Genomic DNA, 121,896 nt, shown 5'->3' on the forward strand with positions numbered 1-121,896 from the left:
GCTGCCTCCCTTTCCTCCCTCGTTCATCGATTACCGTGAGAGTCGGGGCCCGGCCTGCCCGCCCTACAGATGTAAACACACACAGCGCTCGTGTTGTGGTTTAGTTTCTGTTCAGCCTCTCCTCGCGCTCGGGCCTTTTGGTTAATTGGTGGGATTCAATAATTTTTGGTAGGTTACAGCACCTTTCTGTGCCCAGGATAATGCTAAATGGATTCACCATCTTGCCCTGTGGTGAAATCTGACCTCTGATTCGTGCCATCAAGCCAGGCTTTGACATTGTAGAAGGCTGCCGTTGTCTCGTTTCTTCCATTGTGACTTGCTTTAGTGTTTGTAGAGGAATTTGTCTTGGAGAAATTTCTGATCTGTGCAGAATCACCAAACTTTTCAAACATGGAAACTTTCAGTGTGAGGAAGAGCCAGCAGTGGATGGAAATGGTGCACACTGTATTAATTATCAGCCTAAGAACTGAAATAAGAACATTTACAAATGTAAGTAAATAAACACATACTTATTAACTTAATATTTAACATTCATTATATAAATATTAAATAATAATATTAACTAAAATAGGTTTTGACAAAATTTGAAACAGTGACAAGTGGAGCGAACAGCCACAGCAGGACCCAGTGCAGCATTCATATTCTGTCTCTACATATGAAGTCCTGTGTGTTTAATAATGCATCCACCCATCCAGCCAACCAGGCAAGTTATAGGCCTGCAGGTTAGTGTGCTCTGTGTGTGCGCATATGTGTGTATCTACCTTTCCATGCATCCAGTGTGGAGTATCCATCACAAGTCTCTGATGTCTCCTCTATCTCTGAAGTCAATCTGGAGCGGCACATAAACACACAGAAGCAATATCAGTGACAATACATACACATATATATATATATATACACAGTATACATAACCAATGTTTACATAAACATGTCATATCCACTTAGATCTGCTGAAACTGATAGCTGAGGCTGTGCTGTATTTCTTTTTGGTCTTTTTCCACGAGAGGAGTAAGTGAGATGGAGCTGGAACAGATAGAAACAGTTTCAGGTTAAAAATAAGATGATGGGAACACAGAACAAATCATTTCTGTTTGAAATGTGAGAGTGTTTCCGGAGCTTTATGAATATGTTTGCGCATTGGCGAGTTGCCTGTGCGAGCGTGCGTGTGTGTGTTTGTTTGGGAGCAGGCTAGAGCGTGCGGGTGCGTGCGTACATCTGAGACAAATACAGTATGTCTTGAGGCTAGGCTCAGGTTTACACGTGTGTGATCAGAATAAGCAGGGCTTTAAAGGCCAGCAGTGCAGTGGAGACGGAGGTGGGTGGGAGGGGAGGGATATTGTCCTGGAGGAGGTTTGTGAGGTGGTGTTGGTGGGGGTGGGGTGGGGGGTGTTAGAGCTGGGGTTGGACGGCAGACAGCAGGGATCTTCCTCACCCCCAGGGAGTTGAACCTACAACCCCTAACCTTTTTCTAGCCCTCTGGTCATGGACTTGAACCCTGTAACCCCCTGATGGACAATCTGTTCCTCCTCTCCCCAGCCTCACCGCAGCACTCTGCATGCCATTAACGGATAAAAAGGGTGCGTGTTGTGTGTGTGTGTGTGTGTGCATGCATCTGTGTGTGTGCTCACATGCAAGAGTCAAGTGTTTAGTTCCTTGGCTTTGACTTTGACATTGGGTCTTGCTCCCTGTTCATCCACTGCTTGTCAAGAAGAAGAAGCGGTGGAAATAGAGGCAGGGAGTGAGATGGGTTTTTTTGTTTGTTTGATTTTTGAGTTTCTAGTTTTGAAAGCTTCTGTAAAATTATATTATATTTTATTTTTTTAATTGAATTTTAAAAAATGGTCTGTGGAGGCCTTTTCTGTCTCTCAGCGGACCCTAGCTCCCCCAGCGTCCCTCTAACCAGGACAGAAGCAGAGAGGTTTATGTATGCTCGGACCCAGCTCATTCTTCACCTGTCAACAAAATCATCCTAACAAAAAAAAAAAAAATGGGGATACAGTAGTGAAGAGGACAGGAGGGGGAGGTGGCAGTTAGTGAGACAGGAAAGATGAGGAAGAAAGAGCACAGAGGCTGATATATTCCTCTCAGCCTTTTTTTCCTCCTTTTATTTCTCCATTTCTTCCCTTGTTTGTGTTTGTGGGCTTTGCTTATCAGATCCCAGCTCCATTCAGGGCCTCAGTCAGGGGAAGAAGCCAGACGCCTCCATCTCTCTTTCATTCAATCTCTGTCTCTCTTTCCCTCTTGCTTTCCTGTGCTCTCCCTCTCCTAACCTTTGAGAATAAGAGCCTTGAATTTGAATTTCAGAGCGACCTAGCGAGCGAGAGGAGGTTTCGAAGGAGGAGGAGGGTGAGGAGTAAGAGGGTAGGGGTAGCTGGTGGAGGGGGGGATGTCGGAGCTGCGGTCGTTGAAAAAGGGCCTGCTCAGCGCGTCCCCCGGCCTACCCCCTCAGAGTGGCCCCGATCGATACAAACTCGGAGCAATAAAGCTTTCCCCCTGTCATCTCTGCAGAATACAAAGCAGAATAGAGAGAGGGAGAGAGAACGAGAGGGAGAGAGAGAAAAAGGGGGAGAGAGAGAGGTGAAAAGCTGTTCCGCTAGCCAGACCAATTTCCTAGCCCCCCTCCCCTCGTTCGCTTCACCACCACCTCCCTAACACACCATCACCACCACCTCTATCACCCCCCTTTCCTTACCTCCTTATTCTTATCATCAGTCTTTCACCCCCCTACCCTTCTTTTTGCACAATATATCCCCCTGACTGTATCGCTGAACAGCTATCCATAATAAATACAGCATAAATTAAGTATACAATAGATTCCCTGTTTGCCCAACTATCAGAGAAAGAGAGGTGAAGGTGGAGGCAGAGAGAAGGGGGAGGAAAAGTGGCAAAAATGGTGGTGTGAAGTGGAAAGAAGTTGCTAGGGAGTGGGGTGGATGAAGAACTGAGAGGGAAGATAGTTATAGCAGAGGATGAAGTGTGTGTTTAAGGGGGATAGGGACAAGGTAGGGAAAAGCTGGGGGGAGGGGGGGTTACAAACAGAGAAAGATGGATGTAACAATACAGGTAGAAAGGAAGGTGGAGGAATATTGATGAGGTGGAGGAAGGTGAAGAAATGTGTGGGGATGGCTGAGGCAGCCATGGAGAGGAGATGGAGAGGTGAAGGGGGTCAAACAGCAATCCCTTGAATTGAGAGCCAATTACTGTAATTGTAATCTGGATTCAAAGCATAGAGACGCAGCAGTGACAGGCACACGGAGGCAGCCGTGAGCACATACATGCACACAACGGACAAAAGACAAGTGTGTGTGTGTCCACATCTCTGCATGCTGTGTTGATTGTTCTGTGAAACTGCAGTTGTGCATTCATTTTGTGTGTATGTGTGTGTGTGTCCCATCTCCATTCTTCTCCACTGAATGGCAGTGCAGGAGTCAGCCTGCCAATCAACTATTGTACTCTTGTCAATTTAATAATATTTCTGAGTGCTGACCTCCACCGCGCTGCAGCCATCGCTCTATGTGCTTGTGTATTTCTGTGTTTGTGTGTGTGTGTGTGTGTGTGTGTGTTCCTATATATTTCTGTCTCTCCCTCTTTCACCTCAGTCTAACCCCCACCCCTACCTCCCCTCTCCAACTCCCTCCCCCGGTCTCTGTCTCTTATTTTCTCCTTTATTAGAAGAAGATAGTGCGAATCCTTCATCTCTCCTTCACTAATTCTCTCCGTTATTGTCCCTCCGTTCAGCCCTCCGTCTCTCCGCACTCCTTCACTCGTGTCCTCCTTTCTTTTCTCACCGTGATCTATATCGCTCGCCTCCTTTTTAAGTTGCGCACCGGCCTCCTTCCTGTCGTTTACCCTCATGCTTTTGCTTTCTCTCATTCTTCCTTTTGACTTGTATTACCTCATATCCATATCTTTCCTACTGTTTCCTCCCCAGATCTCTTCCCTCCATCATCTTATCTCAACTTCCTGGTCCTCTCTCCCTCTCAGTGTTTTTTCACTTTCTCCCAGCCAACTCTTCCTGTCTCATTTTCATCATTTCCCTCCCCCCTTTTTGCTTTTTCATCATCATAGGCCATATTTAGGCAACTCTGTGTCCCCCCCTTATCTTTCCTCACCCTCCCTCACTCACTCCATCCTTCCTTCCTTCCTCATCCCTCTCTCCCTCCCTCCACCCTGTTCGTTCCCTGGGGAGGTCAGTAATAATGGTAGTGATGGAGTGAGAGAGGGAGGTGCGATTATTGTCTTGTCGGGAGTCAGAGGAATCGATCGGCCCAGAAATATGAGGCGCGAGAAAGAGCCGCTGTGTCAGATACAATAACCACCCGCTCCCGGGGGCTTACACACATACACACACACGCGCGCGCACACACACACACAACATACAGGCCCGCATTCGACACGAACATACACATTTATTTGGTTCGACGCAAGTGCAGATACTGACACGCACACTCGTTCGTACCATCTTTCTTTTTCATTAACGCAACGCGCACACATCCCTCTTCTTCTGTGGTGGAGGAGAGCGGCGAGGCAGCCCAATCATCTACATGCTTTGATCTGAGATAAAGCATAGAAGTAGATCTGTTCTGATCATTCTTCATGCACAGATAAAGGGCAAGGCGAGGAAAATCGCTCACACACCTTTCACTCACGTAGCTATAAACAGACATAAACACACACATACGTGCGCACGCCACACACACGATCACACTGAGACCTTTCACTGCTGTTGCCTGGCAACGTGGCCGAATGTCCAATCCGAGCAGAGAACAGTGGCCAGTGATGTCACAGCTGCTGCTGACCAGCAGGTCTGAGGGAGAAAGAGGCAGGAGGAGAAGAGAAAGTTTGAATTGGTGAAAGGAAAAAAAAGATGGGGAGGGGGGTCACAAAAAAAGAGAGATTGGTGATGATGACAGGGTTTGAAGGAAAAGAGGAAGGACATATGAAGAAGAGGGCAGGGTGACAGGGGGACAGGTGGACAAAAGAAATTGCCCCTAGAGGTAGTGGTTGCCATAAAGTAATTCTGTCTGTATGTTGCGCATTCTGCACAACTGTCTGTGTTGTCCATGTAAGTGAGCATTTTTTTTGTAAAGTGGCCTCAGAGCTCCTTGATCTGGTCATGAAGCCGGGCCAAGGGAACCCAGTCCCTCCCCTGCAGACCCTTCACTCCTGCACTGAAAGAAGCAGAAGAACAAGAAGAAGAGTGGGTGAGAGGCGGAAAGATAAAGATTTGAGCTTCAACCTTGGTAGCGCCGTGGGAGAGAGCGGTGTCTGTCTAGACAAACCCGGCTCCCTATGGGCTGTCGAGATGATACAGAGAGAGGAGGGGGAACGGTGTGAAAGCAGGATGGAGGGGCAGAGGGGGGCTAGAGGAAAAGGAGCAATTGAGAGGTATCAGAAACAGGAAAGGAATAGGTGTTGCAAAGGTGTAGGCGGCTGAGATGGTGCCGGTCCCAAGGTAGCCAACAGTGTGAGTGTGTTTTAGCCCCTGCCGCTTCTCGTACAAAACCTCAACCTCTGTAGTCTCCACACTGTTCGACCTACTGTTTATATTCCTGCTACTCCTCATGAAACTGCACACCACACACACACACACACACAATACACAAGACTGGATTCTAAATCTCTCACCTTGTATAATAAGAGTGTTGCTGTTTGACTGTGTGTTAGCTTGGTGGGTCCATCACTGAGCCGTGCTCTGTCCCCGTCTATACGAAGAGGAATATGATGGATTATATGAATTAGAGCCAGTGTGTGTGCTCCAAGCCCGAGGCTGCACTAGATATAGGAGGGCTGAGCCATGGAGGGATGCTGAACTGGTTTGGCGTCCTCAGAATCGTCCCTGCAATGACCCATTATACGCCGTCTACCCCAAGCAAGCTAACATGCTTTCTTCAATCTTTTTATCCCACTTTGCCTCCTCTCTATCGCTCACCTTTATTCCTGTCACTGTTTCACAGCTCCTTCCTTTTTCCTTTACTATTCCTCATTTACCCCCCCCCCCCCCCCTCTTCCCCAATCTTAGTAACCTCCAATCATCCCTCGCTACTTCTCCTTACTGTCTGACAGTGGAGTGATTGATGGTGCTCCAGAGAACTCAGCCTCCCCTTATCCTCCTCTCCGGGGTCCCGCTATCAGATCGTGTGCATGCATGTAACTGCGTGTTTGTTTATTGTCTTATAAACTTAACTTCTAGTGGTCGACAAAAACACGCACCAAAATATTGCACATTTGGTTGTTTATTATTATTTATTCAGTTTTCGCTGTTAGCAATAAGATGAATATGTAATTGCTGCTGGTCCATTAATGCTATGTGTTGTCTCCATTATGGCTAAGACTCGGGCTTTCTTGGCCATTAACTGTATAACACACACACACAGAGCACACGATTCACCATCCGCTTATTAGGGCTACTCCAACAGCACTCCCGTCACACACACATACACATAAAAACACACAAAGACACATACACTGGTAGTCATGTGAGTAGATTGGGGTTTGAACAAAGGTCACGGCCAAAGCCAGGGTGCCCACATGACCTCTGACCCAGTGGACCGCCTCCTCCGCGACGCGCAGTCTGTCACTGTCCTTGGACGGGCCTGTTGGGTCGGTTCCCTCACAAACACACCCTCCTTCTCTCACCGCTGATTACTAACAGACACGCAGATCTGCTCTCCTAATGAAGGCAGAGCTGTGTGCTTCAGATAAAACTGAAGGTATGTTTCAGACCTGAGTGTCGGTTTGGTGTCCAGTCTCGGAAAGAGCCAGCAAAAAAATAATTTATACACGTCCTCACATTCTTTGTTTTATTTGATCATCTCGGGTGGTTAAGAAAATGATCAAGTGTCCTTAATATGTAGCAGAGGGATTGATTTTTCATGTTATACAGTTTATTTTCTGTTGAATATCTAATTTCGATAAATAATAATTTATTAAATGATCTTGTATATTTGGGAAGTTCTTTACCCATCACACCACAGTCTTGATCCTGATGTGATCTTTATTGTAACAACATATATGGACAGCCGTAGCCTCAGTCTCTTTTTTTGTGATTCAGGACAAATTCAAAACTGTGTTTCTGTATAACTGAGCACCTCCAGTGGAGTGCTGTATGCACTTCTTACTGTGCATCTATCCAGGAGTACATTGGGCTGTTGTAAATCACCACATAAAGTATTTATAAGGTTAAACTTGGGAACTCTGCTGCCGTTAGCTTTTGAATTAGTGAACTCGGACCAAGGGAGAAGGACGGGGAGGGGAGCGGTGCTCTGACTTCTGTCTGTGGATGGTTCGTTCATCAGCTTTAGAGAATCAAGAGTGCCACCTTGTGGTCGCTTCATCCTGCTGCCAGGGCAGCACGTTGACACAGATGTGAAACCGTAGGCAGTATTTATGCTGAAACACGCTGATCTGCTTCCATATGATCATTCATTGGACTTAGATTTTCACTTATTTACCTCTTAGCCTTTTAATCCTTGTGGGCGACACTGATAACAACGCGTATATAGTTTATCTTCAATGTTCCACATTCGTGCCACATCTACCCATCACGTGTAGAGATTCACGTTGTGGGTTTCTGTGGTGTAGCACTCACTGTGGCGTGGTCAGTGGTACAGTGAGTGTTGTGACTGAGTTTTTCCTTCCTCTCGGCTTAGAGTGGAGCTGTGGTTGTTATACTTAGCTGAGGATGTCTCACATCTTCTCTTGTTGGTGTCGACCTCCCGCGACAGACCACCTTACGCCCACTGGTGTACTCTCTAATGGCAGTCCCAGCGTCAGACATAAACATAGATATGACCGGGGCGCGGGAGCCGTGACTCATGGTAAACTGATAAAACTGCAAGATCCGGCGTAGAATTTGGGGGGGGGACGTGATCAGCTGAGTTTTGGAGAAGTTTTGATCCTCCGCTGGGTTTTATAGTAAATAAATCTATCATAGAGTCGTCTGTGATAATGTCAAACCCGCTGTTTTTCTCCTTTGTGTGTGTGTGTGAGTGAGTGAGTGAGTGAGTGAGTGAGTGAGCGTGAGTGTGTGTGTGTGAGTGGCTGTTTCCAGCCGCGCCATCACTTTCCGACGGCACCAATCATCCCCCTCCTTTTCAACTCCTCTATCTATTCGATCTCCTCGCTCACTCACTCACTCTCTCCCACTCTTTAACCTCTTGCGTGTCTCCAATTTCTTTTTTATCTTTTTGTATTTTTCTCTCCTCTTTGAGAACAGTTCCTACTCTTTTGAGGCTTACTTCCTGTGTGTTGCAGGATGTGGGGAGGAGGTGGGGCTTGGGGGGTGTGGACTACTGTCATGTGCATGTGTGAGCGAGAGAGAAACAGAGAGAGAGAGAGAAGAGAGGGGAAGAGTAATTCAACCATATGATTTAATACACTCCTCCTTTTGGTTAGAGAGCGACAGAGAGAGGGAGAGTGAGAGTTATTCTTTAGGTCGCGTATACGCTCTCTCGCAGATATGACCAAGACAGCGGCAATAGCAGCAAAGGACTTCTCCAGTATGTGGTTGCCAGGTGAGTGACTGTCTGTGCAGCTCTCTATCGTTGCTGGCCTTCATTTACCAAGACCAATTAAGCTTTGCGTGAGTTAGAGGGACCTCTGTGTGTGTGTGTGTGTGTGTGTGTGTGTGTATGTGTGTGTGTATGTGTGTGAGGGATTGTGATATGCTGTTGATTAATGCCAGTGGGTCTAACAAGCTCAGCTAATTGGGGAACATCAAAGGGTGAGAGGTGGTACGAGGGATGGAGGGGGGGTGGATGGATGGATGAGTGGACGCCTGTCTCTTGCATAGGGAAAGGTCAGACACTTCACCAGCCCGTAGCATGCCTCTGTTTGTGTGTGTGTGTGTGTGTGTGTGTGTTTAAACTGAATATTGAATGCTAAATAACCTTGAGGAAAATGTAATGAAAAGTTTATTTGAATAGTCTTTTCTAACATTCAGCTAATGAAAGGCGACTTCTGCAGCTCGAGTGTGTTTCTGTACTGAGATTACTTTTCATTGTCCATCATCAAAACGCTTTCTCTCCAGTGATGAGCGTCGTTACTCGTGTGTTCACTTTACAGATGTTTTTTCTGATAAAGTGCATCTTTAAAGCTGGAGGATACTTTGTGTTTGTGTGTGTGTGATGGAGCATTGCATTGATTATTGAGCATTTTCAAGTCTGTCAATGAATTCCTAGCTCTCTGATATAAGGGCAGTTATGTAAAAAAAAATAAGTTTTTTTTAGCCTCAGTATTTACAAATAATACGGAGTAGGAATAGTGTAACTCTTCCTACTCTGCGTCTGGGTGGTCAGCTCAGCACAGCCTATGAGAACAGGCAGACAAAGTCTCGGTTGACCGACGACCTACGAGAGATCAGCAAGCAGTTAGCTGACTCACCTGTTACCCGAAATACAATTTCTAAATGTCAATTAGCTCACATTTCTCAGTCTTTGTCGTCGAGATAGAATTTCTAAAAAAAAAAAAAATTATAAGATCTGTGATGTTCACGGTTTATCAGTGAGTGATTCACGGCACAACATTCACAGAGTCACTCCTTAACCTCATGTGGTCACTGCTGTGACCTCTGGGAAGTTACTCTGACCAAAGTGACATGTCCTTCTCGCAAACTTCAACAAACGGCACATCACGCCAAATTATGTAACGCACAGCTTCACAAAGGTGCACCGGTGTGGAAAGCCAGTGCGGTAAACATTCGTGTATATCGGGAATAATCTTGTACAATTATTTTTGATGTGTCACCTCGTGAGCCGTGTTTAGGTTTTCTGTAAAGTTAATCATTTTTGCTCATTTTAAACATTGAAAGTAAATGAATGAGGGAAATTAAGTGTGTAAATTTGAAAGCACTCAGTCTTATTAATCTGGTCAAAGTACATCATTGTCATCCGTAAAAAAAAATTATTTACACTGTGTAGAAGTGGGAAAAAATGATTTTATGGGCATTATGTGGTGGTGACCTTTGTCTCTCAGTTCCAGCAGCATTTAGTTATATTCATGTGTTTTATTCACTTGTATGAGGCATTTTTATGTGTTACAAACAAAAAAACACAACAATAGTAACTTAGATTAAACAAACGACCCAAACTGACAAGAGCAGAGACCCTCATGACATGTTATGGCCTTGTTGTGGCATCCCAAATTTGTTCCTTCAGGTTCTCACTGTATTTGTTTTTTCAGCTTCAGTTCTTCTCTTGATTCCTAAATCATCGTTTTATTATTATTATTATTTCTAATATTATTAATATCTGTCCAGCCCCATATTTTATCATTACAATATTAACAATTTAGACACTAACATGTTCTTCCTGCTTGTCTCATCCTGGCACAGATATGCGATTGGTGTTGACATGACTCTTTGACATTCACTTTTAAATGGAAAATGTTTCTTTGCAATCAAATTCGGCAACCCTCAGCACCGCTCGGCTTCTCAAATCTGTAGTTAGTAAGTTTTATGACTCCAGTTCCCAGACACCCCCCTTGGCGCTGGGGTTATGTCCTGAATCAGGAAGTCGGGTGAAGAGTTGGTGGGGAGGGGAGGGGGGGTTTGCAGGGTGGTTGCAGTGGAGTTTCATCTCGGCCAAAATACCCAGAGGAGAATAACAGAAACAGTCCAGACTGAGCACAGGCACTGTTGTTCCTTGTTCCTTTCTATTGCATCATTTATTCATGACACAGGATTATACAGCATTAAATTTGCTCTGCTGTGGATTCACTCAGTATGGTGAAGCAACTCTGAACTCTACTGTTTAACTCCAAGGGTTGCATATGCTGTAGCGGAGCAACAATGACCGGGCTGAGCAATTAAACCTGTTAGAAGCACTTTCTTATCCCTGCAGTAAATGCAGTTTGCACCACATGTGCAAAAAAAAAAAACAGTCAAGAGATGCGTCCTCCGCTTACACTGTAAACACGTTCAGAGCGTGTAAGTTACCCCAACACGAAATTATTTGTGTTTGTGTGTGCAGCAGTGTGTTGTAAAAGAGAGGGAGGTTTTAAAAGAGTGAAAGAGAGAGTGAGAGAGAGAGAGCAGGCTAATATTAATAGCCTCGCTGACAGTAAGTGTTGGGTTTAGCACTCTGCGCTCAACCCGGTACAAGGGGAAGTCGGGAGGGGAAGTGAGAAAAAGACACTACATCTTGATATACTGTCCCACCACTGTATTACTGACCACATTATCCACCATGCTACTGTCTGTAGACCATTTTTAACCATGAATCAACGCGCACCTTCTCCCCGTGTCCTGCGACGGGGCAGCGCAGTGCGATAGGCAGCACTTTGGGAGCTCTGCATTACTTCTGTTTTATGAGCTGGGCAATCATTTTATATGAGGAGGGGGATTTGGCTTTAGTATTGTACACTCCACGCGCTGAAGATCGCAGCGTAACAGGGCCCAATGTGGAAGAAGTGGAAATTTACAGTGTGTTATAGATTTTTGCTGTGGGGTACAGTTTGTTATGCGTGGCAAAAAATTGTGATTATTTAGAGGAAGATGTTATTTCTGTGCATATTCAGTGGGTTTTTGTCAGAAGTTGAGCAACACTGGACAGTTTTTTTTTTTTTTTTGGTTTCACTAATAGCCACATCACGTAATGCTGAAAGCAGGTGCCAAATGAAATGCCGGAATAACCGCAAACTGACCAGAATAATATATTAACCAGATGTTTGCATCCGCATCGTTGGGTGACCGATTTAGCTTCAGCTATTTAAGGGAAATCCTGCAGTCAGTGTGTGTGTGTGTGTGTGTGTGTGTGTGTGTGTGTGTGTGTGTGTGTGTATTTACACAGGGCTATAGCCACTGGCGGCAGAATGGCGCTTTTCAAGCTGATCATCACTTCCCCCTTTCCCTAAAGACACTATGTGTACCAAAGTCCACTGTTCTCACATCTGTTTCACTGAGACGAATGTGTTTCTGCAGCAGAATGAACATCTGATAAGGGAGTGACTCTTGATCGGTATCACTTTTTACGATTAGTGACTGCACTTTACTGATGCTTTGCTAATTTAAAACTGGCTTCGGGTCAGTGTTGGTCAGCAGAGCATCTTCTTCGTGTGTGATTACTGCCCCCTGATGGCGAAAACAATGCTTGACCACCTGCTTGTTGGACATTTTCTGTATTTAAGGTGTCATGCTGATAAAAGGCAGAGGGAAGATGTACAGTTTATGTCATGTGCAGCCCGAGAGACGACAGGATGAAGAGAGGAGACATAAAGAGGAGAGGAAGGGGGGGAAAGAGTAGAGAGAAAAAGGAGGAGGGAGACTGAGAGTTTATTATGCAGGTGGCAGATATAATTAGTTGGTCGTTGGGCAGATTTGCATGTTTTCACAAAAGGGAAGTAGCGCTGTGTATCTGTGTGTGTTTGTGTGTGCGCATGTTAAGGAGTCAGAGCAGGAGGGGAAAAAAGGGTTTCAAATGGACACAACAGTTTGTGGTTTCAGACAAATAAAAAGGCTTTTATAATGAAATGGTACTGTTGTACTGTAACATAGAAAGAAAACTGCTAGAGAAACACCCACACACACACACGTGTGTGTATTTATATATAAACACCCGCTCACCCACACTAATTATCTTCAGTCCCATCTTTCCTATACACCCTGCTACCAAAATGCTCCCGTGTTTTTGTGATAATAAAGTAATTAAAGACTTGAGCTTATTGTCTCCCTCCATTCATTGCTGTTGCTATAGGGACTGTCCCAATTCAACCAGGAAGTGATGTGGTCTTGTAATGAGTGACACACAGTGTGAGACATTTTTAGTACACCAAGTCTCCCACGTAAACACCTTGAGTTAAATTTAGAACGAGCAGACACCTTGGGTCAACCTACTCTTATGTTAAACCACTAATTGGAAAGAAAGAATGAATGAATGTGGGCTCAGTGAATGATTCAGCTACATTGTTTGGTGTACAGTGTGTAGGCTCAGGCTGTGACCTGAAAACATTTAACCCTAACCTATCTGAGATGAGCGCCCTGGCCGTACTGTTTTCCCTTCTGTCATCTAGATTGTCTCCGCTTGCTTCTTCTGTTATTCTGTCACTCTCTGCACTTTTTATCTGACACATATTTAGGAGTCAGCCTGTCTGACTTGTTTATCTGCGTGCTTTCCTGTTACAGATATCAGGATGTCAAAGCCAGGAGAGGCTGAAAAAGTCGGGGCTGACTCACCATTGGAGGGCACAGGTAAGCAGCGAGGGTCTGAGAGGCAGACGGCAAACACACACCCACACGTACATGTGATTTAATGCGGAATATATATGTTAAAAAAACCCAAAAAAAACAAAAAGAGCGACACATGCATGACTTCGGAAATTGCAGCTGTAAGTTGATGCAGTGATGAAGATGTCATTTATCACTTTTTCCTTTGCCACCCACGCAGATTCAGAGCGGAATGGACCAGAATCAAATCATCAGGTACATGTGACTCCTGCGTATTTACCTTCATCTCCCACCCCTTTCATCTTTTTTCTGATTGATCCACCTAAGAAGAAGATTCAGTGTTGCACGCACACTCCAGCACAGAGTCTGACATAAAAAAAATATTTACTTGCAACATTTTGATAAAAGAGCTCCATCAAACCTGCCTTTCCTTTCTTTTTTTTAATCTGTTTTCACCAAAAGTCGGTACTTCCAGACAAACTAACCATCACTTCCCCCATCGATTAGTCCCTCAGTTATTTGCAAGTAACATCGCAAGCTAACTTTTCAAACAGTCAGGAATCCAAATATCTATTTTTCTTTTAGCAGAGATGGAATATGATGCATTTTGAAGTAATTTCCAAGGCTGTGTCTAATTCTTCTCTTCTAGACTCAGTCAATGAAAGCCTGTCCTTTTCCTCTGTCACCAAACCTGAGCAGCACCAAGGTGAGTGTGTGCTTTTGCGTGTGTGTCCACGTTACTGAACTGTGTGTGTGTGTCTGAGCCCGTGTTTGCGTTTGTGCATCTTTTGTGTCTCAACGTCACACGCTGGGTTTTATTGACGGTACGGCTGCTTCAGCTTTGTGTTCATTTCTATGCACTGAATTACTCTTTTGTCACGCTCGACGTTGAGGTTGATAATGTGTCGACTCTCCACCCAGTCCCCAATGTAAACACGTTTGCAAAGAGCAGAGAGTATGATGGCACTCGTGTTTTTCACAAAGCCTTTTCAGTACTGAAGTAAATCTGAAATATTACTTCTCACCAAAAGGTAAAATCTTCCCTATTTGCATACCACAAGAGATATTCAAATAGGTACGCTGGAAAAGATCCCCTCTGTCTGTCTGAACATGGCTGGGTCTGGGAGGAAAGATCAACTCTTTGAGAAGGATGGGACAGGGAAAAAAAGTCTAGTGGAGTTGTATTTTATCACACAGACTGGGGACGCATTTGAAACATTTGAAGGAAGTTGCATGCTTTAAGACATTCTAATGATTTATCCTAGTGAGCTATGTGTCTTAAACATGGATAAATTCTTGTAGCCTCATGCCCAAGAATTAAGTTAAAGTAGCACTTAATTAGTCCAATATTATCCGAAGATATTTAATATTTTCCTAACTTATGGATATCTGACAGGATGGCATTTGCTTGCATAGTCTCGATTGGATAATTACAAACATGTTTATATCAAATCGAGCTTTAATTCTAGCGCTGGCCCTCTAACCGTGTTCCCATTTCTGTATATGCTTTGCTGTTATGTCTTCATCTTAGAATAAGATGGAGGAGTGTGCTGACATGTCCCCAGCCCTCCCTTCCTCTCACGGCCCGACCCCCTCACAGACTGCTCTGCAACACACACAGCTCATGTTGACCGGCTCCCAGTTAGCAGGGGTAAGACAGACTTGTAGTACGCTCACACAGACACGCACTTGGCTTTTGCTTTTGCCTCGCTCGCTCCTCTGGTGGTGCTTTTTGAACACTTTGTTTCCCTCTTTTGTCACCTTTGTGCATTTCCCACTCTTGATTTCTTAATCCTCTCCTCTCCTTGCTTCTCCTCTCCTCTCTCGTCCTTTCCACCAGTTGACAGCTCTGTTGCCGGCGCAGCAGCAGCTGTTGCTGCAGCAGGCTCAAGCGCAGCTCCTGGCTGCAGCTGTGCAGCAGTCCAATGCAGCCCATGCAGCTCACGCTGCCCACGCAGCCGCCCAAGCCAATCAGCAAGCTCAGGCAGCTGCAGCAGCCAATCAGCAAGCCCAGCAGCAGCAGCAGCAACAACAACAACAGCAGCAAGTGGGTCAATCGGGGCAGCAGACTCAGTCGCAGTCCCAGGGACAGAGTACACAGGAGCAGAGCGCCCAAAGCATCCCTGTCCCACCTCCTCCATCCCAGCTCACCCTCTCCCAGCCAATCCAGCTCACTGCCCAGGTACTGGCTGCCGTTAAAGCCACTTCCTGATGAGGGGCGTGATTGAGGAGCCGCTATCAATCCATGGAGCAGCTCATAATGCATGTCTACTGTAGATTTCGTGATTCACAGTTTCCACCTTGCATGAACGCACACATTTTCCTTTTCTTAACGCTGACGTGACAGAAAAAGTTTTTCCTTTCGTTTCTACGCGTTCTGTTGGTATACATTTCATATACCTCCTTTCCTGAGCTGGAGGAACCGTATATATCATACTAGCACATTTTGATGTGACTAAGCCGTCCTTCTGCTCGTAGAATTACAAAATCTTATCATCTGTCTGATGTGTCCGTTCTCTCTCTTTCTACTGGAAAGGACATTCAGCAGCTGCTGCAGCTACAGCAGCTGGTGTTGGTCCCCGGCCACCCGCTCCCGTCTCCTGCCCAGTTCCTCCTTCCACAGGCACAGCAGAGCCAGCAAGGTGGGGAGGCCCTTTATGGCAGAATAACATAGATACAGTCATTTAGACACAAATTATACACAGAACTCATATTTTGCTTTTCTTCTTTAGGACTCCTATCGACACCAAATCTTATTCCGCTACCTCAGCAAAACCAAGGGAGCCTGCTCTCTGCTCCGACTAGAATGGGGCTTCAGGCACAGGTACAAGGAAACTTTGAAGCTTTAGTCAGTGGAAAAGAAAAACCCAGCCTCAGCAGCACGAGTCATTAACAAACACTTCTGTTTCTGTCTCACTCTCACTTTCACTCCTCCCGCTGCAGCGAGATAAGGGTGTGGAGGTGAGTGGTGGAGGTGTGACCACGGTGCCTTCCGTGACCTCTCACCCCGAGGACCCCAGTGACCTCGAAGAGCTGGAACAGTTTGCCCGCACTTTCAAACAAAGACGCATCAAACTAGGCTTCACACAGGTAAGTGAGACACCCCTCTACGCCAACACTACATGCTTTGGGTTTTTTTTGGTGAATACATTTTAAGTTCTTTGCTTTTAATCTGTCCATCAGGGAGATGTAGGCTTGGCCATGGGGAAGCTGTACGGCAATGACTTCAGCCAGACCACCATCTCCCGCTTCGAAGCCCTCAACCTGAGCTTTAAGAACATGTGCAAGCTGAAGCCACTGCTGGAGAAGTGGCTGAATGATGCAGGTGAGATCACTGCAGTCGCACAAACTGGAATATCAGATTGAGATAGAGATGATTCACAGTATTTTCCAAGAACTGCAGTTGCACAGAGTAGGTGTTATGACTGTTGTCAGTTGAACGTTAAGCTTGTGTGAACGTGCTGGTGAATTTGCCCTTCAGAGACCATGTCCATAGACAGCACCCTGCCCAGCCCCAGCTCCCTGTCCTCACCCTCTCTGGGCTTCGACGGCGTTCCCTCGCGCCGCAGAAAGAAGAGAACCAGCATCGAGACGAATGTACGTGTGGCCCTGGAGCGCTCTTTCATGACGGTAAGATGAGTCAACTTATTATTACAGTGACTGTCTTTTTTCTGTATTACACAAGATTCTTTTATCCTTATCCCTTTTATGTTGGTGTTGCTCATAGGTTGTACACCCAAAAAAAAAACCAAACAACTAAATGTGGATTTTAAAATATTAAAAAAAGTCACTGAAATACCTAATCTTGCCCCAAATACAAGATCCACTGAGGCAGACTGATCTGACAGTAGCTGGCTTCGCCCCTCTTAAAGTGTTTTTAAGTACAAATAAAGATGTTTGTGGTTTCCTGTCACCACTGTGTATGGTTTTGTTGTCAGCCTCGCAGCACTTGTAACAAACACATTGACAAATGAAGCCTTCAGCTTCATTAGACACCTGACAGTAAAGTAATTTGTGTACACAGCCTTTTATTTTCTGTAATTTTCACATTTTCATTCTTTGTGGTTGTGAAAATTCTTCACGTCTTGCCGCTGTTAATGTTTTCCATCACGCCGCCTTCTGCAGAACCAGAAGCCTACCTCAGAGGAGATCCTGCTGATCGCCGAGCAACTCAACATGGAGAAGGAGGTGATCCGGGTCTGGTTCTGCAACCGCAGGCAAAAAGAGAAGCGCATTAACCCGAGCAGTGCCACTCCTCCTCTGCCCAACCAGCCCCCCACAGCCCCACCAGCGCACAAGCCACCCTGCTACAGCCCTCACATGGTACGCCTAGTCGAACGCATTGCAGCACCTTTCCCAAAAGTATTTTTATTGAAGTCGTCGGTAATAAACACGCCGCTGTCCTCTTTGTCCTCTCTGACAGATGTCCAGCCAGATGTCACAGGCCGTGACGAGTCTCAGCAGCACATCGGTGACCACCATGTCCTCCGTCTGCCCTCTGACTTCCAGCCTCACCTCCAGCCACCCCTCTCTCAGCTTAACCCACACCCCACTCAGCTCCACTCCCTCCCCGGCAACTCCACCTCCTCCACCTATTCCTCCCCGCAGCACAGCCAGCCCGGCCACCCCCAGCCACAGCACACTCAACCTTAACACAGGGTAAGAGGCCACGAGGCCTTCGCAGCAAAGCACCTCAGAGCACCTCTTACCACCGCAGCTTTCACCCAAATAGATGCAGGTTTGACGATAGTAACAGAGAGACATATGTGGCGTAGCTGTTGTTCTGTCTTTGACAGATTTGATACCTCTCTGAGTTTGACGACTGACTGCTGTGGATCCTGAACGTGGAGCGTCATCTCTGGTGCTAGCAGTGTTGGAAAATCAAAAGCAGCAATTCAGTGCAGAAAAAGAAACGTTCCAATTTTTATTGGCAACACCCGTTTTGTGCTTACATTACCTTTTAGTGAAGAAAATAAACTTTGTGCAAACAGGAAATATAATATTTTGGACATAACTCAATTCAAAGCTGTGACAAGCGCATTTAAAAAAGATTAATTCGCCTCCACTGTCAGCAGAAGTATCAGAAAATATACATCAAAAAAATGTGTGTAGGAAAAAAAGGGGAACTGCTGTGCTCCTTTTTAGCTCCATATTCCTCTAGACTAGCTCTGCATAATAATTCATAATAAGCCTGAATTATCTTATGCCAGCTCCATGTGCAGCTCCTCAGTTTATCTCCATTTAGGCCAGTTTTCTTCTGATTGCCTCTCATAAACAAAATGGTTAAACAGAAAGTGAATAGAGCTGATGAGCCTGAGATGATCACGTTAAGTATATTGTGCTCACTGACGTTATGTGGAGTCATAAGTAGACAAAAAAGAAGGTCTTAGACTGAAAATTTAGAGCCATCTGAAGCCTAAATATTTATCTCACACAGATTACGTTTACATATACTTGTATCATTAATCCGAATACTAATTAGTCATTTAATATGAGTAATATTATGAAATGCAAAGGATTAATATTTAAAACCAATCTATGTGCGTGGTTGAACATTAACCTAACCCACCAGCAACATGAAGTCAGAGGTGAATCATCGGTTTTAATCATTTATCTTCATCTGCAGTCTGAAAACACAACTGCATACGGCCACACATTTCCACAAACGCTGCTCACAATCAATACTGCACTGCTCTACGCTCGGTTCAGCTGCAATTTGTAGTTAAATGCTTTTTACTGTACACACAAACACACAAACAGTGACTGAGCACATAAGCATTAACTGATATCCCAGCATGCCGCTGGGTGCCACTGCTTCCCCTGTGCAGCAGTGCATGCTAACTCTGTGTGTGTGTGTGTGTGTGTGTGTGTGTGTGTGTGTGTGTGTGTGTGTGTGTGTGTGTGTGTGTGTGTGTGTGTGTGTGTGATTTTTGTGTTCACAGCTTATGGCGAATGGGTAAAAAGAATGGTGACGTGTCTAACTACATCACCGATTTTGCTGCAAACTTGAGGTGAATACGACTGAAGCACACACACATTACACACTTTAGACAATTCAGATGTGTTTCTTCATTAGTTCATGTGAATTCTGTGTTAAGATGAATAATACTTCATTAGGTTGCTCTGTTTCTTTCTGCATTTCTAACCTTGTTTGCATTTGTGCAGCCAACAGTCAGCAAACTTCTGCTCTTTATATGTGTTGAGATGAATTTGCCTTCTGCCTGTCCTTGCCACTAAACCTGCTTTTTCCCCCCCCTCCCTCACCTTTTCTCCTCTGCCTGTCTCTGTTTGTGTGTCTGCTTGCACATGTGTCGTGCTTGGTGCGTGTGCGCGTGTCACAACAGGAACACTGTGATGGGAGTTAACACAGGGATGAATCAAGCCCTCCTCGGTAATAATCCCCTGGCCACTATCCAAGGTGTGTGTGTGTGTGTGTGTGTGTGTGTGTGTGTGTGTGTGAGAGAGAGAGAGAGAGAGAGAGAGAGAGAGAGAGAGAGAGAGAGAGAGACATTGAAAGGAAAATAGGAGAGAGAATAACAAAAAAGAGGAACAAAGCCTGCCTTCAGCACCTCTCATAAGCAGAATATAATTAAAAGGTCAAAGCTGAGGTGGAGGTGAGGTGGTGTGCAGTATTATTTTATTTCTTGAGCAGTCTCAGGGTCAGAGAATACATAAAAAGACCCATCTTCAGCAGAAAGGCGGTCCATCTTCCTCCTCTAAAACTGTTAGAGAAGTCATCCTCTTAAACACACCTACACACATAAATGTTAAAACTCAAATGCACACTCTTCAGGACCCCTACATAAACCTTCCTACACTCAAGAACAAGACAAAAATAGCCACAAAAAACTTTTGTGTCCCACAAGAGTGACCAGGGAAGAGTCCCAGCTAACGTCAGTTTAGCAGAGCTAGTTTTTAACCTCGCTTTGTGGGGTGACAGCGTGAAGGGGGAGGGAGCTGCAGTAAAAAGAGAAGTGTGAGGATGAGTAATACAGTTAATACATGGTGGGTGAATCAGGCCGCACAGGCTGATTACCGACTGGAGACACGGATGAATGGGCAAACAAGTGTGTTCATCCACAGTTGAGAGAGCTGCAGAGAAGAGGAATAAACTTATTTGTCATACATTATCATCTACATGCATGAACCCATCCCATCAAGTGTCTGTGTGTAAGTGACGGTGGTGGTTTACGTTAATGTGTGGGCTTGTTTCTGTCTTTGTGCTGTCTCACGCATCCTTTTCATCTTTTTATCTAATCATCAAAAATATGTTGAGAGTTTGAAGGGAAAACCTCAGAAGAAATCTTTTCGAGGCAGTCTGTTTGGGAGGTTCGTCATAAGTAATCTTTCAGTTTAGATGAAGTTCTTTTTATATAAGTAATTCAAATAGCAGGCAGAGGACTTATGGATTGTTGTCAGAGTATCTAAAGTCAACAGAGGATTTTAATCTTAAAACATCACTGAAAACCAAACGTTATCACCGAAAAGCTAAAAAACCACCAAAAGTGTTCTTAACAGGCTGTAAAGCAGTCAACATATAAGACATTCTCCACTTTAGAGCTGCCTGGTAGCCAAATACTTCTGTTAAAGTGCCCATATTATACTTTTAGTCTTCCTCTTTCCTTTAAAGGGGGCCTATTATGTTTATTTCCCCTTGCTTTTATTCTCGGACTCCACTTGAGTAGCTTTGCATAATTCACAGTTAAAAATAATCAGCATAAATCAGCATAAATGTACCTTATTTTGGGCCTCAGTGCAGCCCTACTGTTCACCCACCGTCTTGGAAAAAGCGGTTTTATTACCTCTCCCTTTAAGGCCACACATTTCTCTTGGAGCGTTTGCGGTAAACAACACAGAGCCAAGATGATAATATTAAATATAACTGCTCTCGATGATCATACGGAGCCAACAGTAGGAATAAACCTTCTTATCAATATTCCAAGTAAATATATTTCTAAAGGTGCTATTGGCATGAAATTCTCACCAGATGTCAGTAACAACCCATCCAGTCCACACATGCAAAAACAAAACAAAACAAAACACAGATGTCCATAAGTTATGTGTAGTAATGGTAAATGACACAGGGTAACAGTATTACTGAAATGTATTTAATACTTTATACAAAAGACTTTATTGGCAATGACAGCCTAAAAACGCCTCCTGTATGGAGAAACTAGTTGCGTGCATTGCTCAGGTGTGATTTTGGCCCGTTCTTCCACACAAACAGTCTCTGAGCTTTAGTCATTTCATAGATTTTCAGTGGCATTCAGATGATTGGTCTCCATGTTATTCAGCAAACCCTAAATGATCTTCACCATGCTTTTTCTTCAGCAATGAAGCCCTGTGTGGTAAGCGTCCATACAGGCCGCGGTGGCTGAGTGCATTACTTATTGTTTTCTTAGAAACAATTGCACCTGCTGATTCAAGGTCCTTGGCTCTTGGATAACTCTTCTGATAATTCTTTTCACTCCAAAAGATGCTCGCGGGTAGCTTGAGTAGATTAGAAATTCTTCTGTAATGCCATCAGTATGTTCTGCAACAATAAAGTTGCGAAGGGCTTGAAAGCGCTCATTAGTCTTACCCATCATGAGATGTTTATTGTGCGAGATCTTTTTATAGGCCACCACCTGGGACTAAACTAGATTACTTTCTAATTACAGATAGATTTTAGTTGGTTGGATGGGTTGTTAGTGACATCTGGTGATAATTTCATGTCAGCAGCACCTTTAGAAATGTATTTACATAGAACATTGACAGAATGTAGAATAGATAGATAGATAGATAGATAGATAGATCCCAAAGCGCTTTACACAGCCAGTCATCCACCCATTCACACACTGGTGGAGGCAAGCTACAGTTGTAGCCACAGCTGCCCTGGGGCAGACTGACAGAAGCGAGGCTGCCATATCGCGCCATCGGCCCTTCTGGCCAACACAAGTAGGCGGTAGGTGAAGTGTCTTGCCCAAGGACACAACAACCGAGACTGTCCGAGCCGGCAACCTTCCGATTACAAGGCGAACTCCCAACTCTTGAGCCACGATCACCCGATTTTTTAGAACTTTTATTACTTACTCCATTACTTTTTTTGAAACCATATGCCATAACAATAGAAGAAGATGGCAGTAAGACCTGCTATGATGTACGGAGACGGTGACAAAAAAACAGGAGGCAGAGCTGAAGATACTCAGATATTTATTGGGAGTGATGGAGATGTAGTCCGAGAGGCAAGGCTGAGATGGTTTGCAGAGGAGGGATAGTGGATAATTTGAAAAGGGATGTTGGAGATGGAGCTGCCAGGTAGGAGAAAAAAGGGAAGACCACAGAGAAGTTTTATGAATGTAATGAAGGCGGCGATGCAGAGGGCTGGTGTGACAGAGGAGGATGCTAATGACAGGATGAGGTTGGGGCAGATGATCCACTGTGGCGACCCCTAATGGAAAGAAGAAGATGATGCTACAGCAATAGACAAATCACAATATAATATAACAGGCAAAAGCTTCTCTTTTGCTCTTCACTGCGTAACTCTAAGAGAAGTGCCTATTTACAAATGTTTCTTTTCCCACAGAACAAACATTAGAAGCTGTACAGGCAGTTAATGTTGAGCAGCTTCAATCGAAGCTGCAGGTTTTGCCACAGTGTCGTGAAATTAATACATTTGTTTAGCATCCAAGCCCAGCCTCAGGGGGTCACCAGCTAGTTCACCCCTCCTTGTCCTACTCCTACAGTCCCAAGCACAGATAAATGGGAGAGCTGAGTCAGGAAGGGCTTCGGATTTGTGCCTGATCAACTAAGTGGGTCCCTCTGCTGTGGTGACCCACTGGGAATAAAGGAGCAATCATAAAAGCATCCTTGGCTTTGCTGTATAGTACACAATCGACCGCAGATCTTTGGTTTTGTTTTTGTGTGAGGTCTATTAGACAGCTATGCTATTTATGTACGTAACTAACGCTGCCTCACTGTCGACAGAGCAGGGTGAAAATAGGCAGCATGAAAATATAAAAGCATGCAAACCTGTTTCAGTAAATCCGCAAAATAAAATAAGCCTGCAGATGTGCGTAAAATGAATACTTTAAAAAAAAGTGTTCCTTGTGCTAAACATTCATAAACATGAGTGTAATTAAAATTCAGCTCTCTATCTTTGGTACAGTCTTTGCATGAAACAGCCCATCGCAGATCTCCGATCAGCTAAACTGATGCAAACCTGATCCCCTAAGATTAGCTCGCTGAAGATATTTCACAATGTTCGATTATTTTTAACAAGCTGTTACGTCTCGCGCCAGTGTGTTGAAATGGGGACTGACATTAGGTTTTTTTGGAAAGAACATTTTCCCACTTTTTTCTAACACCCACTCGTGCGAAATGAAACTGAGTTCAGGCTCGTTGTCAGGGTGGGATCTGTGCTGCAGGAAGTCATTTAGTTCAGCAGTGGAAGGTGAAGGAGCCTGAGAGAAGGACCACTGTTACTAAACTAAAGATGATGAATCCCCAAAAGAAATAAGAAAAAAAAGAAAATACTAAAAGCCAAAACTTAATATAGTATTGATTTTATATTCTGATATACTGTGAAAGTGTCCTCTGGCCACGGTGGGCAATTTTATTAACCTTTTTTCTCTCTCTGCCTCAGCCCTAGCAGCCAGTGGTGGCCACCTACCTCTTTCCACTCTTGAGGGTGGGAGCAAGGTGATGCTGGGGGCATCCGGGGGTCAAGGGGGGGGCATCCCCTCCTCCCTCTTCCTCAACCACCCCGCCCTCCTCCACATGGGCCAGAATCCCAACGCCGGACTGGTCAGCACCGCGGTAGCCAAAGTCTCCCAGTCCTCGCCCTTCCCCTCGGCCAGCAGCATCAGCCCCACACCCTGCTCCCCCTCTCCCTGCTCCAGCCCCGCCTCTTCCTGCTCCTCCAGCGAAATGGCACACAGCCCTCCCTCTCTGGGCGGGGCCAAGATCGAGTGACCCCCAACAAGGGCCAATCAGAGAGGAGGAGGAAGGAGGATACTATAACCTCGCCTTTCACACCAAAGCTATCTCTTTCTCTCTCTTGTGCTCTTCTTTCGTTATTTTTCTTTTCCTCAATGGCTCTCTCTCTCCTTCTCTCCCAGTCTTTCGATGCCAAAAATACACAGAATGAAAGAGGAGAGATGGAGGGAAAGAGGTGAAAGAGGGGAGAAGGGAGAGAAAGGAGAAGATTGAAACCAAAAATCTTTATCTATCCAAAAAAAAAAAACCAAACAAAGATGGAAAGGAGGCAACGTGGGACCTTTTTGTCAAGAACACGTGATGTCGACACGGCACCTCTCCACTCTTTCTCTTTGAAGGAAAGCAAATCGATGACTCTTTAACAAAGAGATGGTAGAGGTGCTCGTCGAAGTGCATAAACCAAAAATGACAAAAGAAAAACTTTACTATATGACAAAGGAATGGCGAAAGGACAAAAAAAATGAAGAAGAGGAGGACTTTGCTTTCTTTTTTTATTGTTGTTATTATTAATAAGAAAAGCTGCGGGTCTGAAGATAGAGGAGTGGGGTGGATACGTTTAAACCAAAAATTTACCTGAGGAGGCGGCGGAGGAGGAATACACAATGACAAAAAACAAAAAAAATCCCAAAAAATCGACAACCATACCAAAATCACAAATACCAAAAACCAAAAATACGGAGAGAAAAGCTTTATTCAAAGGACGTGTAAATACTGAAGCTATCCAGGACCAGGACTCTACTGCTACTTTCACACAACATACACACACACATGCACACACACGCCCATCCATTCTGCATCGACTCATCATGTCTGCGTCTGCTCATGTGTTTCCTATAGGTTTGCATGTTGGATTACTTTGAGTGATTTTCAAATATCTGCTGTGTAAAAGCTCATATATGATTGTATGATATGTTTGTCAGCCCTGCTGTATCTTCATGTGTGTTTAAGTCTCTTTACCTACCTCTGGTCGCAAGAGCATAGGATAGTTTGACTTTAACTTCATAGCAGGCCTGACATGTTTTACACTTTGAGAAGATTTTTTTCTTTTCTTTTTTTTTTTTGTTAACTATTTATTAGTGCCATTATGAACGGTTTAGCTGGTATTTATTTTGTATGCTGTTGTAGTGTTAGCTTTGGAGTGTGAGTCATTGTCATTGTCATCGTCATCTTCAGGGTTTCCGCCAGAACAGAGAACAAAAAGCTGTCGGGTCCAGCTGGGGATTTAAGGTGGCACTCGGTTAAAGGTGGCGCTCAATGGCTCCTCGCCCGCCGTCATGCACGGCCTACTGGCAGGACAGCAGGACTGTGTAGGTGCGGCTTTTGCTATTTCTGTGCCGATGGTGAGAAAACGGGAGAAAGGGAGGCACAGTGCGTTTCTCTCTCCTCTTAACATGAAGATAAAATAATGTAGGCTATACCAGCGGGAGAGCGCGGTTAACCTTGTTTACATAACCAAAAAAAAAAAGATCCCAGCCAACAGCTTTGGTCTTTAAATAAGTAAAGTAAAAACTTGCCCCTCAGTTTGGACCCAGAGATCCCACGAGGGGCTTGCAATACGTTGACGGAAACCCTGATCTTGATCTTCATTGTGGACGTGTCTGTCTTCATCTGGCATCTTGTTTTTAATGTGAACCTTCTCTGCAGGAACATAAGTTACAGTGATGATAAAACGCTCATCTCAGCCCTCACCAAGTGCCAATAGTTCAAAGATAAAGAGTTGGCACACTGAGTTGATTTCAAGGAGTGAATGAATTTTTTTTATTTTCTTTTTCTTATCAAGACCTAAACATTTTCTGTTGTGCTTAATCAGACCCGCTCTTTGCTCGGTCTTAAAGATAACCCATTATTGGTGACTCCACGGCTTAAATGAACACGCCCTGCTAAACTTCACACTCTGAAAATGATGTTTGTAAAGAGTGGTGACCGTTTGGAAAGTATGAAATGGGGCTGTGATTGGAGATTTGCAGGAATCACCGTTTGAGATTGAAGGCTAAACAAGTCAATAAAGCCAAGTTTAGTCACAGCTGGCTCTCGTTCCTGCCTCGTCAATCAGCGTAGACGTCCTGACACCTGTATGTCTAGACATGTTTACTGATATTTGTCTGTTTCCATCATCACCCCATCAATCATTTCATTTTCCACCTCAGACTGCCATTAATTCTCAAATGGAAACCAAAGCATTTTTTTCAAGGCTGGGCTTTTCTATAAGAGCCGCAGCCAAGACACATGAACACAATACAGAGACAGAGACAGGGGTGGAGATGAGGGGGGCGGAGGGAGCTGAGAACAGGAGGGTAACACTGGAAGAAGCCCCCACTCCCCTCTGCTGTAATCCCCTCCACCCGGCCCGTCCAAGAAACCCAACTCGGGAAGGGGGGGGGGGGTTCTTTATTCATACGGGGACTGATCCTTTACTACAACAAAGAAGGGTATCCTGGGACACGCTGTAGTGAGGGGGGAGCAGATGTCACTTTTTTTTGTTGTTTTTTCTTTTTTTTTTCTTTTTTAAAGAGGATACCAAAAATAAACCCAAACCAAATAAAAACCAAACAAACCCAAAACCCAAGGAGCGACAGAAGCAAACCAAAAAGAACCCAAACCAAATGTGGCTGGAGGGAGGAGGACAGGAGGAGGACACGGTGCAGGAGATGGAACAAACGAAGCATCGCTGTGTGTCTGTCTGTAAGCGTCAGGGCTGCAGTGCCAGCCTGTCTGAAACTGTGTAGCATGGATGGAGGCGACTTAGAGGAGCAACAGACGGCTCCTCCCCTCCTCTGCCCCCCCCCCTCCCCCCCCTCCAGCTCAGCTCTCTGGTCCTGGATGGAGCTAAACGCAAATGACCTCACTGAACTGAAATCTTATTTAAAAGGAAAAAAAAAATCTGTTTTTATTTTTCTGTTGGTTGGTTCCGATTGTTTTATCTTTGCTGTGTCTCTTGATGCCGTTTTATGTACTGTACTTTAGTGCTTATTATTACTTATTTGGGATAACGTACTCGCTTACTTACTACAAGAGCTATTTTTTTTGTAGTAGTGCTAGAGATTTTTATCAGGTGGTTGGAAAAAATACTGTGAAAATTTAGCTTCCAGATTTTTATTAGATAAAGAAACGGACTGTCTCGGCAGAAAAAAAAACTGAAGATGAACACAACAATCCAAAAACGAAAAGAGTTGAATAGCAAACCTTAAAAAAAATTAAAAAATGCCAAACCAAATACTGAACCAAACCAAAAACACAAAGCGGGCAGGGACAGATACAGCCTTTTCTGCACAAGGGTGGAGAAATGTGTTGGTCTCAGTTAGTCTGAGTGTGTTTTTCTGTATTTAAGCGGTTAGAAAAATAAAAGGTTAGCAGTGATCTCTCGTCACTAATCCCGAAACCCAAAGACAGCAGCGTGAAACGCGCTCACAGATACAGAACAACACACACAGCGAAGGCCTCGGTTAAGGTGATGTGTTGCAAGTTGGACGCAAACGTATCCAAAGAATATTTGGTTTGATCCGCACCGGAAAAAGACAGTCGACACACGAGAATCGTTTCACAAACCAAGCTTTAGATGTGGGGAGAAGGGGCGTGGTCGCACCTTAAAGGTGAATCCTTTCCTCCACGTTGACTCTTAGACGGAATGTACCTGTTAGTGCTTCTATAGATTTTGTAGAAAAAAAGATCTATGTTCTACTGCTTACTTATCGCTAATGTATTAAAAAGAAAAAATGCTTACAAAAAAGACTTTGAGAAAAAAAAAGATCCTTAAAAAACATTGATGATAATAACTTGATTTTAGACCAAAAATTTAAACTATCTCTCTATGGATTTTGCTTTCTCCTTGTTAATCATGATTTAGACTTTTGATTGTACTATTTATTCAGGGTAGGGTTGGTTTGTTTGCTTGTCTTTATCTTTGCTATTTATTTGGTAATTTATTCCTATAGGTGCTTTTGTTTTTTCATTTTCCTATTTTGGGGATGTATTTGTCATGTTTTTCTTTTCAAACCCCCTTCTGAGGTTCTTTCTTCTGTCTTTAAACCAAATAATACCAGAAATGCAAACGCAGGTTCTGTTGGGGGCTTATATGAAGATATTCCCTTCCTTTCCTCATCGAGACGACTTTCCTCTTAAAGGGGAAAGGAAGCACACAGCGGTAAGAGGTAGCACTGTGCGGACCGACGCTTCATGATTTGCAGGGACGCAGGTTTTGTGGACGTACGTCCTGCTTTGTGTCTGGGTGTAATTAAAAGAAAAAGTCGGGCTAAAATCCAGCGTCGGTGCAGGGAAAGGATAAATATGATTTGCAGCATGAAGTGTTCTTTGAGGCACAATGCTGCCTCTGTTCTCTATCTTTTCTCCACAGGGAGAACACACAAAGCTTTACAGCTACACAACCAAAAACACAAAAGAAGAAGAACAACTAGGGCCAAGGCTTCGCTGTTTTTTACATGATAGAGAGGAAAGAAGGAGGCAAAGGAGAGAGAGGGTGATTTTGAATTCCCAGCTGTAAATTGCCTTCTAACGTCTCACTTTGTCTCCGTTTCTGTTTTTTCTTTCCGTTTCCACTTTTGTGTAAGGTGCTTTTGCCTTCTTTTTAAAATTTCCTCCATCCACTGTAGGATGTAAAAGAGAGATAGTTCATCATATACCTCATATTCTTTGATGATAAACCAAATAGATGAATGCTTTAAATCGCGGGGCTCCAGTGGGTATCGGGGTATGGGGACGTGTGGACTGTGTGCTTGTACTGACTGGAAGCGGGCACGGTGAGGTCAGAGGTCATTATTCTTTATGGACAAAAGGTTTGGGAACAATTTGGGAGGGGACCAAATCCTTGAATGGATTGTAGTTTTGGTGCAGTTTAGGGTTAAAAGGCCCCACTGGTTTACGCTCCAGTCTACACTCACTCACACACACACACACACACACATGCCTTGTCCCCCTGAAAACCACCCCTGCTGTCTGTGTTGAGCTTTGAACACAGCCCTCTCCTCACATCCTACCCTCACTGCTGCCTCCCTGTCAAACATGCACTGTGGGCTTAAAGCTGCTCTTCTGACATCAAATCTGGATCTGTTATAGACTTTATAAAGCTTCCAGGTTTGTGCCTCGGAGCAACTTTAGCCCTCTTTGGCCTTTGGGTCTTTATTGCCCAATGAGGGGGCCGATCTGATCAGTCCACGTGCATCAGGAGGCGCCGTAGGGCAGGTAGCCACGGGGACGGCTGAAACCGAGCTTGCTAGGTGACGCATCCAAACACGTTTCACAACTCTGTGTGTGTACGCGTGTGTTTATGTGTGTGTGTGTTGAGAAAGTGGAAGTTGGAGGGAGAGATGTACACATGATCAAAACATCTGGATTCTTCCTGAGAGTTCAGATGTTTCGTCTTTTTTTTCCTACTCTCTGTCTCTCTCGAACCTCGGGGTTTGAGGGACCGGGTGCAAAGTGCAGGTCTCTGTGGCGGGGATACCCCCTTAGCGAATGATACCAAAGTCAATGCCCTGCCATGTGACCCAGCGCGATGTTCACGCTCCCAAAAATCCTGACGTTGCAATAACCGTCAGGCATTCTCCTCCATAAAATCTTTACAGCAGTTGTTCTTTGTTTTTAAACACAGTTGCACACTGGAGGGATGAAATCTTCGCTTTCTTGCAGAATGTTAGATAAGGTTACAGTAGCATAAAAAATATAGACTGTCATATAAAGCCAATGCGGCCATGGTGATGCCAAAGATTGTCTTGTAAAGTTCAGCTGTGAAGCCTCAAGTTTCATATTTTGGCTGTCGCCTTCTTTTAATCAAAAACAAGCCGTCACATTGGCAGAAATGGAAACTGAGGGTGGCTGCATCCTCGGATAGTAGCAACTGTCAGTCACACTAAATCCTCTTGACTTATTTCTTGCAAATGGAAGAGTCTCCTCCTGCTGGCCATTAGAAAGAATGCAGGTCTAAGGCACCCCCCCCCCCCCCCCCCCCCTTTCTGGCTTGACTTTTCAGACCCATCTTTATATACAGTCTTTAACATTTTAACCACTGAGCTTAAGAGGTGAGGGTTGGTGTTTTGTTTTTTTAACCTGTGGATTGTAGAGGTGTTGAACTGAATCTTTTCTCAGTCACACGTCCCACAGTGGAGACTAGAAGCGCTGTTGTCAGATCAGCCTTTGTACACGGTAGATCAAACTGGCTAAAAAAAAAAGAAAAAAAAGCCACACATGAACAGGTTTAGATTTTGCACCAACCTGAAAATAGCTGATTGAATTTAATGCAAATGTTAACACGTCTGCTTTCTGCTGTATGTACCAAAGTGCATTTAAACTGTAGTGCTTCACTTAGAGTGAAGCTTTGATGACTGACTGCCAATGCAGTGAGCCAGCATGTGACTGAGGGTAAAGTTGAGAGGATGGTGGTTTATGTCGGTGTGACTTTTCTGTTCACGTTTCTCAACACCATCTCTCTTTGTGGATGTTAGGAAGGCGTAACTTTGCCTTGTTGCGTGCACCCGTAAAGTGTTACTAAGGCTCCCTATAGCACCATGAGTTATTACATCCTGGAACTTAGAAGAAAGTGAATGCTGCTTCCTTTCTTTATGCTACACCAGTCTACCGACAACCTGGACTGTAGCTTCAGATCTACCCTACAGTCACGATCATCTTATCTAACAATCAACAAGAAAGCAAATGAGCCCATTTCCCATCTAAAAAGTCTGACTATTCTTTCAAAACGTGAGAAAGTAGTCAAATTTCGTCGCTGCGCACAAAGCCATGAGAGATGTAACTGCTGAAGAGTGAGAGACACAGCAAGCTGAGCAAAAGAAAGCTCGTCTTCCTCTGCCCACTCTCATCCACACCGACACGCTCTTCCTCTCCTTCATCCATCCCTTCTCTCTCTCCCTCTTCCACAATACAGCTTTAATCCAAAGGTTCTCCTGCAACACAGCAAAGAAAGTCAGATGTTAAAGAATAAAACCAAAGAGCTCTAACTTGACCTTCTCTTCTACACAAAGCTTCTCCGCTCCATCCTTTACCTCTCTCTCCCTCGATCTCCATCCCACCCTTTCTGTCGTCTCCCCTCTGAATCCTCATGTCACCTAGCGAGCCGGTCTTTGAAGCATTAACCTCAGCTATCCAAAGGGATATAATAATAATGATAATAATTAAGATGATGATGATGAAATGTATATTTTTAAGTATTTGTCATTGGAAAAATAATCTTAAGCTTCTCATAATTATGATGATCACGGTGATGACGACGATGATGACGATGATAATGAAGTTTCTCTTGGTATCTTTGTAGCTGTTCTGATCCTTCTTAAGTTTGTGTCCTTTCTGCTTGTGCTGCCAGAGTACTGCTTTAACTACCATCACCTCCCTCCCTCCCTCTGCACCCACCTACTCCTGCTTTTCATTTGCTTCACCCCGATGTTTGGTCCTAACATCTACCTGTATGACCTTTACCCCTGGATGTTCGTCTACACCAGTGTGTGCGTGTGTGTGTAAAAGAGAGAGCGGGAGAAAGAGTGAGCTGTAGAACTCTGACGAGGGGAAGTTTGAGATTTTTTTTGCTGGAAGTGGTCGGTGGGCCGACCTAGTCTGTTGAATCTACCTGTGGGTGTGTCTGTGTGTTTGTCTGTGTGTGTATGTGTGTGACTGGGCGGGGTTTGGGTCGTTGGAAAGTGGGATGGGTGTGGCAGACAAAAAGATTGTTCTTTGGAGAATAACGAACTCCAACACATGACCTGTTATGTCAACTGTAACGTGCTGTTTGCCAACTTCCCAGTACATGTAGCTTTAATTCCCCCTGCCACAATAGTCCGTGTGTGTGTGTCTGAGTGTGTGTGTGTGTTACTGCGGGTAGGGCTGCGTGACCGTCACTCCTCCCCCTTTTGTGTCTTCCATCCTGTGAGCAGCCCCCCTCCCCTTCTGTCTGCCCCCCTTTATTCTCCCTTGTGGTAGCAAGTTAGCCTTTTACTGTATTTATCTTGAAAACCAAAAAAAAGGAAGAAAAATAACTGCTTGTTCATTGTACAGTGTTGTTCATTTTAAGTCATTTTTGTAACTGAAAGTGTTTCATTCATCCAAATAAAACAGGAGACAAAAACTGTACAGACGATCCCCGGCTGCCTCTCGTCTGTTCTTCTTTCTGTGTTGAACCACAGGTTTCACTTGGTTTGGCGAAACCTCATCACCGAAACAGGAACTGTACCTCAGCTTGTCATGCTGGGATTTATCCAGAGGAGGGCACTGTTAGATTTGATATCTCTCCTAACAGAGGCCAGCTTACCATCCTCAGCTGATGAGCTGACCTCCTCCAATATGGAGGACAACATGTGCCAAACATAAAATCGGTGAATACTTTAAATAGCTGCATGAATTAATCAGTTTTCCTAACCATAAAGTGACCATGTTAAGTCACTTATGTGACAGTTCCAGATTTTGAAACTGAAAAGTGTTTCTTGCCATGTGTTTTTCTGCTGTTTCTACAGCTTTTCGTGTTTTTAGCTATAAAAGGCTCTGGGGTATTGTCGTCACCATGGCAGCGCAAACACGCAAATTTGTGAATGCGATAACACGTAAGAATTTGGTGCATCTGCTAAAAGTCTTGGACAAGTTCAAATCTCAGTGACCTTGACCTCAAGGTCAGAGGTCAGGTTTTCTGAAAACCTTGTGAATGCAAAAGCTCAAGAATGAGGCAACGTAGGATTTTGAACTTGATACCAAACGTTTATCTACTAGGAGTGCTGAGGGGCAGCACTTTGAATGCCACTGCTATTTTTATTGCAGGAATTGGCTCACTCATATGCCATGGACTAGAATGTTATCCGATCTTAAACAAAGATTGACAGCAGGGGTTCAAACAGAGTCATTTCCTCCTAAAATGTAAACCACTCAGTGAACTAAGGAATGCTTACTTTAATCAGTGACGCTCTGTATTTCCATATTTCAACGAGCTAAACAACATCTGATCATTAAAAAGTCACACATGTCCTTTCTCTTCCTACTTCCACAATACAATTAAGTTATATTTCAAGTCAAACCACTCAATAAACAGCTCTGTAAACAGCTATACATCATAAACACACACACAGAGCTGTTTATTGATTTGGGCTGAAATTTTATTTTGTTTTATTGTTCTTTTATTCCTTTATTATTTATATTATTTATTTTGGGTTGGAGCATGGACCAGAGAGTGTAGAGAGCCAGCTTCACCTGACAGTTTTACTCATTATTCGTGGCTATAAAGTCATCAGGTTACCAATAAACATCAGGACCGCAGTTTAATTTTTTACAAAGCTTTGTGTTATTTTTCATTTATCCTTTGAGTTATTAACCAAAGCTAAACTACGGCGTGTTTTAGCATCGCATTTACTAAAAAATTATATGGCAACAAATCACAACAACAGTTTCCTCAAAACACTTGAGGTGCTATCTGCAACTTTTTTCACTTTTAGGTCATTGCTGCAATAACAAATACAACACACTGGATGGTTAGTGCTTCTCACTTAGTTAATCCATCACTTTTCCTTATCTTGCATTATACAAGGATGAATATTTTTATGTTGATAAATAACACATTTGATGGCTGTAGAGACTAGTGCAGCAGAGAATCCAGGCTCCATCCTGTCTTATATCAACGCTGACGGCTGGTGGTGGTGGTGGTGTATTACACGCCTCGGTCCAGAGGAGTCAACATCCATGTTTTCCAAAAAGAATTCCAGATTCCCATTGTTATAACTGCATAAGAGTTTGCCGGGTTTAAATGCAGTGGGTCCAAAGACTGCGGGCATCCAGTATTGATTGGATGCAGTCTTGTCCCTGTCACACAGAGATTTTTCCAGATTCTCAGAATCTCTTGATGATATATACTCTAGATGAGATATTAAATGTCTTTACGATTTTACGCTGAGTAACATTATTCTGAACTTATTCCACAATTTGTAGAAGTTTCTACAGATTAGTGAACTTTTGAAAAACTCTCTACGATGCCCACGATACTGCTCTTTTCCTAGTGGATGTGCTGATGGAGGACATGCAGAGGGTTGCTGTGACAGAGGTGGATGTAGAGATGAGGTGAGATGGAGCAGAGTGTCCACTGTGACGACCTCTAAAGGTAGCAGCCAAAGTAAGAGGAAGAAGAAGAAAAAGATGCAAAATGTTCCAAAAGGGTGAACAAGGGTGATGACATTTTCAACCTTTTTTTTAACCCCATCCCAGATTTTTTGAGACATGTTGCTGCCATCAAGTTCAAAATAATCTTTAAAAAAAAAAAGATATTTAAAACATTTGATTTATTGTTATGTTTTTCTGCATTTTATTGTGACTAAATTAATAAATGAAATACAGTATGAGGCAGCAAAGTGTTGGTTAGCAGTGTTGCATCACAGCAAGAAGGTCTTGAGTTCAATTCCACCTTCAGGTTCTTTCTGTGTAGAGTTTGCATGTTCTCCCTGTGTTTGCGTGGGCTCATTCCGGGTACTCCGCGCTCTCCAACAGTTCAGAGACATGCAGTTAGTGGGGATAAGTTAATTGGACACTCTAAATTGCATATAGGTGTGAATGTGGTTGCGAATAGTGGTCTCTGTCCATGTGTTAGCCAACCTGTCCAGGGTGTACCCTGCCTCTCGCCCCCTAAGACAGCTGGGACCCTAAAAAATATAAGCATATGGGTTCATGAGATTTGAAAAAGAGGTATTCTGTTGTTCTGTACTTCTGGAATAGTTGTATCACGAGCGACCGATATAGGATTTTTAAGACCGATATCATAAACAGATTTAACTCAGATTTGTTCTGTGTATTTATTTATGAGTCCCCATTAATAATATAAGAATATATAACAATTCAGTTTAAAAGCAATCTTGCTTTACTGGCGCAAGTCATGGATTACTCATTTACACTGTGCTCAGATCAGCTGTTACTGCATTATGTCGCGCTCCCGGATAAATCGGAAGTCAGAAATTCCGAGTTCCCAGTCAGAAATGTTTTGTGGAGCATCCCCTCAACTTGGATTTACTGCTAGGGAAGTGGAAACAGACAAGCATACCCAGAGTTAGCTACTGTGTGTAAACAGCAGTAAAGATTTTAATCTGTACTGCCACTATTGTGTATTTGTGACTAACTACTCCATTTGCATATAGAGCAGGCTCTATCTGTGAATGTGTTATTAAAGTGAAGAAAAGAAGTATAATGCTGTATTGCTAGTGATAGGCTCTACCTTGCTAAGAACTATAACAAAATCCAGTTTTCCTCACTTTTTCTGGAACGTGTTAATTCGGGAGTGACGGCATCTGATTTCCGAGGTATCTGGAATGTGTCATAAGTGGGAAGTTGTAGATGTTCATTTGGTGGGCAAGCTTCTCACCATCAACTTCTACAACATAGTTTATTTTTGTGAGTTTTCAACTATCAGCCGTTATAAATACAAACACCGATATTGGCAAATCGCTAATATCAGTGATATCTCAGCACCCACGATACATCGTTCAGGCTCTACTACCTACTGTGTAGTGGATGTAAGAGAGAATAAATCTATTAAAGTTGCAAGTTAAAGCTTCAATTTACATTTGACACATTGTTCTATGACCTATTATCCATATTTTTCATGCTGTAGATAATTAGTATTTTCAGTACTGAGCCATATGCTGATTATTTTAACATCCATCACATGCTTGGGGGGGGAAGAGTCATCACAATTTACCACAGGTGATTCCTTTTTCCAGCTTGAACCAGCATGCTATCAATCAGCTGATGAATAAATTGATTAATTGTAGCAGATCTAAACCATATTAGTTACACATGAAAAAAGTGGGTCAAAACAACCCACTGTCTTGAGTAAAACCGATAAAAATAAAAAGCATCCTCGGCACACCGGCTCAAACTGGATCTATTTAATGTGAGACGAGCTCATGTAGGCGAGGGCTGCAGACTCTCATCATGTGTCCCCACACCCTGAAGATAAGTTCTCACCCAGCACACTGGGAGGTGGGGAGGAGACAAGAAGTCACGTCATCCTCATCTCTCCCTCCATTTATTTTCTCTCAGCTGCGTCAGCGGGCAGCTGCTAAATGACAAACAGCACTGCATACATTTGGCCTTCCCCGATCTTGTTTCCTCATCCAGAAGTGCATGTGTTTGTCTCCTCGTCTGACTCTTTTGTTGTTTCTTTCCTCGTTCAACTCTTCCTCCTCATCATCATTCCTCTCCCTCTCTTGTTAACTCCTCTCCTTGAGTCTGTCTCCCTCTTCCTCTCTCCTGCTCTCCCCTGCTGTGTGGCACAGTAGGTGGATGATTAGGTAGGATGCTGGAGTGTGTAAGTGTGACAGCTTTCAGACACCCACCTCCGAGTTGAGTCACGGACGGCGGTGGTGAGCATGTGATCCTATCACCAGGGTGACTCGGGTAGATCTGTGTTGCTGTGTTGTCGCTTCGATACGTAATGTTTGTTCTGCTACAAAATGTCGACTTCTTGGAGGTAGCTGAGAAATCATATTTATACATCTAAAGAACATGAACTTTGTTTCTGATCGTTCATTGCTAATACAGTTTTCAAAGGCTGAGTTTTCTGTTCCACTGTGTATTTGAGGTTATTTCATTTAAAAGCTGTTTCTAACCCAATCACAATGTGGCTATAAGCATTAAGAACCCATTTATATAGACTTAGATCCATTAGTCTTTGGATGATGACACAATGTTTCCAGTTTTTGTCACTGTATGTCATCAGAGGGGATTTTAAATCAACTAATAAAGATGTTATTGTAATGCAGACATTCAGCTTTAATTTCAAAGGGTTTAACAATTTTTATACTTAGTGTCTCCACTTTTAGAGACTCAAAAGTTAACTGTACACCTGACTGAGAGTTTCAGGTCAGGCTAGTTTGTTATTTTGTGATAAATTAAGCAGACAAACGATCTGGAGTTGATTCCAAGTGTTCAAGTTGAAGGATGTTTGCACTAAAACTCTCAATATATGTCCAAAGATGTTGATGCAAGTGAAGGAGGCCATCATTAAGATGAAAAAGCCAAATAAACCTCCCAGAGAAATAGAAAAAACTTTAGAAGTGGTCAAATCAATGCTCCAGCCAGCTCAGACACTTGTGACCCTGTTCAAACCTGCACTCGTATAACACACAGAGTTGCATACAGAGTCAGGTAAAAGCCCCAAATGTCTTACATTAACAGTAATATTAAAAAAATTCCCTGGGAGGCCTGGGAGCTTGAGGGTCCTGCACAGTATCTTTGCTCTTCCTAGGACTGCGCTCTTCTGGACAGAGATCTCAGATGTTGTTCCTGGAATCTGCTGGAGCCACTCGAATAGCTTGGGGGTCACTGCACTGAGTGCTCCGATCACCACTGGGACCAGTGTTACCTTCACCCTCCACATCTTGAGCTCTTCTCTCAGCCCTTGATACTTGTCCAGCCTCTTGTGTTCCTTCTTACTCATGTTGCTATCACTCGGTATAGCTAAAGCTGTCACTATGGCTGCTTTCCTCTGCTTGTCCACCATGACTATGTCCAGTTGGTTAGCCATCAACATGTGTGGTAGGTTAACCAGCTGTAGATGTGAATTTGAGCATGATCTGTTGTCCATCTCTCTGTGTTAGTCTCTCATACGAGGCAGGCTCCCAGCCCTCCGCAGCTGGATAAGTGGTTAAGGAAATTGATGGATTTGCTCCTCTGGAACATTTCCACTTCTGTGGGCATACGTGGAAACTCAGAGGTGGGGAGGGTGCAAGCACGTCCACCAAGAAAGAACAGAGCAAGCATCAACATCAACAGATATGTTGGCACAAAACATCATGAATGGAGGCACTGGGCTGGAAGTTGCTTGCAAAGTGAAGGAAACCCACTTGCATGATGGGGAAAATGTAGAAAAAGAGAGAGAGCGGGAAGAGGATAGATGAAAAAAGTTAGTTAATCGGGAAATGCAGAGGATTAGCAAAGCAGAAGTGAGGAAGTCCACATGACATACATGTGCAGGTATGACAGGGCAGTGGACTTTTTAAAAATAGTTTAACACAATCCTGGAGAGTAAGAGGATGCCCAAGGATTGGAGAGGAAATGTACTGGTACTGATTTTCAAGAACAAGGGTGATGTGCAAAACTGTAGCAACTACAAGAAGATCAAATTCAAATACCATGAAGCTATGGGAAAAATTGTTCAAGATAGGTTGAGAAGAAAGTTGACGATCAGTGAGCAGCACTGATTTCATGTCCAGAAAGAGCGCCACAAATGTAGTGTTTGCTTTGAGAGTGTTAATGGAGAAGTTAAGAGAAGGTCAGAAGGAGTTTCACTTTGTCTTTGTGGATCTAGAGAAAGCACATGATAGGATGCTGCGAGAGAAACTGCGGTACGGCATGAGGAAGTCAGGAGCATGTGAGGGTGTCGCAGGACATACACGAGGACAGCGAGACAGTGCAGTAGGAGTGGCAGATGTATTCAAGGTGGGGGTGGGATTACATCAGGGGTTGCCTCTGATTCTCTTCTTTATAGCAGTGGTGACGGAGAGGCTGACAGACGAGGTCACACAGGAGTTTCTGTGAACTATGATGTCTGCAGATGATATTGTGATCTGCAGTAAGAGTAAGGAGCAGGTGGAAGAGATCCTGGAGAGGTGGAGGTATGCACTGGAGACAGGAGAAGAGCGGTTTAGAGATAAAGTCAGAAAGGCAAGGCTGAGATGGTTTAGACATGTGCAGAGGAGGGATGGTGGATACACTGGAAAAAGGGATGCTGAGCATGAAGCTGCCAGGCAGGAGGAAAAGAGGAAGACCACAGAGAAGATTCATGGATGTGGTGAAGGAGGACATGCAGAAGGGTGGTGTGACAGAGGAGGATGTTAGAGATGGTGAGAGATGGAGGCAGATAATCTTTCTGTGGTGATCTTTAAAGGAAGCAGCCAAAAAAAAGACACATTGCTTATTTTGTTATAATATAAATAACCACAGCTCAGTCTGGAAATAGTACTGGATTTACTGCCGAGCTTAAACCACACATGTTTACTTCTTTTAGGTAAACTCTGCTTATGTGTTAGCTTCTAATGCAAAATAAGATCCCTGCTTTTCTCAGATCAAATATTGTTGCTATGTAACAGCTCAGAATCAAAATGTCACGACATCTCTTGATAGTTATCATATCAGGGAGCAAATTATATCGCTGTAGCACTGATAGAGATCATAGCTTTCCTCGTGCCATTGGCGGAACACTAAATGTTTAACATCATCTGCAAAACGACGCCCGTAAAAGTCGCTCTTCATGACTGTAAAACCGCACGGTGGCATGTAACCGGAGAGCCACATATCTGGTTAGGTGAGGAGTCGGTTAACACAGTTGTAATTCCACTGGGTTTGGAAGAATCCCAGTAAAGGTGGAACTGGCTACAAATAAGGCCTCAGTGTGTCAGTGGTACGCGAAGACAGAATGCCAGCTGTCAGTTTAACCAGGAACGCTGCCAGTGTGTGTGTGTGTGTGTGTGTGTGTGTGTGTGTGTGTGTGTGTGTGTGTGTGTGTGTGTGTGTGTCGGTGGGTGCCAGTGAGAGGCGGTGCCAGCGATGAAGTGCCACTAAACAGATCTGGTTTCCCTCCCTGAGGAGCAGTGCGTACGTGTGTGTGTGTGTATAAGTTACAGTGTTTTGTGTGGCAGCCACAGCTACTCTCAGGTTGACCTCCTGCTCTCTACTAAAGCCCCACAGTGAAAAAATATTGGCTTATTTAACCCAAACTGTGGCTCATGTGCTAAACTTATCCTCTAGAAATTGTTAAAGGTAGTAGCAATACTTCAGTTCATTCTCACATTTGTGGAAAGGGAAGGTTTCCAGTGAGGATCCCAGTGCTGCAAGAACTGTGTCTGGACCAGACATTTTCCCCCTTTTGTTGTCATTTTTATTAACATATTGTTGTTTTAAAGCAAAGAAAAATGCACTCGAGGACAGTTGTGGAGCTTTTTCCTATTCTCTGGTGCTGCTGCAGCGTTTCTCTAAACCACAGCTCTAATAAATATGTGTCTGTCTGTTTCGAGTGGGAAAGACAAGGACAGTGTCACTGTTTTTAGTTCTTTGACAAAGTTTTTACTTTGTGTTGCTGCGAGAACCACGGGCTGCTTCGCCTTTACCAAAGAAATATTTCAGCTCTTAATTCTTCCACAGAAATCTCTTTAAAAGCATAAAATGAGTCAATTTTCTTCCATTCATCTAACAGACTTCTTTGAACAGTTTATAGACATACTTGGCCTTGTCTTGTCAGCGCCATTGTTATTCAATCACTCAAAGGTGTACATGTAGAAAGTGTTTAAGACAGGCGTTACTTCCTAAAGCTTTATGGTGGATGAACTCAAAACATCTTGCTTCTTTGCTTTTTTCTTGTCGTCTTTTCAGTTCACTGAAGTGTTTATAATGTATTTCTTCATGGTAAATCTGCAACCAAGATATAATCAGGATTATATAAATATGCCACAGTTAGCAGTGGATATGTTGTATGACTCTGCTCTGTAATCCTCCTCCTCTTATCTCTCCTGTCATTCCCTCTGCTTTCACCTTGTCAATAAAATACTGAAAGCCTGAATGAAGGCAGGATGCCGGCACTCCATGGAAATTAACATCAGAGTGCTCTGGGAGAGATAAGGACATGACAGCCATTTAGTGCCTTCTTCATTCCTTCATCATTACACTTTTATGAGCATTTGAACAAACAAACACATAAACTCCCTATAAGCTAATAGTGGGAACAACATGAGGGCCAACCGCCCCCTGATTGACACGTCACCCAGGGCTCCCGGTGCCCTGAGAATCCCTCTCACCTCCTCACAGCCTTACAGATGATGGCTTTTATTTTGTTCACTCGCTTCACTCCACAATATTCATACCGGTCTGTTCAAACGAAATCAATAAGCTGTTCTGACAGCCCCATCTGCTTAGAAAGACGATAAGAAAAAAAAAAACAAAAAAGAAGCCTGCCTTGAGTTTCGATTTTTTTTCTTTCTTTTTTGATTATTTGCTCAAAGGTGAAGTGAACCTTCACAGCCAGACAGGAAATACTGACTCATTTGTGGCTGTTCTGAATATTCCTGTGACAATGTTGGTGAAAAGGTTCAGGGGTACCATAGCATACCAGTTTTGATCTGTTAATGTATTCATCATATACTAGAGGATTACAACTACATTCCTAAAACCAGTCTTTGCAACCAGGGATCAGAGCACCAGGATCTCCACCCTCTGGCCACCACTCGGTCCACAACTGGTATGGAACTTAACCTCCAAGAATAAGCACCTTAAACTCCACGGCTATGGCTCAGCCGAAGTGGAGGAGTTTAAGTATCTTAGGGTCAGAGCAGGAGAATGGCAGACAGATTGGTTGTATGAATGCTTTACTGGCATGTTGTGATTAACAGAGCTGAATCTGAAAGCTAAGCTGTCATTTACAGGTTGATCTATGCTTCCACCCTCAGCTACATTCATGAGCTCTGGATAGTGACTCTAAAGAGCTGTCCTTTAGAGATAGGCTGAGGAGTTCACTCATTCTCAAAAGGAGGCATTGAAGGAGGTTCGGGTATTTTCAACCAGGAGAAGTCCACAAGGTAGATCCAGGACATGCTGGAGAGATTATATCTCTATATATCTCTCAGCTGGCTTGGGAACGCTTTGATACACTGCTTTTGATTACACTGCTTTTGATTACACTGCTAACCCTGCTACTTGTACCCAGATAAGAAAACAGATGGATGGATGGATGATTACAGCCTGCAAAGCTTTTAGATACAAGTTAAAGGTACATTAATAAAAATAAATTCAAGATCAGTGAAACAATAAAAACAAGACCAACCTAAGCCTAAATCTCCAGTTAGGCCCAAATCATCATACTGGCTCGAATACTTTTCTACTTAGCTCTTATGTCCTCATATGGAACCTATCCCTAACCTATCCTAGTGATTTATTCAAAGTGGGTGTGTCATGTTCTGTGCATCCACAGATAGATCTACATGGAAATTGCAAGAAATTGTGTAAGAAGTCCTTATTATCTGTAAATGTCAAATAGTACATTTTAATAAAGTTATATGTATGAACTTTATCAGACTTTTCACATATTGTTACTGTTTACAGGTGTCTCTGCCACTGTACCAATCAATCATGCTTAACATGTAAGCACCCTTTGAGCTAAATGCGAACAACATGCTGATATTTAACAGACCTGTAGTATCAACATGTCAGTGTTAACATTTGTTAATTACTCAAGGTTTAAACACAATGTACAGCTGAAGCAAATAGGAACGTCAACAGCATTGCAGTTTGTTACTCCAGAAACAAAGGTCATGTACAAATAGACAAATCTGGAAAAATCAGCAACCAGCAGGTTTTTATGTTATCGTGTGAAAAGCACCCATGTACAGGACACTGAGGCGGATTTAAATAAGTGAATAATGAGCCTTTATTCAGCTCACAAAGTCCAGAGTTTACAATAATACACAAACCAGGAATCCTAGCAAGTAAAAGTACAGTAAGATCTGGACAAAAGGAAAGACAAAGCCTTATACACACACAACAGGACACAGGACAGAAGACAGGCAATTAACGACAGGTGAAAACACGCAGGGAGGTGTGGTAGCTTATTTCTCACACAGAATTTATATATTTTTATTCATTTATTTTTGCTGTCGTCAAGTAAAATAAACTTTTTTTTTAATAATCATGTGTGCATGCAAAACATTGGTTCATGACCAAAAGGTCGACCACTTACATAGTTTTCAACGCGGGGTGTACAAAGTTTCCCTTCAGAGAGTCTAAATCAGGCCTTACTGACACAATTCAAAATTGTGAGATTATTATCCTTTACGTATGGCAAAAACATTAAATTTTCCAGTCAAGAATTCAACAAGCTTCTATATGGAGAAATCATAAAGGAGGGAAAAGTTAGGAAGTAAAACTAGAACTAGACCCAACAGGAAACTAGCCTACAAAGTAAAACAGGCAGTAACTCAAAGACAAACACTAACATGTGAAGGGTAGCCCTAAACGAGTAGTCAGTGACAAGGATACGCGGATGACACATGAAGGCGTAGGAGTCAAGAAGAAGAAGGACTAACAATATAATAACTGTAAAGTCACAAGACACAGAAGGATGAGAAAAAACTAGAACAGAAATAAAGGAACCAAAATTCAAAAAACACAAGAAGAACTGAAGCTCAGGGAAACTAGAGTTATAATAAAATCACAACAATAATCGAAAATTCACAATAATAATTTTAAAAAATGTAAAAGGGCACAAAATATATGTGTGGGCTTGACTATTTACAGTTCATCCTCTGGGATATGTGTTAAAATCTAATGGCAAACCATGTAGTGTTTGTGTGTTTTTTTAACAAAGCACGACTTTAAAAAACAGTAGAGCAAAATTGACGTTGAGCAAATGACAAACGAGGCAGCTATGACAATGAATAATGCTTCACATCAGCACTCGATACACCCGGGTTACTTGATATGACCTAGCGTAACCAGCGAGCCAAAAAAGGTTAATTGCACGAAGCTAATATAACAAGGTAGGCAATGTGAAAGACGGGTACAACAACTTCAAAGACTGCTTATAAAAGTTTAAATTTATTGTCATCTTTCTAAGCAAATGGAGTTATGTAAGGTCTTTTCTATCCACTAAAGAAGGCCACGAGAACCAGCTGGTGGAAACCTTGGACAAAGCTAGTGAGATGACCCTGAGTTCAGACTTTTATTAAACATCTAACACAATATGTCATGTTCTGCTGTCTCTATTCTTGAATGAGCCGTACTGCAAAAAAAAAGGAGGAAAAAAGAAAAAGACACAGCACACAGACCTCAGCAGCAGGCAGGGCAAAGATAATTAGCTGAGGGCTTACATGATGTAAAAACATGAACCGTCAGACCGCCTCAATACACAATAGCACACGTGGGTCAGAAAAAATGAATCAGCGCCACTGTATAACAGCAGCTCCCACACTGTGAATGAGCCCACAGCGCGGCACCTCCACAAAAGGACCTACAGTATAGCGACGCAAAAACAATCACACACACACACAAAGGCACGCACGTATGTGGAGAAATCCGACAAAGCAAAGGATGATGGTGATTATGACACATAGCTATGCCACCCACAGTGGTGCCTGTGCGAGGGCAGAGCACATCAAACTGAGCAAGTGTAACACATGCTCTGTGTCAGTCCTCCTCCCCTGCACTGGCATGTAATGTATGACACATAGCTGAACCACCTACAGGCCTGCTGTCTCCATGCCCAGCTGATGATGATGGTGATGATGGGAGGGGTACCAGCCAAGGGGACAGATTCTGCGTCAGAGAGAAGACGCGTTTTCGATTTGGTCAAAATGTTTTTGTTTTGGGGTTGCTTTTTTTTATTTTCAAAATATCTCCAAATGTCATTGTAGCGTGGAACCTCATTTGCTATTCCCACCCTGGTTAAACATGTGAATCCATGTTGGAATCAGACCTCTGGGTGTTACGTGGCAGCAGGGGCATCTGTCCTGGGCTGAGGGTTATTCTCTGTATGCGAGGAACGTGCGGTATTGGGTGGGCGAGAGGGGGCATTTCAGTGGCTGGTGGCCAAGTACTTCTAGGAGATCCAATGTGAGCGACCCCGGCTTAGCCCGGTGCGAGGATGTCTAATTGAGGATGTGAGATATGGGGGGGCACGGGGGAGCAGAGGGTGTTACTGGATCTGACCCAGACGTCTTCTACAAATACAGTACAAGCCCGACACACACACACACAAGCACACAAAACAGGGCGTGATCCAGAAACCTAATCTAATTCTGGTCTTGCTGTGACACACATGGATGGATGAGAGGGAGCAGGCAAGTCATTTGTAGTGTGTGGGGGGAGATGATGAAGAATGTAAAATAAACTGCCTTGTTCATTCATTCATTGCGCATATTTTTATTCACGTTATGCTGTTGTTATTATTGCCATCTGTCATTTATAGCTCTACTTTTAAAAAAGGTCATTGTGATTACCACTCCATCTGTTTGTGACAAACATACCTTGAGACCTGTGGAGAAACTGGCATGAAATCTTGTAAGCAGATTTAAGACAGAAACGTGGCTATTTTAAGGAATTTCTGAGTTTTTGTTGCTATCTTCTTTTGTCTTGAAACCACCAGCAGGCTTTCCATTTTAAAAAAGGTAACCTCCTCTCCATTTATCATAGTTACTTTGTACAATCTTGGTTATTACAACCAGCTTTCTTCTTGCACCTTTATCAAGACCAGTGTGTGCAATCGGGTGATTTTTTTTTATTACACCTTTATAAACTGCTATAGTTTCAAGTAACAGTTTTTAAATGTTTTACACAGATAGCTGGTCTAAAATAATTGCGGTAAAACATATATTTTAAAATTCATATCATTATTCTCCAGCCCAAAATTTCACTTCACAATGAAACAAAACAGACAAGTAGTAAAGGCTGGACCAAGCTGATGATGAGTTTTGTTAGCAGTTTAATGATGATTACTTTGTTTCTTGATAAAAAAAAAATTCTTTTAGCTTTTTGAAGGCAACCGAAACAAGATATAAGAACAAAAGTGATACATTATCACCCCTTAAGACAGTTGCCATGGAACCTTAACTTCTGGTATATGGGCTGCTTCTTATATTGCACTTTTATGCTCTACTTGAGAGCACTCAAAGTGCTTTATATAGCCAATATGTCTGTGAAGGTTCTCAGTCATCCAGGTCATCATAGTCTAACGAGCTTGGAAAGAAAAGTGCCTGGATTTCTTTAGGTTTCTTGAAGATGTTTCACCTTCTTCAGTTCTAAGAGCAATTGGTGGAGAGTCCCTGAATTTTGAACAGACAAAAACATGGATGTGCCATGGGCTCCCCTGTGTCACCTACTGTAGCCAACCTTTACATGGAGGAAGTGGAAAGAAAGGCTCTTGGCTCTTTTAAAGGGTACCTAGCCACTGGTACAGATATGTTGATGACAAATCATAAAGTTCACCAGGGAAGACATAAAGAATAGCAGTTTGTCATTCCTGGACTGTGTTGTATGCATTGAGGAGAATGGAAACCTCAACATTGAAGCCCACAGACACGGACCAGTAGGTACTCTTTGAACACTGTCCTCTGGAACACAAACTTAATCAGGATCCCACAACACCGGGCAGAAAATGTTCCATCTAAGCCAGAAGAGAAAAAGAGGGAACACACACGTTTTGAGAGCTACATCAACTTCTTTTGTAATTTGATATCTAATTGCTTCTTTTGTTACAGAAACCAAAAAGCACTAATCCATCATGCTAGAGTAAAAATATGATGACAGTCTCCTTGCAATTAGGAAAAGTCTGTGGCAACCACGACCTCTTGGCAAGTAGCTGTAGCCACCAACTGATCTGTTTGGGTTGACAAGCACATCTCATCTGGGTGACACATCTCTTTGTAACAGGGGACCCGACTGAGATGGTTTCCAGTCGTTTGTATTCTGGTTTAATTCCTGAGCACCTTTTTCACTTTGCAGCTAAATTGCTGTCTTGCAACAACTACGTCACTATCTGTGGAGGTCTGACTTCTATTGCAAATTCACGAGGTTCTGACTGCACTCTGAATGTAAGAAGTTATGGTGACTTTCTGTATATGAAGATGCCAACATATTTGTGATTTTCTCCATATTATCACAGACAGATTGAAAGTAAATACCAACTTGACCTATTTGATCATAAACCGATGGCAGACTGAGTCCATATTTTTTCCATTTTGGTGCAAAGCACCAAACTCGTTTTAAAGACAGCTACTGACTGCAAGTGGTCACAGATCAGGTCCTTGCCTAGAAAGCAACAATTATAAAGGCAACAATCCAGCAATGTCATTGCACGTGGTTGCAAAACGTGTCATGTGTCATGTGGTCTCTAGCTACTGCTTTCCCCAGTGTGACTGCAGCATTGGGCACCAAGAAATTTAAATGCAGCCCAGATTCTTTCATTTCAAGTTATTTCTGTGCCTCTTTTCCAAAGTAGCATCCTTGAAAAACAGTTTACAAGCCTTATCAGAGTTCAAGCTAGTAACAACCTTGCTAACGTGTTGACACATACCATGTTCTGGCTGAGGGGTGTTTTAAAATGGAAATTTGCATGAAAAGATGAAAGAGGATTTGAAGGGTTAATGAAGTTAAGCTAGTGGACATAAATTGATGCGCTACTCCATGGCTAGCGACATTAGGCTAATTTAAACAGGCACGGGTCTTGTAGTGGGGAAAGTTGCAGTAGTAGCTTTGGGGTGTAGGTATTATTATTGGGGCGTTAGTCTACGAGGTAAACCACCTGCAAGTGATCAGTTAGAAAAGATAAATGCTTGCATAAGCAAAAAGAAAACAGCTAAGACTGCAAACTGCCAGGGATGAACTCATTCACAACAAAGTTAGTGATTGATATGTTTCTGCCATCTGATTTGGTCAGTCAGAATCCATCAGCTATAATCTCCACAGTGAAATCTTAGATGTCCCAAGAGCAATTCATTTCTGAATCATTACAGTATTGTCTGGGACACCCTGAACCCAGAGGTTCTAGCGTAAACTGTGAGAAAACCTAAAGGTGTGCTACACGTGAACACATAAAGAAGCTGCACAGAGCCAAAATGACAAGTGAAATGTTTTTAGGACTGATGTGTTGGTGCACATAGTAGACTTTTAAATGGTCTGATACATCATCACATACATCATAACAAGCAGATTGGTTTGTGAAATCCTGTTTTAAAGCCAAGATGTCATCATTTTATCCTTGTTTCGATTATATTACCATATTTGGAGAGATGATCTAATACTAACTAGCTTAGTTGTTACAGTGCATCTTTAGACTGTATGGGTGAGGTGCACAGAAAAACAGATTCATAATACCAGATTATCTCAACAAAACTGAGCTTGAGCTGGAAGTGAAATTAACCACACAGCATAACTTGTTACTCGTAAGACAGTCGCATTAAAGTGCTCCAAAAGGGATCAGCTCCACAAAGTTGGTGAGACGTCATGTTGAGCCACTCTGAGCCCTCTAACAGACAGCCACCTCTGTCGCCACACCTCTCAGCTAAAACAACCACACCCTAATAATTAATAACTTTAAGCCTTGATACAGTTTAAACAGGTGAATTATAATCCCTCCTACTGATTACTGGGTTGACTTGCTTTATTTTGCCAGCCTCAGGTAGCCGAGGAGCTGCATTTCCCACTTAAGAGCTAATACGAAGCAATAATGCCAACTATTTGGAGAGGTGTTTCTTTCCTTCCTATGGTTGCATGTTTAATATTCACTGTCTTATTATTACTGATCCTGGAAAGTGGTTGCTGTCAGTCTGCTTTTTAGTGCTGAGCAGATTGCATGCAGCCCGTTCTGAGCGTTTTTGCTTAAAACACAGCTGAACAAAGAGCAGAGGAAGAACCACAACAGTCATGTTGCCCGCAGAGGAAAAACAAAACAAAACAGTGAGATGAAAATCAGCGTAAAGGTATAAAGTCATTACTTAACATTATTTTCCCTTCTCCAGCCCTAGTTAGCTGTAAAAGTGACAGCTAACTAGGACCAAGCCTTGGCAAAGGTCTGTCCTCCACTGAGTGTTTAATTGCTGCTCTTACAATAATGATTGCCTCTCATTCATGCAAATAAAGCATAACTGAATTCAACCGACGCAGAAAGAGGAACAAGATAGAAATGCACACTGAGCTGAAGTGTTTTAGGCAATCGCGCTGAGTGGAAACAGGTAATAAGACGGATGTAGCGGTGACATTGTGGCTATATGAAAATCAAAGTAAGGGGATGTGTGGAGTGAGCTTGCACTTTGGTTGCTGAGAGGTGGAGAGGAGTTAAAGGGGGGAAGAGGAAGCTCTGTGCTATGCCAATAGGAAGAGTTTGTTCCTCAGTGAGATACAGGAGACAGTGTCAACACACACGCTGTGCTCAATATAGCTACTGTCACACGGCCAGGCGTACCTCTCTCTCCTTCCCAGCCTGACACTTGCACCTTTCCTGCCTCGCTCACGTTCTTCTATCTCTTCCTCACACAAACAGGTTGCATTCTTTTTCCCCCCCTCCTCACTTTTCCTCAGTCCTCCCTCTGCCTCCCTGTCCATCAATGTCACTCCCCGGCACTAAATTAACTGATCCCTCTTCCTTTGCTTCCTTCTCCTCTCCCTCTCTCTATATATTACAGGCTTGACACCTTGCCAGACATTGGTTTAATATAACACACATTCTCTGTGCCTTCCACCCGCTCTCACATTACCCTCTCTTTCCAACTCCCACCGCCCCGCTTTCATATGGGCACTGGCCGCTTGCTTTTTCCATACTTTACCCACCGCAAAAGGAGCTTTTTGTTCTTGAATAGCTCTCTCATTGCCATGGTAATCCAACAGAAAGAGAGTGTGGTTTTTCTGTCTCGGGCCTCATGGATGAAAATAGTAAGTCACGATGGGTTTCTTTCAGTGGCCCTGAATCTCAAAACTCAGTCAGTGCAAATCTGAGTCTGAAGTTTAGAAATGAGTTTGCAGTGTGTTTATATAAATGTCATATTTTAACTGAAGCGGTTTCCCACACAAGTGTCCTTCTTTTTCATCATCTTCTTCTTCTTCCAGGTGGACCTCTTGCTGCTGGGTTAACCCTCCTTTTGATCCCCTTCTTCCTCTATTTCACTTGTCCTCCACTATCATCCTCCCCCTTCCTTCCTTCCCTCCCTTCTCCTCCTCCACTGCCTCACCACTCGCTGTGGTAATCCCATTACTCATGTGCGAATACCAGCTGGGGGAGAAAGGGAGGGAGAATGTGCACAGAGGATAACTGTGTAGGGGCCTCACATCCCAGTGAGACGGTTGGACACTGGGCGTTCTTTGAAACACTTGTTTAGAGAGGAGAAGGAAACATTGAGTGACACTGTAGATTGTTTCAGTTGAAATTAAACCTTTTAACTTGGACTTTTTTCTTTTTTTAAAAAAAAGAACTAGGTTTGGCTTATAGGTAGCCTAACCCAGCTCGTTAGGTTTTTCTGTTTGTTTTTGCATCTTATATTTTCTCTCTACATCTCTATTTACTTATCAAATGAAGATCAAATGCCTCCTTTTATAGGTCATAGAATAGGTGAAACAGATACAAAGATTAAAAGGGAGCGTCACAGGACTAATTTGACTTGGTGGTTAAGAGTATCAATGACAAAGCCTGGGGGGCATGCAAAAGTATCTGTAATGTTGCCGCTTATTCAAATGAAGACATTAGTGATCCAAAGCACTTCCAGGGGTATCAAATTGTTGTTTCGTATGTGTTTTTTTAAACAATGATCCTATCGCTGGTAAAGATGGTGAAAAACAGGGACAGAGGGAGTGATATCTGGCCGTCTCTCCCTGACTGTTGGACTGGTAAGCTCGAAAATAAACAAGTTCTTTGATGACAAAGAATCCATTGACTCCCTTATTCCGTCTCTCTCTCCCACTCCTTATTCTCCACAGCTTTGCTCTCTTTTCCTCTCTCTCTCTTTCTCTGGCCTTCTTTTGCTCGTGCTGTTTTGAATGGATGAAGTTGGTGGTGGGTGAGCGTGGTGTGTTTGCAAGTGAAGGGGCAGGAGGAAAGGAGAGGGAGGGGCATTAACCGCCACCCTGCTGCACTTGTTGTCCCCTCAGCTGCCGGCTTTTTCTTTCATCCGGTCTGCTCTCACCCACCCGTGCCTTTCAGACTAGCAACCCATCTTCCGTTTGCTTTTCACTGTCGCTCAAGTTAAACCTTTTTCACTTCAGTCAAGGTTGCTCCTTACTTGATGAGTTGAAGCAGATTTTTTTTTTTTTTAAATAAGAGTGAGTGGGTGGGGGGACTTTGCAGGTGTTCGAAGTTGATCATGTAAAATAATTTCTTGGAAATCAAGTCAAAGATAATTGTAGCATGGGTGTATGAAAAGAGAAAGTCAAAGAAGGAAAAGAGGAAGGAAGAAAAAAAATGTGTGCACTTGAATGTCTGAGTGTGTGTGTGTATGTGTGTATTGTTGCCTTTGTTCAAGTCACCAGTGGTATGAATCATCATCAACCAGCCTATGTAAATACTGCATTTCACCTCTGCTGGTTATTCAACGCCCCGTCCAGGAATTATAATCCTGCCTGGTTTCCACTGGTCGCTGAAATCAGGTTTTGCATGTACATACATTTTGTGTGTGTGTGTGTGTGTGTGTGTGTGTGTGTGTGTGTGTGCGTGTGTGTGTGTGTGTGTGTGTGTGTCTGTGTGTGTGTGTGTGTGTGTGTGTGTGTGTGTGTGTGTGTGTGTCTGCAGCACTGCCTGTGGTGGCACTGGTTAGTGGGCTACCACACCCATTGTCCACGGTAATTACACTGACTCAAGCCATCTGTGTTTTAGAGGCACAGACCAGAAGAAACCAGTGTGTGTGTCTGTGCGTGTGTGTTACTGCTGACTGGATGCCATGCTACTGTATGAAGCTACCAAACTGATGTCCAGTGAAAAAAGTGTGCTGTCACAACTGATGCACCATCCGTCTTCTGCATCAGTTGTGACCGTTTGATACAGATCTCAGGTGGGTCATCTGTCTTTACTTGGGAATTTGGGAAACTGGGATGGGATGCATCACTTCGGTCTGATGGGAGGTGCGGCGGGGTGGGTGTATAAGGGTGTGAATCTGGGGATGTTCACACCCACTCAACTTATGCATTCACATATACACAAATACTCCAGTGACAAAATCTCGGTTCTCCCTTTCATTCCCTCCGTCTTTCTTTCAGCGGAGCGTCTGTCTGTCATTCCGATTAGGAACGGGCAGAGTCACATAATGCTGTGAGAGGATGAAAAAAAAGGGCGGGATGGGAGATAGAGGGAGTTACGGATGATGCGGAACCAATAAGACAAGGCTCTTCTGTGATACACTCTGTTTGTCAAATTCACTCGCCACATTATAGCTGCGTCTAATCCAGTGGTTCCCAAACTTTTTGCTGCCATGCCCCACTTCAGAAGCCAAAACGTTTCAAACCCTGAATTTTTTTTGAATTTTATATTTCTGTAAGTTGGATTTCAGTAAAAGAAAATTAATAAAAAAGCATCAGTAAAGTTTGTTTTTCTTTTTCGTGCAAAAATCAGATTCATTCAACTTAGTTTAATACACATACATGTATATTTTGGCCCTAGTTATCAACAGCTGCACATGTGGGAAATCACCTTCCTCTAAACTGTAAAGCAAAAGCTTCTGAACACCTTAATATTGCCTCATTTTACTTTAGCTTACAGACAGAATAGATAGTTTCCAATCTAAATTTAGAACTGATGGAACATTTTTATACGTTCACATCAAACAAGTTACAGAAGATTTATATTTTTATAGCACCGCCTCTGTTGCGTTTACATTCAAAAGCTAAAAAGGAAATGAGGAGACGAAGACTGACTAGTGGCCTAACTGATGAGACAAAAGGACACCTGGCTGTTTTTAACCCAGGTCTCTGAAATCTTTACTTTCTTAAAAATATGCCGCAATATTCAGACATCTTTACTTTGAGCTCTTTACTTCTGTGCAAAAATATATAAATATAATATATGCACTAATTGGAGCAGATATTCTCAAGTTATTTAGGATGTTGGTTCTGAAATATTGAAAGTTCCATTAATTAGCAAGCTCTCACATCACAATTAGGCTTTTAATTATAACAGTTTAAGGACGAATGAACTGTAAAAGTCCACCATCTGTTTAAAAAGTAATTAAAAGAAGAAGAAGTAAAACAACAACAACAACAAAAAGACAATAGAAGCATAAAGTAGAGGACAAATACACTGCCAGCTAATTGTGCCTAATTGCAATATATAACAAGCTCTTTATACTGAAAATACAAGTTTCTTTACTTAGTTTTCACAAGTCTGTCAACCTTGTAGCTATAGCAGTGACCTGTGGAGAAAAGGTGAGAGGTGGTGTGAGGGAAGGGAAAAGAGACGGAGGCACGGAGAGGTGGCTGATGATGGAGAAGGACGAGGAGGAGGAGGAAGAGAAGAGGTGTGAGCGTGCGGGAGGGCAGATGGGCACATGTATGGATGGGTGGTAAAAGACAACAGAACAATGCAAAGAGACAATCGGGGGAGAGAAATGAGGAGAGGTGGATGAAGAGCCAGCGTGAGGGAGGAGGAGGTTGAGGAGGAGGAAGCGGGTAGGAGAGAGAGAGAGGGTGCTGAGTGAAGCGCCGTGTTTATCAGTGCTCAGAATGTACTGTGCTGTCGGTAAATGTCATCTCCTGTGCTTGAGTTACAATAGTCACAGACAGAGGCACACGTGGATAAGCGTACGCAGGAATATCAAACAGCAGAAGCCATTTGTCCACACGGCGTTAAATCGCTCTTACTCGACTGTCAGATTTTCTTGTCTCCCATCAGATCTTCAGCTTTTTCCCTCATCTCCCTCTGTGTGAAGAGCCTCGGAGAGACGCTGAAGCGCTCTTCACCTAACCCAGACATGCAGACATCTGAAAATGCAGAACAATTGATATATATGTGCTGGAGGCAAGTCAAAATAGATGGCAGCAACAAACAGAGGAAAAGGGCAATGGTGCAACACTTGTTCCCAGCTGATTGCACTATTGTCAGCTGCACTGTGAGAAAAAGTCACACAGGTCTCTCCTGTGGTCTTCCTGCTTCTGAAGAAGACAGGGCAGGATGGGAAGAAGGTTCAGTGCCCAGTTTAATGGCTTTCTTTTAGTCCAGTTCCTTATCAGGCACAGCAGGCTTGGTTTCCTGAGCCTGTCAGAGAATGGCCAGCAAAGGGAGGAGAAATCCTGTTTGTAAATCACACCACAGGGACTTTGTTACCATCAGGGGACTGTTTACTTTGTTTTACTACCACTGTCTTATCCTGTTGACAAGGCAGTGCAGTGCTGTGTATCGCTGATGTAACAGTGCGGTCAAAAGAAGAAGAAAAAAAGGGGAAAAAAAGCACAAAAACATGCTCTTTAAACCTCCATCCTGTACACCAGGTGCTAGTGTGCAAAAAGGCAAAAAAGAAAAGAAAAAAAAGAAAAACGGAGATGCACTTCACCTCCCATGTGTGACGCCTCACCCATTACCGGCACAACATGACAGCTTCATATCAGCAGAGGAGGAAGCAGTGTACGAGTTAATAGGGGCACGACACCTGTCCACTCAGTTAAACAGGTCACTCTGTACATCCAATCAAGACCTTACAAATGGCCAGATGTCTCTGTGCTGTCAGGTGTCTGATATGCACACATAGCACTCCTTTGGTCACTGTGTGTGTGTGTGTTTGATGGTGGGTTAAACTGTTTATTGGCTGCAGTTAAAAAAAAAAAAGAGAGTAGCACAAGAGGATTCAAGTTTATTTCTCAAAGTAACCACAAGTTTTGTTTTTGCAGAAAACTGAAAAAAAAAATGTTAAAAGAGGGTTTTTTTTCAGTCTGTTCCAAAACTGAAAACAGCAGTGGTCTCACTGTCCTGTTAATAAGAAACAAGTCAAAGAAACAGCACACACTAAACATACCTAATAAAGCTTCAACACAAATGGGGATTGGCATATTTTACGAATGTGGTACATGCTAACCAAAAGAAACAAGGTGGCATTACTAATGAGAAATATAAAGAAACCGATGCAATGGAAAACTGTTAGAAAACAGACAACGTGTGGGTGAAAGTGGGGATAAGTGAAAAGTCTGGCAAACTTTTTTACTAGAGAGAGGCATGTTTTATATGTATATACTTTAAGAAGGCAACAGTGGTGTGGTGGTTAGAGCCACCTGGTTCCAGCCTTCTGGTTGGAGTTTGCATTGGTTCTCTACTCTAATGCATTGTTGGTTTCCTCCCACAGTGAAGAAGTAACTTGTGTGTGGCTACTTGTGCTACCTGTCCAGTGTGTACCCTGTGGCAACTGGGATAGGCTCCAAACCCCACCCACCCTGGGAGATGGATGGCTATATACTCAAAATTTTGTGGAACACAGAGCAACACCTTCATAAAGCTTCCATCTTTTGTATGCCTTTTTAATTACCTGTGTATAATACTCGTTTCAATTATGCAAACCTTTCCCCTCAATTAAATGTTCTTGTAGATATAATCTACTATATTAATGCCTCACAAAACTTTTTGTCACACCATCAGTAAATAAACTTAGTTATCTTAAATTTAAAAAAAAAAGTAAAATTGCACACAAGAATGAACTGAATTGAAACGAAAATACAAATACAGATAAACTAAATATAATACAATAAGGAGCTTAATAGGTGGAAATGTAACCACAAGAAGTACAGGTATTGTGCTATGAGGAGGTGAAAAGTAGTGACTGATTTATCTTATAGATAGGCTGTATTCTCCATGGAAGTAATAATAAGCAGATGAGATTCGAGTGTGTCTGTACATAACTTGTTTTTGCTGTATTTTTCTGAATATGTTAGCCACCGCTGATTTAAAATTTGTTTCACTTCGTAAAACATGCGAAAAAAGATGAGTATATGCCCCCTGATGTCAGTATTAATCACTAACTGACGTTTTCTTGTTGTTTTTCTACTTTAATAAGTGTGACTATCCTCATAGGAAGAGGCCTAATTGATACCTGACTGACGTAAATGAACGCTGCGAGTCGAGCCGCTCTCGCGCCTCTCTCTATCCGCACGATTCGACGTGAAGTCACCACGGCAGCGGCGCGCTGTAACGGTCTCCCAGGCAACGCCGCGTGCTGCAGTGACGCCAGCCCGGGTCCCGGCTCGTGGTGAGTGGGGGCGTGACTCGCCACGTTTGCCCCCCCTCCCCTCCCTCCTCGTCCCCCGTCAGTGTGGGCGGGCCCAGCTAAAGAAGAGAACGAGCGAAACACGACACTCCGAGGACGGAGAGAGGCACGGGGGGAGGAGAGAGTGAGCTCCGAGTGGTGCGAGAGTGAGTGGAAGACTGAAAAAGTCCGTGAAGAAAGAGAGGTTCCTTTTTAACGTTAATTTCTGTCAGAGAAGTAAGGCGGGTTCGCGGCGGAGAGATGTCAAACAGCGACGAAGATGCGGTTGAGACGGAGTAAACAGCTACTGGACAGTTAGCGAAAGAAGTTGTTGGAAGAGAAGAGAACGACACTTTTCGCCTGGCTCGAGTCGGGACGGTTGACCGTCTTTCTTGAGCAGATTTGAGGCTGCAAGTTACGGGACGAGAGGACCGACGAGGTGCGGGCATAAAGCGAGTCCTACTTGTGAGATAGCTGGTTTAGGACCGCACCGAGAGATAGAGGTTGGGGGGGAGAGAGTGCCCGGCGGCGGCTTAACGAATAGAGAGAGCCGCTGGAGCTGAAGCTGTAAAAGTTTGCCTCGTATCTTCAACGAGTTCTTCACGAGATTGGAAAGCAGAGCGGGAGGAAGAGGCCGAAAGACTGACTTTTCTTTCCACAAGCAGCTTTGTGGAATTTTCCCAGTTCAGCAAACTTTAGCTGTCCTGCCGAAGAGCTAAAGCGGAAAGAATGAAAACACCTGGAGATACTGGTAAGCTTTCGCCTCTCCCCCTATTACGGTTATTTTTTTTATTTCTTTTTTTACTTCCAGAGGCTGTAGTCTGCAAAGCTCCACAGTAACTACCGGCACATAGCTGATTGACTAACAAGGCAAGACAGTTAACCACCCGCTTCCAGCCTGAAAGCCACAAATGAAAACCTGTTGATTTGACTCGTTTCTCACGAGCGGCGCAGCAGCCAGTGGTTTCGCTTTATAAGTAATAGCAATCTGGTCCAGGTTAGTACTGTACTCCAGTTTTAAGAGGAAGTGGTTAAACTACTGTACAGTGGTGAAAGCGACATCCTCCGTGTCACCCAGACAACCTGATTTCTCCATCCAGAAACTTTCAGAGAGCTCAGTAAAAATCCCAGAAGCACAATCTCTACGAGATGATGAGGGAGCAGTGTTCAGGTGATTGGATGAAGGCAGGTATGCTCGTAGCAACGTGATATTAACTCAGTAAGGAGCATTGTCGGGTCTGTCACGGTGTTTGAAGTGAGGAGTGTGTGTGTTGGGGGGGATTCCCAGCAGTCAGCTGAGGTCTGTATGGGTGTCTGTTTGTCTAATTCCTGAAATGCTTGCATAAGTTTGTTCTTGTTGCTCCCTTTCTCTATTGAAGCCAGTGAATTTTTTTTTCTCTGCACAAAAGAGGAAGTGGAAGTACACTCGTGTGCCATCTATGCATTTTATTATTTGAGGGCTAGCCATAAAATGTGTGCCTTAAACTATTCTTTCTCCAAGTCACAAAGCTACTTATTTGTTTCAGCAAAAGTGAAGAGATTTGAGGTTCAAGCGAGAGTGGATAACATCTGAAAGTATATCTCAGTCAATTATACTGCAGTGTTTAGCGTTTTGCACGATTTTTATCTTAGTATTGTTATGCTTAAATCAAAATGCCCGCACCAAATAGACTGAAAAGACAGAAATAACAAGGAACTAGAGCCTGAGTAGTCTCATAACTTACAAATAGTAAGCAAATAATCTGATGCCTTGTCCAAGCTTTAGAAACAAACACTTATTATTAAATAATTTTAATAATAAGCGTGTATCTGCATCTTTAATAAGTGTGCTCTGCTGCCAGAACAATGTGGTGACTTTCTAAGCATTTGGCGTGGGGGCATGTCAAGCAGTGCAGGACACTTCACACTCGGGACCCCTTCCCCCACCATCAGCCCCTTTACCCTCTACATTCCTACACACACACACACACATTCACTCAAAAACACACACTCCCTGCAGCAGCCTGAGTAGGCTGCCGTGACATCACACCACATCCCACCACAAGTAGCCCATTTATGACAAGGAAATGCATGCTTGTGTGGCAGCAGATAGCCTGAGCACATGTGGGAAGGCAGTAAAAATTGATTGGGTTTAGGTTATAGGTTTGATGTATGCTGCTTGTGTGTGTTTGTGTTTGCTATCTGTTCAGCAAAAGGTTAACTGTGGCTCTTTTACATGACATGATCCAAAGCATACACAGACATCCCACCAGTGTTATTTTGCATTTGAGTGCACCGATGGTGAGGCAGTCTGTAAATGACCACTCATATTTTCTTAATTTTGTTAACATTTTGAGCAAATATCTGTGTTTTGTTTTGTTGTTTTTTTGCTTTAGGAGGTTTGCTGCACATGTAAACATTACTGTTGTGCATGTAGTTAAGGCAAACTGTCTGTGTTACCTTACATAACAGAAGTCTGTGCATTTTACTCCAGTTTTTTTTTAACCTATATGATAAACAACAGATTTCTTTAAGCTTGAGGAAATAAAAAAAAAGAATCGTTATTTAAATAGAATAATGTTCCTAAGGTGAAAAATCAAAAGACTACAATTTCTTTTTCATAATAAGCTCAACATTAAGGTTTTGCATTGCTTAAAATTTGAAAAAGTTGTCTGTTCCTCATGAGATTCATCACAGATTTCACAAATTTGATTAATACTGCTGATTAATCATTTCAGCCGTAGTTTATAATTATATGCACGTCATCTCAAAGTCATTATGTAACAGCAAATCTGATCCTATAACAGCACCTTTAAATAGTTGAATTATTGAACTGGCTAATCTGTGCCGCTCTCTTGATCTGTCTGATCTCCTGTTGTTGCTGCCGTTCGTAATCGGCGCTTTAACCCTTAACTCTTTTGTTGGATGTGGAAGGAGCCGACAGCAGTCCGTGGGTAATGTGTGGGATGAAAAATGTAATCATTCATTCCTGGGACTGTTTGATGTGGGATTTATGTCCCATATGATAAGTTCTGCCTCTGTAGAGCTTACGTCCTTTTCTCTCCAGCACTTCCTTTACGCTTTTGTTTTCTACGCCCACTTTATTAAGCTGAATACATGATAGGATTACTGTTTTGGAAAGTATCCCCATTTAATCACAATCACTGCTGTTTACCTGGTCTTTGTTAGTGCTTGATGTAGTCTGGGGGGATTGGTTGCAAGCATTCCGAGTATTCTTCAGGTTGCATTAGTCAGCAGTGAGGTGGTATGTACACACATCATTAATCTATCTTTGTGTGTCCCTTGGAGGGTGTGCTAATGATTGATTAAGCTTGGGTGATAAGAGCTTACAGAAACACAATAATAACTCCCTAATATGTTATCTGCACACTCACCACATAATCTGAACTCTAGCTTTTGTATCTCACCTGTTTTCCTCCACTTTTGAGCCACTATCATTCGTTTCCCTCTCTGATGTGATAAGGACTGGTTTGTGTCCTTGTGTGACAGGATTGCATAGTGGGACCCTTGGCTCTGGAGTGGCCATTGTGCGTGTGTGTATGTGTGAGTGGAGTGTGGGACAATGGTGGGAGTGGGGCAGGGCCTGAGAGTGATTGTGTGTGGACTTGTGGGGCTGGAGACCTCTCTTTATGATAATAATGGTGGGGAGCAGCTCATAGTTTGGAGGTGCTTTTGACACACGAAGAGACCGCACTTCAGCATGCCTGTGAAATGTCTGTGTGTGTGAGAGAAAAGTGAAGTAAATTTGGACATTTTGACCTGTTTGTCACTAGTTTTAAATGTGACTGTTTTATTCTTCTCCTTGTTTCCCTGGAGTTTGATATGGCAGGGCTGGAGACAAAAGGGCTGTTTGTGACCAATGATTTGAGAGTGGATATTTCGCCATTCCTCCCTGTGTGGGTTCACATGTGTGATTGCTAGCATATGCTTTTCAATCTCAACTACCGCTGTGATGATAAGCACAGCGATTAGCCTTATCTGTGAAAACTCCCTTGCAGTGCTGACCACAGCAAAACCACTACCTCCTACTATCCAGTACAGTTTTACAGCCTGCTTTATGGGACTGAGCCCTACTGTGATCAGACTCAGGAAGCATACTTTCCAAAGGTGTCGTATCATTGTAATTGTTCATGTGAAAAGCTTGTAAATCTGCAGAGAATTGACTTTGATTGTGTGAACTTACAACTTCTTAGAAATAGTTTAGTAACTATTAATCCAAAGTTAGTAAAACAATAGTGGACCAAAATTTTATGCAGCCCTTAATGTATCTGTGCAGCACAAGAAATGAACAGAAATACATTTCACTGTGTGTTATACTTGTATAACTATGCATGTGACAAATAAAGAACCTTGAACCTTGAAAAAAAAATTAAAAAAGAAGTCTTTAGAAAATATAAATAAATAAATAACTTGACCTATATTTTATGCTTTCAAAACTAACTTCAGTAAAATAAAAATAAACTGGAAGTGTCTGCAGTTTCATTCTTTATCTGTGTGGTCAAATTTGTCAACCCAAGAAGAATCAGGAAGCTTTGGTTTGTGTGTTTATTGAGACACCGATGTTACATATATTGTAACACTTACTCTGAACTTCTGACAAATAACACTTTCATTGTAATCCATTTGCCAAAGCTGGGATCGATACCTATTTTCAGGTCCACATGCTCCTTTAGTTCCGAGCAAACACTGAGGTGCCACAGAGAGTTAAATATGCTTTCAAAGTGCGGCTCAAATGTCATCATATGGCAGGAGAAAGATGAAGAAAAGTTGGCAAAACCTCAGCCCACAAAACGTGTAAACAGACCCATCCATAACATGAGGTTAGTCATTAAATATGCCGCCTCATGGTTGGCATACTTCTCTCTGTATGAAAAAGTGTTCATCCCAAGCTTAATGTATTGCTTATATTGCTTATTTTACAATCAGTAATAGGTTGATTTTCTAAGCAAGATGTTTCTAATGCACTTGCAGCTTCTTCTGTGTCACACTCTTTTTTTATTGTAAAAGTTTTAATATCATGCTTTGTAGTTGACAAATGACTTCTGGTGTGTGTGTGCTGCGTGCGCGGGGGTGGGGGGGGGGTGGGGGGTCGTCTTCAAATGTCTGTATTTAGCCAGGAATTTCACCAAAGGGAACAATGTGCTCAGCCAGTCGACACTAATGGACCTCCCCATCATTAGTCCTGTGCCGCCCTTGACCGGGGAGACCAGAGGGAGACAGCAGCCAACAAGGCTGCATTACCCTTGATAGTTCGAACGCCTCTGACCGCTGTCCAGCACCGCTCTCAACACAGTTACCCCCGTGCCCACCCACCCCCGCCTCAGAGACCCACACATTAACCTCTAATCTGACCATCTAGTCCTGTACTGTGCGGAGGAGGACAGAGCAAATCCACAAAGGCACTACATACCCTGGGCACCATTTGTTTCAGATCTTATGTTTGGGTATGCAGTTAAATGTATTTTTAAGTGCTTGCATAAAGTGGGCTTAATTTAATCAAGCATAAAACACATTTTTTGTTTGTCAAACAGTCAGAAATCACAAGAAGATCCATAGATATCTTTTAAGATAGGTAACACAGTGTTTTTTGCCTTGAGATTATATATACCAATCACTTACGTGCTTTGTCAGCACCCCCACTCAAAAGACCCATTTTGAACCAGGAGAAAACCCAAAACAGTTTATTTTATTGTACAGATTCTAACAGATTACACATTCTGTGCAATATTTTACCCCTGTGAATTTTTTACACCCTCCTTAATTGCACCTTTATAAATATGGTAATCTAGTATTCTAATATTTCATATCTTTTGTAAGTGTTGCTATTTTGTTTTAGTGGCACAATAAAAAGAAAACTTCTTGCATCTTGGTTTCACTCTTAAAGAACTTTAAGTTTATATAGAAAACCCCTGCAACTTAAGTAAGCGTGTCTTCAGGCCGTGTGCGTTTGTCTGCAGTAGCAATCTGAGCCTAGTTTTACTACGAGATCACTGGCTGGGGTCACTGTATGACCCTGGTATTGGCTTTATTGGTTATTGGTCAGAGGTGGTAATGGGGTGGGTCTGCATGTCTGAATGGGATGAACTGTTGACAGATAAGTGTAACACTTTTGAAGAACATGTGTGTAACATACACAAACACTCGTACTCGCTGCTGCTTTTTATGGGAATTCTTGGACCTCCCACATTCCTGCTTAGAAGGTTAATAGTTGCCGGCTGTGTTGCATTACACACGAGGGGAAAACACAACACTTACTATCTCTTCAAGCTTCTCCTGAACACAGTGATGATGATGTAGAGATATTTTCAGTGCCTCATAAGGATACTATGTGTCTGTTATTCTATGAGAGTAGTTGTACTCTATTTTAAAGCTAGCTGCAGATCCACACACACATACACACAGACAAGGGTCCCTTTTCAAATGGGTATCAAAATACATGTTGAGAATGCAGAGGGGTGTGTTGGTGTGCATGGGTTGACCTGCACTGTTCAGCAGCTGCCTGCGTTTGTGCATGCATGTGCATTGTAATGTAATACGGGGAGTTTACGGAGCTGTGGAGGTGACTCGGTGCGAGGTACAGAATGGCATGTTGTTGTAGAAGAATATGAAGTGTGTACATGAAGGTTTCTGGGTGGCCAGCTCAGTAAAGGTATTACTTGTTGAACAAAGCTTGTACAGCGGCACTTGTGGGTGTATGTAACGGCTTTTTGGTGACGGCGGTGCCATTGAAACTGAGCCGAGTCTGATGCCATACACACACACACACACACGCCTGTGTGAAAACCAGGTAACTCTATTCCTCTGATCCTTCCAGATGAGAGGTTTTATTTTGGATCCTCACGATACAATGACCTGTCCTTTAAGTTTGAGCCTGTATTGTCACCTCTCCGCTGGTTGGAGTATAATCAGGGTGTAAGGTGTCAACACTGTGACAGCACTTAGTCAGTTAGCTACCTCTTCCTTCATCCATTACCTCCTCTAACCACACCACAACTGCCTGGCCTGCTGCACACATACATTAACACAGAGTAGTTTGTTGCAATCATCTGTTGACAGAGCTGCACCCATTGGTTGCTGTTTTTGTTGGGCTCGGCCTCAGGGGTGTTGTAATCTATACTGGTAATCTAGATTAACCCCAATAACAGTGGTTCTGCTGGGGGCATCTTGACATAAAGGGGTCAGCGCACAATGTAATTTTCATACCAAGCGGGTTCATAACAACAGGACAGCTTTAAAACAATCAGAACTACAGTATGTGGAATTCATGCAGTATGTGGGTCTTGCATGTAAGGTAAATGTGTTTATTCAAACAGTTATGTATGTGTTCAGCAACTTTTAACTGTATGGTAAAGTATGTATAATAATATGCTGTTTTTTAACCTCTGTTTTTCATCATGTAGAATAATGCCAATTTGTAGGTCTAGACTGCATCTGACATATGTGCGAGAACTCTGTCTTTTTAGCGTTTCAGTCACAGAAGCATAAAAACTTAAAGTGATATATCTGGCTACAGTTGAACTCTAGAGGTGTGTGTGTTTGTGTGCCATCTTCACAGATGCATTGAAGCCCATTTTCTAAATCTAAGTACTACTGCAGAACTGTGCTTGTTCATATGGCTGTCAGCCCGTCTTATTATACACCTTGCTTGTTTTCAACTTCCCATCATGCAGAGAGAGAGAGAGGAAGAGTTAGTACCGGCGACATTGTGACATCTTAGAAGTAATAGGTAGCTGTTACTTCTAAGCTGGTGTTATACATTAATAAAATAACCAACTAGTATTTTTGGTTCTGACTAGTCTAGCCCTCTGTCCACACCCCCTTTGGGATTGGACACTAAACAGTTTTCTAACCTGCTGATACATAGTGCAGTCTCCCACCTGAGTACCTGCACATATGTCATGTTATTATAGCTATAAAATGAGTTCGACAAAACCTTTAACCCGCCCCTAGTTCTTGTCAATACCCTGATCTTAAAACCCTAAGTCATCATCAGTGATAACCACAACCCCCAGCCCCATCCCCAACCTTTAGAGAAGAGTATAAATAAAGAAGAGAATAAAGGACCTTTTTTTAAAGGAATTAGTATAAATAATTTTTGATTCATGCCATTTAGACTGATTGTTCCTTTTGTTTCCTGATTTTAAAGACTTTTTTTTATCAGCTTTCTGAAGCCAAAAAAATATTTTAACAGCAGAGGGTTGAAATCATCAACGTGTCATATCCGACTGTCCCTGCGTGAGAACAGTGCCAAGTAACTGTCTGGTGTATTCACAGTGAGGAAGTGGGCACCATGGTTCCTGCCTCCTGCACGCTCTAACCAGGCAGCAACTTTGCCCAAACCAGAGTATTTCCAGTAGTGAGAAATAGGGGTGGGTTTTTATAATCGATTTATCGATTAAAATCGATTCTGGCTTGGATAACGTAAAATCGATTCATTAAAATCCTGAATCGATTTTTTAATATAAATTTATTTTGCCCGAAATGCCAGAATCTCTGGTGAAATCTCACAAAATTTCAACAACCACCAAACAGCTAAGACAGTAAATGAGAGCAGGAACATGGATTCTGCACAAAGACTTAAACACACAGCCCAACCGCGGATCAGAATCAGTGAGATGTTGCCTTTCTCACGGTCGGGGCTGAAAGCCAACAGCCCGCTGATTCTGATCTGTCGGCGGGTCCGCGCTTTGTGTTCACGCCCTTTATGCGCTGATTCTAAAGCTGTTAGTTTTATCTCTCTCCAAATAATATTGACCGAACCAGCAGCAAAAGAAGATCCAAACTAGGCTTCACATAAACAACGTCATGAATTCACTCTGACTTTTATTGTTTTGCTTCGACCACGATGCACAGCTCTCTCTCGCATGCTTGCTCTCTTGCGCGCTCTCTCTCCCTCTCTCTCTCTGTACTGTTTTCTGCATTATTCGCTTGCTTGTTACGCACAAGTTGTTTACAGCGCTGTCGGCCAACGTTTTTTTTTTTTTTTCGTTTTATATACTTCCGAAAATAAAACCTAATTTCTGCCGTTCAATACCGAACAAATTTAAACTTTTTAAAATTATGCAAAATGCAAAACGCTTAGCCTTGTCTCTAATAAAACCGCTGTAACTTCAGAGGTAATGTTCATGTGTTGATTAATGGTTTTCTTTCGTTTTTGATCTACTGCAGAAAATTTTTATAAAATCCCAGAACAGGAAAATCACCTTCATGTTTTTCTGTGTTTTATCCTCAGCTACTTTGACACAAAGGCCTCTGCTGTGATGCTCACACCTTTGATAAAGTCTTGGTGTGTCAGCTTCCTTTTTATAGATACAAAAATATGTAAATGTACTGATCTGAATTATAATATTTCTGACTGTCAAAATTTCCCAGATTCAAATCAAAGTGAATCGAATCGAATTAAATCGAATCGAATCGAACTAAATCGAATCGTGGATCGAATCGATTCGGGACCCTGTGAATCGGAATTGAATCGATTCTAGAAATCAGTGACGATACCCAGCCCTAGTGAGAAAGTACCTCGTGCTGTGCACGACATTTGAGAAAGAGCAGATTTCCACAATGTCTTGGCCTGATTCTAATGTGTGAAAAAGCTTGTGTGTAAGTGTGGCACAGACTGGACTGTACCACTGTCCTCTGATTCAGGGAGGTGCTGAGTAGAGCTCCTAACCCCTCTCTAACCTCTTAAGTCCAGTGCAGTCAGCAGACACTCCCTGCAGAAAGGCAGCAGTGTTTGAATAGTTCCCCTGGCTATTTTTATCTGGGAATCTGCCTCTGTGCTGGACCCAGGGAGCAGGGGTAGAGGGCAAATATCTGATCTAATTCTGGATGATGGGAAGTCACCAAAAGGACTTCTGTGCCACTTGCAGTGCTGATGCTGTGTGTGTGTGTGTGTGTGTGTGTGTGTGTGTGTGTGTGTGTGTGTGTGTGTGTGCCCATGCCTGTTTGGTTGGCTGTCAGCCGGGTTTTGAAATGCTGTCTGGCGCCAAGTTAAACTTTCTCTCTTGTCACCCTCCTCCTCCTCCTCTACCAACCAACCTTTCCCTTCCCCCTTCCTCCCTCTTTTTTCCTCGCCTCTCCTTCCTTCCCTTCACCCCATGTAAGGAATGCAAGATCAAATTTAGAGTTTTCTTTTCAACCAGTCTTTCCTCTATCTCCTGTCTGTCTGTTTGCTCTGCTGGCTCTCTCTGTCTTCCTCCATGTTCAGACCTGTTCTGCTTTGTACGTCAGAGCTTATTTTGCACTTTGAGCCAACTCATCATAGAGTAAGCATGTGAGCGGGAAAGTTATGTGTATTTTGACAGCAAGAGTTTAGCCGTAGGTAAACATTGTGCATTTGAATGGAATAAAAACTGCTCTTAATAGAAAGATTTCCTCTGTGTGAGCATTGTTAATTATATTTCAGATTTTTAACCCTCTCGAGGCAGGCGTTGCCGATTTGCAACAGTTAAAAACTAACTACCTGATTACCCCACATACATATTTTATGAGGTTTTTTTTTACTCAGAAGTACCACTGCAGGACTTGGTTGTGCATTAGCAACAAAAAGTTTAATTTGAGCCTGAGAGGGTTAACACTGTGAGCACAGGCAAATAGTTCACATTAGAAGCCGCGCTTTTTGCAGGTGTGTACATGCAAACACCCCATAATTGCTAGGCAAATGTATCCGGTAATAGTGGCAAGATCTTTTTGTGGCACGAGGCTATCTTTTATCAGCAGTTTCTGTTTAATCTGATGTTGTCTTTTAGACAACTTTCTCTTATGGACAAGATTTAGAAACACAATGATTCACTGTATCAGACAAAAATTAGACCCATTAATGCTAATATACCCTAAATCAAAGGACTGCTGCTGAATTCCACTCTTTAGCCTGACTTCTGACTTTTCAGCCAGATGGGGTCACTCTGTAAAGTGTGTGTATGTCCAGGAGAGAGAGAGAAAGAGAATGTTTTCATTTCGAACAGACACACATGCACATGTCCCTGTAGGGGAGTAAAACCTTTTTAGGCATCGATTGACCCTCCCATCCCACCATCCTCTCTTCCCTCTCACTTTCATTTCTGTGTCACCAATCCATGGGTTAATACCCCAGTGGCAGCTCCACTTCCATTAGCTTTCTCCTCCTCTCTCCTGCTTCATGTCACCCTACACTGTCTCTTTTTCTTTCACTGGACACCACTGATTTACCAGATAAGTAGATACAGCTCAGCTGTCTGCCAACATGGCTCGTGAAATATATAAAAACTGTCTGTCACGGTCAAAATGTATCTGAAATAGGTTGTGACTGATGTTCACCTTCATGAATCAGCCTGAAAATTCAAAGAAGAAGCTCAAAGTCAAGTCCAAGTTAAACACATATGTTGTACACATAAACACACGCACAGTACTGAATTTCTCCCAAGATGTGTGAGCAGAATAAAATGTGTTGGATTTCGCTCTCGGCTGGAGAGAAATCGGACTTTTTCTGCCCACCTTCTTAAATGTTCATGAGACTTCCTCGCTGCAGGACACTGGCTTTTTCTGGGCTCTCCAGGTGTGTGTTTTGTGTGTCTGGTCCTCCGCCTGTGTATCTGTGTAGGCCAGCCTAAAAGAAACTGAATAATACATTGGATCATTGGAAAGGTATTTATAGGAAAGCAGAATGATAAAACTTTAATGATGGAGATGACCATCAGTGCTGCACACACACACACACACACACACACACACACACACACACACACACACACACACACACACACACACACACACACACACACACACACACACACACACACACACACATACACAGAGATTCATCACACATTTCCCAGGGGGTTTGTCCATAAGTGTGTGCTAGCCAGTCTTATATGGTCTACCACTCTCCACTCTTTAAGCGACCCAAACATACACTCAAACTTTTTAGATAGTTGCGCTGTTGGTTAGTTGACATTTGAGTGAATTATTAATGCTGGAGAAGCATCACAGTTACTCAAGAACAGTGATTTTTCTTTTTTTAAATTCCAATTTATATAATTTTAACAGCACTGTTGTGCAAGACAGCCACTTGGAAAACCTTATTTTTATTAACATTAAGCTGCACTGCTGAGCAGACACGTGCATGTGACTGCCTCTTGCCAATGCAGGTATGCTCTTATAGACTTAGCATTGACCTGAGAAGTGAGGTGCACATTCTCTACTTTACAGAGGTTTATGCTACATCAGTTTTTCAGTTACCTTGTAGTTAGTGTTGTCTAGTATGACCAGAAATATGTATAACTATGTATATATTTTTTCACACTCTGGGGTTTGATGCTATATTATTTTTTCTTAAGTGAGTCTTTATAAATGTTTACAGTGGCTGATTCCTATGTCAAGAGTATATAGAATATACTTTATATGGAGATTTTAATCCATTCATCCATATTCTTAACTGCTTACCATGTCAGGATCACGGGAGAGGGCTTGAAATTATCCTAGCTGTCATTGAGTAAGAGTCAATGCACGCCCTGAACAGGTCACTAGTCTGTCATAAGGCTAAAGGTGCCAATATACCCTCTGCAGTTGTCGCTTTGCTCACTGCCACTCTGTCATCATACAGATGCAGTCATTTATGCCTGCTGTTAAGGTGGAAGAAGCTGCTTCTGGGATTAAAAGACAAAAGAAAAAGGAGGAGCTTCCTGCTGTGAGCGCCCTTCACAGAAGCGGTCTCATTTTTAAAATTTGTGAACAGCAGACACAGCTACTTTCTCAGTTACAAGTTCTTTTAGAGCTGCTCTGGTTGCTTTTCTTCATCTGAATTTTGTAGAGTCCCTTGTTCTTATCATATTGTTATACTACCTGGTTAGTTAGGATTATGTGTGCCTTGATGTCCCGTTGAAGAGAATTAGCTGAGGAATTTTAGAAGTTTTAAATAATACTGTTTTGATACTTTTCACTGCTCTGCTGGTGGCCAGTACATTTAACTGCCTTGACAAAACCACAACAAGCATTTTGTCTATTCATGAGTATAGAGTTTAAATAATGATTGCCTAATGCAATTTTTATCTTTAATTTACAAATATCCAGAAGGATTGAAACGTTTAAATACGATTCCTTTGGTATATACTGCAAAATAGTTAGTATTTCATTCGTACAAATCTTAATTTAGTAATAATCTATTATTTAACAATACCAAAGTTTTAAATTTAAAAGTTTTAAATTTGTGGTTAACTGTTAAGCAGCAGGCTCAGCTCTCAATATCTGTATTCTGTGTGTGCTGCAGCACCTCCATACAGTAGTCCTGCCCTAGGTCACAATAGTTTTATGCACGTCCATTTTTAGCATCAGATGTGGCCCAGGGAAATTACGTAACAGGCATGCAGTTGCATGCGGGTGGGCGTACACACATACTATACTAATACTGTACATATACGCAGTGATTGTTGGTTTAGCAGATTAAAGGTTTTGAGAACAGTGAGCTAGATCCCCTGACCAGTCACAGGATGAGAGGGAAAATGAAAGTAGGGAAGAATGGATCAAAAGCAGCAGAGGGATTTTTAAAACTTCAAAGAATGCAGTAAAAGGCAATGAGCTAAACAGGGGCTACCACTGGTTTGAAGGTAGATAATAATGTGGGCTAAAGGTGCTTCATCTTCAGTAAGAGATCATTAAGAGAATGATGTGGGAATTCAAGCAAGCTACATGTGTGACTAATTAAAAGCTAATCTACCTTCAAGTGTTGGGACCTTAGTTATTGGCCATATCACATTAATAACAGTAATAACTTGAGCAATGGCAACATAAATCTTGAGCACCAAATCAATGTTGTGGATGTAGTCAAGCAGATTTTATTTGCATGTTCTCAGTAGCATTTCATGTCTGGTTTACAGCTGCTAGCATGTGCATTTGTGGTAAATAGTAATGCTTTGTATACATGTTGCCTTGGAAACAAGACCTAAGTGCAGCATCAACAGCTTGCTGAGAGATGCCAATCAAAATATTACACTCATGACTGCAGGCTAGAGAAAGAGCGTAGAAAATGAATTAGAGGTGCTGTTACTGTAAATTAAGTGAACTGCTTTTACCCGTACTCACACTAGGGTCTTTGTAGTCTCATACATTTTCTCCAGCTAGCCCCCAGCAAGTATCCTCACCGTGAGTGTAGGCGTCATGTTAGTAGGTTTATTGTGTTCGTCTGGCCCAGGAATTAGCCAGGGTCTGTGCGAAGGTACACTCTTTCCCTTAGGTTAGTTGTGAGTGGAGGCAGAGTGCAGAGGTGTGTGTGGGAACGTGGGATCCGTGCATGCGTGTGACTCACTGATGTCGGTGTTTTGAAGTAAACTTGTTTGCAGGAATGAACTGATTGTGAATTTCTTGGCTGTTACAGATTTGTCTAATAGCCTTAATGATACAAGAACAACAATAATAATAATGATAATACACTTTATTTGTGTAATGTAATTACACAATACTTCACAGACCACAATTAATTAATGATAATAAAAAATACAATACACTCGTACAAAATATAAAGATTTAAAACCTGAACAAACAGCGTGATTAATATAAGAGGTAGAATAAACAACTAGAATGACAAGAAAGAAAGAAAGACTAGCCTAAGGATGAAAACAGATTAACTGTAAGATTTTTTTCTGTAAATTTAAATTCTGATGAGTGATTTGAAAGTAGATGATTTTGCTAAACTGATTTGTTTTCTCTTTGCTTATGTTCATTTTGTTTTTATTTTCATTTTTCAAAATATTATTTTTTCATACTTGAAAATGCTGTTTTTTAACATTTCGCCAGAGCAGAAGTCATATGACACAACAGAAAAATATCAGCCATGGACATTGTATAATACCATCTATTTTCAAAATTGGTTAATACTAATATTTGGCTATTAATTTGTGAAAGTTTTAGTTATAATTGGATTGCCAGCACTGGATCTATATTGCTTAACAAATCCCTGCGTTCACATTTTCTGTGGCTTCTGTAGATGTCACTGTGTTAGAGGTGTCACATAGAGCACTTTAGAGACCTTAGAGGAGTTAACAATATAAACCTGACATCGTCAGCATAGAAAGTATCCACCGATAAGCTAAACAAAGTGTTATAGTTTCCGCATCCAAGAGTGTGCTAGATTTGGGTCATAGACAGTATAAAAGATGGATGCAGTGACCGCGATGTCACCCACTGGTTTGTGAAGTCCTCTTTTGAAGCCTTTGAGATGAGCTTTTCTGCCTGGATGTGAACAGGAAAGTTTGACTATAAAACCCCTTTTTCATTGGCTAATGACTTATGATTGATCCTCAACCAGTGAGCAAGATACTAATCCTTCTTTTTGACACATGGGGTGACCATAGATAGATTTGAGTTTTTATTCTGTATGAATGAGCCACTGCTGAGTGACTTCTGGTCCTACAGAGGTTTATGGGCCTTCTGTAGGACCACAAATCTTTTTGCTACCACAGCGGTTGCCATCTGGTGGCCTTCGGAACGAATGTAGCTTTAAGCACTTCGTTAGTTTCATTTTCCCATCCAGAAAGCTCTGTGTGGTTTTTTTTGTGTCTATGGTTCAGGTCCAATTGATGTAAAGTTTGTCATCAGATGGTGACTAGCAATATTTTGCCCCAGTATGGGATTATTTGCTTCAAGTTGACTTGTGACTTGTGCAGCTGTTTTCAGGTGTCACATATAAAGCGATTCACTCATCACGCATCACTCTGTAGCTTATGGCTGGTCACCAGCAAAAATTGCAGGCTCGCGTGGTTGAGATATCCCTCTAAACTTTTTACTAGCTTTTAAACAATCGCAGTTATTTCCCTCGGGTTATTCATATTTTATAACACAGAGACTGTGTAAATACATTGAGTTTGGTCTGTTGTATGCTGTGGAGGTGTAACCAGAAGCCAGTGCAGCTGTCGCTTCTTGGGAAACCCCCAGTGCCACCTTACAGCCTGGATGGATGATTAGAGCCATTTGAGCGCTCAGGACAATAGATTTCATGTACAATATGTGAATTCAGGTCTGGGTGCGTGACATGTAACTGAGAGGTATCACCACTGTATGCTCACACTCTCATCCCTACACCCACAAACACGCCACATACAAGCACAAACAGGGAGGTTACGCCTCATGTTATGAGTCCTACCGAGCGAAGGTAATCGGTGTGTGTACACTCAGCTCTTACATAACAGTATACTAACTGACGGGAGAAAGTTCATTGTGCTCTCTTTCTCTCTTCCAATCAGTCTTTTATCTCTGTGAACTTCCTTCCTTCCCCATCGCTCATTCATTTCTCGTTTTTCACTTCCTTCCTCCTATAGTCTTCTTTCTGTGTCTCCTCACACCTGTGATTTTTTTTTTTAAATTTGCAGTTTGCCAAGGAAAAAAAAACATGTACAAATCTTGAAACATCCACTAATAAGTATATCTATTGTAGCTGGTTTTCTCATCACCAGTGTATGAAGTGGGTAAGCTCACTGTTGATAAATATTTATAACAATTTTTCTGGCGGAAGTAGAACATTTACTTTATTATGTATGAATAACATGCGACTTTATCATGCTGTCCAGACCCGGTCCTTGTTCTAACACCCACTTTCTGCTGTCATTCTGGCTCGTATTTGTGTTAAAGCTTTTAATAAATGTTCCTTCGAATGACTTTCCTGTCCCCGTGTAACCTGTCAACAAGTTGTAAATTAGAGAGCAGGAGCAGTAAACAAAACTACTTCGAGTAAATGGTAACTGACATGGAATTGTTTTCAATTAATTCACCCCACATATCCCAGTTCTAAATACACCATCCAGTTAGCAATAATTTTATTTGCATTGTATCAGCTGCCTTGCTGGATGATAAGCTATCAGCTAAATCAAGATTTCTTGTGTTGATAATATTATAATGTGGAATCCAAGCAGCTTCTAAACAACACCAGGATAGAGGGTTTAGTGTCAGGATTAGATGTTTACTTCAGTGCATTTAGAGAGAGAAGAGCACTTGATTAAATTAGTGTAGGACCACAGGGCAAGCAGGATATCACAGTGACAGCACATTTTACCAACACTTCACAGCCTGTCGCACTTTAGTTAACTTACCATTGATTGAATATTAATTTTTTCCCCAGGGGTGCACAAACAGATGATGTAATTGCATTTGATCTTTGTTTCGGTACGTTGTAACATTACCAACTGGTGATAGTGTGACAGTGTTGCTCTATGATTTCAAAGACCAGGCAGAGACTTTTCTGAAATGTTATAAATCATGTAAATACAACAATGTAATGGAACTTTACTAACCTGTCTATAACGTATCATATATCAGGGTAGATATTTATCTTGGTGTGAATAACCTTTTGCTCGCAAATAATCAAAGACACTTTTGACAAAGAGCCGGTGTTTGATTATACATCTTTGCTTCCCCTTAAAGAAAAATATTATTAATTAACACAATCATCATTATTGGTATCAAAGTCTCACCATCAGTGCATTTCAGGTGATAATTTAAATTGAACATAATAAATACAACCCTTTTATGTCACAGTAATGATATCTTCTAACTTCTGCAGCACTTCAGTAACCATTATTCACATATTATCTGTTTTACAATTTAAGCAGTGGGATAGTGTTACTTCCACTGCATTCACTATCCCTGCCTCTCTGCGTTGGTCTGACAGCCCAGCTGAATCACACTGTAGGTTGAATGGGGAACACAATCCCATGTGTCACTCAGGAAGGCCTTAATGAAACCAAGTATAAGTCTGAGATTGACCTTACATTATGCATTAGTCTGGTTTTGTGTGCTGTTGGTGCAAAGGATGTGCAAGACTGAAGAGGACTGCTCTCTGCCAGTGCAGGGCAGCTGTGTGCTTACAGCTGAGCTCATTGCGTAGCAGTGTAGATCAGCTGCTATTGTTTAGAAGGGTGGCTGGAACCATATAGTACAGTAGGGTACATATTTCAGGCTACAATGGACCTTGGTCATCTGCTCTTATCACAGCTCTGTCTCTTTATCTCTTTCTCTCCTGCTCTTCATCTCTCTATTTTGCTCTTCTCTCAAGTTACATCATCATCAGCCTTTCTCTCTCTGTCTCGCTTTTTCTCTCTCTCTCTTACTCTTGCATAACGTCCAGCTTTATTTGCTCCAGCTGAGGTTTCTAATCTTTCCCATGAGGCAGAACGCGAGAGCAAACCAGGAGAGGAGAGGAGCCGACCGAGACAACCTTTTTAACCTGCCTGTGTGCACTGCCACATTAACTCAATCACCCCACCAATTAATCTGGTGCAGGGCTTTCTTTACCTGCACCACCAAAACAGTGTTTAAAGCGCATGTATGCGTGTGTGTGCACACCCCTGTGGTTGGTAGGATTGCGCTCTCTTCATTTATGCCTTCGGTCTGTCACATCAAGTATGTCTGTGTGCTTCAGTGTAGGGGTTGCGTTGCCTCTCTTGGCAGCCCAGTGCTAAGAGGGGCATAAGTAGTGATTATCTGCACACCATGCAACAGGAGCAGACACTCGTTTGTCCAACCCTGGGAAGACCCCAATTAAGTGCACGCTCCAGCATTGTGGGGCAGATATGCTCATATCAGTGAGATCATGCACTGACTTAGCGCGTGTGTGCTTGTTGCAACTGCAAATACACCATGCAGAGCAATGTTCACTGAAGTAAAGTTTCCTTCTCTGATTTCTCCAAATCTCTTGCACACACATACACAGAGCCAGAAAGACGGTATGCTGGCTGGCTGACTTGCTGGCTGGCAGCGGTGTCTGTGCGAGGTGAGTGTTACGTAAGGCTGATCAACACTACTTAATCAGCTTTAGGAGACATGCTTAACAAGCTGACCAAATGGGTTGGGGTTAGAGGACGAGAAAGAGACTGGAGGAGGTGAAGGTGGGGGATGGGGGAGGGGATCAAGACGAGGGCAAGGGCATAAGAAAATCGCTTGACAGAAGACAGGCGCAAGTTAGCGTAGGGCAGAAACTGTGAAGGGAAGAGGAGAAAGTGGTGACAGGCGGTGACACTGCATGTGTCTCTTGTCCCTGTTTACGATGGGATAAGCGCACACACATAAACACGCTGCGCTCTGCCCTCTGTGTCCCCCTCGCAGCCCACTGTGACGCACAGCGGTGACTGCCAGGATCCTGTATGTGTGAGTGCTGTGTGCATTTGCAGGCCGGTGAGTGCCTGTCAGTGTTTTCTCTTTCTGGACATTTGCTGTCTCCATTCTAGGTGATGAAGTACAGGACCACGTCAGACCACACTACTCGAGACAATACAAGTCTTTGTTTGTGCCACTTGCAGCCTTTGGTTGCAGCAAACCCAATAAATGTTAATTTCATGAACCAGCCAGAATTTGTTGTTGCAGCTCCATTGATTCAACACCTAAACACCAGATTTACAGCGTTTACATAGCAATGCACCGTTCCACCTGCTTCCAATCAAATAACCTTGCTTTTTGTGTCTTCTGGTACCATGTACCAATACAATGTCAGTGTTAAATTATAAATGTGTATCCTCACTGTGAGGATGTTAGGAATAATTTCAGTAAACACAAAAAGAAAAGTTTTTGGTGTTTCAGATGCGAACCTACACACTGTTGACCCTTTGATGTTACTTTAGCTGCTGACGTCACATAACATAAGTCGCAGTAAACACAGAACAACAGATCGGATGTTGTCGCCTAATCTAATCCAACCCCCTGAGCCAGCTTTTTTTCACCATTCGGAGAAAATAAAAATCAGTCCAGAATTTGTGTTATTAACTCACATTTTGAAGTTACATATGTCAAAATTGTAACTTACTAGCTAAAACCCCTGAGGAAATATCTCAAAATTAAGAAAATATGTCAAACGTTTGAGATAAAAACCTGGATGGCAATAGTTTTTTTTTATGTACAAATGTATCAGTGTCCCTAACCTCCCATTATAACATAACATTGCAGTCTGTATTCCAGCAGACAGCATGATAAATGTTGAATTTACTGAATCAGCCAGCATTTGTTGTTGTCACTCTCGTGACTCAGCGCTATAAACACAAAGGAAAAGGATAATTTTACAAGGACCAAGCTTTTGCAAAAACAAAACAGTGTTAATGAGATATTTGTTATTTATTGTCAAATATAGACAAAAGTTTTAAACTTAAACTCAACTTCTGTAACTCTAGCAAATGAAGCTGGAGGCTAATTTAAAACAGCATTAAGAAGCCTTATCACCTCTTATCCTGCTCCTGTAAAAAGAAATGTGAGCATCCTTTGTTTGGCTCCTGTGGCCAGCATTCCAAAACTAAACGTTGTGTGTCCTCACTCTGTCTTTTGTTATAGACTACAAATTATTCCCATTTGGATGATTTCTGGTCATTTGGGTAAATGCTGTTTTTGAGCTCTACGCCGTTACATTTGTCCGCTTGTCTCCGTAAATCAAGCAAAATTATGATGCTTTGTTTATTTCACATCCTCTCTACTTGTGAAGGCAGTTTGTTTCTGTTATGGTTCACCACTGCCGAGTGACTGTAGAGGGAAACCCTGTAAATCTAATTGTATATCAGTCACGATGAACGTTTTGTTCTGGTTGGGACGCTGACTCTGTCTTTATCTTGGTTTCTTTTATACCTTTCCTTTTATTTGCTTTTCAGCACCCATTCCACCGCCTCTCCCTTTTTCTCTTTCTCTCTCTCCCTTTGACCTTTTACCAGTTTCCTTTCTGTCTCCTCTCAATCCCAAACACACACACACACACACACACACACTCACACATCTTAAAGAATGACTAGCAGATGTGGACAGAACCTTTTCCTTCATCTAAAATTAGCTGCAATAGAAGAATGGCAGGAAAGCACACAGGTTTGGATACATAAGCAAGAGGGGTGTGTTAGTCAGGGATTGGGGGACTGATGGAGGAATAGACTAGAAGTGGAGGAAGGAATTGCTTGATGGGACCTAGTGAAGTAGTGTGTATTTTTGGTGCTGTTCACACACATTGCTGACGCACAGGAACCACTGAGGGCACAAAGTCTATTAGCGTCAGAGGCATTGAATGTTCATGTATTTCTGTGTAATACCCACTGTTTGGTATTGTTGTAGGTGTGACAAAACTGAAAGCCTTAAGGAGCAGTAATACAAGTGATTCTCTTGAGTGCTGCTTTAAACACTTTGTCTGTTATGTAATGTATTTGATTCCACATAGCTCCATGAAGGTAATTTAAAGGTGCTTTTGTCATAGTTCTTATAACTGTTGAAACTTTTTTTGTGCGTCTGGACTGCCAGACTTGAGGAGGATGGCAGTAGAAATCAGTTTTCAGGGTCTTTTATAGTTACTGTATTAGTGTGGTTAATCTCCCACTGCAGTGACATAAGTGACTGGTGGAGGATATGAATGCAGCAGTGCCAACTGAAAAACCTGCGTAAACAAGCTGATAAAAAATAAATAAGAGGGAAAATAACTTCAGGGTCTGAAAAGTAAAGCCTGTGGGGAAATGTTTTAAACCTGCATTCTTATTAAATATCTCTCTAGTTGCAAATAGAAGTCAGGTTATTCTCCCTCGGCTTTGTGTTCTCCAATCTCAGTAAATATTTGGCTGAAGAGTTTACGGTTTTTATCACTAGTTTCAAGTACAAAGCCTGGTCCATCCATAAAGCAGCTGATCGTTGGTCGCTATTAGAAATTTCAAAAGTTTAACTCTGCATCCACCCACATTCCATGTTGCTACACTTTACTTGTCGCTACAAGTTGCTTAATGTCATTGCCTTCCTGTGATCACTGGGCCCTACATTGCTGCTAGTCTCGTAAAAGAGTTTCCAGGTCTCAAAAGGGAAGCCTTTTGGGAAGTATCTTAAAATTGCATTGCTTATAGTAATTAGTAGGGTGTGACCCCTCTGGCTACAGAAAGAAGAAGTTGTAAAGACGTCCACCCTCAGCTTCCTAGGTCTATGACCTCAGTAACGTTTAGTAATGTTTTACTATTGAGTTTGTGGCCACAGTTTTAAGTCATAGAGAAAACAATACAGTGTTCATTTTATAAATTTTGGCCCCCATCAGAGTAAAAAAAGTGATAAAGATTGGGGTATCGTTTTGGGCAGGGGTTGTCAATAAATCTTCCCAAGGAGGCACATGAGAAAAAGTGGGACTGCTTTGGAGGGCCGCTCCAATAATCTAAACTCAGTTCTGCTTAATATTAATTTTTATCTCTTCATAAGCTGTGGCCCCCTGGGAAAATGAATTGCCCACCCCTGATTTAGGCCATAATTGATGACTTGCTAGCGAGTGTCCTCAGTTTCTCTCAGAGTAATGAACTGCTGGTAAAGTCTTTACTGAGTCCACATGTGCAAGGAATTAAATTTAGTCTTAGTCTTGTATACCAATCTTCGGGTGTACAAGACTAAGAAGGTATGTACTTTGAGGTTCCCAATGGGTAGTTACCCCAGGGAGATGCCACAACTACAGAGTCCAAAAGCACCTTTTGTAACAAAAGTAACTTTTGTAACATTATAATAGAAAGTATCTTATATTTGTCATAAAGGAATTTGAATTAAGCATGTGATGACCCTAATTTTGATCAACTCCGCACTGCTACTCCATTGTAATTAGCTAAGCGGGATAATTATGTTCAGTGTTTTTCTCTCACTGTCATCATGATGCAGTTCACCAGTCAAATCTACCATCCCTAATTTTTAGCCATTTATTAGCACCTTGGAAGCAGGATGTTGTACTCTGCTACAAATATGTTCTCTTCCAAGAAGCAGAAAGGTGTTAAGAACAACAACGCTGGTTGGCAAGCTTCCTGTGTTCCCTGTTCACTCAGCACCCAAGGGCCTGTTTAAAATACCAGGCCGCCAGCCCTGTGCTTCACCCTCAGGTTTATCTCTCCCCTGTTGAAAGTCTGCATGGGAGCGCTCATCAGTGTGCACGTGTAGGGCAGGGATATTTTGACCGTGGTCACCAAGTGATGCTTTGATATTTTCTGCACACAGTCACACACATTTGTAGAAACTCCAGGTTAGCACGTGTGCGTGTGTTTGTTTGTATCCTACTACTCACTGTGAATGCTCACTACCATCTGCACAGTTAGCAGCACCAGAGGAGTGAGAAAAACACGATTCCCAGGGGCCAGTTACCTATTCAACTCTCACCTCCAATCTGAACAACAGCACCCAGCTCATAACAAACACGCACAGACATAATACATCCCCAGGTATTCTATTTGGGAAGATCTTTATTTTCTTCTTTTGCTCATTCGTCAGGATTTAAAAGTTTATCTGACTTCATACGAAACATGCAAAATAAAATTAATGATTTATCTGCACATGCATTGTAAGGAGATTATGAAGTCTAAGTGTAGGAGTAGTTAGAAACTTATGGAAGTGATAAAAGGGCTCGTTCAAGTTTTACACAGCCGAGTGGTTTACTAAAGGTTGAAATATGTAGAAACAGAATGTGTCTGGAAACCATATGTGGCTCCTTCTCTCTTTGTAATGATACACTGGTCAAAAGTATCAGGAAAATGCACAGATTTCTGTTTTGATCAGTTGTGTTGCAAAGTCAACCCTAAAAGCCTATTTTGAGCAGAAGAATTAACAAAAATATACGGGACAGTGTGCATCCCGAGAATATTACAGAGACACATGGCACAGATCATAATTGCGTGATTTCCATGCAATACAGACTAGTATCAGAATAAAATATGAGTCTGTGAGCTTCAAATATATCCGTAGTATTTGCCAACTGACAGCAACATTAGGAGGTTGGCAAACTATGACAGGGTTTAAGAAATAATCTTTTCTTCACTTATATATAATATATATAAGATCCATTAGTACCCTGAGAACAAAATGGAATAAAGAAAGCACACGAGGACCATGCATTTCATTCTCAATAGATACATTAGCTTTCATCTGTTCAGAAGCAGGAGCCAGATGATTCGTCCCTGCAGTGAAAGCATTGCTCTGTTTAGTAGGAAACATAAAGATGGCATTTCTGCTACAGAGCACCATGTTTGTTGTACTACTAAAACTTATTTTAAGTGATTCTAAATTCCTTTTTCAGCAAATGTTGAATTTTTTTCCTACAAGTTTAAATAATTTGTTTAATTCATCCACATCCAGTCGAAGAGTATTTAAGGAAGTTGGTGGTAGAAGTTGATGGATGATTCCCACACTGTCTTTTTGGCTCGCTCGCGTGACTGAATTGCAGCGATCAATCAATTCTCCTTAACTGTCACAACCTGTTGCAAGAACGTCACGTCACATGATGTGGTTGTTTACTTAGTTGGTAGCTGGACTGTAGGAAATGAAAGTTTTTCTGCCAGCACACAAATGACAGCACTTTTCCTAGAACGGTTCTTCTAGGTTTAAGCCCAACTTGGGCGGGGCAATTTTATATCACGATAACTATATATATATATATATCACGATATACCACCTGACCTGTGGTCATCTGGAAAGTACGCAGTCTGTAAACAGCGAGCGCAGAGGGTCCAGTCTTTGTTACTGAAATGGATGGTTACGCTCATGTAGGGCTGCGTATCTCTGCTTGTCCATAGGTCAGTCGTCAAGGGATAATGCACGACACTGCAAACATCCATCTCTACTTTGGCCCGGCATGCGTCATATAAGCGAGGCAACTCGACTTTACTGAAGTGCTTACAACCGGGGATAACGTACCCCGGATCCAAAACTTTGATGAGGTCACGAAAGCTGTCCTTCTCAACTACATAAACAGGGGCCATGCCTTTATAAATGTAACGTGAGATGGCTCCTGTGATTTGCTTATGGCGCTGGGGCATTTTTTCATACGGCGTGCCTTGTGCAAAAGACTGCTGTATCTTCAGCTGGTATAGTTTTTCTTTTCCCAACTTGCTCCCATCGTTCCACAACTTGGTTTACCTTGGATTTTTCTGCATTCTTAAGTTTTCTTTTTTGTCTTCTGTAGGTGATAGAAGAGATTTGTTGTGTTGTCATCGGGGGCAGGAGTAGTTTTACAGCATAGCTTGCAAATGGGCGTCTTATGCTCTGTGTTGGTGCTGTTGAACCCAAAATGTAACCAAATCACAGACATACCCCCTCTTTTCGGTAAAAGTGCTTCTTCTTGGGCTGCCTGTATAGCTGTCTCTCCCTGTTGCATGTCCAGGCATGAAACTGCAACCTGTCGCACGTCCATCATTTTGAGTTACTGTAAAGCATGTCGCAAATCCGGGTGCACGCAAAGCAGTGCCATGTCGCAAAACCACAAGATTGAGTTTCTTTGTGAAAAATATCATTTTTTATACTTTATTTTCTCTTGCATAAAGTTAAGAGCATGTATAGTGAGAAGACAACAACAATGTAGCATATGACACAACTTTATGCTGTTTTTGTTTTTGTTTTTTTCCCTGGTTGAGTGAGACTTTCAGTGTTCTTTACTCTTTATAGAACTCCAAAACTAAGCTGTGTAAAAGATAAGTGGACAAATCTGTGGGACTCAACTATTTTGTCAAAGCTGAATTTTATGTCTTCATCCATCAGGAAACATTCAGCAAAATACACTAATTTTTGGTTTACTACACACAACTTATTAAAGACTAGTGCCTTTAGGTTTAATTAAAGAATTTAACTCCAGTCAAGCCTGATTTTCTTCAACACCTTCAGACAGAATCCGCATGCACATAAGTAGTAGATTTCAGAGGCAAAACACTAAACTTTTAAATATCTGCCTATTTAAAAGCATACAAATAATCAAATAGTTGGGTCCACCTCTACTGAACCTTTTATCTGAAAAACTATGAATACCCAAGACATCTTAAACAAAATAAATTTTGGATATTAATCAGATTTGGAGCTCTTTTTGTGTAAGATATTGAAAGTTGTTGGCTGCAGGACTTAGAACTTGGACCCTTCATAAAGAACAGCTTTACTAGAGGACCAACTCTGCCCTCAGTAGGTTTACTACCTTTTTATCCAAGTATACCATGTCCTTCGGCACTCGCTTTAAAGACCTCCACTTGTGTAAGAGGTTATGCCATCAACATTTCAAAAACCCAATATTATAACAATAGAATTTGTGGAAGCAGGTTTATTGGATTAACTCTTTATTCATCGATCTATATTAGACTCAGAGATTCATTATTTAACTTGTCCTTCAATAAAACTGTTATATGAAAAGCAGAAATCCAGGTCAGGGGCAGTCAATGTGCTTTGTAAGAGAGCATAAAGGTTTTCACTAATGCTTAAAAACTTAGCTTATGGAAACTGAATGGAAACAATTATAGGAAAGATTGTAAAAGCAGTATTAAGATATAACAGTGGCTCTTAATGGCGCTTTATTTACTTACCTTAGACCTAAAGTTCTACTATATGGTCCATCTGTCACTCCTGCACTTTTCACTGAGCCCTTCCAAAACACATCAGAGTTTTTCCACCAACAAAAATGCCTGGTGGGGAAAAAAACTAAATTAATGAATTAAATAAGGTGACTATATAAACAGGTGTCTGTGCAAGTACAGTCACATTAAGCTCTGATTTAAAAATCACTCCAATAGAGAGACCTATCCTTGAGTGCAGTGAGCTTGTGTGCATGCGCCTGTGCTCCAAGTGTCAGTTATATGTGGAGATCTGACATTAAACTATAATGAAGCAGATTCAGTTTATCGTGACCCTCACAATAATGGTATTAATTTAATGCATTAGTGGGGAAATGAGCTAAGAGTTGCCTTGATTTGTGAAGTATTGCTGCTCACTTTGACAGTCAACCAAATGTAAACCTTTAGGCTTCAGTTTTTTTGTAATTATCCACTTCTACATTGTAATATTTTGAAGTAAACCATGAATAGCATACGTAGGCTCAGTTTTGCAGACTTAGGAAGTCAAGTGCTAGACCATAATTTTTTTTCTTGAAGTTATTTTAAACTTGGCCTAAACATGTCTGTGAAACCTGCTGCTAGAGTGGCAGTTTTGGTAGACACTAGGCACTGCTTTGTCTCTCTACTTTAAAAGGCATAGTGATAAATATTCTTGCTTCCAGAGCACAGTCCTGAAATGTTTTAGAAAGAAGCAGCTCATCCTAAATTGTTAGACATCTGGTGTAAAGATCAGGTGTCTCACTGCTTTGTCTCTCACTTGTCATTACGCATCCAGAATGATAATTCACCGTAAAACAAGTGTCGGCAATGTGTCGCCTTCAGACAAGACAATAGCCCTCTGTGTATGTGTGTGTTCATGACTCAGTTGTCTTTCACTGTGTTTCATAAGATTGTTTATTTTGTGTTGCAGGAAGCAGAAGAAAAAAAAATCACAATAGGGGCGTTTACAATCAAAGAGCGAGTGGCCTTGCAGAGTCGTTTGACGTGTGACATGTTAGCGGCAACACACATGATGTGCTTCATAACTCCCACACCCTTTGTTTTCTTTGCAACAAATTGATGCACATCAAAATGGGTTCAAACCATCATGCTGGTAAACATTGTTGTTGTTTTTAAGAAAACCATGCAACTTTTATTTGTAGTTTTGTAGCAACTGGAAACACAGTGGACAAAGCAAACCCTATATTTGAAGTTAAAAGAGTAGGCAAGGTGGCCAAAAAGACTTAAGCCACTGACAAGTCATCTGTCCATGCTCATGTCTTCTCATTTTCATCCTTGACTGAATCCTAAGCTCTATTCTTACACCTAAGAGAACAGCTACACTGATCATTGCATTGAAGCTGAAAGAATTTGGACTGTTTCTAACTCTCAGCGGTTCCCAAGTGTTTGTTTGCTTTTGGGAACTTAAAAGAGAAGTTTTCCTAATAAAGGAGGAAAAAAACCAAATGCATACACTGGCAGAATCTAGTCACAGTCTTTTTGACCTTGTGCATAATGACTGATTTAGACCTCTGCACGGGAATCTTTGTAGAGCCCACGACGTAACCTTCGTAAGTGGCTGACTTTGTTGCCGGCGTTTGTACTTGTGCCGGTGCATTACGTGTTAAATGCTTTGTGCTCATGTCCCTTGGTTTTCTTTGTGGTGCCAGCCATTATAGAAAAAGGATTATGTAGTTTGTTATGCTGTATGATTTAAAGATATGTGGCAAAAAATGGGAAATGCACAGGAGGAATCGATGGTACTGGACAAGTGAGGTTTGAGTTGGGTTTATTTGGCGCTGAAGAGCAAAATGAATAATGAAAACCCAACATAATGATGTGCTGTGTTACCCAGGCAACCTGGAAGGTAGCTTCACCCTGATTCATTCAGAAGTCATCCCAAATTAATAAAACTTTGTATGGTTTTTGAGCCCTAAGTGCAATCACCAAAATGAAAGGCAAAGACTTGGCTAGAACTTAGCTGGCCTGTGGTCTCAGCTGCCATCTTAGGTGCGATGGTGTCGAATGTCTTAGGGAACCTCTGTGGTCTCTTTAAGGCACTTATCAAAGAAATTTCTAAATTCACCAGTGAGATAGCTATTTGCATATTTTATGCTTTAGAATAAAAACTAAAATACAAATTTTCCAGTGTCTAGCCAGAAATCTACTGTATTTAAAACAAGGAAAGGGAAGTTGCAAAATCCCAGTTGCCTGAGTAACACTCCAGTGTATTTTCTACCTTGTTGTATGTCAGTCACCAGCATCCTGTGCTGTTACTGGTAGCCACTTCCATCGCTCACCTTGAAGTCAGACAACGCGAGACAGAGCGCGAGTGTCTTGCACCAACAGCACTTAATGTGTGGCTACAGGTTGCTGCATCGTCTGGCATGCATGCCGAACCATTCCAGTCTGGCAGTCACAAAAAGTCAGCAATGTGTTAATGAATCAACAGGTGAATTACTGCACCTGTACTACTATTTAATGTGTTTCCAACAGAGGGCGCTGTATTTATTATGGCAAACAAAAGTCTTTTTTGTGCTATATTACAGCACCATAAATACATAAAGTTGGAATTAATGGCATACTGTAAAAATCCAGCCCTGCCTACCAAGTTCATGGAGTTCATGAACTTGGTGTGCCATATTTCAAGTCATTTGCTTGCCTTATCTTAGTCGGTATGAAAAAAACTGCCTTTATGGGTTATGATTTCACAGAAGTGCCTTCTCCTGAGGTATGTTTGTTAAGCAGTAATAATATCATGCTGTAGATATACTCTACTCCAAATAAGCCATAAAGTATTTGTCGTAGGTGGTGGAGGTAGAGCTTCCTGCTCCATCCCGAGTGTTACAGATGTCACATGATGGAGCCTTTTGTTCTCTTTAAACTCTGCTTACCATGAACCGTGTTGCAGGACAACTGAGTTGTTTTAACGCTTGAGTCTATGTTTGCTTTGCCCGGCTTTTGGAAAGGGTGGAAAAGTTCCTGTGTAGCACTCAAAAGCTAGTGGACATGCATGCACACCCTCTTGCGCGCGCGCGCGCGCACACACACACACACACACACACACACAGACACTCACACAGACACTCACACACACAGACACTCATACATACACACACACACACACACAGACACACACTGTCATGTTGTGCAGACCTCCATCTCCTGACAGCTACCTGTTGCTGGCAGATTCAGACTCCCACTCTTTTTCTCTCTTGTGTCTCTTCATCTTACTCCCTTGCTCCAGCTCTGCTCTTTTCTTTCTAATACCTGGCCTATTTGAGTCAGTGTTCCAGGCTTGAAAGGATTAATTGCCATTTATGCTTTATTTTTTTGTTCTGTTCATTTCTGAAGGTTTATTTTTAGGCCTTAAGTGTCTGGTTGCTAGGAGACAGAGAGTTAGAGAGGGCGAGAGAATGGAGGAGAGTTTGCGTTGTGAAGGCTGAATTACAAACACATTCACACACTGAGTCAGCACTGACGCACGGTCACACACATAAATATACACACACACACACTGGGTGTTTCGGCCTGTAGCTGTTATTGTGGACTTGTTTTTCTGGTTCTGTGAATCTTTTCAGCAGCTCTGTGTGTCACTGTCATTTACTGTTTGGATGCCAACTCCTCTGTAGCACCTGTGCTCACGTGCGCATTTAAATGTGTGAACGTTTATGTGCGTACATGCAGATTTTCTGACAGAATACTTGTGGGGATAGTTGCATTCAATTAATGTAGCACCGTCAGCTACGCCGCTAATTGTGACGCATGTACCAAACAGAGGAATTGGGTGGATCTCATGCACACTCATGGAGGAATGGGATTTTATGTTTTTACTAGTAGCCTGTATCAGCAAGAGGACTCTGGGTCATTCACATCCACATCAAAGAGTAGGGCAACATTTCAAGGCACACTATTGTTTATATCTGCAGAAAATCAATGAGAGTTTTGATTATATTGCCAGATGAAAACACTTTTGAGCATTACATACAGTTTAGTTTACTTACTAGAAGCTCCACAAGCTTATAACTTATACCCATCCCCTTATGAGACACTTTCAGGCAATCTCTTAAGTGTCTCTCAGAAGATGTTTGGTTTTCAAGAGCCTCTTTAGCTTGATTGACACCATGTTAGTATTAGTTAATGCTCTAAGGCTAAAGGCCATTGATATCCCCGGTACAGCAAAATCTCAGGTAGCATAACATTTATGTGGTTTTATGTGTTTATATTCACATGCATGAAACCTATACACGCACATGTATAATAAGTATTACAAGCTGATAGTAGAACACAGTCACATGGTGTAAGAAGCATCAGTGTTGTGTTATAGTAATAATTTTTAATCTCCTCATCTATGCTTATATATAGCAGTTCTGAGATGCAATATCGTTGTGTAATTATAGGACAGTATTGCCTGCAGCGGTTTTGATTTGTTGCCTGATTTCAGCACATATCAGAAATGACATGCATATGCACACAGGAAACAGATCTGTTGTTGTGGTGCATACAAAAGTTGCTAACATCCTGTCCCGCTCTAGTGGCACATTCCAGGAAACCACCTCCCAAAAGTGCCACCTATCTCTTAAATACACACAAATTTTCTAGACCTGACAGATATGTAGCTGGGTGGTGGCACACCTAATTTGCTCCTGTGTGACAAAACCAACCTTTTGACCCATTGACCTTTTAAAACACAGTTACAGTAACAGTAACCTACACATGTTTCCTCCCTGCGTATTTATATATAGTTTTCAGCCAACCAGTTCATCTTTTAAAGGTGATTTGGATCTTTCCTATTTTTTTAAATAAAAGCTTGAAAACACACATCATATAGATGTTGAGGTAATGCTGTAGTGATTTGGCAGTTGTTGAACCCATACGCTCCTACACACAGATGTGTGCACAGAGAGTTATGGGCAGTAGTGAGTGTAGGCAGTGTTTTGTTGAACCAGAAGTGGAGAGTCAGCTGGCAGCTCTCTTCCAAGCTGTTGCCCGGGCCAGTACATTAACACCAGTCTGTGAGGTAGGTACACAGAGTGAAGGAGATGAGAGAGGCGCCTGTAGCCTTTAACATGGCTGTGTTAGAGAGTAACAGCTTCTCCCTAAAAGTTACTTTAAAGGAAATTATTAACCGTTTTCACACATGCATTGCAGCCCTCATCTTTTTCAGAAGGAGGTGTGCGTGGGGATGCAAATGTTTGATCGGACATTAAACGGCCTTTAACGTGCTAGGGCTCCTCGTACATAGTCTGTGAATAATAGTAAGGCTGGATGATTAATCTGATTTTAATTTTGGCTACAGTGTTGTCTTTCAGTGATTCATAAGCAAGATAATCAGGGGGAATTATTACTTTTTGGCAGTCGTTATCACTGCGAAGCTCTCATTTTGTTTTGTGTCGCACATTAGGAGCAGATCTTTCATTTAAAGGCGTGCGTTTTGGTTTCCACCTTAAAGCCCAGACTTACAATGACAGAAAGCCAGCATTTGGTCGATAAGAACTGTCTAGAGGAAGTAACAGTCTTTAAAGATTTCTGTAGATTTACCTGTGAAAAGATAATTACCAGTTACAGCTGCCTTTGTCCTCAGTCTTAGAGGGTGTCTCACAGGTCACACTGTTAGTTGTCAGCTTCAGTTCTCCATTGCTCTCCTCATGGCTATCTGTTGGTCCCTTGAGGTCTACAAATCAACTGCTTTCTGGACTTCTTTTTCCAGTCATCTACACCTACGGGCATCCCGCAGATTTGGAGGCTGCAGGCATTTAGAGACTGATAGCTGACTTTGCAAAAGTCCACTTTTTTTTTCCATTCATGTGTTTGTTTTTCATATGCACCCTTATTTAGATGGGTTCACCACAGCAGATAGCTCTGCATGTTTTGAATTGGCAGATGGCTTTCCTGACGTAACCCCAAAGGTATTTGTGTCCCTTCCCAGGATCGAACCATGGATCTTTTGCTTGTTAGGTGAACGTGTAAACCAAATAATCTTGTTAAAAAAATCAACATGGTCTGTCCTGTCGACTTCTCTACCATTGACAGTTGGAGTTAATTTGTAGTTAGTGTGTTGCAATGTTAATTCTGTGTGGACAAGTCACAAAAAACAGGCAGGCACACAGGCATCCTCAGACCCTTGTGCTCACTTTTTGATGACAAAATTTACATCACTCAGACCTGAACGGACCCTAGTGCACTTGCAGACATGGAAAGTATAAACATGTATAAGACCTCACAGGGTTAACTGGAAAACAGTTCCTGTTCCACAAGAGTCGCTTCTTATCAGGCTAAGTTTTTAACTTTTAGATTTAGATAAATAGGTGTATCTGTAGGAAAATTGGATTGTATTTTATTGTAAAGGAGAAAATTCAAAGCCCTGCTCACACATCTCCCACACACTAATGAAAACACTGTTGACATTTTATCATAAATGTTACAGCAAAAGAAACAAAGAGTTGTGCTGAAAGTGATAAGACTCTTGTATAATCAGAAACCAGCATTATAACTGTGTTTAATACTATTATTTGTTTTACCTCCCAGTACCTCAAATACAAAGACCACGAGCAGTGTTGACACATTATGATTTTAGAAGCACTCACATTTTATTCCAGTGTTAATGTCACATTGGGATTAACACCGAGTGTCCTGTTTCCTTTGTCCTTTATCGTAGCGTGCTTTGAAAGTCACCCACAGTGTTACAGTGTGGCAATTAAAGCTCCTGCACAGTTTGAATTCTCCACATTTAGGTTTTGGGGGTTTCTCTCCTTCATGTGGCCCAAGAACACATGATTTTGATAGAGGACGGCTAATATTTCATGCATCTTTGCTGATTGAACTGCAAACTGAAACACTTCATAGTATTGCCATTGTTTGTACTCAGCCAGACATCGCAGTGTTGCACCGCTGCACAATCAGATTGAGACAGCTACCAGCTGATGCATCACGTAAACTTCACAGGTCATATTTTCCTGGTTAAATTTTCATTAATCAGTAAATTACGTGGACCAACTTTTAGTTAGAGAAAGTGGCTGTTTACAGGAATTCAAAGCTGTATTATGCTATCATTAACGTATTTAATAAATGTTGGTAATTTCAAAATATATATCATATAAAAGTGTAACTTAGATTTTTTTTTACCTTGGCTTTTGTGCCAGTGAAGCATGTAGGTGCATGCTTGTGTGTGTCTGTGTGTATATTGATGTCTTAGGAGAGACGTTAATGTCCTGGGAGCAGACCGTCACTTTGGTGAGAGTAAATATACCTAAAAGCGCCCTGAGAGCAACAGGACTCTTCTCTCACTGACACAATATTATTCTGCTGTTCTCCACAAGCTCTGGGGAACTCGCACACACACACACACACACACACACACACACACACACACACACACACACACACACACACACACACACACACACACACACACACACACACTTTCTCTCTCTCCCACCAGGCTTGTTTATGAGTGTGATTACACAGAGTGAGGTCCGGTTGTCCAGCTCACCTGAGAGCGCATCAGGTGCAGTGCCCTGGGGCTTTGTGTCTGTTTGCGTTTGGACAGTGCTGTGTATTTTTTGGAACGGCTCACTTTTTGTGCCTGACAGTGAGTTTTTGTTTTTGTTTCCTGTTTTATTCCTTCTGTTACTGTGTGAAAAAAAGAGATAGTGTTTGTTTAGGTGTCCCATGTGGTTAGATGCCAAACTCCTGGGTCCTAAATTCAACCTCTCACGAACAGTGTCAGCATCTTTAGCATCCAGGCGACTTCTCTGGGGTAATTAAATATTTATTGCATTGGTTTTGCCCGGTGTTTAGTCAGTTAATATACAATTATGCTGGACAAATTCACTGGTCAGCCGCTGGCCGATTTCAGCTGGTCATTTTTTTTCACAGTATAAATGATGTGAAAAAGAAAGTACAACCTCTTTTCATGCTAAGCTTCAGTATTAGGACATAATTTTAAAAAAACATATCATCTTTCGCAGGTTCTAAAATGACATAAATACAATCTCAGATAAATCATTACATGACACAGATTACACTGTGCCATAATTTATTTAACAAAAACCAAGTTAAAATCCAGGACAACTCCCACGATCCCACACGACTCCAAAACATCATTTTGATTAAGAGATCCTTAACAGCAGAAATTGCTGTTATATTTTTTATGCCACACTAATTTCTAATTTCTAAGAATACTTTTTTAAAAACTGATTTCCCAGCTTTCAGACAGATCCAATACAGATTATAATTTTTTTCTTTTTTATTAACGTTGGGAATACTGAATTTCTGTTGAAAACACTGTAGCTCATGCCCTACTTTAAACTTTCTTCAGTGTGTCTGAAGTTAATCAGAACTTGTGCATCTATTTTATGCTGACTGACACTCTGCAGCTTTCAAAGTCATTTCCTGAAATGTGCAAATCAACTGCACCAGTACTAAAACACACTAATTTAGTGCTTAGTCAGTTGCTCAATTAGAGTAAAACCCGAACCACACTCTGTTCATAGTCTTGCCCTAAACTAATGGATATTTATGTTGTGACTTACCAAAGCCCTTTACAGTTTAGCAGTGGAGCATGTAAACCAGACCTGGAGGGCTTGTTCTGGAAGAGAGAGTCCCTATGGACGTGTGTGCATTTTCTTCCTCTTTACTGCTCCTCCCCTCGGTTTCCTGGAAAAGACGTCTGTGTGCGTGCTAGAAGACGCGCTGCACAGATCCGAGCCGAGAGAAGCAGGGAGAACAAATTGCTCATCTTACATCATCCTGTCCTCAGTCTCTGTGTCACTTGTGTCCTCATCGCACTTCTGTACTTTCCCTCTTCCCCCGGTCCATGCTGTGTATTCGTTCTCTCTCTCTTTGGCTCTCCCACTGTTGAACAATAACCCCAGTGTGTTTAAGAGAGTGTGTGTGTGGCGCTATTTTTGGCCCCTCCAAGGCCACAAAGCACTCTCTACTCCTTTGCCACTTCTGTTTCTTTCTCTTGGCTGCTATATAACAGTAAGTAAGACCCTATGGAAAGCATAACCTGTGGTGACCTCTAAGGTTACTTGATGTTTGTGCATTTTTGTGACTAATTTGCCTTCGTGGCACCAGGTGAGGTGCAGGGCATGAATGTTCTTGGCTCGGGCAAGACCTCCAGCAAGAGCAAGTTCTCCAAGGGAAATTACCCTCCATCTGGATTATTCACAACAAGCTGCATTCCTCTGGATAATTGTTTCCCAACAAATAAAACCTTCCCAGCATGTTTTTGTAAAACCGCACCAATTTCAAGCCTTTGCGGAAAAAAAGTCAAACAACATCTAACTCAAGTACTGCTGAAGTTAAAAAAAAGGACATTTATTCCTAGTTTTATTTATCTTTTTTTTTTAATATTTCTAATCCTGACTGCTTATGTGTTCAGAGATGTTAGAAATCAGTTTCTAATTAACTAGTTCTCTGATCCAACTGAAAAGAAAGCAAATAATGATAGTTGTGCGGCTTTTTTTTAATCAATTTTAGAACAAAAATGCCAAATATTCTCTGCTTCCAATCAAGATTTACTGGTTTTTCTCACTCTGATAGGATCGACTTAAGTATTTTATGAGTCTGAGACTGTCTGAAGCTATCTGAAAATGTCCTTTATAAACCATACAATGAACAGCTTGAAAGACAATCAATGTTGGCATGTAGGTGACCATCTTTAATAACTTCAAAAAACAAACATCTGGACTATGTTTTTCTAGAAGTTTGTATTTAGAGGAAAATCTTACATTTACTTTGAATAAGAAAAGACGAAAGCAGTCAGAACTTTCCCCTTCAATCTTTCCTCCTGTGACAGGTTGTCATGCTCCTGTCTTTTCTCTCTGTATGTCTCACTTTTCCACTCTTCTTCTGGTATTGGCCCTAATGAATTTTTAATGGACTTTGTGGGAAGAGTCCAGACACTTTGGGATTCAGGCATATGGGCTCTGATTACCATCCTCCTCCACCTCCTCCTGCTCCCGTGGAGCCCGCCCTCCTCTCTCTCTCTTTTCAGTCTTGCTTTCTCTGTCTCACCCCTTTGAGCCTTTCATTATCCAGTTTCTGTCCCCTCTGTTCCCTCCGCTCAGCGCTTCAGGCTGTTTCACTCATCCAAGCATCTGTGACAAAGACAAGGCCGTGTATATGAATGTGCTACAGGCAAATACCGACCGACTGTCTCTCAGTTTTAGTGCTTTTACAGGCTGTGAGTGAGCCGACACTGACCTCACCCCTCCTCGTCCACACACAAACACACTTACACTAGTTGTTTCCCAGATCCACACTAAAGCTGGGTTGAGTTAAAGCAATACAGTGCCAGCCAACTGCCGCTAATGGCTGTTCAGAGTCCCCGTATAAAAACCCTGAGTCTGCAACTCTGCTGTTAGTTTGGCACAGGCCTGTCAGTTGATTTGCTGCTGAGTAGGACTCACAGCTCTGGGAATCTCTCCTCCTCATCTTTTTTCTCACTCCTATACTTTGTCTGACTGCCCGTCTGTCTCTGCCTCCTTCCCATCAGCTCTATCCTTCTTGGCAATTGAGTCCCAGGCTGGTGATCCAGGCAGTTACTTTTCCTGTTAATTGGAAGATAATTTCACCAGCAGAGACCAAGGGACATTTTTGGTCAAGGTGATCAGAAATTCCCTGGGAAGCATGGCATCTACCCAGTCAAGACTTCATCATCACTGGATAAATGTGAACACTGTCTCCATGTAAAGTGGAGATGGAGGAATGCATCAGTTTATTGCATCAAGAAAATGAAATGCATGTTTCTTTGTTTTTGTAACCCAGCAAAAACTAAATGATTACCAAATGGTTTGGGACAGGAGCTGCCTCATTAGTTGCATGATGAACTTTTCTTCGAATTGATTTATGTACTAGATACTAAATGTACTCCTTTATAGACTTCTCCTTTTCCTGATTACAACTAAATAAAATCCATGTATATTCATGACTGTTCATGTAGTCCCCGATCTATAGTTTTTGCCGTGTAAGAGAGGATCTGACTGGAATTAAACTGTATGTGGAAACTGTCAACATGTGCAGCTATTGCTGTCATACCACAGCATGTTCTAATGGGAATGATAACAGCACTCTTGTAACCATGATTGCTGGGTAATGTTGTCAGAATGGCTTTTGGGGTTACACAGGAGAGAGAAGACGCAGATTAGGGGCGGTAAAAACTGCAGCGACACATTAAATTAATTATAAACTCCACGAAAAGCGATCCTCTTGAGAAGCTGCGACTTATGGAGCGGGCATCCATAAGAGAGCTCTCGAGCAGCTCAGCACCATTTCTCCTTCTTCATGAGTCTTGTGCTGTTTATCTTTCTCTCCCTTCCACTCTTTCCTCACTTACTAGCTTTCATCTCCTTGGGCCCCTCCTTCTCCTCTTGCATTGTGGAAGTCATTGTTGGACTGGTGAGCAGCACACATAGCTGGAATAGCAGCAGTGTTAGAAGTCTGCTAGGGGGCCTGCTGCCAATATCACACGGAGGAAAAGAGGCATCCGCACTCTCAGAGAGGAGAAGGAGGAAGGAGAGAAGCAGTGAAGGAGGAGGGGAGGGGATAAGCAATCTGACCTGGATGACAACAGACTACCAGACGAGCAATGATCTCATCGCTCCCTTAATCCCCCCTTCCCTCCATCCACCCCCTCTCTCCTCTCCCACTCGAGCCATTGTCTCTCTCTTTCTTATCCCACTCTTGTTTCCCAGATCTCCCTCCCCTGTCTCTTTTCTCCTACTTTCTTTTCTCTGTTCTCTTCTTGTCCTAGAGCTCACCCCATCTCGTCTTGCCTTCTTCTCTTTCACTTCAGCAACACCCCCATTACTCCCTCCCTTCCTTCCCCCTCCTGCTCCTCTTCTCTGTCCCTTTTGCATCACTTTCTACCACCTGCCCCTCAGTTGTCCCAACTCACAACACACACTTTTTGACACACTCACACTCTCTCCAGTGTCCCAGGGCAGAGATTAGGCGCACCCCTATCGTCAACTGCCACACCATTTTCTACATTATTGATGCAGAGCCTGTGTGTGTGTGTGTGTGTGTGTGTGTGTGTGTGTGTGTGTGTGTGTGTGTGTGTGTGTGTGTGTGTATGCTGTAATGGCTATCTGGTGTCTCCCCTGGGAGGGAGAGTGGTGAGGGAGGAAGGGAGCCAAATAGACAGAGAGTCGAGGTCAGAGAGGTTAAGTGTGGTGGTGGTGGGTGGAGGTTAGGTCATGGTCTGCAAGCTCTTCCCTACTCCTGCTTTCCCTGTGTTAGTCATCTACACAGGTTGTATGCTAAAGCACACACACCGATTCCAAAATTCCCAGTTGAACTTCTCCTATCAGTTGTATGAGGCTGAAACAAATCGGAGCGTGCACACGTGTGTGTGTGTGTGTGTGTGTGCGATAACTGATCCTCTGTGACTCAGGACTGCTTGGGCTGAGTGGATAGAAGGACAAAGACACCTGTTCTTGCTCTCAGCATTCCTCTAAACATAATCCTTACCATCTCTGTCACGCACACACTCGCTCACAGGGTCACTAAAGAGAGTCGCTTATGCTTTGTCCTCTACCAGCACCGGGCAGGCATCATATGAGGTCTTTGATGTTGAGGATTTGACAGGTAACCGATGAGTTATACATGACACCATGATGTATGTAAAGAACATACATGCACGCTGGTGCATTGCGCTCGTAGCTCTTGTGTTTTTTAAAGCGCTGCTGCTCTTGACAGTGAATCATTGGGCCTTGAATTTATTTTTAGCAACACTGCTGCCACTCCATGAAAAAATGAATGTACACAGACAAACAACAAAAACAATAATAATAATAACAGGGGGCTTTTTTTGTTTTTTTTAAGAGACGACATTTTACATAAAACGCGAAGGACAGCAATGCATCATAGTTTTAGCAAAGTTTTCTGCCATAATTCAGCACTTGAATTTGTCCTGGGGTGCCCCTGGGTGTCCTCCGAGTTGGACATGGTCTAAACACATCACCTTAGGGGGATACTAATCAGATCCTGAACCGCATCAATTTGGCTCTTTCCAATGTGGAGGAGTAACCTCTCTTGAATATTATAATTGCATTTATCCTTGAAGAAATCTATATGCTAAACATAGTACGTATACATAGCGAACATAAATATCTTCACAGCAGCAGTATACACAGTATTAGATGAGACTTTACTTTTTAAAATAACAGTACCCTTTTGCATCTCTCTTGCAGCTTGCTAAACTCCTCGTTCAGAACTAAAAGTAAATGATCTTTTTACTCATGCAAGTTAAATGATTTTTACATGCTGAAGGTTTTGCCAGTCAGCTGCTGGTTTTGTGCGCGAGGACTCTTGATTTTGTGTGATGTGTAAACACCTCACGTTGCAAGGATGCATCGTTTACCTCAAACAGCCTTTGGCCTCAGCAGCTTTGTTTCGAGGTCTGGTTTCCCAACCATCCTGTGGTTTCAGTAAAGTAAAACCAAAACGGCTGATATGAACTGACGTTTGACATTTGCAGCATTCAAGTGAAAATCTGCTACCTGAATGTTTACTACAATGAGCTTTGCTTATAATACACGTGCACCCAAATAATTTGTCATGTGGGCGCTCTATAAACCTCACCGACATATGCATATGAAAGGCGTGCGCTGTAGAGGCCGATAATGTGTCATTTTCAGTTGGAAATGTCTTCTTTTTTCACACACATGCTGTAGCTGCCGGTCTTCTAAGTGTTTGCTGTGTATCAGTTTCACCCAGTGACCTGAAGTGTGATGTGTCTGTACAGTGACCGCTGCCAAAGTCCCCAAAAAAAATCATTACGGATATCTTCACACAGTCGCTGCCAGCACAATATTTGCTATAGCAGCAATACTATTTTCTTTGCTTTCCCTTTGAGGTTTATTTTGCATTTTCTTTTTCTTCCTTTCTTTTCTTTTCTTTTCTTTTCTTTTTTTGAAGAGCCTTGCTTGGACATTCATAAAAACTCCCTGCAGACAGTAGGACTCCCAGTAAACAGTAATCTGGGCCATTCCAGATAAAATCAATCAAATCTGTAAAAAAGATCCCACCTGACCCCCTCCAAGTCAGCTTTGGCATATTTAATGACACCATGACAAATTTTGTCTTCATATTATTAGGGCTGTGCGATATGACCAAAATCTCATATCCCGATATAAGACATCTATCGTCCGATAACGATATAAATCACAAAAATTTTACATTTTCTGAAAATTCTGTGAATCTCGGGCAGCTCGACTTGTGTGAAGTGTTTCCAGCTGGGCGTCGTGTACCTGCAGTCGAGTGTTTTAACCGATGCATGAAACGATACATTTTTAGACATAGGTTGTAACAACTGCCGTTTTCTTTGTGAGTATTTATTACACAGCGTGCTGCGGGGAAAAGCCTGTTCTAACGTTTGAGTCGAAGGTTTATTTTTTAGCACCTGGCGGCTCTTTTTTGCTTCTCATCCGTAGTGCACTCTGCACTCTGTAAACACTTTCACGTGATTCAGTTTATTTTTTTGAAAAGTCCCAACAGGATCTTGAGCTTTATTCTGAAAGGTTTATGTGGAAAATAAACAAGCGGACACGCGATGGTTTTACCGTCATTGTTGCTAACGACAACGCATAAAAACAGGCTCTTGTCCGTCCATAGTGTGGTTATATTAAATATAAGAGAAGGAGAGAACTTTAAGAAATTAATATAGCCACTACAGTGACCAACAAAACGATGAAAAAATATTGCCGTAAACAGTTTACTTTGCGACACCACAAAACAAACGATAGCGTAAAATGAAACGATATACTTTTTTATATCGTCATCACAGCCCTACATATTATAAAAATATTCTGTTACAGGCCCTCAAATCACAAAGCTTTGTCTAAATTTGCTGTTTTTGAATTCACACTATCTTTTCCAACATTTTTAAACCCTCTTATCTTCTTAAATACAGGAGATAGACACAATTTTCAAGGCTGAACAACAGCAACCAAATCAATTTTACACCCACTCCCAAGTGTCATAATTTAAAGCTGAAATCTTGCACCCCCCTCAACTTTAAGCATCATGGAAAGTATTATAATTTCAACAGCAAAAGTGCACCATTTTAGAATTTACAATGTTGAGTAACATAAACAAACATTTGACCTTTATCTGTTTTCTGATAATTCTATAGAGAAAACTTCAAAAGGTGCATTTTGTGTAAACTTTTAAGAGATCATATCATCACGTGTTATAACTGGCTGGTCAAAACAAGTTATAGCATGTGAAAGGTCCTGTTTTAACCCTTAATCTTTCTTTAAAGCAGAATCTCAGGGGTCATTTGTTAACAAATGTTCTGCACTGCTCACACATTTCTTTTCAGTCACATCTTTTAGCCATCAGCTACACACATTTAAGTCTATTTGGGAGTTAAAAGTATTTTTTCCTTTGTCTGGAAAGATTGTGTTGCCATGTTCAGTAGGAGTGTTTGTGTGGGTGATTATTTTATTTTTTTAAATCGTTGCAGCAGCACGCTCAGTGAGCCAGTATGTTTATGATAGCCCCAGGTCTCCTCCCCTGTGACTGTAGGGTTTGATCATGCCAAACGTGTTTACTTGAATATTCGAAAGAGAAAGAGGAGGAGGAGGAAGAGGGGGGTGAGAAGTGAAAAAGGAAATAAAATGACAGTGAGTGAGTGTGGTGCCATTTGCGTGTTAACTGCTACCTACATATGCAAACCTGGAAAGTCTGAGAATATACAGCCACGGATGACACAGTTTGCAGCTTTTTGCTTTTTTTTTTTACACCCATGGTCATTTCACACATTGCGATGTTTGTTATGAGGAACAATAATCTTTAGTTTAAACAAACTGGCTGCCTGCACAGCTGCCGTTCGTTGGCCACCCACTATCTACATAAGAGTCAGCGCTGATAAGATCCTGTCTGGAGTTTGTAGAAGGAAAATGTGTAGGCATCTTCTACATACTTTGAGTGATATTCAAAAATCTTTCTTTTCAATCACAAAATGACTCCTGAGTAGGTGGGATGACTGAATGATTCACTGACCGTGTCTTGCAAATACACTGTGGAGGAAAACCACCAAGAAAAGGTGGTGAGAAACGAGCCTACATTAGATGAGTAAGAAGACACATAGGAAGAGCTCTTTCCTTTTCTGGTTTTATTTTTTAGTCTAAAAAACGAAGGAAGCCTAAATGCACTAGTTAAGTTACTCAAGGTGATGAAATGCTTCAATAGCAACGCTTACGGACAGATTTATAGATGTCTGGCAGATGTGCTTTGAATGAGAGAAGGCTACTGCTATATAAAATCTAATTTGTAGCAAACAAGACTGGGAGATATTGATTCATGCTTTTTTTCCCCCCTAACTTTATAGATACAAAACAAATATCAAATACAACAGGCCAACAGCCAGCTAAACAGTTTAATGCCATAGTTTCAGCTATACTAGCTATAGCCCAGAAAAATGAGAAATTAAGCTCCAGCAACAGACATAAAGACAGCTCTATCAACTATATTCAGCTGTAAGAGAAAATCAAGCATGAGATGTTAACCAGAGAAGTTCATTTTTATCTTCAGTATCATGCAGCTCCTGATTCGCATTAGTCCTCTCAGTGCTTTGTCAGTCATCACACTCCTCATCTATGTATTCAAGCATCATAAACTGCTGAGGGAGGCTCAGCACTAATAGTAGATATGGGCAGAGGTCACTAACAGCAGCTTCTGTGGTTCTCAGCACTCATCGTAATGATGGCACCACTACTTTTTATGGATTCTCAGCAGAGTCTTCAATGCTTGGGATAATTTGCTGTCTGCTTTCAAAAGGCCAGAAACTTTCAGCTGCTCCCTTATTTGCAGTGGATCACCATGGTGGATGGATGCACGTGTTTTGATTTGGCACACATTTTTATGCCAGATGTACTTCCTGACAAAGCCCACCCATTCATCCATGCTTGGTGACCAACACTAGGAGTACACTAGCTGGTGACCCCCTGAAACTAACTGGTTTTAGTTTTGAGGCTGCGTTTGTGCCTCCTCCCAGTCTCGAATTACTACACCATGGAGTAAGTCTTTTTTCAAAGTGCTAAAAAAATGAAATACGTTTTTTTCATTTGCTCATTTCTCAGCTGTTTATCAACTTGCCAAAGGAAGATGAAGCCAAACATGCGTCTCAAACACGTTAATCAGGTATTAAGATCCATATACAGGAGCTTGTGTTGTTAAGATGGCATTTAAATAAATGCACAGTGCATGCAGGATGATTATGGCTGCTGGCACCACTGACCCCCGTGTCCCTTGTAAAATAATATCCATGTAATAAACCCTCATTACTGTCAGAAAGGTATTGATTTAACTCTAGGGTTTATAGTTTTATTAGGGCAATATCTATGGTAGTTACAGCATTCTTCCATCAGATAAATTATGAGAAACGCTTCTTAATTTAATCCACTGTGTCACATGTGGCAACGCAGTGGACTGAAAGCATAATATAGAGTAAACACACAGCAGCCTTTTCATGGCATTGCATGATGTTACATGCAGGTCCTTCTGCTCGGCTATTTTTTCGGAGTAATCTGACACTTGTGCCGTTTGCAGCACACACAAAAAAAATCACACAGACTATATCGGCAGGATCGAAAGGCATTAAATGTCTCGCATAATGACACTTTAGCAGGGTGGATGCTATTTCTTCAGCGAGACAACCTCCTCACCGGAGCGTCTGTCAGAGCTCCGATGATAATTGTTGATAAAATAAAAGTTCAGTCCAGGATACATGTGGCTAAATATTACAGTGCGATAGTCTGTTTTGCTCAGTCGTGTCACATTCTCTTGACCACCCAGGCGACAGAATGTTAGTGGGAGACTTGCACAAACATTTTCAAAAAAACACACACACGCGCTGGCACAAAAACTCTTTCAAACTCGTACATTTGGGCACACACATGCTCATGCAAACAGTCATATACCCACGCCCACAGTCTCATTCTGCCTGTCTCTTGCTCTGCATTTCCTTCGTGCCGAGGGTGGAGAGAGAGAGAGATGGAGGGATAGGCAGGGGAGATGACTGGCCATGTTGTTTTGCTACAGTCAGAGGAAAGAGTGACAGCATGAGAGGAAAGAGGTGGAGGAGAGGTGGAAAGGTTTTTCGTGTGCCTAACTGTTCCATGAAGCCCACTAACGCTGCAGCTTTCAGTGTTGTAGTTTCAGTGTGCGTGTGTGTTTCCTGTAAAGAGCCACTCTGGTGAAATTGTGACCTAATCACAGCAGAGGAATGCGTTTTATGCCAAAGCTTCAGACGGTACAGATTAAGACAATTAAAGTTACAGGGGGCATGCTGGGGTTGAGCAGGTCGAGGCATGCATGCACCGATTACTAATAAGAGCCAGTCATGTAGTCAGTCATGTAGCAAGAAAATATGGATCAGAGTGCTGAAGAGGTTTAGGTTGCTTCTCTTCTCACATCCTTGCTTTTTGTTTCATCGCACATGCATTAGTTCAGGGGTTGGCTGCAAAACATATGTGAGCCTTATAATGACTGTGACACAATGATGAAAGTACATTAGACTATCAAGATTACTAATAGCCAATGGGTTTCACTTAAAGTGAAAAAGTTTAAAGTGAAAACTTCTGTTTGCACATTTAGGCAATGTTAAGCTATTAATTAGGCTAAACTCAGCCTACTTTGATAACAAAAAATAAAGCTTTATTTTATTTCTAGATGCAGATCAAACAAACCTGTAAGCCAGCAGCATTAAAGCCTAGCCTGAAGGCGTACTGATAAATTCTCTATTTTCCTCAACAATTGGATTTGATAACTAGCCACAAACTAGCAGTTTATCTTCATCTGGTGCAAATGAAGTTGTGACTCACTTATGCAAACTTGTCATAGTCACAGGTAGCCACTAAAAATGGTGTCTTGTGAGGCTCTGGAGATATAGATCCATGACCTGTGTTATTACCTCTACTGTTATCAAAATTAGGTGCGCTTTGTGTCATCAGGACAGTCATCTAAACAGTTAAAGTGAATAAAATGTAACTGGTGTAAACAAATCTTATAGAAACATCTTAGACCTTTGTTAACATTTCTTCCGGTGTGGTTAGAAAACATCTTTGAGATTTCAGAAATTTCCATTAGGTTGGTGTGAAGTGTTGATTATTAGAATAAGTCACAAATGTAAAAATGGCAGCGTGTGTTTGTGCTTCATCTCGTCTGTTTTACTCTTTTCTTCTCTTGCTGGTGTTTTTGACTTTTCTGTCCACTTACGTATTTTTCCCAGGTCTAACTTTTACTTCTCACAGGGTCTAACTGCCCAATAAAAGAGAAAGTATTTTTAGAAAAAAAGCCCTGCAGTTTATCTTATTTTTTTCTTGCTGGAAATACATGGAGGACTTGGAGAGTAGTGAGGACAGTATGAATGAGAGCACTGCACTCTGTACTAAGCTGCACTGTTGTATGTGATCTATACTTGGCCAGACACCTGTAATCTTCTTTTCCCTGTTAGCGCAGTCACCTGAAACTGCTTCCTGACTCATAACTGTAATCATATCTTAGTCTTTTCTTTTGCCTTCCTTTAAACTAGTTTTCTATAGCGTGTATTTCCCTACAGAGACAAAAGGCGAGTCATCCGGGTGCACTTCAGTTCATCCAAAAATATGTCTTTTTACTAGAATTTATGAATACGACCCGCGCTCTCTACATCACCATTCACTGTTCTTGGCAAGGCTCGAATGACCCCCCTCCACCCAACACTAATATCCCCACTCTCTTTATCTCTGTATTACAGGGTTCGCCTTCCCAGAATGGGCTTACAAGCCCGAGTCAAGCCCTGGTTCCAGACAGATCCAGCTGTGGCACTTCATCCTGGAGCTGCTCAGGAAAGAAGAGTATCATGATGTCATTGCCTGGCAGGGGGACTATGGCGAGTTTGTCATCAAGGATCCAGATGAAGTGGCTCGACTCTGGGGGGCCAGGAAGTGCAAACCCCAAATGAACTACGATAAACTGAGCAGGGCTCTGAGGTATGATGACTGAGAAATATACTGTTACCGTAAACAGTTATTTTCACATATAAAAGTAAAGTTGCTAAAACAAAAGCACTGTCAAAACAAGAACCGTACAAATTATCTTTAGTATTCATTGACATATATTAACTAATTTTAGAAAGGCGGAATCTTTTCCTTCTTGCATCTGCAGTGGTGTGTCTGAGGCTTAAAGCACTGAGGGCTACACCTAGGCCCGTGCCAAACAGCTGTTCCAGCTTTGACAAACACAGTGTGCAGTGGAGAGCGCTACAGTAACCCCTCAGCAGCACTGGGTTTAACAACTTTGCTCCAGCCTATCATTCATTCGGGAGACAGACAGCCTGCTTGTAGGGTTAACTTTTCATTCTTGTCAGTTTATAATTTTCTCAATTTAATGTTTTGCTTTTAGTAATTTTAATATACTGAAAGAAAAGAAAAAACTAAAAAAGGAGAGGCATGAACTCGGCCAGGTTGCTCCAAGCAAAGAAGGAGAATTTCTGGCCACAGCTTGAACAGCATTTTTCTTAAAGTCTGGTTTATATTTTTATTTTAGTAAACTAAAAAGCTTTTGGTTTTTATTTAGTGTGATGTAATGACCTCACAGCGGACACATTAGAATCCTCAGGGGAAATTTGGCATGTGCAGACTTTGTTTTTTTGAGGGTGTATTTGGTGACCTCATTGGCTTTAAATGCCACTGACCTGAGCAAATTTATCTATGAAGGAGTTTCCTGTGGTTGTTGATTATTAATATCAGTTAACACCAGTGATCCTTTAATGTCAAGTACTGACTTTATCATCTGATTTGTACCTGTGGATTACTTCCAGTGTGGCTTTTTGTGAAGATTTGGGGTGTATTTGAAATTGCCCGTCGGATGATTGGTTGAGTTTATTATGAATATACTCACTTATTCCTGATTTTTGAATTGTGTTTCCTACGTCTTAGGTTAATCAAGTTGGGCATGTCGGTAAAGGAAATGGCATTAAGACCAAATAACCCTATAAAACAAATCAAATCTGAGCCACAGAGCAGCTGCTTTTCATTGTGTTTATTTGGCTTTTACAAATAGACTTTAGTTCACAGTATTGATGGATAGATGAAAACCCAATAGAAGTTACATGTTAAAAACAACTTTCAGCATATTCAGAGCTGAATATTACAGGGATCACATACCCCAAGGGGCTCTTCTCAGCTGCTCGCTGTAAGCACTGTATCTCATTCACTGTGTCTTGTTGTGTACTGCCAAACAGAGCCAAGATTAAGCTAAGCACTTTAAAGAAAGCCACATAGGCCATTAAAGGAGGGAAATGCTTTGAATTGCTTAATTTAGGGCTGGGAAGGCTTATGCACGCTCATTTACACTGCTGAGATTAAGATAACTTCTACAGATGGTATCCTCTGGGGACAGAGGGAATTAACATGGACTTCTTGTGTGCGCATACAAACATTCAGACTTGCAATCTGGATTTAGAAATCCTGAATTAGAGAGAAAAAAAGAACGTGGATGGGAATATTTCTGGTCAGGCTCTGTATTTATAGCACGTCCATCCTCTGCTGCTGTAACAGATTTGAAGCTCAAGCTCCACTAAGTGCTTATATATAGTGGGTCTTAGTGCCCTCTGATGGACCAGACTTAGAGCCTGATTATCAACAAGGTCCCCACACAGGAGTTCACTCCTGTTTGGGGAAGTTCACTCCTGTGTCCTCATCCAGCTTCCAGCAGCCAGGTCGTCTCCCTCTAAAGTGAGCTGGCTTATAGCGATAAGGACAGTCAACAAAACAACACGCACACAAACAAACATGCACCTTTGCGTTGTCACCTGATTTGACACCGGAGCTCCTCCAGTGCTCGAAATGAAGCCTCTCAAGACACATTAATAGTAATGTGGCAACAGGATTAGTGGCACCGAAGACTGATGAAGTTATAAAACAGGCATGTGTGCATGGTAACAGTCCCCATATGGAGTAAACTGTTGGAAAACAGGCCACCTCACGTCCTTCATGTGGAGAAAACCTGGAGTCTGCTAATAATGGAGACCACAGTCGACATGTGGCAGTTAGCCTACACACACATGCACACACATTTAAAAGGCGGGCTTGTTTTGAAGTGTTCGTTTTATCACTTTGGACTGTGTAATTATTATTTTTACCTCAGTGATCTTGTTCTTTCCTGTCTGCCGTGCACATGGTGGAAATTCCCTTAATCAGGACCAATGCATTGTGTGCGGACTTGAGCGTATGTGTGTTGGCTTTCCGTCGATGGGACGCAGCCTCGGTCCATGCGTCATCCTGGCCTCCCGCTCCCACGACCACTGTGAAATTCCCACTCCTGTTGAGAGGATTACTCTCACACTGCGCGAGTGTGTGTTTATGTGCGTGGAAATGTGCGTGTAGACGTTAAGAGGTTAGACTGTCCTGTTTTTTAATTTGATAATGAATCCGTTTGTTCTGTTCTTTTGCACCGAATCAAACCAAAAGAGAAAAATAAATTCAGGCTGTCGCTCTGTTTTTTAGATCTTCAGTCTCAACCGTTAAGATCAGTGCTGCCTGACATTTCAGGTGGAGTTAATGAATGAAAGAACGGGCACAATCTATAATCCTCAGCTCCAATTTAATAATGAGAAATAAGTCAATAGGCTGGAGAAATAAAGATTTCCACTGATGAAAAGACCATGACTTAAACCTTCCTCCTAGTCCTTGCACCACTCTTTGCTGTCATGAAGTAACTTAGGGAAAATGAAGCCTTTTGCCAATCATTCATTGCACAGTTTTGGCTTAATGAGTGCAATCACGCTAAGAGGTCCCAGCTCCTTGAAACCTCCAGGTCCCCTGCCTGCCAGTCAGCAGCCAGCGTTAGTGGTCAGAGGTCAGCGGTATTGCCATGCACAGCTGGTAAAGATTACCAACACGGCGCATGTGTGCATTCAGATGCACAAATGCACCATTGTGCAGACTCTCGGCCAAGCATGGATGCTGGAACACATGTTTTAAGCGCTTGCTTCATTGCCAACATTTATTTAATTGTGATGGGACACCACAGCTGGAAGGCTGCCACTGCAGAAGTGTGCATAAATAGAACAACAATTGTTTTATTGTAGGCTAAAATTACATGAGAACATGCACTTAACATGGGGACCGAACTAGAAAACACGACTTCACATTTTTTATGAGGATTTATTTATAAATGTGTGGAAGTAAGCACTAACTGAGAGGGAGGGAACCAGTGGTTGGCGGATAGAGATTACTGATCTGTGGTTGACGCAATCTTAACTGAGTTGAGGTGGAAGTCCTAGGAATGACCGAGCTAGGGAGGATAATTAATCCAGAGTGGAGTAGTTAAGTGAGGGGGCGACTATGGAGAACACAGTTTGAACAGGAGTGGTTCAGAGGCGGGGGCCAGGCAGGCCAAAAACAGGAGCAGAGGAGAGCAGACAAAGTTAGAAAATTGTTCAAGTAGCAAAAACAAGTGCTGGAACAAAACAGTTGCTGAAACTGAAAGCTAGCAGTGCGGTGGAGTTGCAGCAGTCCAACTCCCTGAAACCACTCCTGTAATCAGACAAACGCACACAGTAGCGAGATAAAACCCTTCTAACTAGAAGGATGAGGAAGCTGAGGCAGTGAGTCTGACACACGATACGCTGTTTTTGATTACTTTGGGGGCAATTAATCATATTTTATTTACAATGACAATTTTAATGTCCATCAATTATTGAAACCAGACAACTGCTCTAAAGTGATTACTGTCCCACATGCAGCTTTGCAATAATGGTCTAAATTTGCCTTTCCTTTTGGCCCTCCATAAAAGTCTATGTCCACATTTATTTAGTGTAATCAACTGATTAAAGTTCAAGGAAATCCACTTAGTATAAAAAGCAACATTCTTCTTTTTAAAAGTATAATAAACCAACTATTTATGATTCTTATTTTTCAGTAATCCAGCAGAACTAGGCCAAGCTGGCACCATGTTTGTGTGTCTTGGCCTATCTTTTCCTGAAATACAGTAGTAATTTAAAAAAAAAAAAAAACAGCAGTAAAACTGGTTATGATTGGTGCTCACGAAGTGTAACCTGGTGACCACATGTAAGCAGCTGGCTGCAGGAAATATTGCTGCCTATGCACACCCTGTTACTCACTCAGCTGGCTGGGCCTGTTTGTAGGTCAGAAGGTCTTTAACTGTTGCACTGCTTTGTGTGGAAACTCCCAGGGCCAGAGAGAAAGTGCAGAGGGAGCACCCAGCGACAGTACCACTGTATCACTTAGTGTTCAACATATGTGCATTGTCTTTCCATTGTCTCAATCTGCAGCATGTATGTGTTCAGCATACATGAGCACTGTGTGTATGCCTTTGTCCCCACTGAATGAGGCCTCTGTTTTCTATGAGGGTGGAAAGCATGCACACACCAGAGTGTGCTCGAATACATATATTGTACCCGCCGAGCATGTGACCGGCCTGATCGGACCCTGACACGATCTTCCTCTTCACACACCGACACACACCATGTATATGCCATGTATATGCTCATCACACCACCACCCAACCAACGCAAACGCATTTAATTTCCTTTTTTTGAGTCAGTAAACACTTGTCAAATGTAGCTCCCACACAAAGGACTTTTATCTCTGTAATTTGTACACACCTGAGTGTGAGCAGCTGGTGTGTGTGTATGTGTGCATATGTGTAGAGGAAGATCTAGCTGGGATGTGTGTGTGTGTTTGTGTGTAACAGCCAACGCTGACGAAAGAGGCAGAAAATAAACATGGGACGCATGGGGAGCATTGTAATCCCAACTTCCTGTCACAGTCAGCTCCTATTTACAGCCCAACAATGGCAAGGCACAGCCTGTGCAGACACACGTGCACGTGAGCGGGTGATTCATTTCATTTTTAGTGCTGACATTTGTGTGTGCATATGGAGAGATAGTGGAAAAGATTTTATACAGATATCATAATAATAATTTATGGAAAAAGTGGGAATAGTGGACAGGTCTTTAGCCCAACCTCAGTGTTTGAACTAAACGTGCAATACTTTATATTTAATCACAGATTACTGCCTTAACCTTTTAAGGCAATTCACTTTTTGCATTTGCAATACGATGCATGTGGGTATCTGTACTCATCCAATAAACGTGTTAATGAGTTTTTATGTAAGACAAATAAGATATCTTCTGAGTTTGGAGATGGTCTCAAACTGGGGCTTCCGACTACATCTGGAATGCACTATTAGGCTAATTAGTGATTCTAACTTAACTGTAGGTGTGACTGATTGTCTGAGTCCCTATGATGCGACCTGGGCAGGGTGTGTCTGCTTCTTACCCAGTGACAGCTGGAATAGGCTCCAGCCTTGCTGCAAACCTGAATTTAAGCATTAAGGAAAATCAGTGCTTGGATAAATGATACAAAGAAAGTTCCACCCCTAACCTCTGGTCATGAGATTTCGGGAATGTCCAAAAGAATAAGCTCCTAAATACAAGAGGCCCCAACGAGATTCCTCCATAGGTTTGATATTTGGGTGCTTCTTTCTAGAGGTTTTCCAGGCAAACCAAACTGGGAAGAGACCCAGGACCCTTTAGAGAGATTATACATCTCATCTGGCCTGTGAACACCTCAGGATCCCCCAAAAGGACCTGGAAAGGGTTGCTTTGGTTTCGAGCACGGGTTTCTGAAATTTCTCTGTCCATTCATTGCTATTTAGTTGCTGCACTCCGGTGTGTGTTTCCATGCTTTGATCATAATGTTTTGAACCCCAGCACGTCTGTGTAATCGCAGCCATAATCCCTGGCCTAGAATCACTCGCAGTAACAAGTGAGTTGATAGAAAGCCTCCCCCTCTGTTTCCCCGAAGGCTTTGCCTAAATCCATGCTCGCACTGATTGTTCAATCTACTCTTTTGGTAGAACAGGGAATGGGATAAAGCTGTATCTCCTGGATGATACATGCTGGAGTGGGGGCACACATCCACCCCTGCGTTTGAGTATGTCTGAATGAGATGGCACAGGATACAATAGAAATGTGTGTGTGCATGCATGCATTTGTGCGTGTAAGGCAAGTGCGGTGGGCAGCTAAACACAGGCACTCAAAGAATCTCTTTCTTCTCTTTTGAAGTGAGTTCAAATGCTCTTCAAAGACTGTCTGCCTGTATGACGGCGCAGGGGGGTGGGCTTGGAGAAAGACCGGGTGACCATGTGCTCTAAACGCAGCTTCATTCAGAGCACATGGAAAGTTGTTCTATTTCCAACCCTGCATTTCAGCTTTATGTACCCTTGTAGCATCAGAGACTTGAGAGGGAAAGTCAAACGATCCCCATTTTAAATGTGTAGTAGGCAAAGATGGTAGTAAAAGTATAATTTCCAGGAAGAAAAAGACCTTTTGAATCCTTATTTAGAGGCAAACTTCTCGAGGATTTGACTGTTATGCAAAGTTTATTATGAGCATAATAAAGAACGTGGACAAAGCAAAAATGTTCTCTAAGTCAGGATGTATTAATAAGAAGTCCAAAAGTAATTTTAAAGAAATAAATGTGACATTTGATAGAGCTGCATCAAAACCACAGCTTGTGAGCTCAGGTGTAACAATGTTTGTGACATTTTTTATATTTAGGTCTAAGCCACGTCGTAGCACAATGAATGAAGTCATACCTTTTTGTTAGTAGCACAAACACAGTGAAGAATAAAACCTTAGATTTCACATTTCAGCATCTTAAATGACTCAAAAAACTCATGACTGCGAAGTCCTCCTCTCTCTGGTGGTGTAATCACTTCTGCAGATAAAGAATCTTCGATCGCAGCTCCTCCTGCGCCCTCGGCCACGTTTAACAGACCTGCAACAGTTAACAGCCCAGAACTCGTGCACTTAATTTCTAACTTTAACACCCACTGAATGGTTAAGTTTAGGTACCAAAACTTAGTTGGTTAAAGTTAGAGTTATTTGGTTGGTTATACAGCCAATCTTAGGACTATGACATTTTTTAGGCAAATTGGAGACGGTCGAGCAGAAGACCCATGGTTATTTATGATGAAATGACCCAATTAGACTAAAGGCGTTCTCATCTGAAAGGCACTGTCAGTCATAAAAGCTGATGGTGAGTCCCAGGTATTTAAACTCTAATGAGGTTGTCACTTTGTAGGTGGTCCTGAGAGTCATTGACCCACCCTGCCATCATGTGAGTCATTAAGGTCACATGATTGTGACCTCAATGACTGTGAGCCAGGGGTGAATTGCCTGGGAAGAGATTTTGAGACTGATCGTTGGTGTCCCATGCCACCACCTCTGTTCAGTAACAGTTTTGCCTAAATGTTTCTTACATACCTAGATGAACATACAGCAGATAGCCTTCTTTAATAAACTGTCAAAAATATGCTTCAATAAGCCGAGGCTGCTGGGGGCTTCCCATGCTGATGAATGTTCTTCTTAACTCATCTCTTTTCACTGTGTTGATACACCACTCTGCATTTAATCATTAGTTATTATTAATCTCTGGCTCTTTTCCACATTGTGTCTTTTGTGCTGTCTTCCTCCCCTCACCCCATACTGAACATAGTTTACCTGACATTAGGAGGGGGAACCAAACACTTCACTTATTGTCATACTTATACGATTCTGGTCCTTTCCTTTTGTTTCTATTTGTTGCCATCCTCTCATAGATATCAGCATGATCCACCAGCCCTTCCCCAAAACCGCAGTGGCCTCCCTCACCTATCGTTCGTCTGTCGTCTTCACTATCAATAAACGTTTGTCATTCACATATGAGGTTTTATGTCTTTGCTGCTGAGTGTATTTTTAGATGCATGCAACTTTGTTTGTTTTCTCTGTATTTATATTGGACCCTATGTGGGCCGCAGCACATCTCATTGACTTTTCTATCATCAGCTAATTCAATCACAAGCCTGTTGTGGTTTTAATTCTGCTTCACTTCCTGCCCGCCTGTCTCTGTCCGTCCGTCCCCCTCGTTACCCCTCCTTCCCGGCCCTTGTGAGTGTCTCCCCTAGAGCAGAAATTACATGCTGCTTTGTGCCTGGCGTAAACAATGTTTTCAACAGTGCAGGCTTGTCTTGTCTCCTTTCTCCCTCTCCCACTCTCTCTCTCTCTCTCTCTCTCTCCTCTCTCCCACTGCCTCAGGGGATGAGTGGAGAGGGCAGGATAAAGAGGGGGGAGGCGGATTGATGAGAGAAAGAGGGAGACAGGGGGGTATCGGTAGGATAAAGAGAGAAGGAGGAGGGGAGAACAAGTGAAAAAGAGCAATAGTCTGTTCCCAGAGTAAAAAACGGTCCAACAAGTCTGAGTAATAAGCATAATAAGAGGGGGTGAAGGGCAACAGACACCGGCACGCAGCGCCGTCTCGATAACTACCATTCAGTGTAATGATAGTCACTGGGCTCTGATTAACTCAACATTACCTACATACCCTAAAGCCCCTATCTTTGCCAGCACTCATCACTTATCATGTGCCATGGTGGAGGAAGAGAAAGCGGCTAGTCTAGCACTATAAAAGCAGGTAGGCATGCAGACAGGAGAAAAGGGCAGTGTGGTTAAACCCTGTGTTTAATCACCAGGGATAGTGGTGAGAAGGACAGGTGGTAGTTTTGGTGATCTGGCTTGTTTTCTTCCCCCCTCCCACCCTGACGGATCAACACATCAGGGTTTTTTTTTCTTTCTCCTCCTCTTTCTTTCGCTCGGTTTCCCTCGGTGTGTGAGGGTTGTCAGCCAGGGATCTAGAGGTTACATAAAGTGAGTGTGGATCCGAGGAAGAAAGCAGAGAGATGTTACATAAAGAGCTGTAGCTGGACAAAGGTTAATAAAAATCGAGCCTTGTACTGTAGGCAGGAGCCATGGGAGAGAGAAAAAGCATGAAAAAAACTGAGAGAATGGCCATTACATAAACAGATAAAGATGGGCTGAATTATTGGTGGCTTTGCTTTGCTGTTATATAAAGAGATAGGTCCACCAGCAAAAATGAAAGATGAGAATGAGTTGTGTATGTGTGTGTATGTGTGTGTGTGTGAGAGAGAGAGACCACTCATCTGACCACATCTGAACTTAAAAGATGCTTTTTTCATAATACCTGACCTTTTTTTTTTGATTGCCAGCAAAGACTGTTGAAGCAGCAGGATTATCTCAGCGACAGAAACTGAAACGTAGCTGGACAGATGTTGACATTGTTTCCGAGTACAATAAAAGTCCAGACACACCAGCTCTGACCAAGCATTTTGGTGAGAGCTGTTTCTTCTATTTAGACATGATAACAACTCGCAAAAAGTAACTTTATTCACTAGGGTTGGGGAAAAAATCCATCCATCTGGAGATCTGTTTTTTAGAGCGTAAGGTCAGGAGTTCAAGTTGCCCTCAGTGTAAACATGCTTCTTCTTGGTGCTCTTACTTTTCTCTTGATTAAGAACGTTTTGTTTGCTTCCTTTTTGTTCTAGTCTTTTTTCTTGTCTTTTCTTCAAATTTGTCATAAGAGGCAATAGATACTCCATTTTTAAAAACTCCATTTTTTGGCAATTATGTCATGGTTCGGGCTTTAAAGGGTTAAACACAAATGCTGCCGTGCATGCACACCTGTTAAATGCAGATTCAGAACAGTCCAGCGCTGCTTACGCTGGCTGCTGATCTTTTAATTATTTTCTTAACCTGACGCACAACTTCACAGTGCTGTTCCTCAGCTCAGTGTATCCTCATCCTTTTTTCTTCCCATCCCATCTAACTCCTCCTCCTCCTTTCTGTGTCTGCTTTGTGCAAATGTCATGCAACACTCTCTAATATCTGTCATGATGAGGGGAGGGGGGGGAGGCATGAAAGACTCGCTTATTAAAGTGTGTGCTTGACTGTGCAAGTTCATCTGACACGGCCTTAAAGATCAGAAGCACAAAATAGTGTTTTAAACATGAGGATCTTATTTTGGAATGAAATGTTTTGTATGCTGTGTTTGATTTTAGTTTTCTCCTTCTGTTTTACAGATATTACTACAACAAGAGGATCCTTCATAAGACCAAAGGGAAAAGGTTCACCTACAAGTTTAACTTCAACAAACTGGTTTTGGTCAACTACCCCTTCATTGATATGAGCTCCACTGGTAAGCCTCATCTGTGTGTGCGTGCGTAAATATCTCCTAATCCCACAATAGGATGGCATGACTACATGGGATTATACAAGAGAGCACTGCAATTCATTTCTCTGTACTCTGCCCGTCTTTTTTACTCTTTTTCTTATCTTCTCTCTCTTGCCTTTTACATCTACAGGAAGTAGTGTTCCTCAGAGTGCCCCTCCTGTCCCCACCGGTGCAGGGACCCACTTCCGCTTCCCTCCTTCCACCCCATCTGAAGTCCTCTCCCCTAACGAGGACCTGCGCAGCCCCAGCGGCATGTTCAGCTCCGTGGCCCGACGAATGGCCCGCGGCTCTGTCAGCGACTGCAGCGACGGCACTTCAGCCAATTCTGAGATCGAGGAGGGTAACACGGGAGCAGGAGAGGAGAGGGGGGAGAGAGTTGTGAGTGGAGGAGGTGGAGGAGGGCCAGGTGGTGGTGGAGGAGGCTACCGGAGCATCATCCACCCCCGTTTGTCTTCTCATGAAGCCCTGTTCCGCATGTACGGAGGGCCAGGTAACCCTGCAGGGCATCCAGGCTCCCGTGGCCCGGCAGCACACCGCATCCACCCAGAGCCCCTGTCCCCCTTCCCTGCGTCCCCCCTACCAGGCCCAGGAGGAGCAAGCCTTCTAGCTCCACCTTTGTCTCCGGCACTCTCCATGACCCCCACATCTCACCTCCCCTACACTCCCTCGCCCACCCTATCACCCATGTTAGGCTCTCACTTCTCCTTTAACCCAGAGGACATGAAGCGCTACCTGCAGGCCCACACCCAGTCGGTGTACAACTATGGCCTCAGCCCCAGAGCTTTCCTCCAGTACCCCAACATCGTCATCCCCCAGCCCCACCGGCCCGACAAGGCCGGTCTGACTGCAGAGAGAGGAGCAGGCGAGAGGGCGGAGAGAGCCTCGACTGTGGGGGGAGGCGAGAGGGGAGGAGACCGGCACCACCATCCACCTCTGGGTCACCCGACCCACCACCACCCGCATCCTCACTCTGCTCACCCTCACCCACATTCCCACCCCATGCATCATCCACTTCACCTTGGTGAGGAGCCGCCGCACATGTCCCCCTTCAAGTTCAAACTGCAGCCGCCTCCACTGGGCAGGAAGCAGAGGGAGGGACAGAGCCAGAGTAAACCCAGGCAGAGCTCACTGTCCTCGGGTTCAGGATCCGGGTCCATGTCCTCCACCTCTGGCCTGGGCTCCTCACTGTCATTCGGCAGTGACTTGAGCTCCGCCAGTGGCTCCGGGCTCATCTCCGCCTCCTCGTCAACACAGTCTCTAAACAGCGCGGGACTTCCCAAGATAAAGGTACGCAGACCCAAACATCGCTCACATTCCCACAATTCCCAGTGATTTAGACTTTGTTTGTGGCTACGTGTGTTTCAGAGAGAGCATGGGCTGGTATTTTGTTTCTGATTGAGATAACTTTATTAAACCCAAACACAAGCATTTTGTTTGCAGCTTACCCACACGACTCACAGTCCTTACACACTAATCACAGTTGCTTTTTAAGGAACAGAATGATAAATAATGAGGTTAAAGGAAAGAAAAATAAATAGATTTATTTATTTTATAAATAGAAAAATGAATATAAATGACCCTGTCAGAGTTAGAGTAATCTAATAGCCTGAGGGAATTCAGGATTTTAAGTACCTGAGAGAAACTTCCTTAACTCAAACTCCTCTGTCTTGTATCTGGCGATGGTAGTCCTTGTTATGCTTTGCTTGGTGAGCTCAGCATACCTATTTCTGCAGCTTCTGGTTAGAGTGTCCCTCGAGTATGCAGATCACCAGAGCAGGATTGCTGCCGCTGGCTTTACAGTTCAGGGCGAAGTCTCAGTCAGTCTGCATGACTGTAGTTGTGTCAGTCTGGCCAGTTGCAGCTCGCAAACTAAACGTGCATGTAATCAAGCTCTATGAAGGATATAAAAAACAATAAATATTAAAGTGAGTCACTCTATATACTCTGACAGCTCTCCCAACTAAAGTCAGGTTGGGATTTAAGCATTAGTAAATTTATGTATTTATTTGTGATTTATATATTTAATTACCAACAGCAATCCTTTTTTAAGTTACATTTTTGATCAACTTCCTTGTCCCTCTGTTTGAAGGTGGAGCCCATCTCTGACATAGACTCAGAGGAAGAGGTGGAGGTGACTGACATTAGCGATGAAGACCCAGATGAAAGAGATGAAGAGTTTGAGCTCTTCGCCCCTCGCCACCCGAGAGCATCCGACCACCACCACCTTGCTAATGGCTCAGCCCGGGCCCAGCAACAACCCCACACCGACGAGGACTTAGAAGAAGATGTGTTCAAAGCCCCCGCTCCTCCTCCACCCGGCCTGATGCCTTTCTTCACCTCGCAGCACACGCACTCCGGCGTACATCGCATGCTGCCCGTCATCAAGAGCGAACCCGCCGAGCCCGGGGAGAGCAGCACACCCCCATCTCAGCCACCCGCGGCGGGGGCTCCCCAGATAAAGTGCATTCCCCTCAAGCTGCGCTTCAAGAGGCGCTGGAGCGAGGACCAGCGCATGGAGGCCTCGCAGGAGGAGTCGGATGATAAAAAAGTACGACCGGAGGAGGAGAGGGAGCGAGAGAGGCAAAGTAACGGACAGATGGAGATGGAGGAGGATGGGACGGGCAGCGGAGGCGGGGACAGTCCTCCTATGCTGGCGTATGAAGGCTCTTTAGCAGCACCCCTGGCCTTGCACAGGAGGGTGACTGCCGAGCTGCACCGCGCCACTGCACAGCTGTCTCTGGAGAATAAAGACTGCTGATGAGAGCCTCAGTCCAAACACTACTGCTCCGGCAGGGCAGGAGGTGGTGCAGGAGTATGTAAATGGTTCCTCTGTAATTCCCTCTCCTCACACTGACAAACTAGAATCAAGAAACCTCCACTGACCCGAGAGCACACGTCAACATACACATGAAAGTAACGCCCCAAAGACAGCCCGACACCTTCTCATCTCAGGGTGCCAAATATGGCCATTTTGTAAGCCGCTGGTGTCACAGACGGATGCGCGTGAGGTCTCTTTTGGTGTCCGTAATGCAATGTTTATGTTTATTCTTAGTCATTGTATAACACCAAGACAGTGTAAACCAGGGGTAGGGGAACGCCAGGCCTCAAGGGCCGGTGTCCTGCAGGCTTTAGATGTGTCCTTGATCCAACACAGCGGACTTAAATGGCTAAATTACCTCCTCAACATGTCTTGAAGTTCTCCAGCTGCCTGGTAATGAACTAATCATTTGACTCAGGTGTGTTGACCCAGGGTGATATCTAAAACCTGTAGGACACTGACCCAAGAGGCCTGGAGTTCTCTACCCCTGGTGTAAACAGTGCATACAGAGTTCCTGGCAGTGACTGAACGGGTTTAGACAGCCTGCGTCTCAGAAAAAGATGCACTACCCTCCAAAAACAAGAAAAATAAAAACCAAATCATTCACATTTGCAACCCTCAAAAATATCTTTGAACACCATTTGTTTGAAAACTAAAAGCAGATAACAAATTTTTTTATTCGTGTCTGCATTATTCCAACAACAGCGACGCATCTTTACTCCTGCAGTGAGAATAGAAATACTGCTTAAATCGTGTTTGCTCTCTTGCTTTGAAAATCACCTTTGTACACAGTCTTGAAATGACTTTGAGTTTGGATTTTTTTGTTTTTTTCTGCCGGCGAAAGCGAGCCCGGTGGTGGGGGAGAGTACAAGATACTCTGCGTGCTGACCCGTTTGGTTGCTCTGTGTTTCATTTTTACTCGCGGTTGAGGTTCAGGCACCAAGAGTACTTGCAGAAAAGGGTTAGGCACCAATACCAAACGACACTTCACGCATATCTCTGCAATGCAAGCAGCTTTAATTGGGGGGAGACAGAGAAAAAAAGGCCACTATTTGACACCCTGGACTGCCCAACTCTTGCCTCTTTTTGTGTCAGACCTAAAGCCAGATCATTTATCTGGATCAGGGCTCTTCTGGGACACAGCCGTGTGCAGGAGGAACTCACTCAGACGCCACACCAAGCACAGCGATGGTATGACTGACCTGGAATCATCAAGTTCACCTCCTAACAGATGCCCTGCCCCTGTAGCACAACCCCCCCTCCCCATCAGTAGGATCAGCAGCCAGTCAGCACCTTCCTCAGGGGACACACACATATGCACACACACATATGTGTGTGTGCACACATTTTTCCTACAAAATGACGATCCAGGATGATGATGATGATGATGTGCACACCCACGCCACTTTTTCCTACAAACCGACGGGACTTTAAGTGCCTGTATCTAAAACCATGGGGGGGGAAGAGTGTGAGGGGAGGAGGGAGGGCTACTCGGAGTGATCACTCTGTGAACATGTTTGTTGGATCAAAAGGAAAAAGTCTCTTAAACTGATACAGGTGGGAGGGGGTGGGGGTGCTGGGGTGCTGGGTGTTGTCTGACTGACTCTTAAAACTGGCCCACTCCACTCAGGGAAGCCTATTGCTGTACGTTTATTGGATTCACGCACACAAACACACACACACACAAAAAAAAGCAACCAAAAAAAGAAAGAAAGGCCAACAGTGAATGGGACTCAGTGACTACGGACACCAAAATCTGTTCACTGCCACACACACACACACACAAACTTTTTTTGACTCTTCTCTGAGAGCTTCTGACTTTCACGTAACCTTCTGTCTCTCTGCTGTCCTGCCCTTCTTTCTCTTGTGGACCACCTGTGGAAATATCACAACTCTGCTCAAAGACACAAGTTCAGCCCAGGGAGATGTGAGGAGGGGAAAATGATGAAGAAGGCTGCAGAAGAGGAGGAGGAGGAAGGGTTTTTGCAGGGGTTCCAGCAAGCTGTTAATCAGCCTTCTTACCTCACCTAACATGGCTTGTACACTGAAAATTATTTCCCTCAGCAGCACAGAAACTTAGTTCACCAGCTAGAGCTCGTCTAACAATCATAGATAGTGTTAAACTAAACCAGCAAACACACACACACACACACACACACACACATTCGCACAGCACTGCCTTCAGCATGCTCCCTCTCCCTCGGACGGAACCTCCAGCTCTCTGTAGCGGCATCACCCTCTCAGGTCCTGATGGCGTGTGAGGCTGGCGGGCCTGTTAGCTTTGAGTGTGAGAGCTCGAGAGAGCAGGGAGCATCTCTCACACACACACCTGCTCACACACACACACACTCTGCCTCTCTATGCCTTGTTTTTATAGCATGTACAAAAGTGCAAACTGAACTCTAACAAACATACATACAGATTATATCTTTATATATTCTAAAGGAAATTATTAAACAGAAGTAAACTTTTAAAAAGCGTTTTGATGACGTGATTGATTCAGGATTCTTTTTTCTGTGACATGGTATCATGGAGGGAGGGCAGACTGAGGACGCGGAGGGGGCGTGGGTCAGGTTTTTTTTTTGTTTGTTTGTTTTTCTTGTACATTTGTTTCATATATAAATGAGCCAGAGGAAAAACAGTGCAGGCCAGTCTATCACAAGAACACGAACGGCGAGAAAAAAAAAAAAACCCATCAGGACTCGAGCAGACTGCTAATGAGTCAGATGTGTGGTTCTCTCTGCTGTTCACTTTGTTTCTCGTAGCTTGCCCTTTCAGCTCGCAGCGTTCTGCTCTTTCCTGTCTGCAGTCCAGCTCGCCTCAGCAGGGTTCTCCCTGGTTTCAACTCCCAGCCCCCCTCTGGCCCTGGGCCACCTTTGCAGGCCGCCTGGGAGTGTATGGGGGTGTGTGAGCGAGTTATTCGTGGAGTAGTAATCCCGTCTCTTCTCTTAGATCAGTTAGGGCAATGCTCCAAAGTTCACAGCAGCTCGGGGATGGGGTTAATCAGTTGTACACCCTCTCCTCAAACTATGCATATTCTCACAGACACACACACATGAAACACATATATTTGTGACATGTTTCAGCATCCAGCCAGGCGTCCGATCGGGGGGGGTGTCTGTCTCCTGCCTGGCCAGCAACAAGACGGATCTATAGTGGCGAGCTGTGAGATAGATGGCCTGCAGGCGGTCTGTGTAGCCGGGCTGATCGAATTTCCTCCTCAGACCCCCGTGGTCTGGACGGGAGCATGTCACAGCCCGCACACACACTCACACACACACCCGCCAGGCCCTGTGTCTGTATCTGAACTGACAGCTGCCTTACTTCTACTACTTCTCATATCTCAGCAACAGAAAGACATCCGTCTCTCTTTCTTCTCTGCTCTCTCTCTCTCTTTCATTCGCGCTTCTCGCTGTTCATTTTTTTCCTCGCTCTGCTTCAGGCGCCGTCAGACTTCCTGCTAACGGCAGCGCGATCTGACTGTCGCGATATATAGCGGGGGCAAAGCGATTGATCGGAGTCTGGGTGAGACGCAGACTCTCCCTCATCCTGTTTCAGGTCTGCAGACAAACAGCACAAAGATTGCATTTCTCTATTTAGAAGAAGGAGAAAAGGTTTCTCGGTTTATTTTTCTGATGTTGTGATTGTTCTCATTGGGTTATTTACCTCTCCAGCTGGCATTATGATGATGATGATGATTAATATTATTATTGTTATTATTCCATGGCTCTGTTAGCTGTTGCTTTTTATGTTGTGTACATCACTTTGGATGATGTTGATCGACCCCAAACTCCATTCCCTGTTTTCAAACCTTCTAGCCTCCAACATCCCCCCCCCCCCTTTTTTTTGCTGTCTTTAGTTTTTGCAGATGTAATATAACTAAAATGTCTAATATTTGATGCTGACAGAGAAATAACATCGGGTTTTGAGAGGGAGGGACAGCGGAGGATTATTTGGGGGGGGGGGGGGGATCTTATCCTATTTCTTTGTCTTGTAATTTTAATTTTATAATGTTACTTTTTCTCTCTCTTGCTTGTATATTTTTTATCATTTTTTTTGAGGGGGGATGTTGTATCATTTTAAAAGACGTGTATTGTTTTACCATGTAAAGGTCTATCTTTCAGTCTTTCACTCCCCCCCCCCCCCCCCCCCCCCCCCAGCAATTACCTAACACTCAGATGGAGACGAGAGTTAATACCATGATGTAACATTGAATTTTTCCACTTCTTTCGTGTTTTTATGTTATTTTCTTCCCCAAACTTGTAATTAAGCTGTAATCAGGGTTAATTAAAACTGGTTAAAACCCAATATCAAACTCAAAGTGTTTGTTTATGTTTCTTCTTCTTCATTCATTTTTATTAACGCCACATAATCCCCACAGTGGAGTTTTATTACCTGGTTATTTGTAAACAAAGAGATTAACCCGTCACTTTTTGTCTCATCCATAGTGAGCCACCAGTCATAAAGAAGGGATTTTTGTATTTCAGGATTACAGTTAATTATAATAAATGCAAAGTGTTTCTAAAACAGGAAAGACGCTGTTCTTTGGCTCTCAGGGGACCGAGATATTACCAAAAAGTATTTACTCGTCTGCCCTCACATGCATGTGAACTTGACTGACATCCCATTCCTAATCCATATTGTTTAATTTGATGTCGACCCAACCTTTACAGCTAAAAGAGCTTCAGCTTTCCTGGAAAGGCTTTCCACAAAGTTTAGGTGCATTCTTCCAGAAGCACATTTGTGATGTCAGACACTGAGACGTGAAGGTCTGGCTCACAGTCTGCGCTCTAATTCATCATGAAGGTGTTCTGTCAGGCTGATGTTGGGACTTTGTGCAGGCCAGTCAAGTTCTTCCACACCAAATTTGCACATCCATGTCTTTATGGACCTTGCTTGGAACAGGAAGGGGCCAAGCTGTTCCCATAAAGTTGGGAACATGAAATTGTCCAAAATGTCTTGGTATACTGAAGCATTAAGAGTTTCCTTCACTGACACTAATGAGCCGAGCCTAACTCGTAAAGAACAACCCCACACCGTGATCCCTCCTCCACCAAACCCTACACTTATAACAATGCAGTGCCGTTCCCCTGGCAACCATCCATCAGATTGCCAGATGGACAAGGGTGATTTCCCCCCAAGAGAACATGTCTCCACTCTTCTAGAGTCGGGTGGCAGCGTGCTTTACACCACTGCATGTGACACTTTGCATTGCGTTTGGTGATGTGAGGCTTGGATGCACCTGCTCGCCATGGAAACCTATTCCATGAAGCTGTCTCCACACTGTTCTTGAGCTAATCTGACAGTCACCTGAGGTTTTGAGCTCTGTAGCGATTGACTCCGCAGAAAGTCGGTGACCTCTGCGAACTATCAGCCTCAGCATCCGCTGACCCCACTGTGCTTTTACGTGGCCTAACACTTTGTGGCAGGCCAAGTAAAAAATAATTGGATGGCTGCATTTCAATCACGTCTAGATGGTTTAACTCTAAATCCACTGCGGTGGTGTCCAAATCCTTACGGAGCTAACTGTACATTCACACAAATTTCATTCATGGGGTGAATTCACTCTCACATTCTCCTTTTAAAACAATGAATCTTCATTGAATTTAACAGTTATAGAGGAAAAGTCCATCTTTGCCTTGACCGGGTCTCTGTTAGCTAAGTGGATGTAACACACACACACACGGCCGCTGTGCTGCAGAAGCTTCTCAGGTTAAACATTTAGCCGTCATTATGGAAGCACTTTGTCTGCGTGCTGCTGCCCATTCACCCACATAATGCTCGCATCAGGATCACCCGGGTACCTTTAACCATGACGTCAGCAGCTGCCTGGTCTTAAGCACACTTACAGGCACATTTTGTCTGTGGGGAGGAGGAAGACGAGGATAAGCTGTGGAAGTGGTGGTGAGGAGTTGCTGCCCTTAAATGGCCTTCTTAGATTTTTAATGAGGTGGGCAATCAACAGCCCAAACACTTCCTAAACTTTAGTTTAAAAAAGCAAAAGAGAGTATAAAAGTCGTAAATTAGGTTACAGAACATGATTTTGTTGCACATTGGATGTTGTGGGTCAAAGCCTGAAGCTCGTTTCTGAAATCCACATTTAAATCTCTGCTGCAGACTATTTTGAAAGTCATTTTTATCTTTGGCATATTGTTTTTTTCATTAGGTGATCATGTGTTTTTCCTGATGAAAACCCAAACAACTCAGTTTTAACCTTAAATCTTTGTATTTCTTTGAAAGAATAAAATCCATGGGGAAGTTAAGAAGTGACTTTATCCCCCAATAATCTCTCTAAATCTGGATCAGCACCCCTCCGATGTCAGCAGGGTGACGTTTATTTGAAAGCGTCCAACTTTTTTGTATTTTGCAGCAAAGGAACTGAATAAACAGCTGAAAATGCAGCTTTTATTAGTCCTAAAGGAGGTTAAAACCTTATTTTAATCTAATGTTATGAGTAATTATTGTGTCATGATCCCAGGTTTTTGTTGAGTTTTGGGTGTTTCTGGTGACCTGAGTGTTTCTTCGTCTGTCATTGTGTCACCCCAGGAATTTGATTCTATTCATCTGGACTTAATGCTTTCATTGGACGAAATGTTTTGTCACTCAAACCAAGTTACTTCTTTAGTCTCTACTCCAACGTCCAGATCAACAGAATCAACTTTATGGGATTTCCTCACCTGGATAAATGAGGATCCATTAAGACATAAATGTCTCCTGTTCACTTTTAAAAGCCAGCCTCTCATTTTTCTCCAGTGTGGCTGTCCTCACCTATTGATCACTGATTTCTCCCTCCTGTGTCTCATTGTTCAAACCTCATGCATTTCTCAAATCGTTTGGTTGCGCTTCCTTATTTTCCCACCTGTTCTCCCAGCTCTCCTCCTTTTTTTCCTTCTCCATGCTTCAGTAGAGTTAATGGACT

The 121,896-nt window shown here is 42.7% G+C and overlaps 2 protein-coding genes and 1 long non-coding RNA gene across 9 annotated transcripts in view; all 3 read left to right on the forward strand.

Annotated features, from left to right (window-relative positions):
• pou2f2b (POU class 2 homeobox 2b) overlaps positions 1–31,617 on the forward strand; it is a 76,505-nt gene extending 44,888 nt beyond the window's left edge. For 2 of the 7 annotated variants that reach the window (XM_085177670.1, XM_085177671.1), the window contains 15 exons: positions 13,121–13,186; positions 13,383–13,417; positions 13,812–13,868; positions 14,694–14,813; positions 15,003–15,344; positions 15,699–15,804; positions 15,895–15,986; positions 16,106–16,252; positions 16,346–16,487; positions 16,644–16,792; positions 17,288–17,485; positions 17,586–17,821; positions 19,105–19,173; positions 19,507–19,580; positions 23,787–31,617. In XM_085177670.1, the coding sequence (XP_085033796.1) occupies positions 13,121–13,186; positions 13,383–13,417; positions 13,812–13,868; positions 14,694–14,813; positions 15,003–15,344; positions 15,699–15,804; positions 15,895–15,986; positions 16,106–16,252; positions 16,346–16,487; positions 16,644–16,792; positions 17,288–17,485; positions 17,586–17,821; positions 19,105–19,173; positions 19,507–19,580; positions 23,787–24,115 (2,162 nt within the window). In that variant the 3' untranslated portion in view covers positions 24,116–31,617. Of the gene's footprint in view, positions 1–1,336; positions 8,517–13,120; positions 13,187–13,382; positions 13,418–13,811; positions 13,869–14,693; positions 14,814–15,002; positions 15,345–15,698; positions 15,805–15,894; positions 15,987–16,105; positions 16,253–16,345; positions 16,488–16,643; positions 16,793–17,287; positions 17,486–17,585; positions 17,822–19,104; positions 19,174–19,506; positions 19,581–23,786 lie in introns of those variants that run through there. The other 5 variants (XM_085177672.1, XM_085177677.1, XM_085177673.1 and 2 more) reach the window with 5 other exon arrangements.
• Positions 31,618–55,810: 24,193 nt separating this feature from the next.
• On the forward strand, positions 55,811–119,298 carry erfl3 (Ets2 repressor factor like 3). Its single transcript, XM_085177678.1, has 5 exons — positions 55,811–56,551; positions 101,818–102,052; positions 112,008–112,123; positions 112,290–113,446; positions 114,249–119,298. The coding sequence occupies exons 1-5, from the start codon at positions 56,530–56,532 to the stop codon at positions 114,915–114,917; spliced, it is 2,199 nt and encodes a 732-aa protein (XP_085033804.1). The 5' UTR covers positions 55,811–56,529; the 3' UTR covers positions 114,918–119,298.
• Positions 65,312–80,124, forward strand: LOC146508520 (uncharacterized). Its single transcript, XR_014876888.1, has 2 exons — positions 65,312–70,875; positions 71,274–80,124. It is a non-coding gene; the product is annotated as an uncharacterized LOC146508520 (long non-coding RNA).
• Positions 119,299–121,896: the final 2,598 nt, after the last annotated feature.

Source organism: Neolamprologus multifasciatus, chromosome 11 (genome assembly GCF_963576455.1).
Source record: "Neolamprologus multifasciatus chromosome 11, fNeoMul1.2, whole genome shotgun sequence".
In the NCBI taxonomy this organism is placed as follows: Eukaryota; Metazoa; Chordata; class Actinopteri; order Cichliformes; family Cichlidae; genus Neolamprologus; species Neolamprologus multifasciatus.

What these genes read in the sequence shown, in the direction of transcription:
- erfl3 (XM_085177678.1), top strand. Translation starts at nt 56,530, where the DNA reads ATGAAAACACCTGGAGATACTG. An exon ending in CATTGATATGAGCTCCACTG is followed by an intron (nt 112,124 to 112,289) that starts GTAAGCCTCATC and finishes TTACATCTACAG; the next exon opens with GAAGTAGTGTTCCTCAGAGT. An exon ending in CGGGACTTCCCAAGATAAAG is followed by an intron (nt 113,447 to 114,248) that starts GTACGCAGACCC and finishes CTCTGTTTGAAG; the next exon opens with GTGGAGCCCATCTCTGACAT.